Source organism: Bos javanicus, chromosome 8 (assembly GCF_032452875.1).
Source record: "Bos javanicus breed banteng chromosome 8, ARS-OSU_banteng_1.0, whole genome shotgun sequence".
Classification (NCBI taxonomy): Eukaryota; Metazoa; Chordata; class Mammalia; order Artiodactyla; family Bovidae; genus Bos; species Bos javanicus.
Window position 1 is genome coordinate 32,996,537 of NC_083875.1, and position 144,179 is coordinate 33,140,715.

Below are 144,179 nucleotides of genomic sequence, written 5' to 3' on the forward strand. Positions count from 1 at the left end.
TCTCCTTAATACTAAAAATTTAAGAAATAGATGAATTGATGGAGAAAGGCAGAAGAGAAAAGAAGAAATTAAAAAAGAATATGCTTATGAAGAGAATGACACATACAAACATTTTGTTAATATAAAGCCATGCTAATTAATATGTATTAATTTGGGATTCAGTTTATGTCCCAAAGAAAACCTGTCTTCTCCAAAGACAACAATAATGTTTCTAAGGAATGTTTTCACCTTGGGTCATCAGCAGTGTCAAAATAATGTGCTAAATTGTCATGAGGTACTTGACACAGGAGCAAAGATTGTCCCCACACCTAAAAAAACTTAGCCAAGGCTATTTGGCTCAGATGGTAAAGAAACTGCTTGCAATGCAATAGACCCTGCATTCAGTCCCTGGGTTGGGAAGATTCCCCAGAGAAGGGAATGGCAACTCACTCCAGTATTCTTGCCTGGAAAATTCCATGGACAGAGGAACTTAGTGGGCTACAGTCCATGGGGTCACAAAGAATCAGACACAACTGAACAACTAACACTTTCAAAAAAAATACAGATCAAGTAAAGCTGAGCACTAAGTCAGACTAGTGCCTGTGTGCTCATTGCTAAGTCATGTCTGATTCTTTGTGACCCCACGGACTATAGCCTGCCAGGCTCCTCTATCCATGGGATTTCCCAGGCAAGAATACTGGAGTAGGTTCCCATTTCCTTCTCCAGAGCATCTTCCACACCCAGGGAATGAACCCAGGTCTCCCACTTGACAGGCAGAGTCTTTACCACTGAGCCACCAGGGAAAGCCTCAAATCAAACTACTGTGTGCATACTTGCTTAGTTGCTCAGTTGTGTCCAACTCTTTGTGACCCTTTGGACTATAGCTCACCACACTCCTCTGTCCATGAGATTTTTCAGGCAAGAATATTAAGAGTTGGTTACCATTTCCTTCTCCAGCTGATCTTCCTGACCCAAGGATGGAAGCCTCATCTCCTGTCTCCTGCATTACAAGCAGATTCTTTACCCATTAAGCCATCAGAAAGTCAATTAAACCAAACTAGTAGGATGACCCAAATAAAATAGTAACTGAAAACAATAATTCATGTATATGTTACATATAATATCAAATATATATGTATATATACATAGTTTTATGTATTTTAATATATACATGTGTATTTTACATATATATACATAAAATTTATGGCTAAACAATGTTATTATGAATACAAGAAAATGTCATTATCATTTGAAAACCAATAGAATATATAGCATACATATAAAATCCTAAAGATACTACCAGATAACTACTAGAACTCATAAATAAGTTCAACAAAGCTACAGGATACAAAATTAATACACAGAAATATCATGCTTCCTATACACTAAAAAGAAATATCATAAAGAGAAATTAGGAAGGCAACCCCATTTACCATCATGGCAAAAGGATAAAATATTAAGTAATAAGCCTACTTAAGGGAATAAAGAGCTTTCCTGATGGCTTAGCAGTAAAGAACCTGCCTGCAGTGCCGGAGATTCAGGTTCAAACCCTGGTCTGGATGATACCCTGTGGAGGGCATGACAACCCACTCCAGTATTCTTGACTGAAAATCCCAGGGACTGAGGAATTTGGTGGGCTAGAGTCCATAGGGTAGCTAAGAGTTGGACACTGCTGAAGTGACTGAGCAGACAAATAGACAAAAGACCTGTACTCCAAAAACAGTAAGACACTGATGAAAGAAAGTGAGGATGACAGAAACATACGGTAAAAGATACCATGCTCTTGAATTGGAAGAACCAATATTGTCAAAATGGTTATACTGCTGGAGGCAATCTACAGATTCAGTGCAATTGCATTGGTCCAACACTTAGAGTTATGAAAATGGAAAAAAAAAAAAAAAGGGACTTTGTTGTAGTTCAGTCACTAAGTTATATCCAACTCTTTGCAACCCAATAAATTGTAGCATGTCAGGCTTGCCAGTCCTTCAATATCACCCATAGTTTGCTAAAATTCATGTCCTTTGAGTTGGTGATACCATCCAACCATCTTATCCTCTGTTGCCCCGTCTCCTCCTGTCCTCAATCACAATGGGTCCCAATCAAACCTAAGTTTCTGCACAGAAGAGGAAACCATGTTGTTGTTCAATCACTAAGTCATGTCTGACTCTTTGGGACCCCATGAACTGCAGCATGCCAGGCTTCCTTGTCCTTCACTGTCTCCTGGAGTTTGCTCAAACTCATGTCCATTAACTCAGTTATGCCATCTGACCATCTCATCCTCTGTCACCCACTTTTCCTCCTGCTCTCAATCTTTCCCAGTGTCAGGGTATTTTCCATTGAGTCAGCTGTTCATATCAGGAGGCCACAGTATTGGAATTTCAGTATCAGTCCTTCCAATGAATATTCAGGGTTGATTTCCTTTAGGATCAACTGGTTTGATAACCTTACTGTACAAGGGATGCTCAAGAGTCTTCTCCAGCACCACAGGCAAAAGCATCAATTCCTCACCCATCAGCCTTCTTTATGGTCCAACTCTCGCATCCATACATGACTACTGGAAAAACCATAGCTTTGACTAGACAGACCTTTTTCAGCAAAGTGATGTCTCTGTTTTTTAATATACTGTCTAGTTGTGTCACAGCTTTACTTCCAAAGAGCAAGCGTCTTTAAATTTCATGACTGCAGTCACTGTCCACAAGAAAAGATTCTGTCACTGTTTCTACTTTTTTCTCCATCTATTTTCCATGAAGTGATGGGTCTGGATGCTATGATCTTAACTTTTTTTTATGTTGAGTTTTAGGCCAACTTTTTCCCCTCTTCTTTCACTCTTGTCAAGAGGCTGTTTAGTTCCTCTTCACTTTGTGCCATTAGAGTGGTATCATCTTCATATCTAAGGTTATTGATATTTCTCCCAGCAGTCTTGATTCCATTTTGTAACTCATCCAGCCCAGTATTTTGCATGATGTACTCTGCATAGAGGTTAAATAAGCAGGGTGACAATACACAGGCTTGATATACTCCTTTTCCAATTTTGAACCAGTCCATTTTTCCATGTCCAGTTCTAACTGTTGCTTCTTGACCTGCATACAGGTTTTTCAGGAGGCAGGTAAGGTGGTCTGATATACCCATCTCTTTAAGAATTTTCCACAGTTTTTTGTGATACATTCAGTCAAAGTCTTTGGCATAGTCAATGAAGAAAATGTTTTTCTGGAATTCCCTTGCTTTTTCTATGATCCAACGGATGTTGGCAATTTGATCTCTGGTTCCTCTGCCTTTTCTAAATTCAGCTTGTACACCTGGAAGTACTTGGTTCATGTACTATTGAAGTTTAGCTTGAATTATTTTGAGTATCACTGTACTAGCATTTGAAATAAGTGCAACTATGATAGTCTGATCATTCTTTGACATTGCCTTTCTTTGGGACTGGAATGAAAATTGACCTTTTCCAATCCAATAGCCACTGCTGAGTTTTTCAAATTTGCTAGCATATTGAGTGCAGCACCTTCACAGAATCATCTTGTAGGATTTGAAATAGCTCAGCTGGAATTCTATCACCTCCACTAGCTTTGTTTGTAGTAATGTTACACTTGACTGCACACTCCAGGATGTCTGGCTCTAGGTGAATGACCACACCATCATGGTTCACTAAGACCTTGTTTGTATAGTTCTTCTATGTACAAAATGAGTAGGCAATCCAGAGAATGGGAGAAAATACTTGTAAATCAAGCTACCCAAAAGGTTTAATCTCAAAAACATACAAATAGTTCTTGCATGTCTATGTCAAAAAACCCAAAATGAATAAAAAAAAGAATAGGCAGAAGGTTTAAATACACATTTCTCCATAGAGGACATGCATATGGCTAAAAAGCACATGAAAAGATGCTCAACATACAAATTATCAAAGAAATGGAAGTCAAATCACACAAGTCAGAATGGCCATCATCACAAAGTCTACAAACAAAAAATGCTGGAGAGGATGTGGAGTTAAGGGAACCCCTCTACACTATTAGTGGGAATGAAAATTGGTACAACCAATATTGAGAACAGTATGGTTGTTCCTTAATAAACTAAAATCAAAATTATCATATGATTCAGCAAACCCACTCCTGGGCACATGTCCAAAGGAAATCCTAACACAAAAGAATATATGAACCCCAGCATTCACTACAGTATATTTACAATAAGACATGGAAGCATCCTAAATTTCCATCAACAGTTGAATGAATAAAGGTGATATGACACATAAATACAATGAGTATTACTAAGCCATAAAAAGAAAATGAAATAATGCCATTTGCAGCAACAGAGATGGACCTAGAGAATATTATACTATGAGAAATAAATCAGAGAAAGACAAATATATGATATCACTCATATGTAAATCTAATTTTTAAAATAATACAAATTAGCCATTTTGCAAATCAGAAACAGACTTTTAGATATGGAAAACAAGCTTATGATTACCAAAGGGGAAACATGGTAGAGAAGGATAAATCAGGAGCTTGGGATAAACATACACACACTGCTATGTATATAAGATAAATAGACATCAAGGACCTATGGTTTAGGACAGGGATCTTTACCGAATATTTGTGACAACCTATATGAGAGAAGAATCTAAAAAAGAATCACTATATGTGTATGCATAGCTGAATCACTTTGCTGAATCACTATACCTGAAACTAACACAGCATCGTAAATCAATTACACTCTAATAAAATTAAAATGAAGGTTTATATACCCTCAGTGTTCATAAGAGCTCTTATTTACAATAGCCAAGACATGGAAGCAACTTAAATATCCATTCAAGAGATCAATGGATAAAAGTAATGTGCCATATATTATATATGTGAACTATTAGCCATAAAATAATTTAAAAATACTATTTTCAATAATATAGATGGATCTAGAGATTATCATATTAAATGAAGTAGCAAGACAGAGGAAACAATATCATATCACTTACCTATGGGGAAAAAAATTACAAATGAACATCTTTACAAAACAAAAATAAACATACAGCCATAGAAAACAAATTTATGATTACCAAAGGGGAAAGAAGGGGGAAGACTATATTAGGAGGTTGGAGTTAACATATACACACTAGTATATATAAAATAAAAATGTAAAAACCACATGCAATAAAATCACACACACTTGCAGCCAAACATATTTTCAGATATTAAATTTCATATTTTCCTCTCAGTTCTTTTTATCTTATTGTAACACTTTTTGATTATCTGCCTTAAGGTCTGTAGTGGTAATAGAATGATTCTTAATAAGCAACCATGAGAAGCAAAAATAATCTGAAAGGACAGATTTTTCCCAAAAGCTTGAACTGAATGAAAGAGATGTGTTAAGTGTTCTGAGAAGGTATTGCTTTTGAGAATCAGACAAGCAACTTGCAGATAATTCCAAAATTTGGGATGGGTCAGCATTCTGTAAGTCTTGGTTTCGACTGGAATCCTCACCTTGCTTCAAGGAATAATCCTGAGGAGGTTAGCCAGACCTCTTAGAGAACCACTTTTCATCGCATTGGAAAGGCAGAATCTAACCTTTTGGATAGAATTGAGTGAAGTTTACCCTGTCCATGCCTGGCACAAAATTGGCAGAGCTTCCAAGGATCACAATAGGGATGCACAAAGATGAGGTAGAGAGTGTGTTAGAATTGATGCCATATTTTTATGGTGCTTTTCACTGTGATAGGAAACAAAAGCAAATGAGGTTTTTGGAATGTGGAAATAATAAGGTGACTGTAACTACAATTAAAATGCCTATTATTCAGTCAAGAAGAGATGTCTCACAAGCAGGTAGATTTATGGAGCAAAAGATCAAAGATGACTCTGGGGATGTTATTTAAGCAAGCATCTTGCATCATGTCCAAATACCCAGGAAAATTTGACTGAGAAAAATACTTATTACAGCACTATTATATAATATTACTTTCAAAGTTGCATAATATATGATTCTGGGCATGCAAATTTCCATTTTCCACATCACATTTTCTAAGAAACAATGACTACAAGCCCACAATACCTATATTGATTATTAATTGTCTTTTCTGGTAACAATATTTTGTGTTATTCACTAAATATCTCTATAAAATAATAATCTAATATCAATAAAACACAATCTTCATTCATAACAATTTCTCTACAGAGGAAAATATATGCACATACATACATACACAGACATACATACACACACCATACAAGGAAAAGGTAGAATGTGCTGTGGTGTCCTTAGTTGCTCAGTCCTGTCCTACTCTTTGTGACCCTATGGACTGTAGCCTTCCAGGCTCCTCTGTCCATGGGGATTCTCCAGGCTAGAATCCTGGAGTGGGTTGCCATGCCCTCCTCCAGGGGATCTTCCCAATCCAGTGACTGAGCCCAAGTCTCCCGCATTGCGGGCAGATTCTTTACTGCCTGAGCCACCAGGGAAGCCCTGAAGGACAGAATGAATGTTATCAAAGTCATTACTTCAATATCCTCTTGCCTTTTTTCACCATCATAAAACCATTATTAAAATCAAGACTAAAATATACTTGAAGTTACCAGATAAAGTTGAAAAATTGAAGTTTGTGAAGTTGGTTCTATGCCAAAAAAAGTTCTGTAGGTTTCCCAGGTATAGATTTCCTTAGGGGGAAAATTGTATGTGATATTCCTGATGTATAAATAGGTAGGGTTACATGTGTGTTTAATCCAGATGTAGAGATTTTGACCTGACCTCTTCGAGCAAGATATTTGGGAACACCACTCTAAGTATATGCTGTGTACAGAAAATAATGTACATATTGAAATTGCACAAAAGTAACAGCACAATATCTTTTCTATCTAAAAAATGTCAGTCTTTATAAAAACATTCAGTTGCCAATACTTTAGCATTTATCTTCCTTAATGTAAAATCAATATTTCAATGGAAGCTAATTACACTGGGCATTAACTAACAAAAACATCTCTTTATAAGTGACTTGGAATAAAAGGCTATCCAAGAACAAGTCAGCCATGAGTAAATGCTAATAGGCCTGCTGGCAGTTTAATTAATTGTTAATGGGAAAGGTGATTTATTTGATGATACAATTTATTAATGTTAATTCTGTTGCTAAAATGGCAGAAGTTTCCTTGCATTCAGCTAAAGTAAGTAGTGTATGAAGGATCTAGCTTGGAATATTTGGAGAAATGAGGATGCACACACATAAAAGATGATAGTAAGTTCACCAGGAATGATGGAACCTTCTTGACTCAAGTAAAACAGGCCAAGGAAAAGAAAGACACTTAATTTTTGCCTAGATTCTTCTTTTATGAAGACCTTCCCCTGCTCCCATTCACATACTTTCACACATTGACAAGATTATAAAATGTGAAAAATTATTAAACAGTAGAATATCCACTAAAATATGAATACAGACTCAAATTTATATACAAAGTGAACATTCAAACAGTAGTATGCAATTCTTTCATTTATAAAAAATTGATAATATCTATTTTTATCTAGGATGTAGGAAATTACCTTTATTAGTTTCCTGCTGTGGCTATAACAAATTACTACAAATTCTGTAGCTTAAAAATACAAATTTGTTGTTTTATGGTCCTGAAACTCAGGATCACAACACAGATGGCATCAGCCTATAATGTCAGCAAGAATGCACTCTTCTCTTGAGATTTAGGAGAGAATCTGTCTTTTCTAGCTTCCAGAAGCTGTCTACATATCTTGGCTCCTGGCCCCCTTTTTCTGTCTTCAAAGCCATCAGCACGATATCTCTGATTCCACCTCCTCAACATACTTACATCTCACTTGGACTACAGACCAGAAAGGTTCACAGTTTTTAAGGACATGTGTGGTTAGACGGAGCCCCCACTGGATATTACAGTATTATCTCTCATCTTAATTTCCTTAATTTTTATCACAACTGCACAGTCCCTTTTATCATGTAAAATAACATACTAACAGGTTCTGGGAATTACAGTATGAACTTGTGTGTCTGTGTGTGTGTGTAAAGAGACAGTCATTATCCTGACAATCCCAATTACAGTTCTTCAAAAAACTGTTTGATGCTTCTATATCAGGAATATTCAGGAAACTTCTCCATACTTTCTTATTGGGTCTCACTCTAAAGTGAATGGCAAAGGGACAAGAACACTGTAAAGTGTAACCCCGAGAAACTCACATTATCTGCCATCACTGCTTATGAAGGAGCTAAAAAGATTCCAATTCACATTCTAAATCTCAAACTAATGCTTCTCGGGGACAGAACATAAATCACTTAGAGAACTCTGATGGACACGTGTCTAGGAAATGTAGTTTCTAAGCTTCCAATCTTTGTGGAAACAGAAAAAAAAGTATCTAGAGATAAATACTGATAATACAAAGAAAATATATTCTTTGGTAGTTGAATTAAACTAAAATCATTAATATAGGTATTAAGTCATTAGTCAGTAAGCTAAAATATTAAAGATTTTTTTCCAGTTGTTTTCAATTAAGAAATATTTTTGGTGTTAAGTGGTTAATGGACCTCAAATTATTAAAATACCAATAGATATATCTGTGTGTGTGTGGTTGTGTGTATGTGTTTACCAGTTCTTTTTAGATAACCTCTCTTGCTGCTGCTAACTCACTTCAGTTGTGCCCGACTCTGTGCCACCCCATAGACGGCAGCCCACAGGCTCTGCCGTCCCTGGGATTCTCCAGGCAAGAACACTGGAGTGGGTTGCCATTTCCTTCTCCAATGCATGAAAGTGAAAAGTGAAAGTGAAGTCGCTCAGTCATGTCCGACTCTTAGCGACCCCATGGACTGCAGCCTACCAGGCTCCTGCATCCATGGGATTTTCCAGGCAAGAGTACTGGAGTGGGTTGCCATTGCCTTCTCCGAGATAACCTCTCTTAGTGAAACTTTATTTTTGAGAACTATACTTCTAAGAGGAATTTAACACAATGCCACGAGTTTACCAAATGAGTTTATTTTCCTAGGTATACAGCGGCCTTCTTGAACCACCTTGCATCTTAGTAGGTTCCTGTCTTTAATTATCAAGATGAGAAAGTAGACAAAATGTATTTCTTCCTGCCTTTAGTAAATGAAAGTGATTTTAATATTTCTTTCCACTGTTCTTGACAGATTAGACACCCAGGTGTTCAAAATTAGACCAATTCAACAGAAGAGAGTATGTGACATTAAATGAAGGAATAATAAATGTTTATATTATTAATTCATAAAGATATGGGGGATTCATTTGACTAACACCATATAGCTCACTCTATCCTGACTATTATAGAGATATTCTGATTTTTTAAAGTATTTCTGATCACAGGAAAGTTAATAATTGTAAATATATCTAAAAGTTGTCAATGTACATGCTTCCTACATTTTTCTTTATTTTCTACATTGTTCACAGCACTGTGCCAAGCACATATAATCCATGATAGAAACTGCGATCTCTGTGAAATTATATATTTTGTAAGTACCAAAAAAAATTATGCTCTGAAATAATATATCCCATATATACTTATATAGTTACATATTTATTCATTATTTCATATATATCCCATATATATTATTAAATAAGATATTTACTGTGGGAACCTCAACTAATTTCAAAAGAAATAGCTGAATCATCCCTTTGGTAGAAATGTGAGACTGGCACAATACCCATTTTATAGATAGTTATACAGAAGTACATAAGGACTAAAACACTAGCCCAATGATAATAATGGAAGAGAGTCTATGTCCCTTGTTCTGACCCTCACATACTTCCTATATTTTAACTTATATAATCTTCTTCTCTGGTACATATTTGACATTTGTGAAATGAGAGAAAACCATATCTCCTGGGAGCAAAATGACATTGATCAACTTGGCAGAGTCTTGATTGCCAGTTCCCCAGTTGGAAATACTTTTATTTTCTGACACAGAAATGCAGTAGTTATAAATGGGAAAAAAAAAACAAAACAAAAAACAAAAACACACTAAAAGTTCTTCAAAACAATAAAACAGTTTTTACATCAAAAAACAAGGAGAATCACAAGAAATACAAGGTCATCAAAATTACTGGAAGAAACAGGATTTTCTTTCTCATTTTTTAATTAACAAACCTGAGTCATCTCTAAAGGTATAATTAACTGAGATGGAAAAGGGAACACTACACCAAACCTTAAGTCAGTTCAGTTGCTCAGTTGTGTCTGACTCTTTGAGACCCCATGAACTGCAGCACACCAGGCCTCCCTGTCCATCACCAACTGTCAGAATCTACCCAAACCTATGTCCATTGAGTCAGTGATGCCATCCAACCATTTCATCCTCTGTCATCTCCTTCTCCACCTGCCCTCAATTTTCCCAGAATTAGGGTCTTTTCAAATGAGTCACCTCTTTGCATGAGGTGGCCAAAGTATTGGAGTTTCAGCTTTAACATCAGTCCTTCCAATGAACGCCCAGGACATATCTCCTTTTGGATGGACTGGATGGATCTCCTTGCAGTCCAAGGGACTTTCAAGAGTCTTCTCCAACACCATAGTTCAAAGGCATCAATTCTTTGGTGCTCAGCTTTCTTTATAGTCCAACTCTCACATCCATACATGACCACTGGAAAAACCATAGCCTTGACTAGACAGACCTTTGTTGGCAAAGTAATGTCTCTGCTTTTGAATATGCTATCCAGGTTGGTCATAACTTTCCTTCCAAGGAGAAAGCGTCTTTTAATTTCATGGCTGCAATCATCATCTGCAGTGATTTTGGAGCCCAGAAAAATAAAGTCAGCCACTGTTTCCGCTGTTTCCCCATCTATTTCCCATGAAGTGATGGGACCGTATGCCATGGTCTTTGTTTTCTGAATGTTGAGCTTTAAGCCAACTTTTCACTCTCCTCTTTCACTTTCATCAAGAGGCTCTTTAACTCTTCACTTTCTGCCATAAGGGTGGTGTCATCTGCATATCTGAGGTTTTTGATATTTCTCCTGGCAATCTTGACTCTGGCTTGTGTTTCCTCTAGCCCAGCATTTCTCATGATGTACTCTGCATATAAGTTAAATAAGCAGAGTGAAAATATACAGCCTTGACATACTCCTTTTCCTATTTGGAACCAGTCTGTTGTTCCATGTCCAGTTCTAACTGTTGCTTCATGACCTGCATATAGGTTTCTCAAGAGGCAGGTCAGGTGGTCTGGCATTCCCATCTCCTTCAGAATTTTCCACAGTTTATTGTGATTCACACAGTCAAAGCTTTGGCATAGTCAATAAAACAGAAATAGATGTTTTTCTGAAACTCTCTTGCTTTTTCAAAGTAGGTCAGCTCATTTGTGGTTCTCAGCTACACAGACTCTGACAGCTGGCTGAATATTTATATATATATATATATATATATATATGATATACATAAAGTTTCCAGTGATTTATTGATCTTCCCCTATTGCCTATGATATAAAAACATGGAAAGGAAAACCAATAGTTTTTCCTTCTTGCTTAGTAAAAAGCTACACTGGGGACATGTGTATAATTATGAAATTCAGTTAGCTATACCCAAGTGCATAAAACACATTGCTAGCTACATTTAAACACAGAGAAACAAAGATGAATGAAAGAAAATGCTGGTACTTTCTAGCCCTGCTGTTGCTGCTGCTGCTAAGTTGCTTCAGTCGTGTCTGACTCTGTGCAACCCCATAGACGGCAGCCCACCAGGCTCCACCGTCCCTGGGATCCTCCAGGCAAGAACACTGGAATGGGTTGCCATTTCCTCCTCCAATGCATGAAAGTGAAAAGTGAAGTCGTTCAGTTGTGTCTGACTCTTCGTGAGCCCTATAGATATTTTAATCTGTTTTTTTCATAGTTATATATCAATTAATTTTTCATGTTTTAAAAATAACTCTCAATAAATGCTCATAAACAAGCTAGACACAGAAATAGAAGCATTCCTTCTCTTTAAGAAATTCTTTTTAAATTTTGAAAGTAATAAAATTGTATAAATTTCAAAGTAATTCAGACGTAAGTAAATTCTACCATGCTTGATTCATGAGACTCATATGTCCCACTTAAAGGACATTCAAAGGAACAATTCATTACACATACCTACCCTACATAACCCATTACTTGCAATATTTTGTTGGGGAATCATGCATAATATTGCCCTCTGTTTCAGAAAACTAAATCATGTATCCTTAACACACTTGAAGAATTTTTTATTAAAGTATAGTTGATTTACAATATTTATAAGTTTCATGTGTACAGCAAAGTGATTTGGAAAAATATGTATGTGTGTGTATACTCTTGCATTATTGGTTATTATAAAATAGTGAATATAGTTCCCTGTGCTATACAGTATATCTTGTTTATAAATTTTATACATAGTAGTGTGTATCTGTTAATATCATATGCCTAATTTATATCCTCACCTTTAGTAACCATGAGTTTGTTTCCTATCTGCGAGTCTGCTTCTCTTTTGTATATAAGTTCATTTGTATTATTTTTAAAATTCTACATTTTAAGTGATATCATGTAACCTGTCTTTCTCTGACCTACTTCACTTAATACTTAATGGTATTATTTCATTCCTTATTTATGGCTCAGTAATATTCTGTCTATATATGTACAACATCTTCTTTATCCATTTATCTGTTGATGGACATTTAAGTTGCTTCCGTGCCTTGGCTATTGAAATAGTGTTGTTATGAACACTGGGATGCATGTACTTTCTTTAATTAAAGATTTTGTCTTTTTTGGATATATGCCCAGGAGTGGGATTGCTGGTAACACAGTAACTCTATGTTTAGCTTCTTAAGGATCCTCTACATTGTTCTCCATAGAGGCTGCACCAATTTACATTCCTACAAGCAATGTATGAGGGTTCTTTTTTCTCCACACCCTATCCAGCATGTATTGCTTCTAGACCTTTGGATCATGGCCATTCTGACCAGTGTGAGGTGATACTTCATTGTACTTATGATTTGCAATTTCTAATGAATAGTGATGTTGATCATCTTTTCCTGTGCATGCTGGCCATCTGTCTATCTTCATTGGACAAATGTATATTTTGTTCTTCTATTTTTTTTTTTATTTGCTTTCTCTTTCCGTGTTATTTAATTGTATGAGCCATTTGTATGTTTTGGAAGTTAAGCCCTTGTCCGTCACAACATTTGAAAGTATTTTCTCCCAGTCTGTAGATTGTTTTTTCATCTTGTTTTATGGTTTCCTCTGCTGTGAAAAACTTGTTTGCTTAGGTCCTATTTGTTTATTTTTGCTTTTATGTCATTTGCCTTGGGAGACTAACCAGAGAAAACTTTGCAGTGATTTATGTCAAAGAGTCTTTTCTTATGTTGTCTTGTAGGGGTTTTACATTGTCACGTGTTATATTGAAGTCATTAAGCCAGTTTGAATTGACATTTGTGTATGGTGTGAGGGAGTGTTCAAACTTTATTAGTTTACATGAGGTTTGAAATATTATATCTCTGAACTTGGACTTTTGAATTTTGAGTATTCTTCCCTAAGTCTATTATCTTATTTTGTTACTGTTCCTCCAAGAAACTTGCCAATCCATTTCTACTGAGAAGCCTCTCTCTCAATTTTCTCACATCAGTATCAGTCTCTGCTGACCCAGTTTATGTAACTACTATAGCCTCCTTCCTACCTCAAATCTCTGCAAATCAGCTTCTGCTTTCACCACCCAATGAATGATACAGATGATTTGCTTGCTAAGGCCAATGGAAAATCACTTCAGTTCAGTTGCTCAGGTGTGTCCAATTGTTTGTGACCCCATGGACTGCAGCACACCAGGCTTCTCTGTCCATCACCAACTCCCAGAGCTTGCTCAAACTCATGTCCATTGAGTTGGTGATGCCATCCAACCATCTCATCCTCTGTCATCCCCTTCTCCTCCCACCTTCAATCTTTCCCAGCATCAACGTCTTTTCCAATGAGTTAGTTCTTCACATCAGGTGGCCAAAGTATTGGAGTTTCAGCTTCATCATTAGTCCTTCCAATGAACATTCAGGACTGATTTCCTTTAGGATTGGCTTGTTGGATCTCCTTGGTGTCCAAGGGACTCTCAAGAGTCTTCTCCAATACCACAGTTCAAAAATATCAATTCTTCAGCACTCAGCTTTCTTTATAATCCAACTTTCACATCCATACATGACTACTGGAAAAACCATAGTTTGACTAGACAGACCTTTGTCAGCAAAGTAATGTCTCTGCTTTTTAATATGCTGTCTAAGTTGGTCATAGCTTTTCTTCCAAGGAGCAAGCATCTTTTGATTTCATGGCTGCAGTCACCATCTGCAATGATTTTGGAGCCCAAGAAAATAAAGTTTCTCGCTGTTTCCATTGTTTCCCCATCCATTTGCCATGCAGTGATGGGACCAAATGCCCACAGTCTAGCTTTCTGAATGTTGAGTTTTAAGCCAGTGAAAAATGCAGCTCATCTATTACCAAAAACTGAGCAGGGGTGAAACTATTATACTGTCATTCATTCATTAATCTTTTTATTTATATTGCTTCCAAGAAATTATGTTTTGATTTCTCCATTTCCCTTCCTTTGGTGCTGTTATTCCCATGTAGTTTCTCCAGACAAGCTACAAATAATCTATTTTCCACATGTCCTTACTCCCTTTTAAATATTTGTGTAGAAACTATAGCCTGAGGGCTATAAAATTTATACAGTCCAACAAATCTACACATATTTTATAGTGCTTAGTCATTATTGTATATGTGTATTAGACTCAATATATTTAAAATTGAGTTAATATTCAAAAAGTACATATATCATTACCCATAGAAAACAAATATTTCTTTAAAAAATAAATTTTGTGAAGAACTATATGGCAATAAAATGGACAACCTAGAATGGGAAAATTCTTAGAAATGTACAGTCTCCTAATAGTGAACCAGGAAAAGAAGAAAATATAAAGACAGCAATTAGCAGTAATGAAATTTAATCAATAACTTGAAAACTTCCAGCAAGCCAATGTCAAGGACCAGTTGGCTTCATATGTGAAATCCACCAAATATGTAGAGAACATTTAACATCTTTCCTTCCCAAAATATTCCAAAAAATTGCAGAGTGAGAAACACTTCCAAACTTATTCTACAAGGCCACATCACCCCAATACTAAATCAAAAAATATATCACACAAACACACATATACACACATTACAGGCTAGAATCACTGATAAACACAAATGCCAAAATTAACAAAATATTAGTAAACCAATCCAATATGATATTACAAAACCCATGCAGCATGATCAAGTGGGATTTATCCCAGAGATGCAAGGATTTTTCAGTATCCACAATACTCATTATGATCAGTTCAATTCTGTTCAGTTTCTCAGTCATGTCTGACTCTTTGTGATCCCCTGGACTGCAGCATGCCATGATTCCCTGTTCATCACCAATTCCCAGAGCTTACTCAGACTCATGTCCATCGGGTCGGTGATGCCATCCAACCATTTCATCCTCTGTCATCCCATTCATCTCCTTACTTCAATCTTTCCCAGCATCAGGGTCTTTTTCAATGAGTTAGTTCTTCACATCAGATAGCCAAAGTATTTGAGCTTCAGCTTCAGCATCAGTCCTTCCAATGAATATTCAGGACTAATTTCAATTGATAGGTTTAATCTCCTTCCAGTCCAAGGGACTGTCAAGAGTCTTCTTTAATACTACAGATCACATTTTTTTCACATTTAAAAAAAATTTATTTTTCTTTATGTTTTAAAATTAATTTATTTATTTTAATTGAAGGCTAATTACTTTATGATATAATAGTGGTTTTTGCCATACATTGACATGAATCAGCCATGGGTGTACATTGTGTTCCCCATCCTGAGCCCTACTCCCACCTTTCTCCTCATCCCATCCCTCAGGGTCATCCCAGTTCACCAGCCCTGAACACCCTGTTTCATCATAGAACCTAGACTGGCAATCTATTTCACATGTGATAAAATACATGTTTCAAAGCTATCCTCACAAATCATCCCACCCTCACCTTCTCCCACAGAGTCCAAAAGACTGTTCTTTACATCCATGTCTCTTTTGCTCTCTTGCATATAGGGTCATCGTTACCATCTTTCTAAATTCCATATATATGCATTAATATATTGTATTGGTGTTTTTCTTTCTGACTTACTTCACTTGTTTAATAGGCTCCAGTTTCATCCACCATTAACAATAAGAAAACAGAAAGAGAAATTAAGGAAATAATTCCATTCACCACTGCAAATAAAAGAACAAAATACTTAGGAATAAATCTACCTAAAGAAACAAAAGACCCATATATAGAAAACTATAAAACACTGATAAAAGAAATAAAGATGACACAAATAGATGGAGGAATATACCATGTTCATGGATCAGAATAATCAATATAGTGAAAATGAGTATACTACCCAAAGCAATCTATATTTTCAATGCAATCCCTATTAAGCTACCAACGGTATTTTTCAGAGAACTAGAACAATTAATTTCACAAATACAAAAAAAAAAAAAAACCTCGAACAGCCAAAGCAATCTTGAGAAAGAATGGAACTGTAGGAATCAACCTGACTGACTTCAGGCTCTACTACAAAGCTACAGTCATCAAGACAGTATGGTACTGGCACAAAGATAGAAATATAGATTAATGGAACAAAATAGAAAGCCCAGAGATAAATCCACGCACCTATGGACACCTTATCTTTGACAAAGGAGGCAAGAATATACAATGGAGAAAATACAATCTCTTTAACAAGTGGTGCTGGGAAAACTGGTCAACCACTTGTAAAAAAATGAGACTAGAACACTTTCTAACACCATACACAAATATAAACACAAAATTGATTAAATATCTAAATGTAAAACCAGAAACTATAAAACTGCTAGAGGAAAACATAGGCAAAACACTCTCTGACATAAATCACAGTAGGATCCTTTATGACCAACCTCCCAGAGTAATGGAAATGAAAGCAAAAATAAACAAATGGGACATAATTAAACTTAAAAGCTTTTTCACAATGAAGGAAACTATAAACAAGGTGAAAAGACAGCCTTCAGAATGGGAGAAAATAATAGCAAATGAAGCAACTGACAAAGAATTAATCTCAAAAATATACAAGCAGCTCCTGTAGTTCAATTCCAGAAAACTAAATGACCCCATCAAAAAATGGCCCAAAAAACTAAACAGCCATTTCTCCAAAGAAGACATACAGATGGCTAACAAACACATGAAAAGATGCTCAACATCACTCATTATCAGAGAAACACAAATCAAAACCATAATGAGGTGCCATCTCATACAGGTCAGAATGGCTGCTATCAAAAAGTCTACAAACAATAAATGCTAGAGAGGGTGAGGAGAAAATGGAACCCTCTTACACTGTTGGTGACAATGCAAACTAGTACAGCCACTATGGAGAACAGTGTGGAGATTCCTTAAACTGGAAATAGAACTGTCATATGACCCAGCATTCCCACTACTGGGCATACACAGTAAGGAAACCAGAATTGAAAGAGACACGTGTACCCCAATGTTCATCACAGCACTTTTTACAATAGCCAGCATATGGATGCAACCTAGATGTCCATCAGTAGCCAAATGGATAAGAAAGCTGTGGTACATATACACAATAGAATATTACTCAGCTGTTAAAAAGAATGCACTTGAATCAACACTAAAGGTCAAAAGCATCAATTCTTCAGTGCTCAACTTTCTTTATAGTCCAACTCTCACATCCATATATGACTACTGGGGTGGGGGGGGAAAAACACATAGCTTTGACTAGACAGACTTTTGTTGGCAAAGTAATGTCTCTGCTTTTGAATATGCTCTCTAGGTTGGTCATATCTTTTCTTCCAAGGAGCAAGTGTCTTTTAATTTCGTGGCTGCAGTCATCATCTGCAGGGATTTGGGAACCCCAAAAAATAGTCTCTCACTTTTTCTATTGTTTCCCCAGCTATTTGCCATGAGGTGATGGGACTGGATGCCATTATCTTATTTTTTTTGCATGTTGAGCTTTAAGCCAACTTTTCTGCTCTCCTCTTTCACTTTCATCAAGAGGCTCTTCAGTTCTTCATTGCTTTCTGCCTTAAAGGTGGTGTCATCTACATATCTTAGTTTATTGATATTTCTCCCAGCAATCTTGATGCTAGCTTGTGCTTCATCCAGCCTGACATTTCACATGATGTACTCTGCATACAAGTTAAATAAGCAGGGTGATAATATGCAGCCTTGACGTACTCCTTTCCCAATATGGAACCAGTCTGCTGTTCCATGTCCAGTTCTAACTGTTGCTTCTTGACCTGCATATGATTTCTCAGGAGGCAGATCAGGTGGTCTGATATTCCCATCTCTTAAAGAATTTTCCATAGTTTGTTGTGATCCACACAGTCAAAGGCTTTGGCATAGTCAATAAAGAAGTAGATGTTTTCCTGGAACCCTCTTGCTTTGTCTATGATCCAGTGGATGTTGGCAATTTGATCTCTGGTTCCTCTGTCTTTTTAAAATCCAGCTTGAACATCTGGTAGTTCACCATTCATCTACTGTTGATACCTAGCTTGGTGAATTTTGCACATTATTTTGCTAGTATGTGAGGTGAAGGCAAATGTGTGGTAGTTTGAGCATTCTTTGCCATTGCCTTTATTTGGGATTGAAATGAAAATTGATCTTTTCTAGTCCTGTGGCCACTGCTGAGTTTTTAAACTTGCTGGCATATTGAGTGCAGCACTTTCACAGCATCATCTTTCAGGATTTGAAATAGCTCCACTGGAATTCCATCACCTCCACTAGCTTTGTTCATAGTGATGCTTCATAAGGACCACTTAACTTCAAATTCCAGGATATTTGGCTCTAGGTGAGTGATCACACCATCCTGGTTATCTGGATCATGTGGATATTTTTTCTATAATATGTCTGTGTATTCATGACACCTCTTCTTAGTATCTCCTGCTTCTCTTAGATCCATAACATTTCTGTCCTTTATTGTGCCTATATTGCGTGAAATGTCCCCTTGGTATCTCTAATTTTCTTGAGGAGATCTCTAGTCTTTTCCATTCTATCGTTTTCCTCTATTTCGTTGCAATGGTCACTGAGGAAGGCTTTCTTATTTCTTCTTGCTCTTCTTTGGGACGCTGAATTCAAATGGGTATGTTTCCTTTTCTCCTTTGCCTTTAGCTTCTCTTCTTTTCTCAGCTATTTGTAAGGCCTCCTCAGATAACCATTTTGCCTTTTTGCATTTCTTTTCTTGGGGATGGTCTTGATCGCTGCCTCCTTAACAATGTCACAAATGTCCATCCATTGATTTTCAGGCACTCTGTCTACGAGATCTAATCCCTTAAATCTATTTGTCACTTCCACTATAATCGTAAGTGCTTTGATTTAGGTCATAGATGAATGGTCTAGTGGTTTTCCCTATTTTCTTCAATTTAAGTCTGAATTTTTCAATAAGGAGTTCATGATCTGAGCCACAGTCAACTTCCAGGTTTTGTTTTTGCTGGCTGTATAGAGCTTCTCCATCTTTGGCTGCAAATAATATAATGAATCTGATTTTGGAATCAACCATTGGGTGATGTCCATGTGTAAAGTCTTCTCTTGTGTTTTTGGAAGAGGGTGTTTGCTATGACCTGTGCATTCTCTTGGCAAAACTTTCTTAGCCCTTACCATGCTTCGTTTTGTACTCAAGGCCAAATTTGCCTATTACTCCACTTGGCTTCCTACTTTTGCATTACAGTCCCCTATAAGGAACAGAACATCTTTTTTGGGTGTTAGTTCTAGAAGGCCTTGTAGGTCTTCATAGAACCATTCAACTTCAGCTTCATTCAACCATTCAACTACAGCATTACTGGTTGGTGCGTAGACTTGGATTACTGTAATATTGAATGGTTTGCCTTGGAAATGAACAGAAATCATTTTGTCATTTTTGAGATTGCATCCAACTACTCCATTTCAGACTCTTTTGTTGACTATGAGGGCTGCTCCATTTCTTCTAAGGGATTCTTGCCCACAGTAGTAGATATGGTGGTCATCTGAGTTAAATTTACCCTTTCCAGTCATTTTAGTTCATTACTTTTGCTTTCCTAATAGCTCAGTTGGTAAAGAATCCACCAGCAATACAGGAGACCCTGGTTCTCTTTCTGGGTTGGGTAGATCCGCTGGAGAAGGAAAAAAGCTACCCACTCCAGTGTTCTGGCCTGGAGAATTCCATGGACTGTATAATCCATGGGGTTGCAAAGAGTTGGTCAGGACTGAGTAACTTTCACTTTCATCCAAAATATGGAGAAGCTTATATAACTCAACATCAAAAAACTAATAATCTGATGGGGGAAGACATTTTTCCAATGAAGATATACATATAGCCAACAGGCACATGAAAAGATGCTCAACATTTCTAATCATAAAAAAAATTCAAATTAAAACCACAATAAGATATCACCTCACATGTCTCAGAGTGGCTATCATCAAAAAGACCACAAATGTAAAATGTTGTCAGGTTGTGAAGCAAAGGGAACCATCATACACTGCTGTTGGGAATGCAACTTTGTTCAGCCATTGTGAAAAACAGAATGGCAGTTTCCCAAAAATCTAAAAGTAGGATTACCGCATGATTCAGCAATTCCAGTCCCTAGTATATATCCAAACAAAACAAACACACTAGTTCACAAAGATACATGCACCCCAATGTTCATAACAGCATTACTTAGTATTGCTAGGAATCTAAGGTGCCATCAACTAGTGAATGGATAAAAATGTCATGTGTGTACATTTATAAACACACACACACATATGGTATTTGCATATATTGTGATTATAAATATATAGACATATAATGGAATATTATATACATGTATTTATATACTATGTATATATTATATATTTTTTCAATGGAATTTTACTCAGCCATAAAGAAGAATGAAATTTTGCCATTTCTAACAACATGGGTGGGCTTGAAGGATATTATGTTATTGAAATAGATTAGACAGAGAAAGATAAATATTGTATGGTTCCACTTACCTAAGGAATCTGTAAATAAAACAAACTAGTAAGCATAACAAAAAAGAAATCAGATTCAAATATAAAGAGAACAAACTAGTGGCTTCCAGTGACAGAGGGAAAGGAGGAGGGATAAGATAGAATTAGGGGATTAAGAGATACAAATTAAAAAAAAAAAGATACAAATTCTTATGTGTATGGTAAATAAGCTATAAGAATATACTGTATAACACAGGGAATATAATTGATATTCTATAATAACTACAAATAGAGTATAGCCTTTAAAAATTGTGAATCACTATGTTGTACTCCTCTAACTTATATAATATTGTACATCAACTATATCTCAATTAAAAAGTGAATATTGCATAGTGTTTAAAAGTATGTATGTTATAGTCAGCCATACCAAAATTGAATAATAACTTACTCAGTGTAACAACATATTACTTGCTTTATACTATTATAGTATTTATGAATAGTAAATACTTATAATATGCAGCACACAGAAAATGCTTAGATGTTATTGTTACTGTTATTGTTAATACCTTTAAACACAAACTCTGTGTTCTATGTTCTATTTAATTTTCCTCCTAGATGTCCTTGAAATCTATTCCCATTTCATTATTCTCAGTAACACTGTTTTAGTTCAAGCCCTTGTAATAACTTGCTTGTACTGCTGAAATATCCTTCTATAAAAGCCTCACCATTCAAGTTCAGTTTTCAAAACTTCCAAGAAAATATTCTAAAAGAACAAAATTATTCATAGCATTTTATTTAAATTCATTTGTGGTTTTGCATATCTTTATGAATAGTTTTAAACCTCTATGTAAAACATTCAAGAGTTTCTTTTACTTCTCAGTGCTAATGCTCATCGGCACTGCTCTTACATTCTATACTACAACCATACTCAATCACTTTTATTAATGGATCATGTTCACTATTATGTTTGGGCCTTTTGACATGAAATATTTTCTATCATGCCTCAAGTTTCTCTTGGTTTGCATAGCAGATTATTTTTTTTCAAAATTCAGAAAAGGAAACCCCTCAAACTTCTTCTGATCCTTCAATCTGATTCACTTTTCTAATATTTCACAGCATTCTGGGTATTCCTCTGTCGTGGCACATAGTAGTCTATACTTTAATCTTAGTTCACTTGTCAAAAGTGCAGGGAATATGCTTGCCTTTGTATTCTTCATGCCTAGTCCAGTGCCTAGTATACCATACTGCAGTAAGAATTATGATGGACAATGTCATAATTGATGTAGAATCCAAGTATCAACAATTTTAAAATAAAGTCAAGAATTGTTGGGAGTGGAAGAAGATGGCGGAGGAGTTAGATGGAGAGATCACCAGCCTCCCCACAAATACATAAAAAACTCATCAATGAAACAACTCCTACAAAGAACCTCTAGGTGACAGGAGAAAACCCCAAGCCCCAGAGGGGCAGGCTAAACTTCCTGGAATGAGGTAGGAGAGAGGATGGAGACATAAAAAGGGAAAAGACGGAGAACTTCTGGATGTGAGCTTGTGCCCCATGGGAGGGAGGCAGCTGTGATGCAGGAAGAGTTTCTGAGCACTGGGGAGCTTCCTAACAGGTGGACCTAAAGAGGGTGCTTCAGAATCTTGGAAAACCAGGCAAAGCAGGAAATTAGAGGGTCGAGAAAGCTGCACTTCTCAGCCCATACAGCTCACAGACTGTAGCCCCAACCAGATGGTGGGCTCAGGGAACCAAGAGAAGCACACAGAAATCCCGTGATGCAGAGGGCAGGCCGGCATGCTGAGAGAGGCACAGAGTACACAAAACGTGTGTCGCATAGGGCAGACCCAGGGAGCCGAAAGAAGAACACACAAACCCTATGACATAGAGGGTGGGCCTGCTGAGGTGAGACTAGTGCACACAAGTCCCACAATGCAGAGGGCGGGCCCCAGGAGCTGAGGCAAGTACACACAAGCCCCGTGATGCAGAGGGACAGAAGGGAGAGATGAAACAAGTGCGCACAAGCCCTGTGACATAGAGTGTGGGCTGGTGATATGCAAATAAATGCAAAAGCCCTGCAACACACAGCACAAGCTCGTGGGGCTGAGGGAAGCCCACGCAAGTGAGGGCAGGGTCCTGGAGTTGAGGAAAGATCCACACAAGCCTCTTCCTAGCAACCTCCCTCCTGCAGTGCAGGGTGGGATCCAGAAACAGAAGCACTGGCAAAGATTCTAGGGACAAGTAGAGGGCTGGTGGCCATGAAGATATGCTGAGAGGGCTACTTTGACATGGCTGCAGAAATAGACATGTCTAAAAATTCCAGACATCCTGGAATGTGAAGTCAAGTGGGCCTTAGAAAGCATCACTATGAACAAAGCTAGTGGAGGTGATGAGATTCCAGTTGAGCTATTTCAAATCCTGAAAGATGATGCTGTGAAAGTGCTGCACTCAATATGACAGCAAATTTGGAAAATTCAGCAGTGGCCACAGGACTGGAAAAGGTCAATTTTCATTCCAATCCCAAAGAAAGGCAATGCCAAAGAATGCTCAAACTACCGCACAATTGCACTCATCTTACATGCTAGTAAATTAATGTTCAAAATTCTCCAAGCCAGGCTTCAGCAATATGCGAACCATGAACTTCCTGATGTTCAAGCTGGTTTTAGAAAAGGCAGAGAAACCAGAGATCAAATTGCCAACATCCTCTGGATCATGGAAAAAGCAAGAGAGTTCCAGAAAAACATCTATTTCTGCTTTATTGACTATGCCAAAGCCTTTTACTGTGTGGATCACAATAAACTGTGGAAAATTCTTCAAGAGATGGGAATACCAGACCACCTGATCTGCCTCTTGAGAAATTTGTATGCAGGTCAGGAAGCAACAGTTAAAACTGGACATGGAACAACAGACTGGTTCCAAATAGGAAAAGGAGTACGTCAAGGCTGTATTTTGTCACCCTGCTTCTTTAACTTCTATGCAGAGTACATCATGAGAAACGCTGGACTGGAAGAAGCACAAGCTGGAATCAAGATTGCCGGGAGAAATATCAATAACCTCAGATATGCAGATGACACCACCCTTATGGCAGAAAGTGAAGAGGAACTAAAAAGCCTCTTGATGAAAGTGAAAGAGGAGAGTGAAAAAGTTGGTTTAAAGCTCAACATTCAGAAAATGAAGATCATGACATCTGGTCCCATCACTTCATGGGAAATAGATGGGGAAACAGTGGAAACAGTGTCAGACTTTATTTTTCTGGGCTCCAAAATCACTGCAGATGGTGACTGCAGCCATGAAATTAAAAGATGCTTATTCCTTGGAAGGAAAGTTATGACCAACCTAGATAGCATATTCAAAAGCAGAGACATTACTTTGCCAACAAAGGTTCGTCTAGTCAAGGCTATGGTTTTTCCAGTGGTCATGTATGGATGTGAGAGTTGGACTGTGAAGAAGGCTGAGCGCTGAAGAATTGATGCTTTTGAACTGTGGTGTTGGAGAAGACTCTTGAGAGTCCCTTGGACTGCAAGGAGATCCAACCAGTCCATTCTGAAGGAGATCAGCCCTGGGATTTCTTTGGAAGGAATGATGCTAAAGCTGAAACTCCAGTACTTTGGCCACCTCATGCAAAGAGTTGACTCATTGGAAAAGCCTCTGATGTTGGGAGGGATAGGGGGCAGGAAAAGGGGACGACAGAGAATGAGATGGCTGGATGGCATCATTGACTCAATGGATGTGAGTCTGGGTGAACTCCGGGAGTTGGTGATGGACAGGGAGGCCTGGCATGCTGTGATTCATGGGGTCACAAAGAGTCGGACACAACTGAGTGACTGAACTGAAAAATGCCAAAGCCAGACGGACTGCCCAGAGCCATACTGAACCCATAGACACCCCAAAATGTACTACTGGACACAACACTGCATTTCAGAGAGAGGAGACCTAGCTTCATAAACCAGAACATAGGCATAGCTCCCCCAAATAGGAAAACATAACAGGACACTAATCCAACCAATCCATTGGGGCAGTCTCCACAACAAAGAACTATGACCTTGAGAACACACTGTTTATTCCCCTTACATATCACACTGTGTATTCCCCTTACACTGTTTATTCCCCTTACATATTTCTGCCTTCACATTAGCCTTTTGTGCTGCTGGGGAGTTTTCCTGTTTTTCTTGTTAGAAAGAAAAATTCTTTTTAAGTTTTTTTTTTTTTCTTTTTCACCCATTTTTTTTGTCTGTGTGTAGTTCTTCTGATTTGTTTTTGATATATTTGACTGATTTTCTTATGGTTCTTTACCAGCTGTAGCCATTCCTGAGTATATATAAATCATTTTAACATATGTCTATTTATCTTTGCTTTTCCATTTTCTCTTTCTTTACCCTCTTTTCCACCCTTTTCTTTTTTCTCCCTTCTCCTCTTTTTTTTTTTTTTTCTTCCACTTTTTCTTTTTTCACCATGTAAGTTAAATTGTTGAACTCTCTTTGCTGTATTCCCCAGTGGGCACTCTACTCAGGCTCAATTTTCAAGACTGAGCATTAGCTAGCTCTGATTATGAGATGGCTGGATGGCATCACCAACTCGATGGACATGAGTTTGAGTGAACTCCGGGAGTTGGTGATGGACAGCGAGGCATCGCATGCTGTGATTCATGGGGTCGCAAAGAGTTGGACAGGACTGAGCAACGGAACTGAACTGAGCTCTGATTTAATTGGCTGATTATCACGTTTGGTTTCCCTTGTTCACCAAGTCAATCTCCTGTACTCTTTTCTTTAGAATACTTTGGTTATAACTGTGTGTGTGGAAGTGTGTGTATATGTCCCATTATTTCTGTAATTACCTGCTTGATCTCCTCCCACTAGAATACAGGCACAAGCCACCTCAACAAGAAGTCAGCACAAACCACTCAACAAACCTTTCCCTCCAAAGGCAAAAACCAAAATGAAGAAGGAATACAACCCTAAGGCCTGGAATTAGGAGACTTCAAACAGAGCATGTTAAAAAAAAAAAAAAGAAAAAGAAAAAAGACAGAAATACAGCACAAATGAAAGAACAAAGTAGAAACTCACAAGACCAAATAAATGAAGAGGAAATAAGCAATCTACTTGAAAGAGAATTCAGAATAATGATAGTAAAAATAATACATAAGGAAAATACTAACAGGCATAAAAGGAGAAATTGACAGTAACATAATAATAGTAGGGGTTTTTAACACTCCACTTATACCAATGAACAGATCATAAAAACAGAGAATCAATAAGGAAACACAAACCTTAAATAAAACATTAGACCAAAGGGACCTAATTGGTATCTTCAGGAATTTCCATCCAAATGCAGAAGAATACACTTTTTTCTCAAGTGCACATGGAACATTCTCCAGGATAGACTACATCTTGGGCCACAAATCAAGCCTCAGTAAATTTAATAAAATTGAAATCATATCAAGTATCTTCTCTGATCACAATGCTATGAGACTAGATATCAACTACAGGAACAAAACTGCAAAAAACACAAACACATGGAGATTAAACAATACATTACTAAATAATGCAGACTTTACTGAAGAAATAAGGGAAATCAAAAGATTCCTAGAAACAAATGACAATGAAAACACAACAACCCAAAATTTATGGGATTCAGGAAAAGCATTTCTAAGAGAGAAGTTTATAGAAATACAATTCTACCTCAAGAAATAAGAAAAGCCTCGCATAGACAACCTAACTCTACATCTAAACTGGCTGGAAAAAGAAAAACAAAACAACCCCCAAAGTCAGCAGAAGGAAAGAAATCATAAAGATCAGAGCAGATATAAATGAAAAACAAATGAAAGAAACAATATCAAAGATTAATAAAATTAAAGCTGGTTCTTTGAGAAGATAAACAAAATTGACAGACCTCTAGCCAGACCCATCAGGGAAAAAGAAAAAAGGAGATAAAACAAATCAGCAAAATTAAAAATGAAAAATGAGAGGTTACAACAAAAAACAGAAGTACAAGGGATCATAAGACAATATTATAAGCAAGTATATGCTAGTAAAGTGGACAACCTAGAGAAAATGGACAGATTCTTAGAAAAATTCCAACCTCCCATGACTGAACAAGGAAGAAATAGAAATTATGAACAAGCCAGTTACAAACACTGAAACCAAAACTGTGATCAAAAATTTCCCATAAAACAAAAACCCAGGGCCAGATGGATTCACATGGGAATTCCATCAAACATTTAGAGAAGAGCTAAAGCCTATGTTTCTGAAACCCTTCCAAAAATTTCAGAGGAAAGAACACTTCCAAACTCATTATATGAGGCCACAATCACCTTGATATAAAACCAGGCAAAGACAACACAAAAAAAGAAAATTATAGGCCAGTATCACTTATGAATATAGATGCAAAAATTCTCAACAGATTTTTAGCAAACAGAATTCAACAACACATTAAAAAGCGCATACACTATGATCAAGTTGAGTTTATTCCAGGGATGCAAGGATTCTTCAATAAATGCAAAATCAATGTGATACACTAAATTAAAAAATTGAAAGATAAAAACCATATGATCATCTCAACAGATGTAGAAAAAGCCTTTGACAACATTCAGCACCAATTTATGATAAAACACTTCAAAAAATGTGCACAGAAGGAACCTGCCCTAACATAGTAAAGGCCATATATGATAAGCCCACAGCAAACATTATTCTCAGTGGTGAAAAACTGAAAGCATTCCCTCTAAGATCAAGAAGAAGACAAAGATGTCCATTCTCACCACTATTATCCAAAATAGTTTTGGGAGTCCTAGCTATGGAAATTAGAGAAGAAAAAGAAATGAAAGGAATCCAGATCAGAAAAGAAGTAAAACATTGACTGTTTGCAGATGACATGATACTATACATGTAAAACCCAAAAGAAACTATCAGGAAATTACTAGAGCTAATCATTGAATTTAGCAAAGTCACAGGATACAATGTCAATACACAGAAAAAACTTGCATACCTGTATAGAAACAATGAAAAATTAGAAACAGAAATTAAGGAATCAATCCCATTCACCATTGCAACAAGAAGAATAACATATCTAGGAATAAAATTACCCAAGGAGACAAAAGAACTGTACACAGAAAATTATAAGACACTGATGAAAGAAATCAAAGATGACATAAACAGATAGATATTCCATGTTCCTGGGTAGGAAGAATCAATCTTGTGAAAATGACTATACAACCAAATGCAATCTACAGACTCAGTGTGATCCCATTCAAATTACCAATGGCATTTTTCACAAAACTAGAACAAAAAAATTTCAAAATTTGTATGGAAACACAAAAGACCACAGATAGCCAAAGCTGTCTTGAGAATGAAGAATGGAGCTGGGGGAATCAAGCTCCCAGACTCCAGACTATACTACAAAGCTACAGTCATCAAGACAGTATGCTACTGGCACAAAAGCAGAAATATAGACAATGGAACAAGATAGAGAACCCAGAGATAAACCCACACACCTATGGGTACCTTATTTTTTTTTTTTTTTTACTAAGGTAGCAAGAATATATAATGGGGCAAAGATAGCCTCTTCAATAAGTGGTGCTGGGAAAACTGGACAGCTACATGTAAAAGAATGAAATTAGAACACTTCCTAACACCCTACACAAATATAAACTCAAAATGGATTACAGACCTAATTATAAGACCAGAAACTATAAAACTCTCAGAGGAAAACATAGGCAAAACACTTGACATATATTAAAGCCAGATCCTCTATGACCCACCTCCTAGAGTAATGGAAATAAAGACAAAATAAACAAGTGGGGCATAGTTAAACTTAAAAGTTTTGCACAGCAAAGGAAACTACAAACAAGGTGAAAAAACAGCCCTCAGAATCGGAAAAAAATAAAAGCAAACAACTGACAAATAATCAATTTCCGGAATATACAAGCAGCTCACAAAACTCAATACCAGAAAAACTCAATACCACAAACAACCCAAACAAATAGTGGGCAAAAGACCTAAACAGACATTTCTTCAAAGAAGACATACATATGGCTAACAAACACATGAAAAGATGCTCAACTTCACTCGCCATTTCCTTCTCCAGGGGATCTTCCCAACCCAGGGATTGAACCCGGGTCTCCTGCACTGCTGGCAGACGCTTTACTGTCTGAGCCACCAGGGAATGCTGTTCACTCATTATGCAAATACAAATCAAAACTACAATGAGGCATCACCTTACACCAGTCAGAATGGCCATTGGCAAAACCAATACAATATTGTAAAGTTTAAAAATAAAATAAATAAAAAAAAAGAAAATCTAACAATAATAAATCCTGAAGAGGGTGTGGAGAAAAGGGGATCCTCTTGCATTGGTAGTGGGAATGCAAATTGATACAGCCACTATGGAAGACGGGTATGGAGATTCCTTAAAAAAAAACTGGGAATAAGACCATGATATGACCCAGCAATGCCACTACTAGGCATGTACCCTGAGGAAACCAAAATTGAAAAAGACACATGTACCCCAAAGTTAATTGCAGGGCTATTTACAATAGCTAGAACATGGAAGCAACTTAGATGGCCATCGATAGATGAATGGATAAAGAAGCAATGGTACATATATACAATGGAATATTACTCAACCTTAAAAAGAGTGCATTTGAATCAGTTCTAATGAGGTGGATGAGCCTAGAGCCTTTTATACAGAGTGAAGTAAGTCAGAAAGAGAAATATAAAGATCATATACTAATACCTATATATGGAATCTAGAAAGATGGTTCTGATGAGTTTATTTGCAGGGCAGCATTGGAGATACATACATAGAGAACAGACCTATGGACATAGGAAGAGAGAAAGAGAGAGAGGGTGAGATGTACGGAGAGAATAACATGGAAATTTACAATACCTTATGTAAAATAGATAGCCAATGGGAATTTTCTGTATGATTCAGGGAACTCAATTAGGGTCTCTATAACAATTTAGAAGGATGGGATGGGGAAGGAAATAGGAGAGGTTCAGGAGGGAGGGGAGGTGGGTGTACCTATGACTGATTCATGTTGATGTTGGACAGAAAACAACAAAGTTTTGTAAAGCAAGTATCCTTCAATAAAAAATGAATTAATTTTAAAAAGAATTATCTATTAGACGTCCTTGTATTATTTTTGCCATATAAATCAATAATAATTTATCACTACTTGCAGCTTTTCTTTGCTATTTTTGAATCATTTTTCATTCTTTTCTCCCATGGTAATGATGTCCAGCAGGTTGCAACAAGTATATACACCTGTAATGGCATCACAGGCTTTGGAAATGGATTCAGGAAAAAAAACGTCAGTCCATTTCTCTAAAGAATGCTGTAACAATGCCTTAAAATATGTCTTATTATCACTTATTCTCCCAACCACAAACAGTGCCACACTGGTCACATCCAAAAAAGAAAAATGGTGTCAAATGAATAGCTACTACTTGGGGGACTAAGGAAATTGACCAATAAGAATATTCACACATATAAATACTACATAATTTTCAATAAGTTCTTTTAAAAAGCTTATTCTGATATCCTATCTAATTGATACATGTCAGGTTTTAATTCTGGCTCCAACAAGACTTAAAAGTTATTAAAAATATTCAAGATATTCTAAAATGTTTCAATACATTTTATTAAGTGTGTTTACTCAACTTGTTAGGAATTGTCAGAAATCTCCTAAACTTTATCTCTACATGCCAGGGAAACACAGTTGAAAGGGAACAAATAAAGAAGGAAGCAGATAGGACAGTTTTTAGTAGTAGCATCACTCAGGATCTGTCTGAGTGAACAAGAAATTGCACAAAAAAAGTAATTTAAAATTGTCAAGTGGCCTTTGTTCTTTAAAGGAAACGATTTCCTTGCAATTGTCCAAAAGCTTCAGATATGGAATTAATATGGTTCTGAATATGACCCTTTTTTCCTGCTTTCATTAAAGAACCTGAAATTATTTTGAAGTATATTTTAAGAAATAATGTCCCTATATGAATTTAAACTTCCAAAATATTTACTATCTGAAGGGGGCACAAAAGGTATTCTGTCTACCATAAATATTCAAGACATTCTTTTGGTTAGGTAACATCAAACTATGACTAAGAGGCCAAATGTGATCCAGCTGTTGTTTTTATAAAGTTTACTGGACCATAGCCATAATCATTCCTTGTATTATTTGTGGTTGTTTTCTCACTATAATAGGTGAGTTGAATAGTTGCAGGGATCATATAATCCTCAAAGCCTAAAATATTTACCACATATAACTTAGAACTAAGATGTTTGCTGACTCCTACTGGACCTCTTGGAATAATTTATATTTGATCCAATTATAAGAAAGTCTTCCCAAAGCACAACATACAGCTAATATGCTGCTAAGTCACTTCAGTCGTGTCTGACTCTGTGCGACCCCATAGACAGCAGCCCACCAGGCTCCGCTGTCCCTGGGATTCTCCAGGCAAGAACACTGGAGTGGGTTGCCATTTCCTTCTCTAATGCCTGAAAGTGAAATCGCTCAGTCGTGTCTGACTCCTAGGGACCCCATGGACTGCAGCCCACCAGGCTCCTCCGTCCATGGAATTTTCCAGGCAAGAGTACTGGAGTGGGTTGCCATTTTTGACATGAATACATGTACACACACATGTGCACACACACACATATTTATGTACAGTACTTTTAAATAATCTGCCCACAAACAACAGTTTTTAGCATGACAAAACAAATCTTCAGCATCTTTTAACAACAGTGAAGATGAAAGCCATATGAGATATTCAGACACTGATCCATCTTTGGATGGGTGACACAGCAGGGTTGCTTAGCTTACAAAATTACAAAGATCATATTTGGTCAATATGAGAGAATTAGATAATTTGTCCTACAATTACACTTTCTAAATAGAGATCAGATTAATCTAGGATGGTAGGAAAAGGAATAATGAAGTAAGGGGGAATATCAAACCAAGATGGAGTAATGGAGCTTAAAACCTAAACAGTAAGAATGCCTTTCAGCCTGAAAAAAACTTTTTTTAATGGACATGATATATGCATTAATGGTCTCCAGTTGTATATCAGACAACAAAGGGCTATAATCATTGGATAGGTTAAAAAAAAAAAAAAAAGGACATGAATCCAACACTTTCCACATCTTTCCTATAGAAAGTTTTCTGATTGTTGCACAGAAAGGACAAACATAGGCAAGTTCAACAGTCTGCATGAGTTGTGAAATGGGCTTTTATGAAGGTTAAAGCAGCTAGAAGTGTAGTATTGGCCCCAGAGAGAGTTCTGGATAGCCTTGAAGATTCCCTTTTTAGTATTCAGTTGAATACTTGATCAGCTCATATATACAAGGCAACTACTCAAGGATAGGTGGAAAACAAACTGATAATTAGAGGGAAAACTAAAACTGGAATTTACCAAACTCAGTGACTTACCACTAGCCAGAGTAGAAACCCTCCTCACAATTTGTTAACATTGGGTAAAGTATTCAGAAGAGTTTAGTTAAACAGTAGAGAAAAAATAGCCCTAGACCAAACACTGCATTGATCCAGCCTAAAAATGCTTTTAAGCAACTCTGAAGAATCAGCACTTTTTCAATTTATTCAACTTAGTCCCAGAACAAAGTTCCAAAATATTTAAACAAATGAAATAATAATCAGAGTCCAACAAAGTAAAATTCACAATATTTGACAGCTAAAACAAAATTATCAGGCATCATACAAGTAGGACAACTCATATAACAAACAAACTCCATCATTTGAAAATGACCCAGAACTGAACATATGAGAATTAGTAGCCACTGACACTAAGATGAAAGTGAAAGTAAAGTTGCTCAGTGGTGTCCGACTCTTTGCGACCCCTTGGACTGTAGCCCACTAGGCTCCTCTGTCCATGGGATTCTCCAGGCAAGAATACTGGAGTGGGTTGCAATTTCCTTCTCCAGCCACTGACACTAAAGCCATTGTTAAAACTATTTTGGATGTTGAAAATTTAGAGGAAAGACTAGACATGCTAAATAGCAACATGGTAATTAAGGATAAAGATTTCACAGTGATAGTGAAAGTTGATCAGTCATGTCCAACTCTTTGCGACTCCATGGACTATTCAGTCCATGGAATTCTCCAGGCCAGAATACTGGAGTAGGTAACCTTTCCCTTCTCCAGGGAATCTTCCCAACCAGGGATCGAACCCAGGTCTCTCACATTGCAGGTAGATTCTTTACCAGTTGAGCCAAAAGGTAAGGCCAATTATGGATAACGATTCAAACATTTAGAGATTTCAATTATAATGCTTGAGTTTTAAAAAATACTCTAATTGGGATTAATGACAATTGAATATTAAATAAGAAAGTATCAGTGACTTGAAGGCAGTGGAATAGGTTACCCAAAATGGAACACAGTAAAAGATGGAAAAAAGGAGAGAACTGAAAGTTGGGCAGATGCAGAAAAGTGTTCAAATAAATGACCAACTTTTCCCCCCAAACTTTATGAAAAGTAAAAATCTACAGACTGAAAAGCTAAATTCATCATGAACACACACACAAAAATAAACTAAAAGGCACACTATAATGCAATTAGTTAAAATCAGTGAGGAAGATAAAATCTGATAGTTTTCAGTGTTCAGTTCTTAAATAACATCGCTGGTTAAATGTATTTCCAGTTGTTGTTGTTGTTGTTCTTAATTTCTCTAAGAGTTCATTACTAGTGTATGGTTTACTAGTATGTATGTATGGTATACTAGTGTGTTTACTAGTATGTATGTATGGTATACTCCTCCAGGAGATATTTCTGACCCAATTGAAACTGCATCTCCTGCATTTGTATCCTGTTCCATTATTGAGTTTATTAGTTATAGTAATATTTTGTGGAGTCTTTAGGGTTTTGTATATATATATCATCTGCAAATAGTTATACTTTTTCCTTGGCAAGTTAGATGCCTTTTATTTCTTTTTCTTGCCTAGTTGCTCAGACTAAAAATTTCAATACTAAGTTGAATAAAAGTGACAGGAGTGAGCATCTTTGTTTTGTTACTGATCTTAGATGAAAAGGCTGTTTTTCAACATGAGGAATGATGTTAGCTGTGAGCCTGTTATATTTGGCTTTTTTTAGGTTGAGGTTATGTTGCCTCTACATTCACTTTGTATTGAGTTTTTTTTTTTTTTTTTTTAAACTTTACATAATTGTATTAGTTTTGCCAAATATCAAAATGAATCTGCCACAGGTATACATGTGTTCCCCATCCTGAACCCTCCTCCCTCCTCCCTCCCCATACCATTCCTCTGGGTCATCCCAGTGCACTAGCCCCAAGCATCCAGTATCATGCATCGAACCTGGACTGGCAACTCATTTCTTACACGATATTTTACATGTTTCAATGTCATTCTCCCAAATCTTCCCACCCTCTCCCTCTCCCACAGAGTCCATAAGACTGTTCTATACATCAGTGTCTCTTTTGCTGTCTTGTACACCGGGTTATTGTTACCATCTTTCTAAATTCCATATATATGCGTTAGTATATTGTATTTATGTTTTTCCTTCTGGCTTACTTCACTCTGTATAATAGGCTCCAGTTTCATCCACCTCATTAGAACTGATTCAAATGTATTCTTTTTAATGGCTGAGTAATACTCCATTGTGTATATGTACCACTGCTTTCTTATCCATTCATCTGCTGATGGACATCTAGGTTGCTTCCATGGCCTGGCTATTATAAACAGTGCTGCGATGAACATTGGGGTACACGTGTCTCTTTCCCTTCTGGTTTCCTCAGTGTGTATGCCCAGCAGTGGGATTTCTAGGTCATAAGGCAGTTCTATTTCCAGTTTTTTAAGGAATCTCCACACTGTTCTCCATAGTGGCTGTACTAGTTTGCATTCCCACCAACAGTGTAAGAGGGTTCCCTTTTCTCCACACCCTCTCCAGCATTTATTATTTGTAGACTTTTGGATTGCAGCCATTCTGACTGGTGTGAAATGGTACCTCATAGTGGTTTTGATTTGCATTTCTCTGATAATGAGTGATGTTGAGCATCTTTTCATGTGTTTGTTAGCCATCTGTATGTCTTCTTTGGAGAAATGTCTATTTAGTTCTTTGGCCCATTTTTTGATTGGATCATTTATTATTTTTCTGGAGTTGAGCTGTAGGAGTTGCTTGTATATTTTTGAGATGAGTTGTTTGTCAGTTGCTTCATTTGCTATTATTTTCTCCCATTCTGAAGGCTGTCTTTTCACCTTGCTAATAGTTTCCTTTGATGTGCAGAAGCTTTTAAGGTTAATTAGGTCCCATTTGTTTATTTTTGATTTTATTTCCAATATTCTGGGAGGTGGGTCATAGAGGATCCTTCTGTGATGTATATCAGAGAGTGTTTTGCCTATGTTCTCCATTTTCACCATTGCAACGGAAAGAATAAAATACTTAGGAATATATCTACCTAAGGAAACTAAAGACCTATATATAGAAAACTATAAAACACTGGTGAAAGAAATCAAAGAGGACACTAATAGATGGAGAAATATACCATGTTCATGGATTGGAAGAATCAATATAGTGAAAATGAGTATACTACCCAAAGCAATTTATAGATTCAACGCAATCCCTATCAAGTTACCAACAGTATTCTTCACAGAGCTAGAACAAATAATTTCACAATTTGTATGGAAATACAAAAAACCTCGAATAGCCAAAGCAATCTTGAGAAAGAAGAATAGAACTGGAGGAATCAACCTACCTGACTTCAAGCTCTACTACAAAGCCACAGTTATCAAGACAGTATGGTACTGGCACAAAGATAGAAATATTGATCAATGGAATAAAATAGAAAGCCCAGAGATAAATCCATGCACATATGGACACCTTATCTTTGACAAAGGAGGCAAGAATATACAATGGATTAAAGACAATCTCTTTAACAAGTGGTGCTGGGAAATCTGGTCAACCACTTGTAAAAGAATGAAACTAGACCACTTTCTAACACCATACACAAAAATAAACTCAAAATGGATTAAAGATCTAAACGTAAGACCAGAAACTATAAAACTCCTAGAGGACAACATAGGCAAAGCATTCTCTGACATACATCCCAGAAGGATCCTGTATTGAGTTTTTATCATAAATGAATGTTGAATTTTGTCAGGTGACTTTTGGCAAAAAAAAAAAAAATCATAGTTATATATACATATGAGATCTTCCCTTATGGATCAGTGGTCAAAAATTCACCTGCCAAAGCAAGAGACACAGGTTCAATCCCTGGGTTGGGAAGATTCCCTGGGGAAGGAGACGGAAACCCACTCCAGTATTCTTGCCTGGGAAATTCCATGGACAGAAGAGCCTGGAGGGCTATAGTCCATGGGGTCTTAAGGAGTCAGACATGACTTAGTGATTAAACTATGGCAACAAACACACACACACACACACACACACACACACACACACATATATATTTTTTCATATTATTTTCTAGTATAGGTTATTATAAGATATTGAAAATAATCCTCTGTGCTATATAGTAGTACATTTTTATTTTATATATAGTAGTTTATATCTTCTAATCCCAAACTCCTAATTTATCCCCTCACTTCCCTTTTCCCCATTAGTAATCAAAAGTTTTTCTATGTCTCTGTGTCTGTTTCTGTTTTGTAAAGAAGTTCAGTTCAGTTCAGTTCAGTTCAGTCTCTCACTCGTGTCCGACTCTTTGCGACCCCATGAACTGCAGCAAGCCAGGCCTCCCTGTCCATCACCAACTCCTGGAGTTCATTCAGACTCACATCCATCGAGTCAGTGACTCCATCCAACCATCTTATCCTCTGTCACCCCCTTCTCTTCCTGCCCCCAATCCCTCCCAGCATCAGAGCCTTTTCCAATGAGTCAACTCTTCACATGAGGTGGCCAAAGTACTGGAGTTTCAGCTTTAGCATCATTCCCTCCAAAGAAATCCCAGGGTTGATCTCCTTCAGAATGGACTGGTTGGATCTCCTTGCAGTCCAAGGGACTCTCCACAGTCTTCTCCAACACCACAGTTCAAAAGCATCAATTCTTCGGCGCTCAGCCTTCTTCACAGTCCAACTCTCACATCCATACATGACCACAGGAAAAACCATAACCTTGACTAGATGGACCTTTGTTGGCAAAGTAATGTCTCTGTTTTTGAATATGCTCTCTAGGTTAGTCATAACTTTCCTTCCAAGGAGTAAGCGTCTTTTAATTTCATGGCTGTAGTTACCATCTGAAGTGATTTTGGAGCCCCAAAAAATAAAGTCTGACACTGTTTCCCTATCTATTTCCCATGAAGTAATGGGACCGGATGCCATGATCTTCATTTTCTGAATGTTGAGCTTTAAGCCAACTTTTTCACTCTCCACTTTCACTTTCATCAAGAGGCTTTTTAGTTCCTCTTCATTTTCTGCCATAAGGGGTGGTGTCATCTGCATATCTGAGGTTATTGATATTTATCCTGGCAATCTTGATTCCAGCTTGTGTTTCTTCCAGTCCAGCGTTTCTCATGATGTACTCTGAATAGAAGTTAAATAAGCAGGGTGACAATATACAGCCTTGTCGTACTCCTTTTCCTATTTGGAACCAGTCTGTTGTTCTATGTCCAGTTCTAACTGTTGCTTCCTGACCTGCATACAGGTTTCTCAAGAGGCAGGTCAGGTGGTCTGGTAAAGAAGTTAATTTGTATCAAATTTTCCATTGCAAACATAAATGATATCATATGGTATTTGTTTTATTTATTTACTTCACCTGGTATCACAATCTCTGCGTTTATCCATGTTGCTACAAATGGCATTATTTCTTTCTTTTATATGACTCTGAAGTACTCCATTGCATATATGTGCCAGGTTTTTATACATTCATCTGTTGATGACCATTTATATTGCTTCCATGTCTTGCCTATTTTAAACAGTGTTGCTATGAAACCTGGGGTGCATGTATCCTTTCAAATTAAGAGTTTTCTCTGGCTGTTTGACAAGGATTGGGATTTCTAGATCAAACAGAAATTATTTTTAGTTTTTTAAGGAATATCCATGCTGCTTTCCATAATTACTGAATCAATTTACATTCCCACCAACAGTGTAGGAAGGTTCCCTTTTCTACACACCCTCTCCAGCATTTATTTGTAGACTCTGTAGGATGATCCATATAGTAGAGAGTTAGAGTTGGAGATACCAGTATGAATTATCTCTAGCTTAATATGGACAGAGATGGTTTGATAGAGAAATATTTATAGATATATGTTTATTTATGGGTTACCATATACACATATATTTCTTTGCTCAATCAGCTGAGATGCCTTAGAAACTATACTCCAGAAATGACAAGCACAATTAGCATCCAGATCCTCATTTCAAATATCATCCTCCAATAAAATGAAACTGAGCTCCTCGAGTAATGGCTGATTCTAGTGCTGAGCAGGAACTCTACCAGATGCTCCTGAATCATCATGTAGCTCCAGAAAGTAAAAGAGTGCTGAAAGATCAAAACAAAACAATTCCTCCCAAAACACACACAATGATGGGGGTGGAGGGTCTAAATAAAAAGGATTACAGGAAACCAGCTGAAAGAGCTCCCAATGGCAAAAAGCTGGAACATTTGGAACCACAAAAAAATAAAATAGTATCGGCACTAACCAAAGTATAAAATAGGTAACCATGAGTCCATATTGATACAATTAGATGACTAAAGTAATAAATGGGGCAGGAGTAAGAGACCTATGTTCCATGCATGAAGATTCCAAACACTTTATGCAGATAATTCACTACCATGGAGGTAAAGTCTAACTTCCCACTCTTTAGGTATGGGCTGCAGATAAAGAACTCCTTTCAGATAGTACAGTATGAAAAATGCTGATAAAGAACAACTTTAAAGCAGAGAAACCTGACAAACACTAACTCGGGCAGGTGATTAAGGTCAACATCAGCAGTCATCACTTACCTTGCTAGTGTGTACTCTTGATATGATGTGCTTAAAATGGCACTTTACGTCAGCAGTGTTTCTTGTATAACCCCAGTCTAAAAAAAAAGTAATATCTTCAGTTGTAATTGAGAGACTTTCTACAAAATACTTGATCAATACTCTGAGACTTCCAAGTTCACTGAAAACAAGAAATGTCTGGACAACTGGAGTTGTCCAGCCTGGAGTTTCATAAGGATACACGATGATTAAATTTAATATGCCATTTTGGATGAGATCCTGGAGCCAAGAAAGGACATTAAGTGCATGTTAAGAAAATCTGAATAAGACACTGACTTTACTTAATAATTAATACTGTTTTTTTTTAATGATTACAAGTATATCATACAAATGTGACTCTTTTAAATGAAACGGAAACTGGGTGAAGTTCATGGAAGCTGCTTCTATTATCTCCACATTATTTCTGTAAAGTTAATTTTTTTTTTAGTAAAAGTTACTCAACAGTAAAGTTGAAGTATACATTTTCAGATGTAAACAAGAGATAAATTCATCGCTGGTATATGAATACCTTGGAGATATTGAAGGTCTCGTTCCAGACCATATTAAAATAAAGTGAGTATTTCAATACAGAGAGTCACACAAAGCCTTTGGGTTCTAAGTGAATATAAAAGTTATATTTACACTACACTGTAGTCTATTATGTGTGCATTAGCATTATGTTTAAAAATAATCTATATACCTTCATTTAGAAATACTTTATAGCTAAAAATTGTTAATGGCAACCTGAGCCTTCAGCAAGTCTCAGTAGTAACATTAAAGTTCAAAGATCACAGATCACTATAACAATATGGCAATAAAATAGTTTGAAATATTGTGAGAATTTTCAAAATATGAAAGAGACATGAATTGAGCAATTGCTGCTGGGAAAATGGCACCGATAGACTTGTGAAATTCAGACTGCAAAAAAAAAAAAAAAAAAACAACACATACAATCTGTGAAGTGCTACTGAACAATCTATGCCAGACTTGCACTACAAATGAGACTTTAAGGGAATTTGTGAGGATTAATAACAAGTATGTTTGTAAAATATTTGATATCAAGAAAGTAATCTATTTGAAATGATTATTGTAGGATTCTTATAAGTAAAGCAGTAAATATTAATTCAAGTTAAAGAATGATAAATTAAGACTGCCTATTTTGTTCCCTAAGTTCAGTTCAGTTGCTCAGTCATGTCCAGCTCTTTGTGACCCCATGGACTGCAGCACTCCAGGCTTCCCTGTCCATCACCAACACCCGGAGCTTACTCAAACTCATGTCCATAGAGTCAGTGATGCCATCCAACTATCTCATCCTCTGTCTTCCCCTTCTCCTCCTGACTTCAATCTTTCCCACCATCCGGGTCTTTTCCAATGAGTCAATTCATTCCCTTTTGGAGAAGGGAATGGCAAACCACTTTAGTATTCTTGCACTGAGAACCCCATTAACAGTATTGTTCCCTAAAGAAATCCCTAAAGTAACAAAATGCAATATAACTGAATTATGTCCACAGAGGAGATAGAATGGAATAACAATACAATTTCTTTGATTTTAAAGAAGACAGAAAAGAAAGAAAAAGGAAGAAAGAAGAGAAATAAAAATGAAAAGCAAAGAATACAGTGGCAAATACAAAACCAAACTTACCAAGAAGTATGTTATATATAAGTAAAATAAAATCTCCAATTAAAAGCAGAGATAACCTAACAGGATTAAAAAAGCAAGAAGAAGCTGTAAGTTCTTTAGAAGAAATGAATTTTAAGTATAAAGATGCTGGCACATTGAAAGTAAAAGATTGGAAGAAAAAGGACAGACAGTTTAGATTTATAAATTATAGATAATCTGGAATTTAAAATAAGAAGTACTAACAGACATAAAGAGGATCATTTTATAATGAGAAAAAGAGTCAATCAAGAATACTTAATATATTCAAATGTCAATGTAACTAATTAAAAGCAATTCAGAAATACATATACTTAATACCCTCATTGAGCATAGTGATTCAGTTTTTAATAGATTAAACTCCATTAAAAGTTACTACAAATTAATGGCTATAATTCTCTATACATAGTAGCATTTATCCTAGCATTATCTCTAAAAACTATTGTATCTCAGACACTTGATAACCTTTTAAGATAAATAATACTGCATTACATATATTTTGATTAGAAATTTGATTATATCGCTTATTATACACATATGTATATATTTGGAAAGATAGATACATAACTATTCTGGGTCTCTTAGCACTGAATATATGTAGTTACCAAGGGGAAATCTCATTTGTGTCTTTTCTGTCCTTCATAGCCTGGAAGTGTATTTTCCCCCTCTGTCTAAAATAAAACCCATTTTGGTTAGTTTTAATTTTTATATGCCAAGGAAGTACATTGTGCTTAAGTATAAAATAATCATTTTCTTGTATTTGTCTCTTTACTTTCTAAAGTATTATATTTTCTATAATCTTTACAGGAAATATTTTCTTTTTCTTTATATACCTTAAACCTAAAACTGTTGGCAAAATAAACAATTGTTAAATGAATGTGTTTTTTTTCTTCTTCAAAATATTTTTTTTATTATTTTTTTATTATAAACTTATTTGTTCTAATTGGAGGCTAATTACTTTACAATATTGTACTGGTTTTGCCATACATCAACATAAATCCACCACAGGTATACACGTGTTCCCCATCCTGAACCCCTCTCCTACCTCCCTCCCCATACCATCCCTCTGGGTCATCCCAGTGCACCAGCCCCAAGCATCCTGTATCATGCACTGAACCTGGACTGGCAATCCGTTTCACATACAACATTATACATGTTTCAATGCCAATCTCCCAAATCATCCCACCCTCGCCCTCTCCCACAGAGTCCAAAAGACTGTTCTATACATCAGTGTCTCTTTTGTTGTCTCGCATACAGGGTTATCATAACCGTCTTTCTAAATTCTATATATATGCATTAGTGTACTGTATTGGTGTTTTTCTTTCTGGCTTACTTCACTCTGTATAATAGGCTCCAGTTTCATCCACCTCATTAGAACTGATTCAAATGTATTCTTTTTAATGGCTGAGTAATACTCCATTGTATACATGTACCACTATTTTCTTATCCGTTCATCTGCTGATGGACATCTAGGTTGCTTCCATGTCCTGGCTATTATAAACAGTGCTGCGATGAACATTGGGGTACACGTGTCTCTTTTAATTCTGGTTTCCTCGGTGTGTATGCCCAGCAGTGGGATTGCTGGATCATAAGGCAGTTCTATTTCCAGTTTTTTAAGGAATCTCCACACTGTTCTCCATAGTGGCAGTACTAGTTTGCATTCCCACCAACAGTGTAAGAGGGTTCCCTTTTCTCCACACCCTCTCCAGCATTTATTGATTGTAGACTTTTGGATCGCAGCCATTCTGACTGGCATGAAATGGTACCTCATTGTGGTTTTGATTTTCATTTCTCTGATAATGAGTGATGTTGAGCATCTTTTCATGTGTTTGTTAGCCATCTGTATGTCTTCTTTGGAGAAATGTCTATTTAGTTCTTTGGCCCATTTTTTGATTGGGTCGTTTATTTTTCTGGAATTGAGCTGCAGGAGTTGCTTGTATATTTTTGAGATTAGTCCTTTGTCAGTTGCTTCATTTGCTATTATTTTCTCCCATTCTGAAGGCTGTCTTTTCACCTTGCTTATAGTTTCCTTTTTTGTGCAGAAGCTTTTAAGTTTAATTAGGTCCCATTTGTTTATTTTTGCTTTTATTTCCCATATTCGGGAAGTGGGTCATAGAGGATCCTGCTGTTTTTTAGGATGGAGAGTGTATTCGCTATGTTTTCCTCTAGGAGTTTTATAGTTTCTGATCTTATGTTTAGATCTTTAATCCATTTTGAGTTTATTTTTGTGTATAGTGTTAGAAAGTGTTCTAATTTCATTCTTTTACAAGTCGTTGACCAGTTTTCCCAGCACCACTTGTTAAAGAGATTGTCTTTTCTCCATTGTATATTCTTGCCTCCTTTGTCAAAGATAAGGTGTCCATAGGTGCGTGGATTTATCTCTGGGCTTTCCATTTTGTTCCATTGATCTATATTTCTGTCCTTGTGCCAGAACCACACTGTCTTGATGACTGTAGCTTTGTAGTAGAGCCTGAAGTCAGGCAGGTTGATTTCTCCAGTTCCATTCTTCTTTCTCAAGATTGCTTTGGTTATTCAAGGTTTTTTGTATTTCCATACAAATTATGAAATTATTTGTTCTAGCTCTGTAAAAAATACAGTTGGTAGCTTGATAGGGATTGCATTGAATCTATAGATTGCTTTGGGTAGTATAGTCATTTTCACTATATTGATTCTTCTGATCCATGAACATGATATATTTCTCCATCTGTTAGTGTCCTCTTTGATTTCTTTCACCAGTGTTTTATAGTTTTCTATATATAGGTCTTTAGTTTCTTTAGGTAGATATGTTCCTAAGTATTTTATTCTTTTTGTTGCAATGGTGAATGGAATTGTTTCCTTAATTTCTCTTTATTTTCTCATTATTAGTGTATAGGAATGCAAGGGATTTCTGTGTGTTGATTTTACATCCTGCAACTTTATTCATTAATTACTTCTAATTTTCTGGTGGAGTCTTTAGGGTTTTCTATGTAGAGGATCATGTCATCTGCAAACAGTGAGAGTTTTACTTCTTTTTTTCCAGTTTGGATTCCCTTTCTTTTTCTGCTCTGATTGCTGTGGCCAAAACTATGTTGAATAGTAGTGGTGACAGTGGGCACCCTTGTCTTGTTCCTAACTTTAGGGGAAATGCTTTCAATTTTTCACCATTGAGGATAATGTTTGCTGTGGGTTTGTCATATATAGCTTTTATTATGTTGAGGTATGTTCCTTCTATTCCTGCTTTCTGAAGAGTTTTTATCATAAATGGATGTTGAATTTTGTCACAGGCTTTCTCTGCATCTATTGAGATAATCATATGGCTTTTATTTTTCAATTTGTTGATGTGGTGTATTGCATTGATTGACTTGCAGATATTGAAGAATCCTTGCATCCCTTGGATAAAGCCCACTTGGTCATGGTGTATGATCTTTTTAATGTGTTGCTGGATTCTGATTGCTAGAATTTTGTTAAAGATTTTTGCATCTATGTTCATCAGTGATATTGGCCTGTAGTTTTCTTTTTTTGTGGCATCTTTGTCAGGTTTTGGTATTAGGGTAATGGTGGCCTCATAGAATGAGTTTGGAAGTTTACCTTCATCTGAAATTTTCTGGAAGATTTTGAGTAGGATAGGTATTAGCTCTTCTCAAAGTTTTTGGTAGAATTCAGCTGTGAAGCCGTCTGGACCTGGGCTTTTGTTTGCTGGAAGATTTCTGATTACAGTTGCAATTACAGTGCTTGTGATGGGTCTGTTAAAATTTTTATTTCTTCCTGGTTCAGTTTTGGAAATTTGTACTTTTCTAAGATTTTGTCCATTTCTTCCAAGTTGTCCATTTTATTGGCATATAATTGCTGATAGTAGTCTCTTATGATCCTTTGTATTTCTGTATTGTCTGTTGTGATATTTCCATTTTCATTTCTAATTTTATTGATTTGATTTTTCTCCCTTTGCTTCTTGATGAGTCTGGCTAATGGTTTGTCAATTTTATTTATCCTCTCAAAGAACCAGCTTTTGGCTTTGTTGATTTTTGCTATGGTCTCTTTTTTTTCTTTTGCTTTTATTTCTGCCCTAATTTTTAAGATTTCTTTCCTTCTATTAACCCTGGGGTTCTTCATTTCTTCCTTTTCTAGTTGCTTTAGCTGTAGAGTCAGGTTATTTATTTGACTTTTTTCTTGTTTATTGAGGTATGCCTGTATTGCTATGAACCTTCCCCTTAGCACTGCTTTTACAGTGTCCCACAGGTTTTGGGTTATTGTGTTTTCATTTGTTTCTATGCATATTTTGATTTCTTTTTTTATTTCTTCTGTGATCTGTTGGTTATTCAGCAGCGTGTTGTTCAGTCTCCATATGTTGGAATTTTTAATAGTTTTTGTCCTGTAATTGAGATCTAATCTTACTGCATTGTGGTCAGAAAAGATGCTTGGAATGATTTCAATTTTTTTGAATTTACCAAGGCTAGATTTATGGCCCAGGATGTGATCTATCCTGCAGAAGGTTCTGTGAGTGATTGAGAAAAAGGTGAAATTCATTGTTTTGGGGTGAAATATCCTATAGATATCAGTTAGGTCTAACTGGTCCACTGTATCATTTAAAGTTTGTGTTTCCTTGTTAATTTTCTGTTTAGTTGATCTATCCATAGGTGTGAGTGGGGTATTAAAGTCTCCCACTATTATTGTGTTATTGTTAATTTCTCCTTTCATACTTGTTAGCATTTGCCTTACATACTGCGGTGCTCCTATGTTGGGTGCATATATATTTATAATTGTTATATCTTCTTCTTGGATTGATCCTTTGATCATTATGTAGTTTCCTCCTTTGTCTCTTTTCACAGCCTTTGTTTTAAAGTCTATTTCATTGGATATGAATTTTGCTACTCTGCTCTCTTTTGGTCTCTATTTGCGTGGAATATCTTTTTCCAGCCCTTCACTTTCAGTATGTATGTGTCCCCTTTTTTGAGGTGGGTCTCTTGTAGACAACATATATAGGGGTCTTGTTTTTGTATCCATTCAGCCAATCTTTGCCTTTTGGTTGGGGCATTAAACCCATTTACGTTTAAGTAATTATTGATAAGTATGATCCTGTTGCCATTTACTTTATTTTTCTAGGTTCAAGGTTATACACCCTTTTTGTGTTTCCTGTCTAGAGAAGATCCTTTAGCATTTGTTGGAGAGCTGGTTTGGTGGTGCTGAATTCTCTCAGCTTTTGCTTGTCTGTAAAGCTTTTGATTTCTCTTTCATATTTGAATGAGATCCTTGCTGAGTACAGAAATCTGGGCTGTAGGTTATTTTCTTTCATCACTTTTAGTATGTCCTACCATTCCCTCCTGGCCTGAAGAGTTTCTAATGAAAGATCAGCTGTTATATTTACGGGAATCCCCTTGTGTATTATTTGTTTTTTCCCTTGCTGCTTTTAATATTTGTTCTTTGTGTTTGATCTTTGTTAATTTGATTAATATATGTCTTGGGGTGTTTTGCCTTGGGTTTATCCTGTTTGGGACTTTCTGGGTTTCCCGGACTTGGGTGATTATTTCCTTCCCCATTTTAGGGAAGTTTTCAACTATTATCTCCTCAAGTATTTTCTTATGGTCTTTCTTATTGTCTTCTTCTTCTGGAACTCCTATGATTCGAATGTTGGGGCATTTAACATTGTCCTGAAGGTCTCTGAGATTGTCCTCATTTCTTTTAATTCATTTTTCTTTTTTCCTCTCTGATTCATTTATTTCTACTATTCTATCTTCTTCTTGACTAATCCTATCTTCTGCCTCCATTATTCTACTATTTGTTCCCTCCAGAGTGTTTTTAATCTCATTTATTGCATTATTCATTATATACTGACTCTTTATTTCTTCTAGGTCCTTGTTAAACCTTTTTTGCATCTTCTCAATCCTTGTCTCCAGGCTATTTATCTGTGATTCCATTTTGGTTTCAAGCTTTTGGATCATTTTCACTATCATTATTCGGAATTCTTTATCAGGTAGATTCCCTATCTCTTCCTCTTTTGTTTGGTTTGGTGGGCTTTTATCCTGTTCCTTTACCTGCTGGGAATTGAGAGAGTCATTTCCTAGGCAGGTTGATAGGGAGTCTAGGGGTCCCCAAGGAGAGAGGGATCTGGAATTATCAAGGAGGAAGAAAGGACAAACTTTTTTTTCCCCTTCTCTACATTCCTTAGTATTATATAACAATAATGTATCCTGCCTAAGGACAGTCTTTGGATTCAACCTTCTGTTATCTTAAAATGTAAATTATGGGAGTAGACCTGGTCTTTACAAGGATGTATCTTGCCCGAGGACAGTGTTATCTTAAAATGTAAATTATGGGAGTAGGTCTGATGAGGTCTTTACAACTTCCAGATATTCTTTGGATTATATAACTTCATTGTTAACACTAGCAAGCGGGTACTCTTTCTGCCCCCTTCTGATGCCTATGTCAGAAGCTTTCTCTATCTCCTTTATACTTTAATAAAACTTTATTACACAAAAGCTCTGAGCGATGAAGCCTCGTCTCTGGCCCTGGATTGAATTCTTCTCCTCCGGGGGCCAAGAATCCCGGTGTATTCGCGTGATTCAACAATAACCTTTCAGAATTCCTCTGTCTCTTCATCCTGTTTATATTGCTGTGTTTGGGTGGCCTTTCTGTATTCTGGCAGTTTGTGGAGTTCTCTTTGTTGTGGAGTTTCCTCACTGTGGGTGGGGTTGTACAAGTGGCTTGTCAAGGTTTCCTGGTTAGTGAAACTTGTGTCCGTGTTCTGGTGGGTGGAGCTGGATTTCTTCTCTCTGGAGTGCAATGAAGTGTCCAGTAATGAGTTATGAGATGTCACTGGGTTTGGAATGACTTTGGGCAGCCTGTATATTGAAGCTCAGGGCTGTGTTCCTGTGTTGCTGGAAAATTTGCATCGTATGTCTTGCTCTGGAACTTGTTGGCCCTTGGGTGGTACTTGGTTTCAGTGTAGGTATTGAGGCATTTGATGAGCTCCTATTGATTAATGTTCCCTGGAGACAGGAGTTCTCTGCTGTTCTCAGGATTTGGACTTAAGCCTCCTGCTTCTGGTTTTCAGTCTTATTTTTACAGTAGCCTGAAGACTTCTCCATCTCATTTAGAAGACAATGGGCTGATTTTCTGGGTGCCTGATGTCCTCTTCTGGCATTCAGAAGTTGTTTTGTGGAATTTACTCAGCGTTTAAATGTTTTTTTGATGAATTTGTTGGGGAGAAAGTGGTCTCCCCGTCCTATTCCTCTGCCATCTTCACATGGATTCAAATGAGTGTTAACTAAGACATAAGAGTAAGTTCTGACTCTTTGAACTAGCTGCACCTCATAGTTGAGAACTCCTAAAATATGAAATTTACCATTGTTTATTTCTAAAAATAAGTATTACAAAGATGCTCTCCCACTCTCAAATAAATTAAGGAAGAATATCAAATAAATCAATTCACATCTCCATTCCATGAATACTTTTATAGAGTACTTCTGAGGTTTTAAAACACGAAAAAATAATAAGACAAATATTCCCACAATTTTGATGGTTGGAAAATATTAGTATATCATAAAATATTACGTAGAAATTAAATTTAGTTCAGAAAAAGACGGTCTATAGGAATTCCACATGCAGATGAATAATAGCACTACTGGGCATATACCCTGAAGAAACCATAATTGAAAAAGACACATGTACTCCACTGTTCACTGCAGCACTATTTACAATAGCTAGGACAGGCAAGCAACGTAGATGTCCTTAGAGAGAGGAATGGAAACAGACACTGTGGTACACATATACAACGGAATATTACTCAGCTACAAAAAGAAACACATTTGAGTTGGTTCTAACGAGGTAGATGAACTTAGAGCCTATTATGCAGAGTGAAGTAACTCAGACAGAGGAAAAACAAATAATGTATATTAACACATATATATGGAATCTAGAAAATGGGTACTGATGAATCTATTTGCAGAGCAGCAATGGAGATGCAGACATAGAGAACGGACATGTGGACATGATGGGGAAAGGAGAGGGAGGGAAAAATTGAGACAGTAGCATTGAAACATATACACCGCCATAAGTTAAACAGATAGCCAGTAGGAATTTGCTGTATGACACAGGGAGCTCAAACCTGTTGCTCTGTGACAACCTAGAGGGGTGGGATGGGCTGGTAGGTGGAAGAAAATATACCTATGGCTGATCAGTACACCTATGGCTAATTCATGCTGATGCATGGCAGAAACCAACACAATATTGTAAAGCAATGATTCTCCAATTAAAAATAAAGTGTTTAAAATTTGGAAAATAATAATTATGGATGTCAGGAAAAACTTGAGATATGAAAAAGAAACTAAAGGGAGAAACCTGAGTGGAGCTTAAAAAGGAAGAAAGAAGTGACAAGGATATGTCAAAAGCTTCACAGTAGTGAGGGAGAGAGAACTTACTTGTAAAGATAACAACACTGGGTAATTGACAAGTCACTAAAGAACATAGTCTATACAAAATAATTTTGGATATAATGAGAAATGTGGAAAGACTTAAATGTTGATTATGGAACTAATACTGAGGAATTTTGATATGATACTAGATGTTTTGAAGGGTAAATTATTTCACCAAAGTTAACAATGAAAAAAAAATGCTGAACTTTGGAAGAATTATTAACTCTTCAGTTCAGTTCAGTTGCTTAGCAGGGTCTGACTCTTTGCAACCCCATGGACTGCAGCACACCAGGCCTCCCTGTCCATCACCAACTCCTGGAGTTTACTCAAACTCATGTCCATTAAGTTGGTGATGCCATACAACCATCTTATCTTCTGTCATCCCCTTCTCCTCCTGCCCTCAATCCTTCTCAACATCAGGATCTTTTCAAATAAGTCAACTCTTTGCATCAGGTGACCAAAGTATTGAGTTTCAGCTTCAACACCAGTCCTTCTAGTGAACATCCAGGATTGATCTCCTTTAGCATGGTTGGTTGGATCTCCTTGCAGTCCAAGGGACTTTCAAGAGTCTTCTCCAACAACTCCAACACAAGTTCAAAAGAAATTCCTCTGGACTTAGCTTTCTTTATAGTCCAACTCTCACATCCATACATGACTACTGGAAAAACCATAGTCTTGACTAGACGGAAGGCAAAGTAATGTCTCTGCTCTTTAATAGGCTGTCTAGTTTTGTCATAACTTTTCTTCAAAGGAGCAAGCATCTTTTTATTTCATGGCTGCAATCACCATCTGCAGTGATTTTGGAGCCCAAGAAAATAAAGTTTGCCACTGTTTCCACTGCTTCACCATCTATTTGCCATGAAGTGATGGGACCAGATGCCAAGACTTTGTTTTCTGAATGTTGAGCTTTAAGCCAACTTTTTCACTCTCCTTTCACTTTCATCAAGAGGCTCATTAGTTCTTCTTCACTTTCTGCCATAAGGGTGGTATCATCTGTATATCTGTGGTTATTGATATTTCTCCCGGCAATCTTGATTCCAGCTTATGCTTCATCCAGCCCAGAATTTCTCATGATGTACTCTGTATATAAGGTAAATAAGCAGGGTGACAATATACAGCCTTGACATACTCCTTTTCCTATTTGGAACCAGTCTGTTGTTCCATGTCCAGTTCTAACTGTTGTTTCTTGACCTGCATATGGATTTCTCAAGAGGCAGGTCACATGGTCTGGTATTCCCATCTTTTGAAAAATTTTCCACAGTTTGTTGTGATCCACACAGTCAAAGGCTTTGGCATAGTCAATAAACATAAATAGATGTTTTTCTGGAACTCTTGCTTTTTTGATGACTCAGCGGATGTTGGCACTGATCTCTGGTTCCTCTGCCTTTTCTAAAACCAGTTTGAACCCTGGATGTTCATGGTTCATATATTGCTGAAGCCTGGCTTGAAAATATTTGAGCATTACTTTGCTAGCATGTGAAATGAGTCCAATTGTGTGGTAGTTTGAGCATTCTTTGCCATTGCCTTTCTTAGGGATTGGAATGAAAACTGACCTTTTCCAGTTCCATGGCCACTGCTGGGTTTTCCAAATTTGTAGGCATATGAGTGCAGCACTTTCACAGCATCATCTTTTAGGATTTGAAATAGCTCAGCTGGAATTCCATCACCTCCACTAGCTTTGTTCATAGCAATGCTTCCTAATGACTTCACATTCCAGGATGTCTGGTTCTAGGTGAGTGATCACACCATCATGATTATCTGGGTCATGATGATCTTTTTTCCATAGTTCTTTGTGTATTTTTGCCACTTGTTTTTAATATATTCTGCTTCTGTTGGGTCCATATCATTTCTGTCCTTTCTTGAGCCCATCTTTGCATTAAATGTTCCCTTGGTATCTCTAATTTTCTTGAAAAGATCTCTAGTCTTTCCCATTCTGGTGTTTTCCTCTATTTCTTTGTAATGATCACTGAGGAAGGCTTTCTTATCTCTCCTTGCTATTCTTTGGAACTCTGCATTCAGATGCTTATACTTTCCTTTTTTCCTTTGCTTTTAGCTTCTCTTCTTTTGACAGCTATTTGTAAGGCCTCCCCAGATAGCCATTTTGATTTTTTGCACTTCTTTTTCTGGGGGATAGTCTTGATCCCTGTCTCCTGTACAATGTCACGAACGTCCATCCATAGTTCATCAGGCACTCTGTCTATCAGATCTAGTCCCTTAAATCTATTTCTCACCTCCATTGTATAATAGTTAGGATTTTATTTAGGTCATACCTGAAAGGTCTAGTATTAACTCTTGCTGCTGCTGCTGCTAAGTCGCTTCAGTCATGTCCGACTCTGTGGGACCCCATAGACAGCAGCCCACCAGGCTCCTCATAGACAGCAGCCCACCAGGCTCCTCATAGACAGCAGCCCACCAGGCTCCTCTGTCCATGGGATTCTCCAGGCAAGAACACTGGAGTGGGGTGCCATTGCCTTCTCCAAGTATTAACTCTTAGGTACCTTCAAATACTATACATTTACTCATATTAAAATTACTTTTTAATCCCAAGGAGGATCACACCAAGAAAAATAATAATCAAACTGACAAAAATAAAGACAGAGATAAAATATTAAAAGAAACAAGGGGAAAATGACAAATAACATACAAGGGAACTCCCACCTGGCTATCAGCAGATTTCTCAACAGAAACTCTACAAGCCAGAAGGGAATGGCGTGATATATTTAAATTGATGAAAGGGAAGAACCTAGGACCGAGAATACTCTCCCCAGATGACACTCCTTCAGATCTGATGGAGCAATCAAAATCTTTCCAGAAAAGCAAATGTTAAGAGAATTCAGCACCATCAAACCAGATTTACAACAAATGCTAAATGAAATTCTCTAGGCAGGAAGAAAGAGAAAGACCTAACTACAGAAAATAAACCCAAAACAACGGAGAGAACAGTAATAGTATCATACATATCGATGATTAGCTTAAATGTAAATGGATTAAATGCACCAAGGAAAAGACATAGACTGGCTGAGCAGATTAAATGTGCATGTATACACTTCCATTTACCACATCACTCTGCTTGATTCACCCAAACTAAATGCAATTATTTTATATTGTTCCCATATATTTTATCTTATTCCAGTCATGTTTCCATTATGGCTTCCTCTGGCTATTGATTGTGAAAACTGATAAACCTTTCATTATTGTGATTTTGTAACTATTACTCACTTAATACCATTGTATCATGATTAGTCAACAGAAAAAGAATTCTACATCTCTAAAACTACCACTTAATAGAAAAACCTGTTATCACTTTTTAAAATCCCCAGATGCATATCAGAATTATCTTGGAATTTTTTTTTTTAAATAAAAATGCCCAGGTATTGCTTTTGTTTCACCAGAACTCAAGATATGATTCTAATGAGCAGCCATGTTTAAAAACAACTGGACTCTATGAGCATCTTTTACTTTTATCTAGTTTGTTTCACTCTTTCAGTTTCACATTCAGTGCTCCCATTTCATCCAGTTTATTTTTTGATGTTCTTTCTCAAGCCTTTATCAAGCATAGTAGAAAATCTCTTGTACATATATAAATATGTGTAATACATATATTTTAGAAAACTTAGGAATTTTTGCCTAAAAAAATTACGACATTCTGATTCTATTTGTTTGACTTCATATAAGTAGAATGCTAGATTTCTAATTTAAAAAAATAGATACCCAACAAGCAACAAAGGCTTACTGTTTAGCACAAGGATGATCAATATCTTGTAAAAACCTAGAATGGAAAATAATTTCAAAAACAATATGTGTTTATGTATAACTGAATCACAAAAAGAAATTTAGTAATGTTTATCTTTTGCCAGTTTTTCTAAGTGTCCTATGGACATCTAATAACATTTGAGATCCAAAATTTTAAATATATTTTTGTAGGATATATAATTGATAGAAATCTATTATATTTAAATTATTAATGGCATCAATTCAAGATGCTTCTATTCTTTTTTTTTCACTTGATATCCTCAAATAAATGTTAATATGTCTCACTATGATTATATATTTTTTCTTTTCCCTTATATTGCTTCTGATTTTTGCTTTATGTATCTTTGTTTCCTTGTTGCTAAGCATGTGATGTTTTATGATGTCTATCTTCTTTGTCAATTGTAACTTTTATCATTAAAAATATTCATCTTTGTTTCATTTATTAAAAGCTACTCTCTTTTTCTGAGAATGACCCATTGCAAACTGAGATTCATAATACTTAATCCTGTGTACTGAAGCTTTGGTAAGAGAAAAACCATTAATAGATTTAGAAGGCTCATTACTTGTCAATGTAGTTGAAATTGGGTGGAAAAGATGACCCATTTGCAGTGAGACAAGCAAACTTGTAAATAATCTAGAGTAAAGCACCAGTGAACAGGAAAAAATAATATTTTTAACATTCTCTTCTTCAGCTTCAGAAATTTAGAATGAGTTCAATTTACAGTAAGTGTTCTAGTTATATTGACAAAAGCAAAGTATTAGACAAGAAGATCAATTTGACATAAGAAAAATTGCTGAAAGCACAGATTTCCTTCCACCTTGCATTTCTACAGTTCACCAAGTTTAAACACTGAACAAATCTCAGATTTTAATATAAACATTATTTCTGCACATAGTCTTTCAAGTTATATCATGCATTATATTTAAAATGCTTTCAATTTGGCTATAATTGGCTTACTTAGACACAGCTGAGCATGTAAAGCTCTAAGTTTTTTTCTCAGTTGATGAAAGCTTTGTTACCATTTCTTGTACTATATAGCTGGTTTGCAATATGTCTTAAACTTACATGTACAGGACATAATTAAAACCTGAATAAGAGAAAATATGCTATAATAATATGAATATAGCCAGTTGCTTACATTTCTTAAAATTTAATACTTAGTATTAGGAATATTTAGAATTAGGGATGTTCATCTTTTGGCAAAATATGATTGGTCTGTAAAATTTTAGTATATTGTACAACATAACTCTCCTTAGACACCAAGTAATTTTTAAATGAGAATTTCTTCTACAAGAGGATGCTAAACGTGCTGTCAGTGATTTGACGTGATTTTTAAAAAACAAGGAATTTTTATTCTTCCATTTTTCCATATTTTTAGGAAAGTTTCCCATTTTCAAAAAAAAAAAAAATACACTATTTAAACTTTATTTCAGTTAGCAAGTTCTTGGTAAAAATGAGAGGGCTGTTACCTTTCCAATGCTTACTATTAGCTGATCCAGTTAAATATTAATAAGAACTTTGCTGTTCCTGAAATATATATTCCATATCAAAAGAGTTATATAAAATGGTTAGTAAAATTTGAGAACCAAAATAATACATTCCAAAATACAGTAACTCTGTGAAAATATTTGTTTTATATGAAATTAAATTCAAACTTTACTATGTATTTGTCCCTAATTATCAACTCTAAGGGGCTTCCCTCATAGCTCAGTTGGTAAAGAATCTACCTGCAATCAGAAGACCCTGAGTCCATTCCTGAGTCAGGAAGATTCACTGGAGAAGGGACAGGCTACCCACTCCACCATTCTTGGGCTTCCCTTGTGGCTTAACTGGTAAAGAATCTGCCTGCAATGCTGGAGACCTGGGTTTGATCCCTGGATTGGGAAGATTCCCCTGGGGAAAAGCTACCCATTCCAGTGTTCTGGCCTGGAGAATTCCACGGATTGTATAGTTCACTTTAATTATTTATAGTGTATATTCATTGCTTTTTTTCCACTGTTAAAATTGTTTTGTTACTTCATTAATATTTAGGTGAAAGACTATTAATTTTACTTGCAAAGAGTTTTGCGAAAAATGAAATTACTTTTTTCCAGTTAAGAAAATGAATAAATGTTATTTATAGTCATACAGATACTTAGAAAATAAAAGTCTCCCAGAATGGGTCTGTGCTTATGCTCTGATTTCTGAGTTTACTTATTTCATATGTTAAAGTCAATATCAATTATGCTGATACAAGTTTTAGCACTCCTGTGTTTTACATACTTCAACACTCACCCTGACTACACTGACATTTTCTCCATCACAAGGAACTATGCATTACTGAATTAAACCTTTTCCTGATGAAGCTTTATTTTTTTTTTCCATTTGGATATTTTATCTTCAGTTGTAGACAAAAAGAACAATCTTAAAAAGTTGCTTGAGAATAAGGTGAAGCATTTTAAAATTTATTTTATTAAAACTATAATTTTGGAAATGTGTGCTGATGTCCCATTTCTATCATCTGGATCACTGATGTTTCAAATTTTCTAAATGAGTAACTCTCACTCTTAAACTAATTACCATAATTTTTCTCTTTGGCAAATCACTTTTTAAAATTTCACCAATTCTTATGTGCTGTGCATGCAGATTTAAATGTGAATGTGGGACACATGTTCACCAACCTTTGACAAATGTTCCGCTTTGTATTACAGCTTGCATTTTGATGGTCAAGTCTGTATCCAAGGTGAACTACCATGGATCTCTTTGACCTTGGCTCTTCTGAGTGACAGAAGACTAAGACCTTAGATGTGAAAGTGGAGAATCTGTCAAAAGTGATGCCTATTTTGTTTTGGATTCATATTGTGATAGTAAACCATGGAGTGAAAAATGTTCCCACACTTGTGGTCATAATTCATCAGATTCCTAAATTATAGATCTCAGCATAGAAAAGGCTGAATAAAATATTGTTTCACAGTTTTATATGACAGAAATTATGATTTGCTAGCTGCTTCTCTAAAATATAATTTGTTTATATTCATTTTATTATAAAATAGTCATAAAACTATAAGGATAAGAAAACTTCAGTATCATTCTTATCATGAAGATTTCCTTTTGTTGAAAATATGTATCAAAAATTTAAATACAAACATGCAATGGAAATTACTTGATTTTATAGTGAACTGGTTTAAAAGGTTATGATACATTCATACAATATAATAAAGTGGGTATTTGACAGCATGAGAAATAGAATTATTTTTATATGTAAAATACTATCATTAAATGACAATATTGACATAGGAAATAAAATATTTACATGAACATTAATATATTTTTAAAGAGTGAATACAAGAAATTTAATAGGCTCACATTTGAGGAAAGGATGTTGGAGGAAGGAAGACTTTTTAATTTCATTCTAAGCATCTCTATTTTGCTATGAATTTTAAGAGACATGTAAATATCACTTATTAAGAAAACTGAAAGATTATACCTAAACATTAGGATAAGATAAATTTTCAGTTTTACTTTTTAAATATTCTAAATTTAAATATCAATACATGCCCTATAATATATAGTAAATTAGAAATTAAAAAACCTCATACCTCTTTTCATTTTGTCATTGAAAAACTAAAATTTTAAATGTAACATTGCCACTAGCAATGTTATTTTAGTTTACTAAAGATTTTGTTTTAATGATAATGCCTGTTTCTGAAAAAAATATAATTGAATCATTTACTATAATATCTGTTGCAGATGTAGCAAACAAAACAATAAGATAATGCCTTAGTGAACTGTAGGTTATTTGCCCTTTTCGTAGTTTTCTCTATATATACATGAAATGGAAGGAGATCTTTTACATAAAAATTGTACTAGAAAATGATTAAAGCTATTGTCATATAAAGTTTTTAATGTCAGGTGGCACCAGTGGTAAAAAACCCAGCTGCCACTATAGGAGATGGAAGAGATATGGGTTCAATCCCTGGGTCAGGAAGATCCCCTGGAGGAAGGTATGGTAACCTACTCCAGTATTCTTCCTGGAGAATCTTATGGACAGAGGATCCTGGCGGGCTATGTTCCAAAGAGTTGCAAAGAGTTGGACATGATTGAAGTGACTTAGCACACGTATTAATTAGGGTATTGATTTTTACTGCTGCTGCTACTGCTGCTAAGTTGCTTCAGTTGTGTCTGACTCTGTGTGACCCCATAGATGGCAGCCCACCAGGCTCCCCGTCCCTGGGATTCTCCAGGCAAGAGTACTGGAGTGGGGTGCCATTTCCTTCTCCAATGCATTAAAGTGAAAAGTGAAAGTGAAGTCGCTCAGTCGTGTCCAACTCTTAGCGACCCCATGGACTACAGTCTACCAGGCTCTTCCATCCATGGGATTTTCCAGGCAAGAGTACTGGACTGGGGTGCCATTGCCTTCTCCGTGATTTTTACTAGTGACAGTTTTAAATACAATGCTGAAAGCAAAACTTGTCAAAACTTAAAATAAATGTTTTAGTTGTAGAATTGTAGGTACTGTGACATAATATGGCCAAAATCCTACACTCAAACAGATGCTTTTTTTTTTTTTTTTTTTTTTAATAAAAGCTTATGTTAAATGTACAAGTTGATGGAACATTTTGGTGTGCGAGGTAATGTATTTATAAACTGTCTGGTCTAACATTAACTTATTTACTAATTCAGGATAAATTGAGAGAATAAAACACAATTTTCTTGAATTCAATAATTTAAAAATGACAACACAATGACAATAATGTCATCTAACACTAAGTACTTCAATATGCCAACTTCTAACTGTGGAAAATTCTGAAGGAGATGGGAATACCAGACCACCTGACCTGCCTCTTGAGAAACCTGTATGCAGGTCAGGAAGCAACAATTAGCACTGGACATGGAACAACAGACTGCTTCCAAATAGGAAAAGGAGTATGACAAGGCTGTATATTGTCACCATGCTTATTTAACTTATATGCAGACTACATCATGAGAAACGCTGGGCTGGAGGAAGCACAAGCTGGAATTAAGATTGCCGGGAGAAATATCAATAACCACAGATATGCAGATGACACCACCCTTATGGCAGAAAGTGAAGAAGAACTAAAGAGCCTCTTGGTGAAAGTGGAAGGGGAGAGTGAAAAAATTGACTTAAAGCTCAACTTTCAGAAAACTAAGATCATGGAATCTGGTCCCATCACTTCATGGCAAATAGATGGGGAAAAATGGAAACAGTGAGAGACTTTATGTTTGGGGGCTCCAAAATCACTGCAGATGGTGATAGCAGCCATGAAATTAAAAGATGTTTACTCCTTGGAAGGAAAGTTATGACCAACCTAGATAGCATATTGAAAAGCAGAGACATTACTTTGCCAACAAAGGTCCGTCTAGTCAAGGCTATGGTTTTTCCAGTGGTCATGTATGGATGTGAGAGTTGGATTGTGAAGAAAGCTGAGCACCAAAGAATTGATGCTTTTGAAGTGTAGTGTTGGAGAAGACTCTTGAGAGTCCCTTGGACTGCAAGGAGATCCAACCAGTCCATTCTAAGGGAGATCAGTCCTGGATGTTCATTGGAAGGACTGATGTTGAAGCTGAAGCTCCAATACTTTGGTAACTTGATGTGAAGAGCTGACTCATTTGAAAAGGCCCTGATGATGGGAAGGATTGAGGGAAGGAGGAGAAGGGGGCAAAAGAGGATGAGATGGTTGGATGGCATCACTGACTCGATGGACATGGGTTTGGGTGAACTCCGACAGTTGGTGATGGATAAGGAGGCCTGGCATGCTAAGGTTCATGGGGTCAAAGAGTCAGACGCAACTGAGTGACTAAACTGAAGTGTTGTGTGTGGATTAATCCATTTAACTGTCACAATCGCAAGGTGATTCTAGGAGTTAGATACCTTTTTATATCTTTCCACCTCTTGAGATTAGTTTCCTTGTATTTTTATTTTTTACAGCAGATAAAGAAAATAAGTCCCAAGTAGTTAAATTAATTTCCATGGTAACATAAGTTGCAATCATAATACAACAAGTATAGTTAAAAAATACATGTCCTTTACTAAACTGTGCTGAAATACAAAAAATATAAATCATGTTGCATTTTCCAAATCGAATCTAAAGAAGTCTAACTTAAGTGTATTTTTCAATTTTTCAATTAAGTGTAAATTTCAATTTCCTACTGTCCTTAGTTCAGTTCAGTTCAGTCGCTCAGTCGTGTCTGACTCTTTGTGACCCCATGAATCGCAGCACGCCAGGCTTCCCTGTCGATCACCAACTCCCGGAGGTCACTCAAACTCATGTCCATCGAGTCGGTGATGCCATCCAGCCATCTCATCCTCTGTCATCTCCTTCTCCTCCTGCCCACAATCCCTCCCAGCATCAGAGTCTTTTCCAATGAGTCAACACTTCGCATGAGGTGGCCAAAGTATTGGAGTTTCAGCTTTAGCATCAGTCTTTCCAATGAACACCCAGGACCGATCTCCTTTAGGATGAACTGGTTGGATCTCCTTGCAGTCCAAGGACTCTCAAGACTCTTCTCCAACACCACAGTTGAAAAGCATCAATGCTTTGGCGCTCAGCTTTCTTCACAGTCCAACTCTCACATCCATACATGACCACCAGAAAAACCATAGCCTTGACTAGATGGACTTTTGTTGGCAAGGTAATGTCTCTGCTTTTTAATATGCTGTCTAGGTTGGTCATAACTTTCCTTCCAAGGAGTAAGCGTCTTTTAATTTGATGGCTTCAATCACCATCTGCAGTGATTTTGGAACCCCCCAAAATAAAGTCTGACACTGTTTCCCCATCTATTTCCCATGGGATCAGATAATACCATGATCTTAGTTTCTGAATGTTGAGCTTTAAGCCAAGTTTTTCACTCTCCTTTTTCACTCTTATCAAGAGTATAAGTAACCATAAAAAAAACAGGAATATTATTTTATATATAGCAATATATAGAGGACTTTCTTTAGTTTCTACAGTTATGATTGGAAAGCTAGAGAAGAAATTTTAATTTTTATAATCTTATTATAAAACTAACAAATTCCAAAGAACTAAATAGACATTTCTCCAAAGAAGACATACAGATGGCTAACAAACACATAAAAAGATGCTCAACATCACTCATTATCAGAGAAATGCAAATCAAAACCACTATGAGGTACCATTTCACACCAGTCAGAATGGCTGCGATCCAAAAGTCTACAAATAATAAATGCTGGAGAGGGTGTGGAGAAAAGGGAACCCTCTTACACTGTTGGTGGGAATGCAAACTAATACAGCCACTATGGAGAACAGTGTGGAGATTCCTTAAAAAACTGGAAATAGAACTGCCTTATGATCCAGCAATCCCACTGCTGGGCATACACACTGAGGAAACCAGAAGGGAAAGAGACACGTGTACCCCAATGTTCATCGCAGCACTGTTTATAATAGCTAGGACATGGAAGCAACCTAGATGTCCATCAGCAGATGAATGGATAAGAAAGCAGTGGTACATATACACAATGGAGTATTACTCAGCCATTAAAAAGAATACATTTGAATCAGTTCTAATGAGGTGGATGAAACTGGAGCCTATTATACAGAGTGAAGTAAGCCAGAAGGAAAAACATAAATACAGTATACTAACGCATATATATGGAATTTAGAAAGATGGTAACAATAACCTGGTGTACGAGATAGCAAAAGAGACACTGATGTATAGAACAGTCTTATGGACTCTGTGGGAGAGGGAGAGGGTGGGAAGATTTGGGAGAGTGACATTGAAACATGTAGAATATCATGTAAGAAACGAGTTGCCAGTCCAGGTTCGATGCACGATACTGGATGCTTGGGGCTGGTGCACTGGGACGACCCAGAGGGATGGTGTGGGGAGGGAGGAGGGAGGAGGGTTCAGGATGGGGAACACATGTATGCCTGTGGCGGATTCATTTTGATATTTGGCAAAACTAATACAATTATGTAAAGTTTAAAAATAAAATTTAAAAGAAAAAAAAAACTAACAAATTTATCTTAAAATGGTCAAATCCACTGTAGGTGAAAAAGAATGTAACCAAGTTATTTGAATAAATTACAAATTGTACCTATAACTCTTGGCTTGTTAAGGACTGAAAAATAATTATTCAAGTAACCTTACTATCAACATTAATGAGATTATGCTTGCATTAAATACTAAATGTTGACTTTATGCTGCAGAGGCAAGATGCTGAAAAGGTAATACCAAATACATTTTTTAAAGTGGGGAAAAACTATTACATTCAATAAAGAAACAAGGGAAAAATGCATACACTTAGATTTTAAAAGGAGTTTCTTTGGAAAACCTTTGAAAAAGGAAACGCTAAAGAGAAGTACTCTATGAGAGACTAAGAACAGATAGTTTTCTTGAGAAGGAGAAAGTCTCCTACAAATATATTCATAAGTTTTTATTTACAAAGAATAAAAATTTGTCAGTTTTGCTATTCCAAAATCAAGAAACATTCTTTTCAGATAATTTCATATGTCACAGAGAGTGACAGATGTAAATTTAGTATAGTGTTTAAAATTGTGATGTTACCCAAGTCTGATTATTCATTTTATCAAGCTTTGGTCATAAATGCATTGCATCAAAAATATGTAAATTTTATATATATTTTATATATATGTGTGTGTTTACTAGATAAAGATGAGTAGTTGACACAATAAAATTATTATCGAGTCTGATTAATGAAAGCTAGACATTATGAGATATTTTTCATATTTGATAAAGTTTATGTACCATATGGGCCTCCCTGGTAGCTCAGCTAATAAAGAATCTGCCTGCAATGCAGAAGACCCCAGTTCAAGTACTGGTCAGGAAGATCCCCTGGAGAAGTGTTAGGCTACCCACTCCAGTATTCTTGGGCTTCCCTGGTGGCTCAGTTTGTAAAGAAACTACCTGCAATGCAGGAGACTCTGGTTTGATCCCTGGGTGGGGAGGATCCCCTAGAGAAGGGAATTGCAACCCCCTCTAGTATTCTTAATGGAGAATCCCCATGGACAGAGAAGCCTGCCCGGCAGGCTACAGTCTATGGTGCTGCAGAGAGTCAGACACTAGTGAGTGACTAAGCACAACACACCTACCAAATACCTAAATACCCAATGTATTAATGTATATAATTTTTCCAAAGGACATTTTAAATTATTTAAAACACAATTATTTTTGTTTCAAATTTGACTTTAGCATTTTATTTCATAAATTCAATGATATTTATACCAAATAAGCTTTCACAGACATAGATATTCCTTTGTCTGTGCCAAGGTTCTTCTGTGCATGTTTTGGTTTCATTCATAATTATTTTAACAGGATTGCAGTTGTATATATATGTTGAATTTTAGTCAATGAAGAGTGTTACAGTTTCATCTTTAGCTGGGGCAAATGCCTAGAAAAATTCCTAAATCTAAAATATAAAGTATTTAAAGCATACATGTGTTATCTAGTGATTAAAAGATATTTACCAAAAGAAGTGTTTAAGAGTTAACCTTTGTGATATAGGTGTATATAGAAGGGAAGCAAAAGCAATGGTAAAACTTAATGTCTCTATGCTTTTGGCACAATAAAAGTTAACTTGAAGTAACATGAGGAAACACATCTATATCAATTATAAGATGTATGTTACATCTTTGTTGATTTGTGAGTCAAACTTATGATTATAATAAATGTTGATAAAGCCATAATGTGTAAAGAGCTCGTCTTCTATTACCTCAACTTACCTTCATGAGTATTCTAAATAGTTTCATTTTGTCACAAGTTTGTATTTTTTCCTTTTCTTATGGCCAAGATAGTTAACAATGCTGTGTTTTATATTTGAAATTTGCTAAGAAAGTAGATCTTAAATATTTTTTAGCAAACAAATGCCTTAGTGTGGTAATAATTTTGCAACATGTAGGTCTATCATATCATCAAGCTGTATACATTAGACTTACACAAATTTGTATGTCAATTATACCTCAGTAAAACTTGAACCTCAACATTCAGAAAATGAAGATCATGGCATCTGGTCCCATCACTTCATGATAAATAGATGGGAAAACAGTGGAAACAGTGGCTGACTTTATTTTTTGGGCTCCAAAATCACTGCAGATGGTAACTGCAGCCATGAAATTAAAAGACGCTTACTCCTTGGAAGGAAAGTTATGTCCAACCTAGATAGCATATTCAAAAGCAAAGACATTACTTTGCCAACAAAGGTCCGTCTAGTCAAGGCTACGGTTTTTCCAGTGGTCATGTACGGATGTGAGAATTGGACTGTGAAGAAAGCTGAGCACCGAAGAATTGATGTTTTTGAACTGTGGTGTTGGAGAAGACTCTTGAAAGTCCCTTGGACTGCAAGGAGATCCAACCATCCATTCTGAAGGAGATCAGCCCTGGGATTTCTTTGGAGGGAATGATGCTAAAGCTGAAACTCCAGTACTTTGGCCACCTCATGCAAAGAGTTGACTCATTGGAAAAGGCTCTGATGCTGGGAGGGATTGGGGGCAGGAGAAGAAGGGGACTACAGAGGATGAGATGGCTGGATGGCATCACCGACTCAGTGGACATGAGTTTGAGTGACCTCCAGCAGACGGTGATGGACAGGGAGGCCTGGCGTGCTGCGATTCATGGGGTCGCAAAGAGTCGTACACGACTGAGCGACTGGACTGAACTGAAAGCTGAAAAAGAAAAATAAAGATCAGTAGACTGGGAAAAAATGCCAGCATTTTTCTTATATGTACACTGATGCTGATCAGATCATGGGAGACTTGATTTTGTTAGCCAAAATAAAGAAATTTGATGAATTACACAGTTGACCTTTGAACAACACATTTAAGTCACATGGATCCACTTATAAGCAGATTTTCCCCCCACTATTGAATACTATATTACTGCACAATCTTTGCTTGCTTGAGTTTAGGATGCAGAACTTCAATTAAAGAGGAACTGTATACTGAAAGGGCCAACAATAAATTATACACTAATTTTCAACTTCATGGAGGTTCAGGGTCCCTAACTCCCATGTTGTTCAAGGGTTAACTGTATTTTTAATAGAAGTCAGTCAAGATAGCAGACAATCATTATGTAATGTAGATAATCTGTCCCATATGTGAGGTCTACTCTTCCAGGAAGGAAAATATGTGCAATGTACCTATAGATCCTGCAGAACCAGTCTGATGTTCTGTTTCTCCCAGTTTTCCTTCTGACAACTTTTCCTTTTGTTTCAGTGATTATGATCAATTTAGGATGATTTAGAAGTTCCCCTTCTTATAAGATAGTGCTGCATTTCTTTTTTAGGTTAACACTCAGAAAGCAAAAATTTCAAACTTTTTTTTTTTTTTTATATGGGAGTTTAGGGCTTCCCTAGTGGCTCACTGGTGAAGAATCCACCTGCCAGTGCTGGAAACATGGGTTCAATCCCTGGTCCAGGAGAATCCCACATGCCACGGAGCAGCTAAGCCCATGAACCACAACAACTGAGACTGTGCTGTAAAGCCCAGAACCTCAACTACTGAGCCCATGTGCTGCAACCACTGGAGCCCTCTGCACTCTGGAGCCCGACGTCTGCAACAGAAGAAGCTACTGCAACAAGAAACCCTCCCCACTGGAACGAACAGTAGCCCCCACTCTCTACAACTACAGAAAAAGCACACGCAGCAACAAAGACCTGATACAGCCAAAATAAACATAAATAAATAAAATGTAAAAACATGGGAGTTTCCTTACTGAGCCTTATAGAATCATCAATAAGTTATTGTCACTTATTTTTCTCAGTTAGCTATCACTCTGGATTCAGTTTTCATCATTTACACACAAGTCTCACTATTTTTCAATTTAAAGATACAATATTTTTTTTAATAAAATTCTCATGCCTGGCTTTATTTCAGTAGTTTTATTCTTTGTGATTTTTATCATGCCTATGCACCCTCTCTATTTGTGTGAATATTTCTTAATGACATTTTAAGTAATTTCCAACAAAATTCAGGATATTATTTTCAGCTCAGTCCTCTCTGGTTCAGTGAAAAATATACTTACTAATTTTGGGGGGAAAGAAAACACAAATAATTATACCACAGCTTGATGTAGCACCTGTTCTTAATTAACTCCAATAGACGTGATATATTCATTTCCTCCCTCCTTCTCTCATATTTCATCTTTCCTTTAATTTAAAAACTAAAAAATATCTTGGAATCACATGACTATGTGTGGGCTACTTTTTCAATTTTCTCATCCTAAGTTATTAATATTTTAGTCTGATGAAGTCTGTTGTGTCCAACATTTTTAACAACAAAATTTGTCAGGTCTAGAGAAACCTGTGAATAATAACTTTCATGTCAATGACACACAATCACGAATATTTTGAATGAGAAACAGTTTACATGATTTTTTTTTTTTTTTCTGGGACTGTAATGGTGGGCTTCCCAGGTAGCTCAGCTGATAAAGTATCCATCTGCAATGCAGGAGATCCTGGTTCAATTCTTGGGTTGGGAAGCTCCCTCGGAGAAGGGATAGGCTATCCACTCCAGGATTCTTGGGCTTCCCTGATGGCTCAGATGGTAAAGAATCTGCCTGCAGTGCTGGAGACCTGGGTTTGATACCAGGGTTGGGAAGATTGCCTGGAGGAACACATGGCAACCCACTCCAGTATTTTAGCCTGGAGAATCTCCATGGACAGAGGAGCCTGGTGGGCTACAGTCCATGGGGTCGCAAAGAGTCTGACATGACTGAGTAACTAAACACACACACACACACACATAAACACACACACCGGTGACAAAGACTGAAAGCATTTCTATCTTGAATTGTATTCTTTGAGACCATTTGATCTGTGACATAAAAGGGAAATATCACTTCAGGAATTTAAAATAACACAAAATATCTGGAGATATATCTGAAGGCATATTTGACATTTCTCATATGCATCCTATTTAAAGGCAGTCAGAATAAAGTGGAGACATAGTGTGTATTAAGACAAATAGTGAGTATCAGATGTGAATAAAATTCCACTAGAAATGTCAAGAAACTTATAAGTATGGAGGAGGAAAAAAGATAAAATTCAAACTTAAGTGTAGTTTTTCAATTAAATTATTAAAATTGTCTATTTAAGCCATCAGTATCAACTTTGCATTGAAAATCACATGCAAGCATGTGCCATACCCTTCATATTATCTAATTACAAATAACTGCAATAAATATATATTTAGATTAAATCTGAGAGTGAAAGTGAAGTCACTCAGTTGTGTTCGACTCTTTGCGACCCCATGGACACCAGGCTCCTCCGTCCATGGGATTTTCTAGGCAAGGGTACTGGAGTGGGCTGCCATTTCCTTCTCCAGGGAATCTTCCCAACCCAGGGATTGAACCCAGGTCTCCCATATTGTAGAGAGATGCTTTACCATCTGTGCCATCAGGGAAGTCCCAGATTAAATCTAATTAGGTAAATTACATAAAATGTTAGATAAAATCTAATTATAACTATAATAAATATACATTTGAATATTATCTTAAGATTAAAGCAAATTTTATGAATCATTTTCCTAGTCTTTCACAGAGTTCATCCAACTATACATGTCAGGTCTTCTGAAAAGTTACCTCTGGACCACTCAATTTTTGCTATAAAGTACATATAATTAATTGGGAAATTATTATCTTTATTAATTCATTTAAAAACAAATTTCAAATGAAGAGGCATTGCTTAAAGCACAGTTGAATAAGGCAGATAGAGCCTTTTACTTTTTCTAAATCTTGACCATAAATCTTGCCTTTGAATTGCCAAATTTGCCACCCATGGACTCTGGAATATTGTGATTAATAAAGACAGGAAAATTACTTCTAGCCCAGGAGCTGAGAACAAGATATAGAAAATAGTATATTTGAGTGAAGGAGGTAGAAAAAATGATGTCCTGGATCCTTCTTTAAAACAAATTAGTAAAAGGCGACCACATTTTACTAAAGATCAATCAAGTTACACACTCTTCTCCTTTGAAGAGGATATGTTAAGAAGACAATCAGTGGAAATTTCTTGCTGTTTAAGCTTTGAATATGGGGTGGAAATCAGTGGTCCTTCCAACTCTGAAAAACATTCTTTTAGTATTTCTGTCCAAATAGCCTATCTGTATAAAAATTTGTTGATTTTAGAAGAGGAAAGCATTTATTCAGAGTTCACATTTCAAGTCTTCTGGTGCTATTCTAGCAATCTCCACTGTTTTTTAAAAGCACAATCACTTTTAATAAGGTAAGATGGGAAACTTAAACATCCAAATAAAAGGCTTTTTACTAAGATTTTGAGTGTTTAAACTTCTATAAAATTTGCCTTTTCTTATATATATATGTGTGTGTGTAAGAGGCTCATTTCAATATATACTTATTTCCCAGAAGTCCTTAAATTCTCTGTTTTAAATACTAATATGTTACAGGTGAAATAGGAAGGGAAGTACAATGTATGATCATGGTCCTCTAATACTTTCAAATTATTTCCTACCTCTCAGATTATATTCATCTCTCAAATATAATCAAAATGCTGAATAAGGTCATAAACCAGAGTTCTGAGCTTTGGTCCTCTGGCTCCCATGGTCATTTATATATGTATTTTAATATAATTTAATAGTTTAAAAAGTTTATGAAGCAAGCCTAGAAGTTGCCAAGCTATTCTAACAACAAATAAACTGAACAAACCAAAAATCAACAACTGTCCTTAGATTCTTAAGAGATGTGAGGTCACAGGGCAAACAACTGCCCACAAAATTGGAGAGACAGGCAAATACAGAGAATCACAACTTACCATAAAAGAAACAGCTCATCAGCAGGACACCAGAACAAAAATTGACAAATAGCTCGATGATCAGACTGGACTGCTCTAAAAGTTAAAATATTCAGCAGTACCAAATTACTGGGCATTCTCCACACTTTGACTTTTACCTCATGTAGCTCTAACCAGGTTCCCACAGTGGATATGCAAAAAATCCTCTCATGTGTCCAGTATACAGAGGAGAAAGGAAATCATTTTAAATACTCCAAGGCATTCTGTTCTTAATAAATCAGCCTTCATGAGAAACTAACAAACCTGTGCCTAACCCACTGAGGTATTATCAGATCCTAACTAATTCAGAAGAGGGGAGATATCCAACTACAGGCAGGCAACCTTCCACATAGAAAACAGAAATATTCGATGTCAGCCTCCTCTAGCATCCTATCCTACTGAAGAAAAGAACGAACTCTTAAGCACATGTGAAGTGTATAGTCCATACCAGAAATTTACTAAAAGCCTGAAACCTAATCACAAGAAAATAGAGTATTTTCCATTCTTACAGCTCATTATTACATTACTAAACCACATTACAGAAGTTACTTTTACATGGTACATCATGTATAGCTTTCCAGAAATAATTACAAACCATATCAAAAGGCAACACTGCAATTTGAGGAGACCAAGCATTAGAATCTGACATGGTGTGAACATTGCTATTATCAGACCAGGAATTAGGACAACTATAATAACTAAGGGCTCTAAGAGATGATAATCATAAGAAAGAACCCAAATGAAATGCTAGATATTCAAAAATGACAAATACCTGCAACAAAAATGGCAAATGCCTTTGTGGGTCTTTTTATCAGACTGGACACAGCAGAGGTAAGTATTCTGACCTTGAGCACATCTCAACAGAAACCTTCAAAAGTGAAAAAGACAAAAGAGATTGAAAAAGACTAGCATATTGGAGAGGAATGGGACATTACAAATGGTGTAACATTCAAATAAAAGGAATCTTATGAAAAGAGAGAAAGAAAAAATAGAAATATTTGAGGGGATACCTTGGTGGTCCAGTGGTTAGGACTCTGCTCTTTCACTGCAAGAGGCATGGGTTCTATCCCTGGTCAGGGAACTAAGATCTCACATGTTTTGGTGTGCTCCCTCCCTGCTCACCCAAAAAAGTAAATGGAAAGCAGAGTAGAGATGGTCTTAACACTAATCAAAAGAAAGTGGGAGTAGCTATATTAAGATATAGCCAACTTTTAAGAAACAAAATTTATCAGAAAATAATGGTGCACACATTTATTTTTTATATGCAGCAAACAAGTGTCAAAATATGTGAGGCAAAAACTTGATATTTAGAACCTCAAAGACAAAGAGATGAATCTTATTATTACAGTGGAAACTTAACACCACCTATTAAAAATGGACAGATTCTTCAGGCAGAGTGTCAGTAGGGACATAGTTTAACTCAATAACACCGTCATAATGGATGTCTATGGGCTACTTCATCCAACAGTATAATAGACACTCTTAAGTTCACATGGATCATTAACCAAGACAGCACATTATGAACCACAAAGCACACCTTAGCACCTTTAAAAAAAATCATAAAATGTCTGCTCTTAGACAACCATGAAATTAAAACTAGATCAATTACAAAAAGATGCACTGAAAAATCTCAAATACTTGAAGATTACACAGTACATTTCTAGTAACATATGGTTCAAAAAAGAAATATTTAGAGAAATTTTAAAAATTTAGCTAAGTAAAAATGAAAGTACAACTTATAAAAATTTAAAAAATATAGTGGAAGCAGAGTTTACATAAACGTTTATGACACTGAATGTGTATATGAGATAAGATCTAAAAATCAATCACCTAAGTTTCATCTTAGAACTAGAAAAAGATCAAATTAAATCCAAAATAAGAAATAATTTATAAGAATTAGAGCAGAAATCAATGAAATTAAAAACAGAAGGTGAATAGAGAAATATCAATGAAGCAAGGGTGAGTTCTTAAGAATTTTTAATAAAATTAATAACAGTATTAGGTGATATCAGAAACAAAAATAGAGATAGACATAACAGGTCCAACAGAATTAAATTTGAATTACAGGGTAAAAAGGAATACTATGAACAATTCTATACTCACATATTTGACAACCTAGTTTAAATGGATCAATTCCTTGAAAAACACAATCTTATAAAACTCACAGAAAAAGAAATAGGCAGGCTCAGTAGGACTCTATCTATTAAATAAATTGGGTCAGTAACTAATAACCTTCCAAAACAGAAAGCACCAGGCCCAGATTGGCTCACTGGTGAATTTTACCAACCATTTAAAAATGAATTATCAGTTTTCTATAAAGTTTTTCTGAGGATAGAAGCAGAGGGAATACTTTATATCTCATCTGATGAAGCCAGCACTAATCTTATACATAAAAAAAAAAAAACAAAGATAAAAACAAGATCAGTAAGTACAGGACGATACCTCTTATAAATACAGATGCAAAAAATCTCAAAAAAAAGTTAGTAAATCAAATCTAAAATAATTAAAAAAAAAAAAATCATACACCACAACCAAGCAGGACTTATACCAAGTTTCCAAGGCTAGTTCAACATTCAAAAGAAAAAGAAATCACTATAATCCATTACATCAATAGGCTAAAGAAGGAAAAGCACATGATGATATGTACAGATATAGAAGCATTTGAAAAAATCCAATGCTCATGCAAAATACAACTTCTCAAACTAGGAACAGAGAAGACATTTCTAAACTTGAATATCTACAATATTTATTAAAAAATTCTTCAGTTTACATCATAGTTAATGGTGATAAGCTCAAAATTTCCTATTAACTTTGAGAACTAAGCAAGGAAATTCTCTCTCATGGCTTTCCAACATCATGCTGGAGTCTAGCTAATCCAGTAATAAGAAATGAAAGATACAGACATCGCGATGGAAGAAAGAAAATGCTTTTAATTTAGAAAACATGTTTACTTACATAGAATACAAGAATCAACAGAGAAACTACAAAACTAGTAAGCAATGCTAGCAAGACTGCAGGATATAAGTTTAATACAGATAATTCAGTCACTTCATACTATCAGTGATCAAGTGGAATTTCAAATTAAAAATGCAGTGCCACTTAAATTGGCACTCCAATTGGCATTAAATAGAATGCATATGGGTAAATCAAACAAATATGCACAAGATCTATATGAGAAGAACTACAAAGTCTGTTGAAATGAAGAGTTAAATAAATAGAGACATATATGTTCGTGAATAGGAAGACGTTATCAATATGTCAGTTCCTCCCCTCTTTATCTATGGATTCACTTCCAACCAAATTCCCAGAAAGTATTTCATGGATAACAGAAAACTGATCCTAACATATATATGGAGAGGTAAAAAGTGTTAATACGCAACAAATTCTGAAAGAGGATAATAAAATTGGAAGACTGATACTACTCAATTTCAAAAGTTACTATTAAACTGCTGTGATCAAGGAAGTTTGCTATTGCTGAAAGAATAAATAAATTATTGGAACAGAATAAAGAGCAGAAATAGATTCACTTCAAGTATTGTGAATTCATTTAAGATTTTCTGCCAGTTTTTTTTTTTTATTCTTCCAATTTTATTTTATTTTTAAACTTTACATAATTGTATTAGTTTTGCCAAATATCAAAATGAATCCGCCACAGGTATACATGTGTTCCCCATCCCGAACCCTCCTCCCTCCTCCCTCCCCATACCATCCCTCTGGGCCGTCCCAGTGGACCAGCCCCAAGCATCCAGCATCATGCATCGAACCTGGACTGGCAACTCGTTTCCTACATGATATTTTACATGTTTCATTGCCATTCTCCCACATCTTCCCACCCTCTCCCTCTCCCACAGAGTCCATAACACTGTTCTATACATCAGTGTCTCTTTTGCTGTCTCGTACACCGGGTTATTGTTACCATCTTTCTAAATTCCATATATATGCGTTAGTATACCGTATTTATGTTTTTCCTTCTGGCTTACTTCACTCTGTATAATAGGCTCCAGTTTCATCCACCTCATTAGAACTGATTCAAATGTATTCTTTTTAATGGCAGAGTAATACTCCATTGTGTATATGTACCACAGCTTTCTTATCCATTCATCTGCTGATGGACATCTAGGTTGCTTCCACGTCTTGGCTATTATAAACAGTGCTGCGATGAACATTGGGGTACACGTGTCTCTTTCCCTTCTGGTTTCCTCAGTGTGTATGCCCAGCAGTGGGGTTGCTGGATCATAAGGCAGTTCTATTTCCAGTTTTTTAAGGAATCTCCACACTGTTCTCCATAGTGGCTGGACTAGTTTGCATTCCCACCAACAGTGTAAGAGGGTTCCCTTTTCTCCACACCCTCTCCAGCATTTATTATTTGTAGACTTTTGGATCGCAGCCATTCTGACTGGTGTGAAATGGTACCTCATAGTGGTTTTGATTTGCATTTCTCTGATAATGAGTGATGTTGAGCATCTTTTCATGTGTTTGTTAGCCATCTGTATGTCTTTTTTGGAGAAATGTCTATTTAGTTCTTTGGCCCATTTTTTGATTGGGTCGTTTATTTTTCTGGAGTTGAGCTGTAGGAGTTGCTTGTATATTTTTGAGATTAGTTGTTTGTCGGTTGCTTCATTTGCTATTATTTTCTCCCATTCTGAAGGCTGTCTTTTCACCTTGCTAATAGTTTCCTTTGATGTGCAGAAGCTTTTAAGGTTAATTAGGTCCCATTTGTTTATTTTTGATTTTATTTCCAATATTCTGGGAGGTGGGTCATAGAGGATCCTGCTGTGATGTATGTCGGAGAGTGTTTTGCCTATGTTCTCCTCTAGGAGTTTTATAGTTTCTGGTCTTACGTTTAGATCTTTAATCCATTTTGAGTTTATTTTTGTGTATGGTGTTAGAAAGTGGTCCAGTTTCATTCTTTTACAAGTGGCTGACCAGATTTCCCAGCACCACTTGTTAAAGAGATTGTCTTTAATCCATTGTATATTCTTGCCTCCTTTGTCGAAGATAAGGTGTCCATATGTGCGTGGATTTATCTCTGGGCTTTCTATTTTATTCCATTGATCAATATTTCTGTCTTTGTGCCAGTACCATACTGTCTTGATAACTGTGGCTTTGTAGTAGAGCCTGAAGTCAGGTAAGTTGATTCCTCCAGTTCCATTCTTCTTTCTCAAGATCGCTTTGGCTATTCGAGGTTTTTTGTATTTCCATACAAATTGTGAAATTATTTGTTCTAGCTCTGTGAAGAATACTGTTGGTAGCTTGATAGGGATTGCGTTGAATCTATAAATTGCTTTGGGTAGTATACTCATTTTCACTATATTGATTCTTCCAATCCATGAACATGGTATATTTCTCCATCTATTAGTGTCCTCTTTGATTTCTTTCACCAGTGTTTTATAGTTTTCTATATATAGGTCTTTAGTTTCTTTAGGTAGATATATTCCTAAGTATTTTATTCTTTCCGTTGCACTGGTGAATGGAATTGTTTCCTTAATTTCTCTTTCTGTTTTCTCATTATTAGTGTATAGGAATGCAAGGGATTTCTGTGTGTTGATTTTATATCCTGCAACTTTACTATAGTCATTGATTATTTCTAGTAATTTTCTGGTGGACTCTTTAGGGTTTTCTATGTAGAGGATCATGTCATCTGCAAATAGTGAGAGTTTTACTTCTTCTTTTCCAATTTGGATTCCTTTTATTTCTTTTTCTGCTCTGATTGCTGTGGCCAAAACTTCCAAAACTATGTTGAATAGTAATGGTGAAAGTGGGCACCCTTGTCTTGTTCCTGACTTTAGAGGAAATGCTTTCAATTTTTCACCATTGAGGATAATGTTTGCAGTGGGTTTGTCATATATAGCTTTTATTATGTTGAGGTATGTTCCTTCTATTCCTGCTTTCTGGAGAGTTTTTATCATAAATGGATGTTGAATTTTGTCAAAGGCTTTCTCTGCATCTATTGAGATAATCATATGGTTTTTATTTTTCAATTTGTTAATGTGGTGTATTACATTGATTGATTTGCGGATATTGAAGAATCCTTGCATCCCTGGGATAAAGCCCACTTGATCATGGTGTATGATCTTTTTAATGTGTTGTTGGATTCTGATTGCTAGAATTTTGTTAAGGATTTTTGCATCTATGTTCATCAGTGATATTGGCCTGTAGTTTTCTTTTTTTGTGGGATCTTTGTCAGGTTTTGGTATTAGGGTGATGGTGGCCTCATAGAATGAGTTTGGAAGTTTACCTTCCTCTGCAATTTTCTGGAAGAGTTTGAGCAGGATAGGTGTTAGCTCTTCTCTAAATTTTTGGTAGAATTCAGCTGTGAAGCCGTCTGGACCGGGGCTTTTGTTTGCTGGAAGATTTTTGATTACAGTTTCAATTTCCATGCTTGTGATGGGTCTGTTAAGATTTTCTATTTCTTCCTGGTCCAGTTTTGGAAAGTTGTACTTTTCTAAGAATTTGTCCATTTCTTCCACGTTGTCCATTTTATTGGCATATAATTGTTGATAGTAGTCTCTTATGATCCTTTGTATTTCTGTGTTGTCTGTTGTGATCTCTCCATTTTCGTTTCTAATTTTGTTGATTTGATTTTTCTCCCTTTGTTTCTTGATGAGTCTGGCTAATGGTTTGTCAATTTTATTTATCCTTTCAAAGAACCAGCTTTTGGTTTTGTTGATTTTTGCTATGGTCTCTTTTGTTTCTTTTGCATTTATTTCTGCTCTAATTTTTAAGATTTCTTTCCTTCTACTAACCCTGGGGTTCTTCATTTCTTCCTTTTCTAGTTGCTTTAGGTGTAGAGTTAGGTTATTTATTTGACTTTTTTCTTGTTTCTTGAGGTGTGCCTGTATTGCTATGAACTTTCCCCTTAGGACTGCTTTTACCGTGTCCCACAGGTTTTGGGTTGTTGTGTTTTCATTTTCATTCGTTTCTATGCAAATTTTGATTTCTTTTTTGATTTCTTCTGTGATTTGTTGGTTATTCAGCAGCGTGTTGTTCAGCTTCCATATGTTGGAATTTTTAATAGTTTTTCTCCTGTAATTGAGATCTAATCTTACTGCGTTGTGGTCAGAAAAAATGCTTGGAATGATTTCTATTTTTTTGAATTTACCAAGGCTAGCTTTATGGCCCAGGATGTGATCTATCCTGGAGAAGGTTCCATGTGCGCTTGAGAAAAAGGTGAAATTCATTGTTTTGGGATGAAATGACCTATAGATATCAATTAGGTCTAACTGGTCTATTGTATTGTTTAAAGTTTGTGTTTCCTTGTTAATTTTCTGTTTAGTTGATCTATCCATAGGTGTAAGTGGGGTATTAAAGTCTCCCACTATTATTGTGTTATTGTTAATTTCTCCTTTCATACTTGTTAGCATTTGTCTTACGTACTGTGGTGCTCCCGTGTTGGGTGCATATATGTTTATAATTGTTATATCTTCTTCTTGGATTGATCCTTTGATCATTATGTAGTGACCATCTTTGTCTCTTTTCACCGCCTTTGTTTTAAAGTCTATTTTATCTGATATGAGTATTGCTACTCCTGCTTTCTTTTGGTCCCTATTTGCATGGAAAATCTTTTTCCAGCCCTTCACTTTCAGTCTGTATGTGTCCCCTGTTTTGAGGTGGGTCTCTTGTAGACAACATATGTAGGGGTCTTGTTTTTGTATCCATTCAGCCAGTCTTTGTCTTTTGGTTGGGGCATTCAACCCATTTACATTTAAGGTAATTACTGATAAGTATGTTCCCGTTGCCATTTACTTTATTGTTTTGGGTTCGAGTTTATACACAGTTTTTGTGTTTCCTGTCTAGAGAATATCCTTTAGTATTTGTTGGAGAGCTGGTTTGGTGGTGCATAATTCTCTCAGCTTTTGCTTGTCTGAAAAGCTTTTGATTTCTCCTTCATACTTGAATGAGATCCTTGCTGGGTACAATAATCTGGGCTGTAGGTTATTTTCTTTCATCATTTTAAGTATGTCTTGCCATTCCCTCCTGGCTTGAAGAGTTTCTATTGAAAGATCAGCTGTTATCCTTATGGGAATTCCCTTGTGTGTTATTTGTTGTTTTTCCCTTGCTGCTTTTAATATTTGTTCTTTGTGTTTGATCTTTGTTAATTTGATTAATATGTGTCTTGGGGTGTTTCTCCTTGGGTTTATCCTGTTTGGTACTCTCTGGGTTTCTTGGACTTGGGTGATTATTTCCTTCCCCATTTTAGGGAAGTTTTCCACTATTATCTCCTCAAGTATTTTCTCATGGTCTTTCTTTTTGTCTTCTTCTTCTGGAACCCCTATGATTCGAATGTTGTAGCGTTTAATATTGTCCTGGAGGTCTCTGAGATTGTCCTCATTTCTTTTAATTCGTTTTTCTTTTATCCTCTCTGATTCATTTATTTCTACCATTCTATCTTCTAATTCACTAATCCTGTCTTCTGCCTCTGTTATTCTACTATTTGTTGCCTCCAGAGTGTTTTTAATTTCACTTATTGCATTATTCATTATATATTGACTCTTTTTTATTTCTTCTAGGTCCTTGTTAAACCTTTCTTGCATCTTCTCAATCCTTGTCTCCAGGCTATTTATCTGTGATTCCATTTTAGTTTCAAGATTTTGGATCAATTTCACTATCATTATTCGGAATTCTTTATCAGGTAGATTCCCTATCTCTTCCTCTTTTGTTTGGTTTGGTGGGCATTTATCCTGTTCCTTTATCTGCTGAGTATTCCTCTGTCTCTTCATCTTGTTTAAATTGCTGAGTTTGGGGTATCCTTTCTGTATTCTGGCAGTTTGTGGAGTTCTCTTTATTATGGCGTTTCCTCACTGTGTGTGGGTTTGTACAGGTGGCTTGTCGAGGTTTCCTGGTTAGGGAAGCTTGTGTCGGTGTTCTGGTGGGTGGAGCTGTATTTCTTCTCTCTCCTTTCGAAGAGTTGGGTTGCTTTTCTGGGTGCCTGATGTCCTCTGCCGGCATTCAGAAGTTGTTTTGTGGAATTTACTCGACGTTTAAATGCTCTTTTGATGAATTTGTGGGGGAGAAAGTGTTCTCCCCGTCCTACTCCTCCGCCATCTTGGCTCCTCCCTTTTCTGCCAGTTTTATTGAGATATAATTGACATATCACTGTGTAAGTTTAAGATGTATAGCGTAATGGTAGTCAACTAATCTGTGACAAAGAAACAAAAGAAATAAAATGGAGCAAATGCAGTTTTTTCAACAAATGGTGCTAGAAAAATTGAGCAACCACAAAGAAAGGAATGATTCCAGACATAGGCTATACCTCTTTATACCATTCACAAGGGTTAACAATACTGAATTGTAGACCAAGCCACATAAAAAAAATGAGAGTTCCAGAAAAACATCTATTTCTGCTTTATTGATTATGCCAAAGCCTTTGACTGTGTAGATCACAACAAACTGTGGAAAATTCTGAAAGAGATGGGAATACCAGACCACTTGACTTGCCTCCTGAGAAGTCTGTATGCAGGTCAAGAAGCAACAGTTAGAATCAGACATGGGATAACAGACTGGTTCCAAACTGGGAAAGGAGTACATCAAGGCTGTATATTGTCATCCTGCTTATTTAAATGATATGCAAAGTACATCACACAAAATGCCAGCCTGGATGAAGCTCAAGTTGGAATCAAAATTGCTGGGAGAAATATCGATAACCTCAGATAGTCAGATGACACAACACTTATAGCAGAAAGTTAAGAGGAACTAAGAGCCTGTTGGTGAAAGTGAAAGAGGAGAGTGAAAAAGCTGGCTTAAAACTCAACATTCAAAAAACTAAGATCATGGCATCTGGTCCTATCACTCTCTAGCAAATGGAGAAACACTGGAAACAGTGACAGACTTTATTTTCTTGGGCTTCAAAATCACTGCAGATGATGACTAAAGCCATGAAATTAAAAGACACTTGTTCCTTGGAAGAAAAGCTATGACCAACCTAGAAAGCATAAAGCAGAGATATTACTTTGCCAACAAAGGTCCGTCTAGCCAAAGTTATAGTTTTTCCAGTAGTCATGTATGGATGTGAGAGCTGGACTATAACCTGAGTGCTGAAGAATTAACGCTTTTGAACTGTGGTGTTGGAGAAGACTCTTGAGAGTCCCTTGCACTGCAAGGAGATCCAACCAGTCCATCCTAAAGGAAATCAGTCCTTAATATTCATTGGAAGGACTGATGCTGAAGCTGAAACTCCAATACTTCTGCCACCTGATGTGAAGAACTGACTCACTGGAAAAGACCCTAATGCTAGGAAAGATTGAAGGCAGTAGGAGAGGGGATGATGGAGGATGAGACGGTTGGATGCCATTACCGACTCGATGGACATGAGTTTAAGCAAGCTCTGGGAGTTGGTGATGGACAGGGAAGCCTGGTGTGCTGCAGTCCATGGGGTCACAAAGAGTTGGGCATGACTGAGCAACTGAACTGAACTGAGACCAATCCATGAAAGAATTCAAAGTTTGATTTCACTAAAATAAAAATTTCTGCTGTACAAAATACACTGTCAAAAGAATCTAAAGATAAGCCATAGAATTATGGAAAATATCTGTGAAATACACATCTGATAAACACCTACTATCCAAAGTATACCAAAATAACTTATAAAGCTCAATGATAAGAAAACAACAGACAGACATTATAGTTTTTGTTAGGTTTGATGGTACCTTTGTGGTGATTTCATTGACTATGTTATAAAAAACCAATACATGAATAAAAAAAAAAAAGAAAAGAAAACAATCCAATTAAAGCATGGGCAAAATGGCTAAAAAGATACTTCACCAAAGATATACAGATGACCAACAAGCATATGAAAATATCTCCACAGAATATGTTTTCAGGGAAAGGCAAACTAAAAGAGTGAGATACTACTATGCATCTATGACAATGGCCAAAACTAGAATACTAATGCCACCAAATGTTGACAGAGATACAGAGCATTGAGAACTCTCACTCACTGCTCATGGGCATGCAGAATGTTACAGTCACTTTGGAAGAGAGATGGGCAACTTTTTAAAAAATAAAAACATTCTCTTGAGATTGAATGAATTGAACCCCTTGGCATTTATGCATAGGGGTTGAGAGCATATGTCCATACTGAAACCTGCACATGAAAGTTTATTTCTGCTTTATACACAATTGCCAAAATGTGGAAGTCACCAGGATATTTTTAGGTAGGTAATAAATAGCTTCTTTTTACCACTTAATAATAATCTACTAAGCCATTGAAAGATAAATAACCACCTTAAATGTGTATTAGTAAGTGAAGGAAACCAATTTGAAATGCCTAGATAGTCTTGAGTCCAGTTATTTGCCTAACTAGAAAAGGCAAAACTATGGAGACAATGAAAAGATCAGTGGTTTCCAAGGTTTGGGGATAGGGTAAACTAACAGATAATTTTTAAGGACCTTAAACACTCTGTAAGATAATATAGTGCTGGATACATGTCATTATACATTTGTACAAACCCATGGAATATACAATACCAAGAATGAACCCTAATGTCAACTAAGACTTAGGTGATAAGGATGTACAATGTAGGTTCAATATAAAAAAAATTATACTACTCTGACAAGGGATATTGATAATGGTGAAGGCTAACCTATGAGGCAGAGGGTAAATGGGGAATGTACCTGCCAGTCAAACTTGCTGTGAAGCTAAAAATGTTCTAAAAATACTTCATTTTTTAAAAGTTTATGATGAGTCAGTTTGCATATATGAATAGGCAATTTTGTACAATTAAAGGTACTAAAGCAGCAACTCAGATCATGAACTCCTTATTGCAAAATTCAGACTTAAATTGAAGAAAGGAGGGAAACCCACTAGACCATTCAGGTATGACCTAAATCAAATACCTTATGATTATACAGGGGAAGTGACAAATAGATTCAAGGGATTACATCTGATAGAGAGAGTGCCTGATGAACAATGGATGGAGGTTCGTGACATTGTACAGGAGACAGGGATCAAGACTGTCCCCAAGAAAAAGAAATGCAAAAAAGCAAAATGGCTGTCTGAGGAGGCCTTACAAATAGCTGTGAAAAGAAGAGAAGTGAAAAGCAAAGGAGAAAAGGAAAGATATAAGCATCTGAATGCAGAGTTCCAAAGAATAGCAAGGAGAGATAAGAAAGCCTTTCTCAGCGATCAATGCAAAGAAATAGAGGAAAACACCAGAATGGGAAAGACTAGAGATCTCTTCAAGAAAATTAGAGATACCAAGGGAACATATGCAAAGATGGGCTCGATAAAGGACAGATATGGTATGGACCTAACAGAAGCAGAATCAATATCAATATTAAGAAGAGATGGCAAGAATACACAGAGGAACTGTACAAAAAGATCTTCATGACCCAGATAACTATGATGGTGTGATCACTGACCTAGAGCCAGACATCCTGGAATGTGAAGTCAAGTGGGCCTTAGAAAGATTCACTACGAACAAAGCTAGTGGAGGTGATGGAATTCCAGTTGAGCTATTTCAAATTCTGAAAGATGATGCTGTGCAAGTGTTGCACTCAATATGTCAGCAATTTGGAAAACTCAGCAGTGGCCCCAGGACTGGAAAAGGTCAGTTTTCATTCCAATCCCAAAGAAAGGCAATGGCAAAGAATGCCAAACTACCACACAATTGCACTCATCTCACATGCTAGTAAAGTAATGCTCAAAATTCTCCAAGCCAGGCTTCAGCAATATGTGAACCGTGAACTTCCTGATGTTCAAGTTGGTTTTAGAAAAGGCAGAGGAAACAGTGTTCAAATTGCCAACATCCACTGGATCATAGAAAAAGCAAGAGAGTTTCAGAAATATCTATTTCTGTTTTATTGACTATGCCAAAGCCTTTTACTGTGTGGATCACAATAAACTGTGGAAAATTCTGAAAGAGATGGGAATACTAGACCACCTGACCTGCCTCTTGAGAAACCTGTATGCAGGTCAGGAAGCAACAGTTAGAACTGGACATGGAACAACAGACTGGTTCCAAGTAGGAAAAGGAGTACGTCAAGGCTGTATATTGTCACCCTGCTTATTAACTTACATGCAGAGTACATCACAAGAAATGCTGGGATGGAAGAAGCACAAGCTGGAATCAAGATTGCCGGGAAAGGTATCAATAACCACAGATATGCAGATGACACCACCCTTCTGGCAGAAAGTGAAGAGGAACTAAAAAGCCTCTTGATGAAAGTGAAAGAGAAGAGTCAAAAAGTTGGCTTAAAGCTCAACATTCAGAAAACTAGGATCATGGCATCAGGTCCCATCACTTCATGGGAAATAGATGGGGAAACAGTGGAAACAGTGGCTAACTTTATTTTTGGGGGCTCCAAAATCATTGCAGATGGTGATTGCAGCCATAAAATTAAAAGATGCTTATTCCTTGGAAGGAAAGTTATGACCAACCTAGATAACATATTCAAAAGCAGATTCATTAGAGTGCCAACAGCGATCTGTCTAGTCAAGGCTATGGTTTTTCCAGTGGTCATGTATGGATGTGAGAGTTGGACTGTGAAGAAGGCTGAGCGCTGAAGAATTGATGCTTCTTTTTTTTTTTTTAAATTTTTCCAACGGTGTTGGAGAAGATTGTGGAGAGTCCCTTGGACTGCAAGGAGATACAGTCCATCCTAAAGGAGATCAGTCCTGGGTGTTCATTGGAAGGACTGATGCTGAAGCTGAAACTCTAATACTTTGGCCATCTGATGCGAAGAGTTGACTCATTGGAAAAGACTCTGATGCTGGGAGGGATTGCAGGCAGGAGGAGAAGGGGACGACAGAGGATGAGATGGCTGGATGGCATCACCGACTCGATAGACATGAGTTTGAGTGAGCTCTGGGAGTTGGTGATGGACAGGGAGGCCTGGCATGCTGTGATTCATGGGGTGGCAAAGAGTCAGACATGACTGAGCGACTGAACTGAATTGAAAGCAGCAACAACATGCAGAATTCTCATTAAGAACTTGAAAAAAATAGTTTTACTTGACTCTTCCCTCTCATGATTATTAATCCCTGAAGAATACAAATGCCAGGATTTATTGGCTATCTATTACATTTAGAACTGCATGTCTCATTTAACAGTGTTTGCAAATGTCTTAATTTTCTCAGAATTGCTTTTAAATCAGAAAGTGTTTCATTAATAATTTGCATGTATTTCATTAACTATTAATTAGTTGCAGCACCACTGTGATGAAGATGAATTATGAAAATAATCCAGCATTATTTCTCATATATACTCAATCTGATATCCTAATATTTTTCTCTCATAATATTTTTCAGAGCATTGTGTCTGGCTTCTCTCTCTACTGGGTTACTCAGTCCCTGTCTTCAATATTGGGAGGTATCTATGGAAAAGACTGGCACCTCCCACATGGCACAGTGGTAAAGAATCTGCCTGCCAGTGCAGGAGATGTGGGTTCGATCCTTGGGTCAGGAAGATCCCCTGGAGAAGGAAATGGCAACCCACTTAAGTATTTTTGTCTGGGAAATCCCATGGACACAGGAGCCTGGGGGGCTACAGTCCATCAAGTCACAAAAGTCTGACACAAGTTTGTGACTAAACAACAAATGGATAAGATTAAATATGATGTGGAGCAAGGGATATTATGGAGACGGCTTAATTCATATTCGTTTATTTAGTATATATGTAGGTGTCAGTTGACTGCTATTCACCTTACCAATAAGAAGGGATTGTAATTGTAAGACAGAGAAGGCAATGGCACCCCACTCCAGTACTCTTGCCTGGAAAATCCCATGGACGGAGGAGCCTGGTAGGCTGCAGTCCATGGGGTCGCCAAGAGTCGGACACGACTGAACGACTTCGCTTTCATGTTTCACTTTCATGTGTTGGAGAAGGAAATGGCAACCCACTCCAGTGTTCTTGCCTGGAGAATGCCAGGGACGGCGGGGCCTGGTGGGCTGCCGTCTCTGGGGTTGCACAGAGTCGGACACAACTGAAATGACTTAGCAGCAGCAGCAGTAATTGTAAGAAGCCATAAATGAGAACTTTTTTAAAAGCTAAAGTTAGTCTACAAATAATTATGTGCATAGGGGAATGATCATTTTTCCCATGTTTAAAGCACTGTACTACTATAAGACAATATTGTTACATGTTTTTCTTGTCATGTCTACTTCATAAATAAAAGTGAGAGAAGTAAAACAAACTGCAAAACAAATTTCAGGTGATAACAGTAACAGTTTCTGAAGAAAAATTAGAATTTTTCTTAGACTCTGAACTCCAGGTTTTTGTCTTGTGTTTTTGTTTGATTTTAAGTACTTGCACAGGGAGAAACACACATTTTAAAAAATGTAAAAATTTATGAAAACAGAATTTATTTTGTCTAGATGGAATGTATGTACACTTTGCCAAGAAAGTCATGGATTTAGAACTGAAAACATATGAGATTTTATTGCAGTTCAACCTCCAATATCTCATTACCTTAGATATGTCATTCAGTCATTTTGTTGTAATTGTCTTTGTTTCCAATACAAACCCAGTTACCTTTAAGAGTTGCTGAGTAGATTGAATGAAAATAACTTTGAAAGCATTTTTAAAGTAAATAACATATACTGATGGGCGATCCCATGCATATTGTTAAAAAGTTACTTTTATGGTAGCTTTACGTCCATAATTGGTCTCATTCAAGTTCATAGTGTTGATGAGGTAGTAAAAATTCCTCTATAAAACACCAGCAAAAAAGAAATAGCTTACGCACTAATGAGTTTCAGCCTTGTACCAAGCTACTTTAATTGATTTTACTGTTTAGGAGAAATCCTTTCTTAACGATCCCTTTAAGCATTTTATAAATATAAGGAAAGTCCCCTCATGTAGACTTTTCAGGCTAGAGCATTATGCAGTCCTAATGAGCATATTTCTTCTATGTTTTCCTTCTGATTTTACTGAAGACTTAACACTCCTTTAAGGTTAACAAGATTTCTGATAATGTGTAACCAGCTGCTTTGTTTAGTGTCATTTAATTGGTAGCTTTCCTATATTATCAATCTTTTTATGAGGACATTCAAGTTAATACAGCCATTTTAATGTAGAAGAAAAGTCTGTAAAAGGTTCTTGTGTCAAAGAACACATGATTCACTGATGGTCTATATTTCCCTTATGGATTAGGATTTGAATGTTTAAAAAAAAAAACACACATGCACTAGAGGTAAAAATTCAGTTGTAGTTCACATACTTAGAATATAGGGGGTGAATAATAAAATGCATGGATGTATATCTTAAAACCATCAAATAAAGAGCAAAAGGCATGAAGGAGTAATCTCCAGAATATACAAGAGGCTCATGCAGCTCAGTATTAAAAAAAAAAAAAAATCAAAAACTGGGCAGAAGAACTAAACAGACATTTTTCCAAATAAGACATACAGATGGCCAATAAATACATGAAAAAGTGTTCACACCACTCATTATTAGAGAAACACAAATCAAAACTTCAATGAGGTATCACCTCATACCAGTCAGAATGACCATCATCAAAAACCTACAAATAACAAGTGCTGGAAAGAATGTGGTAAAAAGGGAACCCTCTTGCACTGTGCATGGGAATGCAAATTGATACAGCCACTATGGAAAACACTATGAAGATTTCTTTAAAAACTAGGAATAAATCTACCATATGGCCCAGAGATCCCACTACTTGGCATAAACCCTGAGAAAACCAGAATTCAAAAAGACACAGGTACCCTAATGTTCACTGCAGCACTATTTACAAAAGCTAGGATATGGAAGCAATCTAGACGTCCCTTGACAAATGAATGGATAAAGAAGTTGTGGAACATATATACAATTAATATTACTCAGCCATAGAAAGGAACAAATATGAGTCAGCTGAATTGATGTGGATGAACCTAGAGCCTGTTATACAGATGAAATAAGTCAGAAAGAGAAAAACATATATTAACACATATATATGGAATCTAGAAAAGCAGTGTTGATGAACCTGTTGGTAGGGTAGGAATAGAAACACTGATATAGAGAACAGATCTGTGGACACAGTGGGGGGAAGGAGAGGATGGGATGAATTGAGAGAGCAGCATTGAAACATATATATTACCATGTGGAAAACAGACAGCTAGTAGGCAGTTACGGTAAAACACAGGAAGGTCAAGCAGGTGCTATGTGACAACTCAGAGTGGGTGGATAGGGTGTGGGGTTGGAAGGAAGGGATATATGTATACTTATAGCTGATTCACATTGTGTGGCAGAAACCAATGCAACATTGTAAACAGTTAACAAAAGTTAGTACATGACTTAATACTGTATTGATTAGGTAGTGTTCAGTTGCTCAGTTGCGTCCAACTCTTTGTGACCCCATGAACCGCAGCACACCAGGCCTCCCTGTCCATCACCAACTGCCAGAGACTACCCAAATCCATATCCATTGAGTCGGTGATGCCATTGAATCATCTCATCCTCTGACGTCCCCTTTTCCTGCCCACAATCTTTCCCAGAATCAGGGTCTTTTCAAATGAGTCAGCTCTTCACATCAGGTGGCCAAAGTATTGGAGTTTCAGCTTCAACATCAGTCCTTCCAATGAACACCCAGGACTGATCTCCCTTAGGATGGACTGGTTGGATCTCCTTGCAGTCCAAGGGACTCTCAAGAGTCTTCTCCAACACCACGATTCAAAAGCATCAATCCTTCGGTGCTCTACTTTCTTTATAGTCCAACTCTCACATCCATACATGACTACTGGAAAAACCATACCCTTGACTAGATGGACCTTTGTGGCAAAGTAATGTCTCTGCTTTTTAATATGATATCTAGGTTGGTCATAACTTTCCTTCCAAGGAGCAAGCGTCTTTTAGTTTCATGGCTGCAATCACCATCTAAATATGATTATTTTAAAGCATGTAATACAGACTAATCGTATAAAGCAAAATAGGGGGAAAAGCAAAATCTCAATCATAAAAACGGGGATTAGAGGATGGTAGGAAGCAGAACACTGTGTCTACTCACGAACTTAGACTTTGAATGCTGTGTGCACATGTTTATTTTTGTGTTAATTTTAGCTTTTCTTAATTCCTGGATCTTGGTGTGTGACCTATATTTGTGGGAGAAATGATTTTAAGGGGAACTTTAAGTAAGTATGAAATTTAGATCTGGTTTTCCTAATAGGCAGGGGAAAATGGAATCATGATGAATACGTGTGCTACTTTTACATGAGAAAAAGGAAAAATATAACCTGCTTTTACCTCATATAATTAATGTGGACTGTTAGAGAAATCAGAATTGTAGACCAGACTTAGTTTTGTGTATCTGTGTATTAGGCAGTTCATCACTGGCTGAAGTCTTTTTGTGTCTTGTTTTGGCTTCCAGGGAAACTGACTAAATTTTCCTTGTAGCTAAATTAGTAACTGCATCAAGATAATGGTTTAATACTTTACCTGAACACAGAGAGTCAACATGTGTCTGATTACACTCTACGGGTGTTAAGAAAGATCATCGGATTAAGTGACTGGGTGGTAGAGAAAAACTAGAAATTTGTACCGCTTATTGTTTGATTTATATTTCTCAAAAGAAATATAAAAGTCTCTTCAAGAATGAAATTTTGTCCTAAGTCAATTCTGCTACCTAATTTGAACTTACTTCCTAACATCATAGTAAATGGTCATTGTAACCTCTGATGACTAGTGCATAACCTGGAAAGATACATTTCCACTTCATTAAATTCCTATCTGGTAATAAACTAATTTAACCAAATGTAATTCACACACTTGCTAGACCTAATTACTTTATCAGAACAATCTGTAGATACAAACACCTGCAGTGCCATAATTAGAAAAAATATCAACTAATTCAGTACAAGTAATTTCCCCTTCATTAACACAGTAAATGCCTTTGTTAACTAATCATAGTGTGACTTAAAACACTTTAAAAAATATATTAATACGGTTACATTTAGCCTGCTCAGGGCCCTAAATCTTATGTTATCATGTCGGCCAAAAGGTTCATTTGGGTATTTCTGTAAGATGTTACTCCAATATTTAGGAGTGTAAGTTGTGTATGTTAGCTTATAAATATGTGGAAGCAGCAGGTAGCTAACACTGCACCCGTTAACTTTTAAATGGTTGCCCTAATCATAAAATGAACACATATGAATGGGTAGTAAAGTGGGGGTGATTATAGAAGTGTAACTTTGTTTTCCCAATAAAAATATAATTTGATATTTTATTTATTCTGACATCAATAGTTACATCAGCTGCTTTAGTTATAACATGACTTAATTAAACTTAGCCAACATTTCTAAAAAGCAGTTATCAGAAAACTCAGATAAAGTAGTATTTTTAGCATTATGGAAAGAAGGCATTTTCCGATTTGATTTTCTCTATTCAGTGTTTGGTTTTAATCCAGAAGCCTACTCTTTCAATACAACTGTAAACTGGAGTGTGATTTGACTTGTCTGTAAAAGCAACTCCCTACTGTACCCAGAGGCTCCTTGGTACATTCTATGAGGGGCAAAGAATGGGAGAGAGAAGCTAGATCTTTTGTATTTATAAGTGTGATTCATTTATGTAAAATATTTGTCCTTTGGATAGCCTTTTGGGAAGCCATGGGATGACACATTTTGTATTATTTAAAAAAAAAAAAAAACTTTTACTTTATTTAGAATGGAAATACTATTTTATCCAATTAAAAAATTGTCACCACTTCAGAATCAAGTGGTGATGAAGTTCTGGGAATTCCATTTACATTTCTAAGTGACTTTCCCACCTGGAAAATGAGAATTGTTCTAGCAAGTAACTTGCTTACGAGATGGCTTGCAAGGAAAATCCATGATAATGGGAGTGAAAATATTGACAAAACATTCTTTCTATGTATCTATCTACATACCTATCATCTATTTACCTACCTCAACTGATGGCTCCAGTCAAGCCATTAACTTGCTGTTTCTTTACATATCAATAATTTATAAGATATATACGCTCAAAATAAAATTTTACAGTCACCATGCCAGCAAGGATGTAAGAAAATGTTCACTCTTATTGTATGTCAATTCTTTCTAGCTAAAATTTTTCTCATTTAAAAGACTGGTATAATAAACTCTCTGGACACAATGTGCCACTAACTCTTTTTGCCTGCTGGCTAGAGAATAACTTAGCTATATATAGAAAAAATAACTGTGCTAGCTTTCTAACCAGAAAAATTGCAAAGTCAGGAAATGGGTTAGAGAGCATAATGAAAGTAAAGTGTAACTATTATATATGTTATAAATATTTTTCAAAATCAGTAACTTTGATATCAAAGTATTTTATTTTATACATAATGCAATTTGCATGTAATATATCATTTGCTCTTCATAGCAATGCTCTAAAAATATGGCTTAGTTAGTTTAGTTCAGTGGCTCAGTCATGTCCGACTCTTTGCGACCCCATGAATTGCAGCACGCCAGGCCTCCCTGTCCATCACCAACTCCCAGAGTTGACTCAAACTCACGTCCATCGAGTCGGTGATGCCATCCAGCCATCTCATCCTCTGTCGTCCCCTTCTCCTCCTGCCCCTAATCCCTCCCAGCATCAGAGTTTTTCCAATGAGTCAACTCTTCGCATGAGGTGGCCAAAGTACTGGAGTTTCAGCTTTAGCATCATTCCTTCCAAAGAAATCCCAGGGCTGATCTCCTTTAGGATGGACTGGTTGGATCTCCTTGGAGTCTAAGGGACTCTCAAGAGTCTTCTCCAACACCACAGTTCAAAAGCATCAATTCTTTGGTGCTCAGCTTTCTTCAGAGTCCAACTCTCGGATCCATACATGACCACTGGAAAAACCATAGCTTTGACTTGACGGACATTTGATGGCAAACTAATGTCTCTGCTTTTCAATATGCTATCTAGGTTGGTCATAACTTTTCTTCCAAGGAGTAAGCGTCCTTTACTTTCATGGCTACAGTCACCATCTGCAGTGATTTTGGAGCCTCCAAAAATAAAGTCTGATACTGTTTCCACTGTTTCCCCATCTATTTCCCATGATTTTCTGCCATAAGGGTGGTATCATCTGCATATCTGAGGTTATTGATATTTCTCCTGGCAATCTTGATTCCAGCTTGTGCTTCTTCTAGTCCAGCGTTTCTCATGATGTACTCTGCATATAAGTTAAATAAGCAGGGTGACAATATACAGCCTTGACGTACTCCTTTTCCTACTTGGAACCAGTCTGTTGTTCCATGTCCAGTTCTAACTGTTGCTTCCTGACCTGCATACAGATTTCTCAAGAGGCAGGTCAGGTGGTCAAGTATTCCCATCTCTTTCAGAATTTTCCACAGCTGATTGTGATCCACACAGTCAAAGGCTTTGGCCTAGTCAATAAAGCAGAAATAGATGTTTTCCGGAACTCTCTTGTTTTTTTGATGATTCAGTGGAGGTGTACTAAATAACTTGCTAGTAATTTATTAGTAAGTTATGAAATGATGGCTTTAAGCAATCTAATTCCAAAAATCTATGCTTTGCCCCTTACACCTTTCTGTCTTCTCTCATACATTTGAAAATTTGTATAAAGTCTCACAGTATGTACATTTACATGTGTTGACACAAGTAGGTTTATAAGTAAATACATATATAGACACACCCAAACTAATCCTGATTTGCTAAATTTCTAATGACTGAAATTCAAGGTTATATTTAAATTAATCAGTGTGTAATGATAGACAAAATATATAAGAACATAAGACAGGTTTTTATGTTAGTTGAAAGATAATCATGCATTCATAAAGCTAACAACTGTGTTTTAAGTATAAAATTTTCTTTTTTACTAAATATGGTAAATTTCCCTTTTTATTAAATATTATAACATAGTAAAAAGCATCAAAAGTACTTTTAAATAAGTTCAGTGTACTTTTTAGCAAGTAGTACAATCTTCAATTACATGGAATTTTTAAAATACTGCAATTCACTGAGATAATATTCTGCCCTTAGCCATAAAATTAATGATGCTTGGCTTAAATAAAGAAAAAGAAGAAAGGGAAAACTAAAAATATACTGAGATCTGGGGTAATGCTTCCAGCAATTGTGGATATCAATGAAGTTAGTCCTGGCAACTTAAGGACATTTTATTTCTGTTGACAGAAATGGCTAATGCTCTTCAGTGTACTTTCTCCCCACATATGAAGAGATAAACATGTGATCTAACTAAAGAGAACATAATATACTGAACACACCAAGATAATATTTTCTACATTTACCATTTTCCCTTTAGTTTCAGGTTATTAAATATTGATAGTCCAAGAAGAAACCAGATATTAGATCCAGACAGACTTAAACCTACATCAAAATGCTAGGACAGGACATTCAATATTTTGTTGAGATATTTACATACCTTTTAGTTCTCTATTTTACTGATGGGATAGCACTGTTTTACATATTATTCTCAGTTCGGAAATACAGAACAAGTAAGACCGGTTTAGTATTACTCAACAAATTTTAACTTTAAATCAAACAAACAACATTGCCACACTATCATTTATGGATTACACTATGAATTCTTCAGATGTTGGTATGGATTTTTTTGATAATGTTTTCAGGTATCTTATTAGAATTAATTAACCATTTACTATGAACCAGGAGATTTAAATTAGGCTTTTTTTTTTTTTCTTTTCTTTTGTGATTGTACAATGATCTTATAGCAGGAATGCTACTGTTGAAGTATGAGGAGGAAAGATCTGGGGGCAAGAAAATCCTCACACACAGCTACATGTATCAGTTAAGCCTTTCCCAACAGCAGGGATATTTAACATATAAGACCACTACTGCATGTAGAAATTCTGTGAAATAAGGTGAAAATAAATTCACTCTATCATTTATCAAAATGTTTCCATACACATTTTATGAGATCTTAAAAAATAAACAAATTTTAATATTTGATGTTTTGAGGACAAGATACTTCATCCTTCCTAATCATCTAAATAAATAAACTTACTTGTCCCCAAATAAAAGCACTCTTCATTTCCCCTTTCCTTTTATACAACTTTACAAGAAAAAAGAAAGGTGAGAATGCTGAGATAAGTTATGAACTGATCTATTCTTAGAATACCTACTATTTATACTTCTGATAATTCCTTTACTAAGTTTGGGTTAGAAGTTTGTCTACCCTATTCTTTCCATTATCTCTAATCCAAAGTGATGTTCAAAATTTCCAGGTACTAGAAACACAAGTATAATTTATTATATTCCCCTCTTTTAGTTGCAAAATCAGCAAATCTATGAGTGTCTACTTAAAGAACACCATATAACCAACTGTCTAATGCTTGATTGTTTTCTATGATAGCATCAATTAGTGGTTGAAATGCTTAGAGTTGGATAACTACAAATGTAGGACAAATCAACTTACATGGTCAGATTCTTTTCAATGAACTCTTCCAAAATATCCTTTGTTATTGAATAAAAAAGAATGGACATTATCTGAGGAATGTCTGATTTTTGTCTTCCAGGGAATGATGCTTGTCATTTAATTACAGTATTTTTTACCTTTAATTCAAAGTTTAGTTTTTGCCTTGTCATGAAATGTTTCTGGTTGTGCAAACACACCTAGTTCCTAACAAATTTCCCAACTGTTTCTAATATACTTTACATTCCTTCTTACTTAGAGAGTTGGTTGTTTTTGCTTATTTGGGTGGGACACTGATACAATAAAGGGGCAGGTTTGTTGGGGAATTCCAGTTCTAGTTATGAGATAGCTTATCTTTTGAATTAAGCTTTCTACTATAAAACAAAATAAAAGCTAAAAATTTGAAAAGGCAGTAGTGAACAGCAACTGAAGGATATATGATTCTTGAAACAATAGGTACTTTTGTGTGGAGGTATAATTCAGTCAGTTCATAGGAACATCAGAGAATAAAGCTCTAAAAAGAATATACGGACCTCTTGGAATGAGGAATAAGAGGAGAAATTTGATGTGGAGGCTGAGGCTTTGAAGGAGGAATTCCATGGTGGGAGCCTCAAATTGTGCATAGAAGTCATTTTCTACATCTAAAAATGTCCAAACTCTTCATATGTTGAGAGAGAAACATCAAGGAAACTCCTTTATAAAAGGAGGTGGACAGCTAAAATGTAAGGCAGACAGAGTTTAGAATTCAAGTCCCAGATACTACAATGTATACTTTAATTAAGGTTTTCATATCCCCAAGACAAATCATTCAATATCATGGTAATCCAAGTCTATGCCCCAATCAGTGACACTGAAGAAGCTGAAGCTGAACAGTTCTATGAAGACCTACAAGACCTTTTAGAACTAGCACCCAAAAAAGGTGTCCTTTTTATAAGGGACTGGAGTGCAAAAGTAGGAAGTCAAGAAACACCTGGAGTAACAGGCAAACTTGGTCTTGGAGTAAAGAATGAAGCAGGATAAAGAGAAGAGGGAATGCACTGGTCATAGGAAATACCCTCGTCAAACAACACAAGAGAAGACTCTACACATGGATATCACCAGATGGCCAACACCAAAATCAGATTGATTATATTCTTTGCAGCCAAAAATGGAGATGCTCTATACAGTCAGCAAAAACAAGATCGGGAGCTGACTGTGGCTCAGATAATGAACTCATTATTGCCAAAGTCAGACTTAAATGGAAGAAAGTGGGGAAACCCACTAAACCATTCAGGTATGACCTAAATCAAATCCCTTATGATTATACAGTGGAAGTGAGAAATAAATTTAAGGGACTAGATCTGATAGGGAGAAGGCAATGGCACTCCACTCCAGTACTCTTGCCTGGAAAATCCCATGGATAGAGGAGCCTGGTGGCCTGCAGTCCATGGGGTCGGGAAGAGTCAGATATGACTGAGCAACTTCACTTTCACTTTTCACTTTTATGCACTGGAGAAGGAAATGGCAACCCACTCCAATGTTCTTGCCTGGAGAATCCCAGGGACGGCGGAGCCTGGTGGGCTGCAGTCTATGGGGCTGCACAGAGTCGGACACGACTGAAGTGACTTAGCAGCAGCAGCAGGAGCAAACCTGATAGAGTGCCTGATGAACTCTGGATGGAGGTTCATGACATTGTACAGGAGACAGGGATCAAGACCATCCCCAAGAAAATGAAATACAAAAAAGCAAAATGGCTGTCTGAGGAGGCCTTACAAATATCTGTGAAAAGAGAAGCGAAAAACAAAGGAGAAAAGAAAAGATATAAGCATCTGAATGCAGAGTTCCAAAGAATAGCAAGGAGAGATTAAGAAAGCCTTCCTCAGCGATCAATGCAAAGAGATAGAGGAAAACAATAGAATGGAAAGACTAGAGATCTCTTCAACAAAATTAGAGATACCAAGGGATCTTTTCATGCAAAGATGGGCTTAATAAAGGACAGAAATGGTATGGACCTGACAGAAGCAGAAGATATTAAGAAGATGTGGCAAGAATACACAGAAGGATTGTACAAAATAGATCTTCACGACCTAGATATTCACGATGGTGTGATCACTCACCTAGAGCCAGACATCCTGGAATGTGAAGTCAAGTGGGCCTTAGGAAGCATTACTACGAACAAAGCTAGTGGATGTGATGGAATTCCAGTGAGCTATTTCAAATCCTGAAAGATGATGCTGTAAAGTGCTGCACTGAATATGCCAGCAAATTTGGAAAACTGAGCAGTGGCCACAGGACTGGAAAAGGTCAGTTTTCATTCCAATCCCAAAGAAAGGTGCTGGTGCACTGAGACGACCCAGAGGGATGGTATGGGGAGGGAGGAGGGAGGAGGGTTCAGGATGGGGAACACATGTATACCTGTGGAGGATTCATTTTGATATATGGCAAAACCAATACAATATTGTAAAGTTAAAATTTATTAAAAAGAAAAAAAAAAGGAAAGAAAGGCAATGCCAAGAATGCTCAAGTTCAGCTCATTTCAGTTCAGTCGCCCAATCGTGTCCGACTCTTTGTAACCCCATGAATTGCAGCATGCCTGGCCTCCCTGTCCATCACCATCTCCCAGAGTTCACTCAAACTCACATCCATCAAGTCGGTGATGCTCTCCAGCCATCTCATCCTCCATCATCCCCTTTTCCTCCTGCCCTCAATCCCTTCCAGCATCAGAGTCTTTTCCAATGAGTCAACTCTTCTCATGAGGTGGCCAAAGTACTGGAGTTTCAGCTTTAGCATCATTCCTTCCAAAAAACAGCCATGGCTGATCTCCTTTAGAATGCACTGGTTGGATCTCCTTGCAGTCCAAGGGAATCTCAATAGTCTTCAACAAACTACAGCACAATTGCACTCATCTCATACGCTAGTAAAGTAATGCTCAAAATACTCCGAGCCAGTACTCCAAGCTCAAAATACTTCAAGCCAACACTCCAAGCTTCAGCAATATGTGAACCGTGAACTTCCAGATGTTCAAGCTGGTTTTAGAAAAGGCAGAGCAACCAGAGATCAAATTGCCAACATCCGCTGGATTATCAAAAAAAACAAGAGAGTTCCAGAAAAAACATCTATTTCTGCTTTATTGACTAGGCCAAAGCCTTTGACTGTGTGGATCACAATAAATTGTAGAAAATTCTGAAAGAGATGGGAATACCAGACCACCTGACCTGCCTCTTGAGAAACCTGTATGCAGATCAGGAAGCAACAATCAGCACTGGACATGGAACAACAGACTGGTTCCAAATAGGAAAAGGAGTACGACAAGGCTGTATATTGTCACCCTGCTTATTTAACTTATATGCTGAGTACATCATGAGAAATGCTTGCCTGGAGGAAGCACAAGCTGGAATCATGATTGCTGGGAGAAATATCAATAACCTCAGATACGCAGACGACACCACCCTTACGGGAGAAAGTGAAGAGAACTAAAGAGCCTCTTGATGAAAGTGAAAGAGGATAGTGAAAAAGTTGGCCTAAAGCTCAACATTCAAAAAACTAAGATCATGGCATCTGGTCCCATCACTTCATGGCAAATAGATGGGGAAATTGTGGCTGACTATTTTTCTGGGCTCCAAAATCATTGCAGATGGTGATTGCAGCCATGAAATAAAAAGATGCTTACTCCTTGGAAGGAAAGTTTTGACCAACCTGAAGAGCATATTAAAAATTGCTTTGTCAACAAAGGTCCATCTAGTCAAGGCTATGGCCATTAATCCTGTATGGATGTGAGAGTTGACTATAAAGAAATCTGAGCACCTAAGAACCGATGCTTTTGAACTGTGGTGTTGGAGAAGACTACTGAGAGTCCCTTGGACTGCAAGGAGATCCAACCAGTTCATCGTAAAGGAAATCAGACCTGGGTGTTCATTGGAAGGACTGATGTTGAAACTGAAACTCCAATATTTTGGCCACCTGATGCGAAGAGCTAACTCATTTGAAAAGACCCTGATGTTGGGAAAGATTAGAAGGCAGGAGGAGAAGAGGACGACAGAGGATGACTTAATTGGATGGCATCACCGACTCAATGGACATGAGTTTGGGTAAACTCCAGGAGTTTTTGATGGACAGGGAGGCCTGGCGTGCTGCAGTTCATGGGTTCGCAAAGAGTTGGACATGACTGAGTGACTGAACTGAACTGAATAAAATATAGGAAGAATGAATTGTTAAAATGAAGAATTTGGTTAAGAATTTGAATAGAATAGAAGCTCGACATTCCTGAGTTATAAAACAGTACTTAAGACCACCATTTTATTGAGTGGTTTTAATTAAATCTCAGATATTGCAAAATAGAATTAAATAGATTAATATAATTGAAATTTAAGCACAAAGAGTTAAGAATAGAAAAAAAAACAGCAAAGATTGAAAGACAGATGGCATACTGTCAGAATTTGTAATATGTGTAAAGAAAGAATATACAGAATGAAGCAAAACAGTTGCTTGAAAAGAGTACAAGAAAATTTTATATAATTTTATAAATGTATAGAAGAGAGAAACCCACAAATTTCATAAATTCAATAAACCTTGAGCAAATCAGTCTCACACACACACACACACTCCCTATGATTAAATTGCAGAAAATGGTGTGTTGGAGAAATTAATTAATATGTAGTGTCAGCACAATATAATGTTTAGTATTATATATCTGAAGTAATATGTTATAGAAGTTGTAATATTCATATGCATATAAAGAAATACATTGATGCTTGGCATAAATAGAATGTGGTCCAATGTCTATAATACTAACATGATGGCATTTACTATAAGTATATATTTATATACTAAAAGTGTATTCAAAATCTTTTAAGTCATCAAAGAATGTAGGTGGTAAAGACACTGCCAGGAGTGTGGATGTTGATATTCCTGTGAGAAATTATCAACAAACCCAGATATGTGTATGACACTACTGTAATGGCAGAAACCAAAAGGAAACTAAAGAAGCTGCTGATGAGGATGAAGGAGGGGAGTGAAAAAGCTGGATTAAATCTAAATATTAAAAAAAAATAATTAACTAAGTTCATGGCATCCAGTCTCATCATTTCACAGTAAATATAAGGGGAAAAGGTAGAAGTAGTGACAGATTTCCTCTTCTTGTGGTCTTAAAATCACTGTAGATGATGACTGCAGCCATGAAATTAGAAGACAATTGCTTCTTAGCAGGAAATCAATGACAAACATAGACAGTATATTAAAAAGCAAAGACATCACTTTGCCAATAAAGTGATATAGTCAAAACTATGGTCTTTCCAGTACTCATGTACAGTTGTGAGAGCTGAACCATAAAGAAGGCAGAGTGTTGAAGAATTGATGCTTTCAAACTGTGGTGCTGGATAAGACTCTTGTGAGTCCCCTGGACAGTGAGGAGATAAAACCAGTCAATCTTAAAGGAAATCAACTCTGAATATTAATTGGAAGGATTGATGCTGAAGCTGAAGCTCCAACAATATGGCCACCTGAGGTGAAGAGCCAACACAATGGAAAAGACCCTGATGCTGGGAAAGATTGAGGCAGGAGGAGAAGAGGATGACAGAGGATGAGATGGTTGCATGGCATCACTGATGCAATGGACATGAACTCAGGTTAACTATGGTACATGATGAGGGACAGGGAAGCCTCGTATCCTGTAGTCCATAGGATCACGAAGTGTTGGACGCAACTTGGCAACTGAATAACAAAGATATATTCTTTTCATATTAACAATAATAGAATTGATGGCTGAGTTTTCAACAAAAATATGGAAGCCAAAAAGACCAGAGAAGTTCCAGAGGAAATTCTTTAAGTCTTAAAATTGTACTGGGGATGCAATAAAATGGTTAAGTGCACAAAACTGAAAATAGAAATTAGGAAAAAAAGCAGAATCACATTTTAATTTCCAAAATTTTAAAACATGCAAACACTTTTATATGATGAAATAATTTATTTTTCAGAAATGAAACATTCACAACAAAGTCATATGGGGAAGATTTTAAAAAATAGATTATTTGGTCAATATCAATAAATTAAACTGCTAAAAACACCCATCAAAATTAGTAAAGAAAAAGGAGATATGTAAGATATTTCAAACATCACAATATATGAAAGCTTTATGGCCATGAAGTTGGCTACCTAGATTTTAAACACCTGAAAAACAAAACACATCAGAAATAATGGAGTAAAGTATTTAAGGAGTCCTGAATCAGGTAAAGTAGTATTTGAATTGTTAAATTTTCTCCCCAAGAAAACATCAATTATTATGCCTACTTTATAAAAGCCTATCAAGATATTTTCCAAACCTTATTTTGGTATTCATATGCACCATTTCTCTATTAGGACAAATAATTTTTTCACTCTATCACCATGATTTAATAACGCTTACTAAAGAAAATCTTACTAAATATAAATAAATGTAACTTTAAAATGCATATCATAGGAGATTTAGTCAATGAAAATTACCTTCCATGCAATTTGTGAGCACTGTATAAAATGATTTGGCCAAGAAACCTGTATTCCAGTATTAGAATTCCACTGCCTAGGGGTGTTACAGATCATAGCTTCTCTGGGTTTCAGCTCACTAACTTTTACAGTGTAGTGATTTGACTAAATGCATATATTTTCAGATGCTATTATGAATTCATGTTCTATTACGTATAGATGGAAGGCAATGAAGTTAAAGTATTTATAAGATTATCATATTTATTACTCATTGATTGTTCACATTAAAATACATACTTTATCAGATATGTTGGATATGTTTCACTATCTGCTCAAAATACTGTAAATCTATTTTTAAGAAAAACATTACAGTTGGGAAGTGCATGAGTTCATGATGCTAATTTTGGTTATTAAATATCATACAAGTTAAACAAGAGAATTTGTCTTGCTTATGGAATTAGTTCTGGCTCATTATATCACATTAAGTTTCTTCAAGAAACGTATCTAACAGAGATACAAGCACTAAAAGCACAGTTGCATAAAATATTTGTTTCTATGAGCATCCCAATTAAATTTGAAATCTGGGATTAAGATATTAAAACAGAAATCACTTTGTAAAAAATATACCACATAATCTAAATGCTTTCTACTTTGAAAACTACTCCAAACTTTCCCAAACTCAAAGTTATAATTATTACCAAACAGATAGATGAAATATTATCTATGATGGCTCTCATATAGCAAGCATTTGCCTTCCTTTAGGAGCAATGTATCTAATTTTAAGACAGAAATTGGCCAGTTGAACTGGTAGACAGTACCTTGAACTATGCACATCCCTTTTCCATCTCAGTTTTGTTGATGACATTCTGAGTTGTGTCACTAGTCTCTCTGTGGATTAGGAAAAAATACCCCACAGGACAGATTCAGTCCTGGCTACAGTTGTTATGTATTCTCATACAACCTTCTCTAATATTTGTAGAGTGGTATCTACAGTGTAACAGTGGCAGCTCTTAGTTATACAGATAGGAAAGAACAGGACTCCCCAAATGATGTGCAAATATAGAGTGCATTCAAAGCTTCTGTATTTCAATAATCATTTGGATATAAATTGAGCATAACGTGTCTCCTACTGTGAGATATAGTACTGAATAATGAGTAAAATAACAACAATTTTGTAGAAATACACAGAAATTTTCACAGGATGCCTAACACTGACAAAAAATCATTATATGATTTACATGTATTTGTATTAAATATCGTACTTTTTGTAATTGTATTCAATATTGTATTATTCAATATTCAATTGAATATTCAATTTTAAATGAAAAATTTAAAAATCACTAAATTACATATTGTTTAGTTTCTTCAAATTATGGTGAATTTCTCATAAATTTTGAAATTTTTGAATCATTGCTTCCTCAAATAAGTTGGTAACTGGAACAAGTAAATTTTAGGCTTGGTGTTAGGTGGATAAATGTCAAAGCCTATATTCTAATAAATTTGTTAAGACTTTTTTGTGACTTAACAAGTGATCTAGCCTTGAGACCATTCCATGTGTGACTGAAGAGAATAGGTATTATTCTGTTGTTGGGTGCAAAGTTCTGCTTGTATTTGTTAGGTTTATATAGTGCTATTCACATTTGCTTGAATGTTCTATTTATAATTGAACATAGGGTAGTTTTCTACTATTGTTGTACTGCTATCAATTTAGTCTTTTAGATTTGTTAGTATGTACTTTGCATATTGATATGACCTCATGTTGGGTGCATTTATTAATTAAAAAAATTTTTTTAACTTCTTTAATTCCTTAAAATTTGCCTAGACATAGAGGAGATATGTTCTTCAACTAAAGATATTTGATGTGCACACACATCCCAATTAATTTTAAAACATATGCTTGAGAAATATTTAAATATTTCTTTTAAAATATAAAAGAAAATACTTTTATACATAAAACATTATTTTGCTTTCCTAGTTTTAAAACTATTCCATTATATTGCCCAATTTTGAAGAACTATAAACTTAGCAACAGTAACATGAAAACTCGTGAAGCATCCAAAGACTTTTTAATTCAACAGATTAGGATAAAACATTAAGTAGATTCAAGAAGTAAATGATTCTGATGAATCATGAGGCCAAAAATGTCTTAATTTATTTTACACAACACTGTTCCAAATTTTTTGGATTCCTGATGGTTCTCTTTAAGAAATGAACCTTGCCGTTTCAAAATTTTTGTACTTACATGTAATGAAATATATTTAACACAGATATAATGAAATAATATTAAAAGGAAGTAAAAACAAGCTACTTCTTACTAACAAATTTAAAATTTTACCATTAGCATCTTTTGGCAATACCAACTTAGGTTATTATTATGTGACATGGGAGAGATATTTTTATTGTCAGCAATTCATTCCTATAGTAAATGGTAATAAAATGGACAACTTTTTATTTTCCTTTACCCCATCAGAATGACACTTCCTATTGAAGACTAATTGTGAACAAATGGTATAAATAATTCCCCAAACTCTAAATGACATTATATTCTTAAACTTCAAGTTTTCAAAAGTAAATAGACTGCTTATCTTTTGCATTTTAGAGAATCATATCACAAACATATTGACAATAACTTGACAGGCAGAGCAAATTCTCAGGCTATTGAATGAAAACATGATTTATGTTTTTGTTATCATTACATCAGTCCTAGGTAAATGTCTCTTCCTTTCTCCCATCTCCTTTGAGCCCCCCTCAACAACTATATTATTTCTATATTCTAGCAATATTTCCACTAAAAATATTGAGAAAACACATAAGCAGCAAGTCTAGGAAATACCAAATCACAAATTTTAAAATATTTTTTTCTTTACCACCCTCTCCATGGATATTATACTTCATTTATTAAGGACATACATCTTTTAATGACACATTTAAACTGTGTAATGGGATGTTTGGTTTAGTGCATAAATATACTCTCAAAAAACATGTCAATTAGAATGGTGGGAAATGGTGTTTCCCTAAGGCTACTGAAAACATGATTTTAAATCAAGTGTGACAACAGCTCAAATACTGAAAGCTCTCAAAAAATACACACTTTAAAAATGAATATGCTATGGAAAAATAGTGTTGGAAAAACTATTTGGAAAAAAAAGGCAAAAAAGGCTTAGGCATCAAGGTGAAGGACTAATTTCCCAGGGCAATATTTTTGATTTTTTTTTTCCTCCAATGCAATTTCCAGCTACAATCATACAGGTTTTAGTGTTAAGCTTTAAAGATCTTATCGGATAATAAAATTTAGCTGAAAAATGTTCAGAAATCACTACTGAAGATTTCATATTCAAAGTAGGATTGATTTGGTAACATATATAAAAGTGTGATCTGAGACAGAAACAATGCTATTAGGAGATATATGTTGCCCAGTGAGGTGGGAGTAAGTACTGGGTGGCTTTTATATACAATTCACAAGTTTGTAAGGTTTCCAGCTGAACTGTGGTTAGGTAAAGAAAACTGATAAAATAAGGAGGAAGGTTTAAAGACAAAAACTATCTATATGCAAAATAAGTTGTTAAGGGATACACAAAAAGATGTAAAATATGAAGTAAAAACAGTAACTTCAGGGGGAGAAGTAATAATGCAGGGTTGATAAAATGTATCTAAACTTAAGAGGTCAATATTCCAAAATAATTATATATGTATATGTATATTAATATATATAGAGAGATATTGCTATATATAAACATCACAGTAATCAAAAATAATACATGCACACAAAAAAGAGAAAGGAATTGGAGCATAACATTAAATATAGTGAAATAAGGGAGAAGAGCAAAGAAAAAAAAAGGAAGAAAAGGAACTATAAAAGCAATCCCAAGACAATTAAAAGGGCAATAAGTACATCCCATCAATAATTACTTTAGAAGTAAATGGACAGGTGTGTGTCCATTTGACAGTCCATCTGACTGTCACACCAGTCAGAATGGCTGCGATCCAAAAGTCTACAAATAATAAATGTTGGAGAGGGTGTGGAGAAAAGGGAACCCTCTTACACTGTTGGTGGGAATGCAAACTAGTACAGCCACTATGGAGAACAGTGTGGAGATTCCTTAAAAAACTGGAAATAGAACTGCCTTATGATCCAGCAATCCCACTGCTGGGCATACACACTGAGGAAACCAGAAGGGAAAGAGACACGTGTACCCCAATGTTCATCGCAGCACTGTTTATAATAGCCAGGACATGGAAGCAACCTAAATGTCCATCAGCAGATGAATGGATAAGAAAGCTGTGGTACATATGCACAATGGAGTATTACTCAGCCATTAAAAAGAATACATTTGAATCAGTTCTAATGAGGTGGATGAAACTGGAGCCTATTATACAGAGTGAAGTAAGCCATAAGGAAAAACACCAATACAGTATACTAACGCATATATATGGAATTTAGAAAGATGGTAACGATAACCCTGTATACGAGACAGCAAAAGAGACACTGATGTATAGAACAGTCTTATGGACTCTGTGGGAGAGGGAGAGGGTGGGAAGATTTGGGAGAATGGCATTGAAACATGTGAAACGTCATGTATGAAACGAGATGCCAGTCCAGGTTCAATGCACGATGCTGGATGCTTGGGGCTGGTGCACTGGAACGACCCAGAGGGATGGTGTGGGGAGGAAGGAGGGAGGAGGGTTCAGGATGGGGAACACATGTATACTAATTAAATAATTTTCTATTAAAAAAAAAAAAGAAGTAAATGGACAAAGTGCTCCAATCAAAAAACAGAGTGGCTGAATGATATAAAAATAAAACATATATATATATATATATATTCTATACAATAGAGTCACTTCAGATCTAAAGACACTGAAAGTGAGAGGATGAAAAAAGTGTATTTCATGCACATGGAATTGAAAATAAAGTCAGGGCAGCAATACTTACATCAAACAAAACAGACTTTAAAACAAGGAGTGTAACGAGATAAAAAAACTATTTTACATAATGATAAAGGAATCAAGCCAAGAATACATAACCATCATAAATATATATGCAACCAATATAGGAGCAACTAAATATAGACAAAGGGAAAAAAATTGGCAGTAACCCAATAGTAGGAGAATTTAGCACCCCAACCCACTTAATCACTGGACAGATTATCCAGAAAACAAAAAAATCAATAGGAAACACTGGCCTTACATGATAAATTAGAAAAAACAAACATTATATATACATATACATATACATATCAGATCAGATCAGTCGCTTAGTCGTGTCCGACTCTTTGCGACACCATCAATCGCAGCACGCCAGGCCTCCCTGTCCATCACCAACTCCTGGAGTTCACTCAGACTCACGTTCATAAGTCAGTGATGCCATCCAGCCATCTCATCCTCTGTCGTCCCCTTCTCCTCCTGCCACCAATCCCTCCCAGCATCAGAGTCTTTTCCAATGAGTCAACTCTTCGCATGAGGTGGCCAAAGTATTGGAGTTTCAGTTTTAGCATCATTCCTTCCAAAGAAATCCCAGGGCTGATCTCCTTCAGAATGGACTGGTTGCATCTCCTTGCAATCCAAGGGACTCTCAAGAGTCTTCTCCAACACCACAGTTCAAAAGCATCAATTCTTCGGCGCTCAGCCTTCTATACAGTCCTACTCTCACATCCATACATGACCACAGGAAAAACCATAGCCTTGACTAGACAAATCTTTGTTGGCAAAGTAATGTCTTTGCTTTTGAATATGCTATCTAGGTTGGTCATAACTTTCCTTCCAAGGAGTAAGCGTCTTTTAATTTCATGGCTGCAGTCACCATCTGTAGTGATTTTGGAGCCCAGAAAAATAAAGTCTGACACTGTTTCCACTGTTTCCCCATCTATTTCCCATGAAGTGATGGGACCGGATGCCGTGATCTTCATTTTCTGAATGTTGAGCTTTAAGCCAACTTTTTCACTCTCCACTTTCACTTTCATCAAGAGGCTTTTCATTCAGTTCCTCTTCACTTTCTGCCATAAGGGTGGTGTCATCTGCATATCTGAGGTGATTGATATTTCTCCCAGCAATCTTGATTCCAGCTTGTGTGTCTTTCAGTCCAGCGTTTCTCATGATGTACTGTGCATATAAGTTAAATAAACAGGGTGACAATATAAAGCCTTGACATACGCCTTTTCCTATTTGGAACCAGTCTGTTGTTCCATGTCCAGTTCTAACTGTTGCTTCCTGACCTGCATACAAATTTCTCAAGAGGCAGATCAAGTGGTCCGGTAATCCCATCTCTTTAAGAATTTTCCACAGTTTATTGTGATAGACACAGTAAAAGGCTTTGGCATAGTCAATAAAGCAGAAATAGATGTTTTTCTGGAACTCTCTTGCTTTTTCCATGATCCAGCGGATGTTGGCAATTTGATCTCTGGTTCCTCTGCCTTTTCTAAAACCAGCTTGAACATCTGGAAGTTCATGGTTCACATATTGCTGAAGCCTGGCTTGGAGAATTTTGAGCATTACTTTACTAGCATGTGAGATGAGTGCAACTGTGCGGTAGTTTGAGCATTCTTTGGCATTGCCTTTCTTTGGGACTGGAATGAAAACTGACCTTTCCAGTCCTGTGGCCACTGCTGAGTTTTCCAAATTTGCTGGCATAGTGAGTGCAGCACTTTCACAGCATCATCTTTCAGGATTTTGAATAGCTCAACTGGAATTCCATCACCTCCACTAGCTTTGTTCATAGTGATGCTTTCTAAGGCCCATTTGACTTCACACTCCAGGATGTCTGGCTCTAGGTGATTGATCACACCATCGTGATTATCTGGGTCATGAAGATCTTTTTGTACAGTTCTTCTGTGTATTCTTGCCATCTCTTCTTAATATCTTCTGCTTCTGTTAAGTCCATACCATTTTTGTCCTTTATCGAGCCCATCTTTGCATGAAATGTTCCTTTGGTATCTCTGATTTTCTTGAAGAGATCCCTAGTCTTTCCCATTCTGTTGTTTTCCTCTATTTCTTTGCACTGATCGCTGAAGAAAGCTTTCTTATTTCTTCTTGCTATTCTTTGGAACTCTGCATCCAGATGTTTATGTTTTTCCTTTTCTCCTTTGCTTTTCACTTCTCTTCTTTTCACAGTTATTTGTAAGGCCTCCCCAGCCAGCCATTTTGCTTTTTTGCATTTCTTTTCTATGGGAATGGTCTTGATCCCTGTCTCCTGTACAATGTCACGAACCTCATTCCATAGTTCATCAGGCACTCTATCTATCAGATCTAGGCCCTTAAATCTATTTCTCACTTCCACTGTATAATCATAAGGGATTTGATTTAGGTCATACCTGAATGGTCTAGTGGTTTTCCCTACTTTCTTCAATTTAAGTCTGAATTTGGCAATAAGGAGTTCATGGTCTGAGCCACAGTCAGTTCCTGGTCTTGTTTTTGCTGACTCTATAGAGCTTCTCCATCTTTGGCTGCAAAGAATATAATCAATCTGATTTCGGTGTTGACCACCTGGTGATGTCCATGTGTAGAGTCTTCTCTTGTGTTGTTGGAAGAGGGTGTTTATTATGACCAGTGCATTTTCTTGGCAAAACTCTATCAGTCTTTGCCCTGCTTCATTCTGTATTCCATGGCCAAATTTGCCTGTTACTCCAGGTGTTTCTTGACTTCCTACTTTTGCATTACAGTCCCCTATAATGAAAAGGACATCTTTTTTGTGTGTTAGTTCTAAAAGGTCTTGTAGGTCTCCATAGAACCGTTCAACTTCAGCTTCTTCAGCGTTACTGGTTGGGGCATAGACTTGGATTACTGTGATTTTGAATGGTTTGCCTTGGAAACAATCAGAGATCATTTTGTCAATTTTGAGATTGCGTTCAAGTACTGCATTACGGACTCTTTTGTTGACCATGATGGCCACTCCATTTCTTCTGAGGGATTCCTGCCCACAGTAGTAGATATAATGGTCATCTGAGTTAAGTTCACCCATTCCAGTCCATTTCAGTTTGCTGATTCCTAGAATGTTGACATTCACTCTTGCCATCTCTTGTTTGACCACTTCCAATTTGCCTTGATTCATGGACCTGACATTCCAGGTTCCTATGCAATATTGCTCTTTACAGCATTGGACCTTGCTTCTATCACCAGTCACATCCACAGCTGGGTATTGTTTTTGCTTTGGCTCCATCCCTTCATTCTTTCTGGAGTTATTTCTCCACTGATCTCCAGTAGCATATTGGGCACCTACTGACCTGGGGAGTTTCTCTTTCAGTATCCTATCATTTTGCCTTTTCATACTGTTCATGGGGTTCTCAAGGCAAGACATATATATATGAAAGTCAGGCAGTGAGTAATTTCAGTCGCTCAGTCATGTCCAACTCTTTGCAACCCCATGAATCACAGCACGCCAGGCCTCCCTGTCCATCACCAACTCCAGAGTTCACTCAGACTCACGTCTATCGAGTCGGTGATGCCATCCAGCCATCTCATCCTCTGTCGTCCCCTTCTCATCCTGCCCCCAATCCCTCCCATCATCAGGGTCTTTTCCAATGAGTCAACTCTCTGCATGAGTTGGCCAAAGTATTGGAATTTCAGCTTTAGCATCAGTACTTCCAGTAGACTCTTTTTTTCTAGTGCACGTCAACATTTTCCAAGATAGATCACATACAGGGCCACAAAACAAAGCTCAGTATGTTTAAAACAATTGCAATCATCAAACATCTATTCTGATCACAGAAATATGAGACTAGAAATCAGCTACAGTTTTAAAACGTGCCTGCAAAAACCGTAAACACTTGGAGACTAATATGCTACTTAACTTGAAGAAATCAAAGAAGAAAAATACAAAACCTAGAGACAAATAAAAATGAAAACAGGTGATGGAACAAGATGGCTGAGGAGTAGGTTAATGTGGAGTACATCTCTCTCCACAGATACATCAGGAATGCACCTTCAGACACAGAAGTGCATGCAAAACACCAGCTGAGAACATACAGGAGTACCTGACCAGTGGAAAAGAATATATAGATCCATGAAAAACTCGGTGGGATGAAGGAACTGGGGAAAAACAGGAGTCTTAGTAGGACTGAACCTGCCTTCAGTGGGTGTGGGAACTGAAGCAGGGGTCCAAACCCCACATTGGGCAATTGCCTGAGTCAGAGGAGAAACATTTAAGGCTGAGAGTGAAACAGCTGATCTGTGGCAGCCTAAATGGAATGAGAATCAGACAGTTCTTGCTGCAGCCATATATGTCCCGGACAGGAAGGCTGGTACCCTGGAAGGTGCAGCAGCTGGGAGCTGGAGTTTAGGGACTGTGGAGCAATCCCAGGGCGAGGGCTGCTGTTGACTGCAGAGAGAGAGATTGAGGGGATGTGAGGGAGGAGATCATGGTGGGAAATGCCTGTGGAGGAAAGCCGGCCAGCTATGAAAGCAAGGCAATATTGCTGAGTCATGTCTAGGGAGTGGAGCCATCACCATAGCCTCTCCCTCCCTATTTGCCAGCATCTGCAGTTGAACAATAGAGAGGCTGGCCCATCAAACACCTAATGCACTACAGAGTAGGACCCCATCCAGGGTGCCCCTTAAGTGCCTGATGCACCAGTCTACAGAATAGGACCCCAGACAGGGGGGCCCCTCTATGTGCCTGACATGCTGAACAACAGAGAAGGACCCCAGGCAAGGGATCCCTCTAAGTGCCTGAATGGACAGAGCTATGGATGACCCCAAACCTTCCCACCAGCTGTACAAGCTTCAGATTAAATCCACACAATCAACTACACTGGCCAAAGAGGCCTTCTGATTGCCAGCTACAAGAGGCTTGGAAAAAAGACGCTGATAGGGCCATAACTCCTGTGGCTGGGGCAGTCCATGTCCCTGCACACCTGGTGCCACCAGAGTCCCTGCAAACCAAGCAGCTGTGCCACTTTTACGCTCAACTCTCACTGGGGCAGAGCTGTCACAAGCAAAAAAACTTGCATCTATGCATACAGGGTTGCTTCAGTCATGTCCAACTCTTTGTGACCCTGTAGACTGTGGCCTGCGAGGCTTCTCTGTCAGGGACGGGGGTTCTCCAGGCAAGAATACTGGAGCATATTGGCAAATAATGTTTGCCATACCCTTCTAGAGCACTGTATTTTCTGCTACCCTAGCCACCAACTGCCTTATGTGCCTGGTGCTGTCAGAACCCCTGCGACACAAGCAGCTACACCACCTCCACACCTGGACCGCACAGGTGCAAACCCAAGGTCTCCAGGGCAGCCTCAGGATCAAACCCCAGTGGATGACCTACATGTAGAGCTGGAAATAAAACCATAATTGAAACCGAGGCAGCGTGGCTAAGAAAAAGACCCAAAACCTTCCCACCAGCTGTACAAACTGCAGATTAAATCCATACAATCAACTAGGCAGACTCTGTTGTCTACGGAATACATAAAAGGTCATTGAAAGCTCCCACAAAAGAAAACACACTAGTTCTGATAGCTGTGGACATTGGATGCAAGAACATATAGGAGTAGGACCAGATTAGAATCTGAGCTGCCCCCATAGCAGGTCCAGAGATTGACACAGTGTTGGAGGGCATCCTAGGGAGGTAAGGTAGACTGTGGCTCCCAGCGAAGGAAAGGACTCTGACAGCACTGACTCAAGAAAAATATTTATTATTCTTATGTTTTGACTTGTTCTGTATATTCTTTGGATCTTTTTTTTTTTTTTCCTTTTCCCCCCCTCTATTGTAGTTGTTGATTTTATTGGCACTATGAAATCCAATTAAGCTTTTGAGCTTTTTTTTTTTCTGTCATATTTTTTACTGTTGTTATAAACCTCTGCCTCAATGTCAGGCTTCTGAAGTTCTGTGGAGTTTTCCTTTTTTACTTTTCTTTTAAATTTTTAAACCTATTATTTTTTCTACATGTATTCTTTTGTTTGCTTTTCCTACTGTTCTTTTCTCCTTGTAGTTAATCTTTAATATATATAAATCTTCTTTATCTACCTCTATTTAACATTGCATATCTATTCTTTCTTTCTTTCTTCCTTTTTCTTCTTTCCTCTCAACATATTTGTTAGTTTTATTTCCATTCCTTTATCCCCAGTTGGCACCTTGCTTTAATTTTGTTTTCCAGTTTGTGCTTTAGTCAGTTTTGTTCTGGTAGATATAATTTTTGGTTCCTTTTATTCACTGGTCAATCTACTGTACTTTACACTTGTAGGACTGTTTTGATTTTGCTTATGGGTGTATATGTATATGTGTATATTCAGTAACACTTTTTATTGTTGTTATAAATATCTGCCTCTATTTTTGGCTTTTGCATTTCTATGGAGATTTCCTTTTTTTTTTTTAAAAACCTTTTTTCTTTCTTCTGTTTTTTTTCTTTTCACTTTTTTATAATTTGAATTTTTAATTCTTTAAACTTATTACATTTTTTCTACATTTATTCCTTTGTTTCCCTTTCCTACTGTTCTTTCCCCTTGCTGTTAATCTTTAATGTATATAAATGTATATAAATCTTTAATGTATATATATATCTTTAATGTATGTAAATCTTCTTCATCTACCTCTATTTAACTTAGCATATCTATTCTTTCTCTTTTTTCTTTCTTTCCTTCCCTCTCAACATATTTGTTAGTTTTGTTTCATTGCTTTATTCCTCATTTGGTACCTTGCTTTAGTTTTGTGTTCCAGTTTGTGCTTTAGTTAGTTTTGTTCTTAACTGATAAATATAATTGTATATTTCTTTGTTGGCCATGTCAATATACTTTATTTTTGTTGGACTGTTTTGACATTGTTAATGAGTGTATATGTATATGTGTGTATTCTATTATTTTTATTATTTGCCTGATTTTTTAACTGTCATTTGTCTGGGGTTCAACTTTGGTTCCTCATTTTGTATATTTGTTTTAATCTCACTTAATGCCATAACAAACCACTTGTGAAATCTTCTTTCCTGACCAGAGATCAAGCCCTAAGCCTCTGGAGTCAGAACACTGACTCAAAGACCCCAGACTACCAGAGAACTAACTCTAGGGAGTATCAAATAGTGAGAACTCACACAAAAGAAACCACTTGAATACAAGACACAGCATCAACCAACCACCAGTAGCACCCTATACAGGACACCTCATCTAAACAACAAACACAACAAAAATACAAACAAAATCAGCAGACAGAATTACCACCTCACTCAGCCTTGCCCATCAGAAGAAAGAAAAACGAACAAAAGAAGCTCAGCATAAATTTCACCCTATACGAAGCTTGCAGAAACCACTGGAGTAACCTTCAGAGGGCAGAAACCAAAAGGAAGAATTCAACCTTCTTCAAGGAAAGAATTCAACTTTCCTGTAAGCATGTGAAAAGGAGATGTCAAATACAACAAGGTTTTTTTTTTGTTTTTTGTTTTTTTTAATAATGAAAAGGTAGATAAATACTACATGAATGAAGGAACAAACTAGAAACAGAGAAGTCCAAATAAATGAAGAGAAAATAGGCAAACTACCTGAAAAGGATTTCAGAATAATGATAGTAAAGGTGATCAAAAGCCTTGAAAAGAAAATGGAGAAAAGGCAAGAATCAATTAACAAAGACCTAGAGGAAATAAACAATAAACATAAAGAGACAACACAATTACTGAAATTAAAAATACTCTAGAAGGAATCAATAGCAGAATACCTGAAGCAGAAGAACAAATCAGTGAACTGGAAGATAAAATGGTGGACATAACTTATGAAGAGCAGAATAAAGTAAAAAGAATGAAAATAACTGAGGACAGTCTCAAAGAACAGTGGGTCAATATCAAATGCACCAACATTAGAATATAGTGGTCCCAAAAGAAGTGTAAAGAAAGGGTATGAGAAAATTTTTGAAGAAATTATAGTTGAAAATCTCACCAACATGGAAAAGGAAATAGTCAATCAAGTCCAAGAGGCATAAAGAGTTCCATACAGGATGAACCCAAGGAGAAACATGCCAAGACACAAACTAATCAAATTAGCAAAGATTAAACACAAAACAAAACATTAAAATCAGCAAGGGAGAAGCAGTAAGTATCATAAAGGGAAATCCCATATGCTTAACAGCTAATCTTTCAGCAGAAAATCTGTATACCAGAAGGGAATGGCAGGATATATTTAAAGTACTGAAAAGGAAAAATCTACAATTAAGATTACTGTACCCAGCAAAGATCTCATTCAAAACTGATGGAGAAATAAAAAGTTTTTCAGACAATCAAAAGTTAAGTGAATTCAGTATCACCAAACCAGCTTTACAACAAATGTATTTCTTGACTATATAAGTCTGTTTAACAACAGAAGATCTACAAAATCAACCCCAAACAATTAAGAAAATGGCAATAGGAACATATATATCAATAATTACTTTAAATGTAAATGGATTAAATGCTCCAACCAGCAAACACAGAATGATTGAATGGATAAAAAAAAAAAAAAAAACAAGACCCATATGTGTGCTGTCTACAAGAAACCCACTTCAGACCTAAAGTCACATAAAGATTGAAACTAAGAGGATGGAAAAATATGTTCCATGCAAACAGGAAGCAAAAGAAAGCTGGAGTAGCAATCCTCAGACAAAAAGGACCTTAACATAAAGAATATTATAAGAGATAAGGAAGGACATTACATAATGATCAAGGGATCCATCCAAGAGGAAGACACAACAATTGTGAATACCTATGCACCCAACATAGGAGTACCTCAATACATAAGAAAAATACTAACAGACATAAAAGAAATTGACAATAAGACAATAATAGTAGGAGACTTTAACACCCCACTCACACCAAAGTACAGATCATCAAAACAAAATTAATAAGGAAACACAAGTATTAAATGATACATTAAATGAGATGGATTTCATTGATATCTTCAGGACACTCCATTCAAATGCAGAAGAATACACCTTCTTCTCAAGTGGACATGGAACATTCACCAGGATATTTGACCTGGATATTTTTGACCCAAGATGATGGTCATCTTGGGTCAAAAATCAAACCTCAGTAAATTTAAGAAAATTGAAATCATATCAAGCATCTTCTCTGACCACAATGCTGCGAAATTAGATACCAATTGCAAGAAAAAAATGGCAAGAAACACAAACACATGGAGATAAAACAACACGTTCCTAAATAACAGGTTAGTGAAAAAATCAAAAGGGAAATTAAAAAAAATTCCAAAAACAAATGACAATGAAAATATAACAACTCAAAACATATGGGATGCAGCAAAAGCAGTTCAAAGGAGGACGTTTATAGCAATACAATCCTACCTCAGGAAACAAGAAAAACATCAAATAGACAACCTAACTTTACACCTAAAACAACTGGAAAATGAACAAAAAAGCCCCAAGTGAGTAGAATAAAATAAATCACAAAGATCTGAACAGAAATAAATGGAAAAGAAATGAAAGAAACAATAGCCATTGTTCATTGTAGCACTATTTGCAATAGCTAGAACATGGAAGCATCCTAGATGTCCATCGACAGATGAATGGATAAAGAAGTGGTGGTACTTATACACAATGGAATAGTACTCAGCCATAAAAAGGAACTCATTTCAGTCAGTTCTAATGAGGTGGATGAATCTAGAAACTATTATACAGAATGAAGTGAGTCAGAAAGAGAAAGATAAATATTGTATTCTAATGTATATATATGGAATATAGAAAAATGGTACTGAAGAATTTATTTACAGGGCAAAGGTGGAGAAACAGACATAGAGATTAGACTTATGGACATGGGAAGAGGGGAGGAGAGGGTGAGATGTATGGAAAGAGTAACATGAAAATTTACATTACCATATGTAAAATAGATGGCCAATGGGAATTTGCTGTATGGCTCAGGAAACTCAAACAGGGGCTCTGAATCAACCTAGAGGGGTGGGATGGGGAGGGAGCTGGGAAGGAGATTCAAAACGGATGGGCTATATGTATACCTATGGCTGATTCATGTTGAGCTTTGACAGAAAATAACAAAATTCTGTAAAGCAATTATCCTTCAAAATTAATTTAAAAAATGAAAATAAAATGATCAAAAATACATGGAAAAGCAGTTCTAAGAGGGAAGTTTATAAAGATATGTCTACATCAAGAAGAAAAAAAAAATCACCCCAATACAAAACCTGACCTTATACCTAAAGTAATCAGAAAAAGTACAGCAACAACACACAAAGTTAGAGCAGAAAAAAAGTAGACACTTAAAGTCATAGGAAAAAAAATCAATCCAATTAACAGTTGATTCTCTGTAAACACATACAAAATTGCTAAACCTTTAGCCAGAATCAAGACAAAGAGACAATCAATAAATGGAGAGATGACAACTATACCATAAAAATACAAAGAGTCATAAGTGATTACTATGGAAAATAAGCCAATAAAATGGATAACCTAGAAAAGAGAAAAAGCCCTAGAATACACAATCTCCCAAGACTGAACCAAGGCAAAATAGAAAATAGGAATAACCGTTGCCAATAAAGACATTGAATCAGTAATTAAAAAAAAAAAAAATCCCCCAAAGAAAAAAGTCCAAGACAAGACAGCTTCACAGGTTAATTCTACCAAACATTTAGGGAAGAATTAACACGTATTTTTTTCAAACTATTACAAATATTGCAAAGGAAGGACCACTTCTTAACTCATTTTGCAAGGCAACATCACATTGATATCAAAGTCACCCAAAGAAAAATGTTACAGGCCAATATCACCAATGAACATAAGGGCAAAAGCCCTCAAAGAAGTATTGGCAAACCAAATTCAGCAATACATTAGAAGGATCACACATCATAATCAAGTGGGATTTATCCCAAGGATGCAAGAATATATATGTATGGAACATACTTCAACATAACAAAGGCCATATATGAAAAGCCCACAGCTAACATCATATTCAACAGTGAAAAGTTGAAAGAACTTCCTCTAAAAGCAGGAACAAGAGTGCCATTCTCACCACCTTTATTCAAAATAATTTTGAAATCCTAGTCACAGCAATCAAAAGAAATAAAAGGGGTCCAAATTTGAAAGGAAGAAGTAAAATTTTCACTGTGTCCTGATAACATATCATTTAGAAAATCCTAAAGATGCTAGCAGAAAGCTACTAGAACTCATCAATAAATTCAATAAAGTTGCAGGATACAAATTTAATACACAGAAATGTCTTATATTTCTATACATTAACAGCAAACCTTCAAAAAGAGAATTTAAGAAAACAATTCCATTTAGAATTACATCAAAAAGAATAAAATACTTAGGAATAAATCTAAGAGGGTAAAATACCTCTACTTCAAAACTGTAAGCCACTGATGCAATAAACTGAAAAAGACACAGATGGAAAGATACTGTGTTCAAAGATTAGAATAATTTATATGGTTTAAAGATAATACAGATTCAGTATAATCCTTATCAAAATACCAACAGTATTCTTCACAGAAGTAGAACTAATAATTCTAAAATTTATGTGGAAAAATGAAAAGATTGCCACAAAAATTCTCAGGGGGTCGGGGCGGGGGGGTGAGCAAAGCTGGAGATAACATACACATACATGCATGAATACATACAATGGAATATTACTCATCTAAAAGAAAAAAAATTGCAATTTCCAACAGCAAGGATGAACTGGGAAGGTACTATGCTTAATGAAGTAAGTCAAACAGAGAAACACAAATACTGTATGTTTTTGCATATGTGTGAACTCCAAAAAATAAAAAGAAAACCAAATGACTATAACAAAACAGAATCAGACTCACAGACAGATACAGAGAACAAACCAATAGTTAAGAGAGGAAGAGGAGGAGAGGGAGGAACAACATAGAGAAAGGGAATCTAGGTAAGTAAGATTCAAGGATATAATGTACCACACAAGGAATATAATAAATATTTTATAATAACTTTAAATGGAGTATAATATGAAACATTGAGTCACTATAGTGTATATTTAAAACTAAAAAAAATTGTAAATCAACTTTACTTCAGTTTAAAGAAAACAAATACAAAACTGAAACATACCTCATAAAAACATGTCAAGATCTGTATGCTAAACCTAAACAGAATGACTGCTGAAATAGAAGACTTCTATTAGAACCAGAGACTTATAACATACTTGACAAAATACCCAGGAAAACAATTGTAAAATAACTGTCATTCCAAGAAACATAAAAATCACAACTGGAATGAGAAAAGACAGCTGATATCAATGCCAAGAGTAATCAGATGGTGGAATTATACAACAAGGATTTTAAAGCAGCAATGATAACAAAATTTAAACATGAAACTGCTAATCTTCTGTAACAAATAAAAATAAATATCAAAAACAGGAATTTCAAGGATGAAAAGGAAATTATAAAACTGAAAAACACTTACACTTAAAAAAAGTCACTGGGTCTAAGTATAGAGGTGCCAGAATTAGTGGACCTGTGGACAGATCAATAAAATATACCCAACTGGAACATTACAGAAACGGTAGAATTTTAAAAATACATCCTCTACAATTTATAGGACAGTAAAAAACAACATTCACACCATTATAATCTCAGAAGGTAAGGAAATACAAAGATGCTAAAATAATGACTGAGCTCAAATTTAGTGAAATTTATAAACCTACAGATTACAGGAACCAAGAAATACCACAAATAGGATAAGTCCATACTGAGATACAGCAAAATTAAACTTCTGAAAACTAAATAAAAATAATCTTGAAAACAGCCACAGAAATAAGACATTACCTATAGGAGAATCCTAGTTCAGATCAGATCAGATGCTCAGCTGTGTCCGACTCTTTGTGACCCCATGAATCGCAGCACGCCAGGCCTCCTTGTCCATCACCAACTCCCGGAGTTCACTGAGACTCACGTCCATCGAGTCAGTGATGCCATCCAGCCATCTCATCCTCTGTCGTCCCCTTCTCCTCCTGCCCCAAATCTCTCCCAGCATCAGAGTCTTTTCCAATGAGTCAACTCTTCTCATGAGGTGGCCAAAGTACTGGAGTTTCAGCTTTAGCATCATTCCTTCCAAAGAAATCCCAGGGCTGATCTCCTTTAGAATGGACTGGTTGGATCTCCTTGCAGTCCAAGGGACTCTCAAGAGTCTTCTCCAACACTACAGTTCAAAAGCATCAATTCTTCGGCGCTCAGCCTTCTTTACAGTCCAACTCTCACATCCATACATGACCATTGGAAAAACCATAGCCTCAACTAGACGGACCTTTGTTGGCAAAGTAATGTCTCTGCTTTTGAATATGCTATCTAGGTTGGTCATAACTTTCCTTCCAAGGAGTAAGCGTCTTTTAATTTCATGGCTGCAGTCACCATCTGTAGTGATTTTGGAGCCCAGAAAAATAAAGTCTGACACTGTTTCCACTGTTTCCCCATCTACTTCCCATGAAGTGGTGGGATCGGATGCCATGATCTTAGTCTTCTGAATGTTGAGCTTTAAGCCAACTTTTTCACTCTCCACTTTCACTCTCATCAAGAGGCTTTTGAGTTCCTCTTCACTTTCTGCCATAAGGGTGGTGTCATCTGCATATCTGAGGTTATTGATATTTCTCCCGGCAATCTTGATTTCAGCTTGTGTTTCTTCCAGTCCAGCGTTTCTCATGATGTAATCTGCATATAAGTTAAATAAACAGTTCAGATTACTGCAAATTTCTCATTTGAAATCAGAGAGTAAGTGGCACAACATTTTTTAATACTGAAAAGTAAGAAATGAGAACTGTCAATTTCATCTTTCAAGAATATTCTTCAGGAATGAAGATGTTTAAATAAAGACTATCCAAATGAGAATGATCAAAGCTATTTGTTCAGAGCTTGTTATATAGCAAGTGAGTCTGACAACATCAGTTACATTTGGCAGAGACTCCAAGAAACTAAAAACTTCATAATGGCAAAAAAGGAAGCCTTCAGGTAGGCCCTAATTGAAAACTTTTGACATGGGGAAACTAGAGGCAGGTTAACTAGTAGCAGGGGATCTTAAATGATTCTTCTTAGAAGAACACACTTGGTTTTCACCACTTAGTCCTACATTGAAAAGAGGGACAAAAAAAAAAGCTGTCAGTTATTGATCAAGTCTTGACTGGGGCTGTCTGCTACAGAGGTTGTGGTTTAAATTCCTAGACTTATTACTTCATATTGTGGGTAGAGTTCTATCTTAAAATACTGCATACCAGTTGTCTAGATATTCACTCTCTCAAAGGAAAAACAAAGTCATCCTTAGATGAAGGAAATTCAAAAACCTACTGTTGAAGAATGGCTAAGGAAGTTCTTCAAACAGAAACAAAATGATAGAAGATGAATTCTCAAAGGATCAGAAATAAAAAACAATGGAAAGAGCACAAATATAAGTACATGTAATAGACATGTAGTAGACTATTTCCCGGAGAAGACAATGGCACCCCACTCCAGTACTCTTGCCTGGAAAATCCATGGAGAGGAGCCTGGTAGGCTGTAGCCCATGCGGTCGGTAAGAGTCGGGAACAACTGAGCGACTTCACTTTCACTCTTCACTTTCATGAATTGGAGAAGGAAATGGCAACCCACTTCAGTGTTCTTGCCTGGAGAATCCCAGGGACGGGGAAGCCTGGTGGGCTGCCGTCTATGGGGTTGCACAGAGTCAGACACGACTGAAGCGACTTAGCAGCAGCAGCAGCAGACTATTTCCATCAGGTTTCTAAATAATACTCATACAAATAAAAAATAAAATAACATCTTATATCAAAGCAATGATATTTTAAAAGTGGCAAATACAAAGGAACCAAAATGGAAATAAAGTTTTTACCCTTCAATGGAAGTGGTAAAGCTACAACAGTAGACTGACTTTGTGTGTGTGTGTGTATCTTCATACTAGGAAAACTATATAAAGCAATATTATAATTAAAACATACCACAAATTAATAATCATGAATCCTAAAAATGTTTTATAATTCACAATAATCAGAAACACAGGAAACAAATATGAAATGAATAATAAAATAATTGGGAAAATTAGCAAAATTCATAAACCAATATTTCCCATAAATGAGAACACATGGTGAACATGTAAACAAAAGGCTCAACATCAGTAGCCATCAGATATGGATGGCTATCTGGCTTTTTAAGCACAATGAGGCAGCGGTTTACACCTATCAGAACGGCTAAAAACTAGTGACAATACTAAATGCTGGCAAGTACATGAAGAAACTGAATCACTCATACACTGCTGGTGGAAAGATAAAAATGACCCAGACATTTTAGAAGACAGTTCAGTTCAGTTCCGTTCAGTCGCTCAGTCGTGTCCGACTCTTTGCAACCCCATGAATTGCAGAACGCCAGGCCTCCCTGTCCATCACCAACTCCCAGAGTTCACCGAAACTCATGTCCATCGAGTCAGTGATTCCATCCAGTCATCTCATCCTCTGTCGTCCCCTTCTCCTCCTGCCCCTAATCCCTCCCAGCATCAGAGTCTTTTCCAATGAGTCAACTCTTCGCATGAGGTGGCCAAAGTATTAGAGTTTTAGCTTTAGCATCAGTCCTTCCAAAGAACACCCAGAAATGATCTCCTTTAGAATGGACTGGTTGGATCTCCTTGCAGTCCAAGGGACTCTCTTACTCAGCAATAGAAAGGAACAAACTACTGATGTACTCAACAACATGGATGCATTTCAAAGGAATTATGCTGAATGAAAAAAATCTCAAAATACTACATCTCAAATGATTTCATTTTTGACATTCTTGAACAAATTAATGTTCAAGAGAACAAATTAGTGATTTCCAAGATTTAGGAAGGATTGTGAATGGGAGGAAGGTGATTAAAAAGGAAATGAAAACTCTTGTTATTAAGATAGTGAAACAGTAGACTCTGGCCTCCATCTCCACACAGATATTAACAATTAGACAGCTAACCACGACCATAAAAAAGTTCTTTGAGAATTTGGGAATCTACTTAGGAAACACAGCAATGCTGTGGAACAAAAAACTTCAGAATAACCACCTAAAAATAAGAAGAATACCTTATTTTGCCTGCACCATCTCATCACCCATTCCAGCATTACCCAAAGCCAAGAAGCTCCCCTCACCTTACTTGACTTTTAACTTAGCTACAAAACAGCAAAACAGAGACATAAGTGAGATGGCTAGGAGTAAGGAAGAAAAATAGGAATTACCAGTATTAGCCAAACAATGGGAATGACCACAGTTCTCAGGTATCTACACTGCAGACAACTCCAGAGTTTCTGTCACTGAAGACAGGCAAGAATCAACACTGGCATCCTAGACTCCCTGAAGATTTCACCACTTATCACCACATAGGTATTTGTGTTTACTTTTGCCAGCAATCTAAGTCCCTCCCTGCTCTCTCCCAACTCCCTTACTGGAAACTGGACTGTGAAGAAAGCTGAGCGCTGACGAATTGATGCTTTTGGACTGTGGTGTTGGAGAAGACTCTGGAGAGTCCATTGGACTGCAAGGAGATCCAACCAGTCCATCCTAGGAGATCCGTCCTGGGTGTGCATTGAAAGGACTGATGTTGAAGCTGAAACTCCAGTACTTTGGCCACCTCATGCGAAGAGTTGACTCATTGGAAAAGACTCTGATGCTGGGAGGGATTGGGGGCAGGAGGAGAAGGGGATGACAGAGGATGAGATGGCTGGATGGCGTCACTGACTCGATGGACATGAGTTTGAGTGAACTCCGGGAGTTGGTGATGGACAGGGAGGCCTGGTGTGCTGCAATTCATGGGGTTGCAAAGAGTTGGACATGACTGAGCGACTGAACTGAACTGAACTGATATGGAGGGTTCAGGATGGGGAACACATGGATACCTGTGGGGGATTCATTTCAATATTTGGCAAAACCAATACAATATTGTAAAATTTAAAAATAAAATAAAAATTAAAAAAAAAAAGTATAAATGAACTTATCTACAAAACAAACACAGAGTCACGGATGTAGAAAACAAACTATGGTCACCAGAGGGTGAGGGAGAGGGATAAATTGGGAGATTGGGATTGACATACACACATTACTACATATAAAATAAATAATTCATAAGGATCTACTATATAGCACATGGGATCACAAAGCATCGGACACAACTGAGTGACTTTCACTTCATACACCTGAAACTAACACAACATTGTTTTAATATATCAACTATATTCTAATAATTTTAAAATAATCTAATAATTTCATGGTACTAGCCTAACCATGAAAAAAATAAAGTTATAAGTAGAAAGATTATGATAATCTTATCTATCTGCATAGGTTACAAAGGACATGGCTGAATCAGTCATAGCTCTAAAGAATTTGAGTTAGGTAGAAAATACACTACGAAGATTACAGATTGTCTTTTGATGGCAACGTTCAAATTATGGTATAAACAAATGTTAATTCCACAATTGTTTCCTGAAGACTTAAAATTCAATTATATAAATATTAAACAACAACTTTATGTTATGTACCATGATTGATATAAATTACCATGTAACTACATAACGTATGTAAGTTTTCAGCCCTTAAGAAGCCCAAGATCTCGGGCTTGAAAGAAAGCAACCTTTCTTGCTTCCTCTGGGAAATATATTTCCATTTTAGATTCTATTAAATTTAATTTTCAGTAAGTTATTTGAGTACTAGTAACCTTCCCTCTTCAACCTCCCTCAAACAAACAAAAAACAATGAAAAAGAATTGGCTGGTACCATTAATAGTGAAAAGGAAAACATAGCTTCTAGTATTATATATTCATACAGGTCCCATAAGAATTAAGTTATAATCAATGCTCTATTATTTATTGAAGCATTTCTATATCTGTAAAAATAAAACACACTGATATGAATTCAGAATTCAAGTAAACACATTTAATTTGTGCTCAGTTTTACTTTTTTTTTTTTTCCTGACAGCTTTTAAATACTCAGTTAATCAGCAAGAGTAGGTGAATACATAAATTAAACAAAAACCTAATAATATCATGATTTAATAGTATTCCTCTTTCTCAGTTGAGGTTATTGAAATTAAAATTCAAACTTTATCCAAATGAACAGTGAATTTCATAGCATTTTCAGATCCACATTTAGCTTCTGCCCAGTAGCAAATGCATTCACTCTTTTGCAAAAAATCAGTAAGACAAGAGATTCAGATAATTTTTTTTAAGAGAGCATTTTAACTCTGTATGTGAGTTAAAACTTAGCCAATGTTTTATCAGCATTATGCAAATAATTTAATAGTAAATCAGGTCATTCTTCGAACTTCCCTGGTGGCTCAGACGGTAAAGCCTCTGCCTACAATGCGGAAGACCTGAGTTTAATCCCTGGGTCAGGAAGATCCTCTGGAGAAGGAAATGGCAACCCACTCCAGTACTCTTGCCTGGAAAATCCCATGGACAGAGGAGCATGGTAGTCTGCTACAGTCCATGGGGTCGCAAGAGTTGGACACGACTGAGCAACATCACTCACTCACTCGCTCACTCAAGGTCATTCTTCAGGTCTGTATTATATTTCCATGTTTTACAGTTTAGTCGCTCAGTTGTATCCAACTATTTGTGACCCCATGAATCACAGCACGCCAGACCTTCCTGTCCATCACCAACTCCTGGAGATCACTCAAACTCATGTCCATCAAGTCGGTGATGCCATCCAGCCATCTCATCCTCTGTCATCCCCTTCTCTTCCTGCTCCCAATCCCTCCCAGCATCAGGGTCTTTTCCAATGAGTGAGCTCTTCACATGAGGTGGCCAAAGTACTGGAGTTTCAGCTTCAGCATCACTCCTTCCAATGAACACCCAGGACTGATCTCCTTTAGGATGGACTGGTTGGACCTCCTTGCAGTCCAAGGGACTCTCAAGAGTCTTCTCCAACACCACAGTTCAAAAGCATCAATTCTTTGCTGCTCAGCTTTCTTCACAGTCCAACTTCACATCCATACATGACTACTGGAAAAACCATAGCCTTGACTAGACAGACCTTTGTTGGAAAAGTAATATCTCTGCTTTTCAATATGCTATCTAGGTTGGTCATAACTTTCCTTCCAAGGAGTAAGTGTCTTTTAATTTCATGGCTGCAATCACCATCTGCAGTGATTTTGGAGCCCAAAAAAGTAAAGTTGGACACTATTTCCACTGTTTCCCCATCTATTTCCCATGAAGTGATGGGACCAGATGCCATGATTTTAGTTTTCTGAATGTTGAGCCAAGTTTTTCACTCTCCTCTTTCACTTTCATCATGAGGCTTTTGAGTTCCTCTTCACTTTCTGCCATAAGGATGATGTCATCTGCATATCTGAGGTTATTGATATTTCTCCTGGAAATCTTGATTCCAGCTTGTGCTTCTTCCAGCCCAGCATTTCTCATGATGTACTGTGTATCCATGTTTTTAAGAATCATATTTATAGTCTTTTTATAACTCAGTAATGTCAAGCAGAGACATTACTTTGCCAACAAAGGTTCGTCTAGTCAAGGCTATGGTTTTTCCTATGGTCATGTATGGATGTGAGAGTTGGACTGTGAAGAAGGCTGAGCGCCAAAGAATTGATGCTTTTGAACTGTGGTGTTGGAGAAGACTCTTGAGAGTCCCTTGGACTGCAAGGAGATCCAAGCAGTCCATTCTGAAGGAGCTCAGCCCTGGGATTTATTTGGAAGGAATGATGCTAAAGCTGAAACTCCAGTACTTTGGCCACCTCATGAGAAGAGTTGACTCATTGGAAAAGACTCTGACGCTGGGAGAGATTTGGGGCAGGAGGAGAAGGGGACGACAGAGGATGAGATGGCTGGTTGGCATCACTGACTCGATGGACGTGAGTCTCAGTGAACTCCGGGAGTTGGTGTTGGACAGGGAGGCCTGGCGTGCTGCGATTCATGCGGTTGCAAAGATTTGGACATGACTGAGTGACTGAACTGAACTGAACTGAACTGAATGTCAAGATTGCTTTTCCTTTTGAATCATATGGCTTTCCCCATGAATTTTAAATTAAATATATATTTACATCTCATATAATCTCCTCTATAAGCAACACATAATTGCTAACAACATATAAACAAGTATAATGTCAATAATGCAGAAAAACACAGTCAATATATTTAGTTTTTATGAGGCTGTAGTTCTGCATAAGATTTTAACTCACTGACATATAACAGAGCCTAAATATATGGAGATTGTGAAGACATGAATGGTAGCCAAAATTCTCTTCAAATGTGTATCAGTCTAATCATCCATTTATTAAAGAATTTTACAACTACATTAAATAGCCTACTAGATATTTTCAGCAATATGCAACGTTATAAAAATGGGGATCCAAAGTTTTGCACAATCTCTTTATGGTGATATCCAGATACTGTATGAAAATTCTCAACACATGAAGTGCTTTTTGATTTCTCATGATGACGTTCATCTATAGAAGTTCGAAAAGAAAGTTAAAATAATATCTTGAATGTTTTTGTTTTCCTTCTCATCTCAAAGATACAAGAAACTGCTACCATGTCAATATTATATTTGAAATATTGGACACAAAATACTATAAAAATTTTTCAAATGTATCAACTAAAGAGAATTTTAAATAAGTTGCAGTTAAAGATTTTATTTTAAAAAATTTAACCTACTCATGAATTAAGAACTTACATTAATGTTATAATCTATGGCAATTCTATAGTTCATCTAATTTTTAACTTCTGAAAACACTCATTAGAAACAGTATTATTATTCTCTACTTCTTGCTTTATGATTTTAGAAGGCAGGCAAGATATGCACAAAAGTGTATTTGATTTTTACTTATGGTTTAGAAACAGTAAGATGTTGAAATGTATTGATGTAAGTCTCTAAGTACTATCAAATTTGATAATCAAATTTCTTTATGCTGACTTAAAATATACAAGCCTCATTTTTGACTAAGAAACTTATTTTTACAAGGAATTAGGTACAGGAAAATGTACTAGTCACATATGAAAAAAGAAAGGAAAATACACTATGTGAAACATATGGAATACTTTGGTACCTTTAAGGCAGTTAATTAGAGTCTAAATAATGAGCTTCAGCATGTGCCCTATTATTGTCACATTAGAATATTAGCTCTTGAGATCTATGTCCTCACATATATTTTGTGCACTCAGCAGAAAATTATGCATTATACTGACACATATACATTGACTGTCACATGAAATAGAAGAAACAGCTTACTGAAGTTTGTGTGTCTATGTGCATGTGCATACAAATACACATATGTGGTGTATATACATACACATACACACACACAAGTGGGTATGTTTACTTCTGTTCTTCAAAATTTGTAGTAAGAACTGTGTCCTGAGAAAACTAAACAAGATTCCTCTTTGAACCATCTAGAATGGATTTACACATATTCCTCATCTGAACAGTGATATAAGATTTGGAAAACTAAAATATCAGGGCATCTTTACCTACCAGCAATTACTAAGATAAAAGCTAGAATGATACTAAAATATAGGCATTAGGTGTAACTACCTTCTTTCTTTAAAATAATACATATTTTGCATAGATGCATGATAAAAAGCTGAAGACAATCACCTTGGAATAATATCTCTACATATCATAAACTAAAAAGTTCCCTTCATCCTAGGTATGTCCTCTATAAATTACTTTTTATAATCAGAAGTGAAAGTAAAAGTCACTTTTCAGTGTCCAACTCTTGGAACCCCTATACAGTCCATGGAATTCTCCAAGCCAGAATATTGGAGCAGGTAGCTTTTCACTTCTCCAGGGGATTTAGCAACCCTGGGATTGAATCCACGTCTCCCGCATTGCAGGCAGATTCTTCACCAGCTGAGCTCAAGGGAAGCCCAAAGAATACCGGAGTGGGTGGCCTATCCCTTCTCCAGTGGTTCTTCCCGACCCAGGAATGGAAGTGGGGTCTCCTGCATTGCAGGTGGATTGTTTACCAACTGAGCTATCAGTGAATTACATCAAATTTACATGGAGTTTGTTTCTTTCTTCAAAAAGAAAGCATTTCAACTGAATTTCAAAGGTCAGAATACAAGTTCATTTACATATACTTGTAAAAACATAATGGCATGTTAAAAACATTGTAAAACTGCACAGAACTAAATGCATACACAAGCATTCTCTCACACACACAAGTGGTACTGGTGAAATCTGAATCAGGTGAGTGGGTTGTATTGTTGTCAATCCTAATTGTGATATTTACTACAGCTATGTAATATCTTACAATAGAGAAAAACTGGATAGCAAGTATAGCTGATCTCTCTATTTTATACAACTGCAAGTTAAACTATAATTATCTCAAAATGAAAAGTTAAAAATCTGATTTATATATAATATATAAAGATATATCACAATTAAAATTTAAAAATTCTTTATATAAGACATTATATATATATATATGATGTGACACATAGAGTGCAGATAATGCCAAAAACCCTCTATACTGCCCATCAAACCTATCCTGTCCTTCTGGTAAACATATCCCTCCCTTAATTCTAAAAGTAGCTACATTAGGTTGTAAAATAAGAATCCATTCATTTGTTTTAAAATATAATTTGAGGGAGCACCAACAGTGATTCTAGTTCTTTCTGAACTCCTTAACACCTGAATCCATTTTTTCTAAATATATGGGGAAAAGATTCAAAATGAGTTTGTCAGGATTGTAGTCATACATAATTTTAAGAATGTATATGTCAAGCAACAATACAATCCATTTGATACTAATATTAATTCTTTTTTGTTGTTGTTACCTTTCTTACCTATTCAGATTAAAATCTTCCAGACTCAGTCACTGAAAGGCACTACACTTATCCTCTATTTATATGATCATTTCACCTTTTAAACTTATTCATGTTCTTTGAAATGAAACCTCATTTCCACCTGAGGTAAATATAGCATTTCTTATTTAATTTTTCTGTTCCTGAAGTTCTCTGAACTCCAAATTATTAAGTGCCCACCCACATGATTCAAGAACACAAATAGTAAAAAGGAAATAGAGAGCTAACATTCAAAAGAAAAATCTGAATTCAAGTAGGATAATTTTAAACTTCTCTCTTGGAATCTTCCTCTTGCTCGCCTTTGCAGAATGCCCTCCTTGATGTGTTGCGATTCCAAGTCCTAGTCTTAGACCCTTTCTTTCTGAGTATCTCTCCCTTCTCCCTTTGGAAAGAGAGATAATCAGGTCATGGCTTTACTGATCATATGTACACAGATAATTCACTTACCTTGACCTCCAGCACAGATCCTCCTGCTGACATTCCAAACTCAAACAGCCAGACATCCTGTCCATCTTGGCTTAGCAGTTAGAAAGAACATTCTGATGCTCTGTGAGACACCTCGTGAAGAAGGAGATGCTGAGGCTCTGCCAAATACCACGTTAGGAAGGAGAGACGTATTTATTTGGTTCCCAGGATGCCTAGCGGCAAACAACCCTCAGCTGTCAGGTCTTTTAAGAACTGGTTCATCTGAAACAAGTCAGCACTCGCAGGACATTTCCCTCCACTCAGCGTAGCTCACATGAAATCACATGTATGAGGGCCTAGCACCCTCACCCTATATGGGGATAACTGTGGAAGTCTATACAGCATCAGAGAAGTTAGCTTAGATTTTCTGCTGAGACTATATCCCATGGCAACTTTTCTCTTCTCCTAGTACTTTTTTTATCTTCCAGAGATGGCTCTGTGCTCAGTGAAGCACAATTGGTACCAGGTGTGGGCCAATTTCAGAAAAAAAAAAAAAAGAAAGAAAATATTTCTGAAAATGTTTTTGACCAGAATATGTAGGTTGATAGCCCTAGATGTGTGGGTTGATGGCCAAGAAATTAAGTAATTGACTTGTCCATAACATAATATGATGAAAGTGAAGGTCACCCAGTTGTATCCAACTCTTTGCAACCCTATGGACTATACAGTCCATGGAGTTCTCCAGGCCAGAATACTGGAGTGGGTAGCCTTTCCCTTCTCCAGGTGATCTTTCCAACCCAGGGATTAAACCCAGGTCTCCCACATTGTAGATGGAAATTTTAGCTATTCTTGGGCTTCCTATCCAGAAATGGAACCAGGGTCTACTGCATTGCAGGCAGATTCTTTACCAACTGAGCTATGAGGGAAGCCCATAATAAGATAGCATTGCAGCTTATTTTTCAGTTCTTGTTTAATATCTAACATCCCACACACTTTAAATTCTGGACTATGGTTCTCTCTTACATTGCAGTGCTTTGCACATACTAGATTCTTACCTATTGAATGAATTAAAATGTCTTTTGCCAGTGCCCTCCCCTAAAAAAAAAATCTCAATATGATATCTGCTTAACATGAATTTGAGAGAGCATCTTGAAAAGGCTAAGTATGATGTAGCAGACATCTCAGAGATGTATGAGGAAGATAAGATGGGGGAAATTTTTGCAGCTTTCTATGGCACAATTCCTTGGTGATAGGAGTATTTGGCAGTAGAAGAAAAGAGTTAACTAATAGTTATTCAACCTCTTTCTAATTTGGTCTTTTGCCCATATCTCCTCCTAATTCCAAGTTGCTTACTTTATGGCCATTCGGGACCATCCCAAAATGTGGAATCTACATGTTAGCAAGTGTTTGCGAGTCAACCAATGACAGAATTGTCATTAGTGTTTGAGTGACATAGCAGAAAAAGTCAAAGATATTTGAGTCAGATTAAAATTAGTTCAACTACTGGGTCTGCAATTTACTAAATGTGTATTGGGTGGTCTTAGTTAAACTCCTTAACTTCTCTGAGGCTTAGTATGTTATTATCTACTGACTTTCCATCCATAAAAAATATGCAGATGCCAAACAACAGGAATGGAATAAAAGTGTCCTATAACTATATACTGGGCTTCCCAGGTGGCCCTAGTGGTAAAGAACCCACCTGTCAATGCAGGAGACAGAGAGACATGGGTTCCATTCCTGGAGGGAACATGGCAACCCACTCCAATGTTCTTGCTTGGAGAATCCTGTGGACAGAAGAACCTGGCGGGCTATAGGGTTGCAGAATCAGACACGACTGAAGTGACATAGCACAGCACACAACATATCTATATACAATGTGTGTACACATATGTTTATACACACATGCACATCCACACATATTCATCCCACATCTAAGACCAGTATTTTTTCTGCTACCTCTCAATCACTGTAAGACTTGATGAGTAAATTATTTTTTTTAATCACAATTGCCTTTTAATTGCTCATTTTTAACAGAGTGCTAACTGATGTGTCACAGTGTACTATAATCTACCTTTGACTCTGTGCAAGTGTTTGATGTCTAGGATGTGTGAAATCCTTTTCTGAAGCGTTGTTTTTACTTGCAAAATTTTGTACATGTCAATAGACTAGTCGTGTTGTGTTCAACTTTGTATTGATATTTAACAGCCTCATTCTACATTATCTGTGTTATCACAGTTAAATAATAGAGGGTACTTTCATTTTATCTTTCTTTTAAAATTACCTTTTGGATTTTATTGAATAGTTCACTATTCTAATACCACAGGTGCTGTGCTATTTTCCCTCTGATATTGATATAAAAATTTGTAGTTCTTCCTTTTAAAAGTGAATTGCATTTGGGTAGGATGGCATATATTATTAAATTCTCTACAACATATACTTCAAATACTTTTAAATATCAATATATCATGACCCTTTTAGGTAACGTTTTGGTAATGTGGAATACCATAATAATATATATATACAAATAATTTATTTAACATATTCAGTACCTTAGACTATAGCCAATTAAAAAAATTAGTTACTCCATTATATGCTTTCATAAATTTTATTATGATCAGAAACAACTAGATTGAGGAACTTCTACCAAACATATATGTAAATAGAAAATTAATATTTTAGTAGATATTATGCAAGTATATAACATATCCAAATATATCAGAGGGTAGTAGGGATATATACAGTTTTGGAATATTTAAAAATATCTCATGTTGGAGAGGTTATTGAGAAAAATCAGAATATATGAAATTCTGTTTTTATTAGCTAATAGTATCAAATAATTTCATCCTTATAGTCTCAGATTAGGCTCTGATAAAGTCATTAATGCCAAAGTAGTAATTTTCTTATAATACTTTTCAGACAAGTTAATATTAATAATTTTTGTTATATCTCTCATTTCTTTGTTAGCTAATCACTATTTAGTAAGTTAACTGAATAAATCTTGAGTTTTTTAATACTGTCTTTGGGTTTAGGGCAAATCACATAGAATATATTATGTATAAAAAAGTGAACCTCAATATAGGAAGAAAAAGCACTTGTACCTTTTTCAATTTTATTTCAATTCACACTCTAGATACTGTTCCAATTCTTATATAGAAAAATCAGAAATTGGAAAGAAGTGAAGAATTGCTGGAAAAATTTCTCATTCTATGTGATACATGAGATGAAAGACCTATTTTTAGTGCTTTAATTTCTTTAGATTTAGAAGTGTGGTTATCTCCAAGTTGAAGAGGGAAACCTCTATCTCTTTTCTTTTCTTTTTCCTCCTGAAACAACAACAAAAATAAAGTTGTTATTGTTGCTTTTATTTATTTTTAAACCATTTATCATTTCTTTATTATTATTATTATTATTTACTTTATAATTTTGTATTGGTTTTGCCATATATCAACATGAATCCACCACAGGTGTACACGTGTTCCCCTTCCTGAACCCCCCTCCCACCTCCCTCCCCATACCATCCCTCTGGGTCATCCCAGTGCACCAGCCCCAGGCATCCTGTATCCTGCATTGAACCTGGACTGGTGATTCGTTTCTTATATGATATTATACATGTTTCAATGCCATTCTCGAAAATTACCCCAACTTCTCTCTCTCCCACAGAGTCCAAAAAACTGTTCTATACATCAGTGTCTCTTTTGCTGTCTCGCATACAGGGTTATCATTACCTTCTTTCTAAATTCCATATATATGTGTTAGTATACTGTATTGGTGTTTTTCTTTCTGGCTTACTTCACTCTGTATAATAGGCTCCAGTTTCATCCACCTCATTAGAACTGATTCAAATGTATTCTTTTTAATGGCTGAGTAATACTCCATTGTGTATATGTGCCACGGCTTTCTTATCCATTCATCTGCTGATGGACATCTAGGTTGCTTCCATGTCCTGGCTATTATAAACAGTGCTGCAATGAACATTGGGGTACACATGTCTCTTTCCCTTCTGGTTTCCTCAGTGTGTATGCCCAGCAGTGGGATTGCTGGGTCATAAGGCAGTTCTATTTCCAGTTTTTTAAGGAATCTCCACACTGTTCTCCATAGTGGCTGTACTAGTTTGCATTCCCACCAACAGTGTAAGAGGGTTCCCTTTTCTCCACACCCTGTCCAGCATTTACTGCTTGTAGACTTTTGGATCGCAGCCATTCTGACTGGCGTGAAATGTTACCTCATTGTGGTTTTGATTTGCATTTCTCTGATAATGAGTGATTTCATACTGCTTCTGCTGCTGCTGCTAAGTCGCTTCAGTCGTGTCCGACTCTGTGCGACCCCATAGAAGGCAGCCCACCAGGCTCTGCCATCCCTGGGATTCTCCAGGCAGGAACACTGGAGTGGGTTGCCATTTCCTTCTCCAGTGCATGAAAGTGAGAAGTGAAAGTGAAGTCGCTCAGTCGTGTCCGACTCCTAGCAACCCCATGGACTGCAGCACACCAGGCCCTTCCGTCCATGGGATTTTCCAGGCAAGAGTACTGGAGTGGGGTGCCATTGCCTTCTCCGATTTCATATTAATTATTTTTTAAAAACTTATTCTTCATTATCATATGTACACAATTGTTAGGGATTAGAATTAACACAGTATAGTCTATTACAACAAACACTGCAAATAAGAGTTGTTACTAGAGATTCTACTGATAGGAGCAACAGAAGCTTTACCCAAAAGAAGGAGAATTACCAGTCAGCCACATTGTTCCCTCAGTCTAGTAGGCCATATCCACTGTTTTAGCCCACCATTAGGCAGACATTTTTTTCATACAAATTTTGAGTTTCTTAAACGAAAGGTGTTAAGCAACTAGAGATGTATTATGAAATTGACTCCATATCACTCAGAAATGTGGAAAACTTTACAATCAGATCAAAGTAGAAAGTCCCTCTCCAATTACAATTCAATAATTTAAAACTTTGGCTTTGTACATACAATATTGTGGTGGGGGGAGTTTGATGATAATAATTGGTCATAAATTGCACCTATTTCTAATCAAAAGGAAAAAAATATACTCAAATTAGCTCTATTACCTTTAAATCTAGGTCAGAGAATATTGCTTGAATCCAAAGAAAAAATAAGTTTCTATTATTTCTTCTCAATGCTCCCAGGATAAGCAGAAGAGTATTTTAGAATTTCTTTCTGAAACTTTGCCAGTACTTATTGCATGGAAAATAAGGGAAGAAAGAAAACTATCACTTGCAGAGAGATTTCTGTCAGTATTGAAACGTAGTTGAGGTAAGCAAGCTGGACCCTATCTCAGATTCAACAATTATGAATCAATCCTTCTGTGACAAAGAGCAAGCCATGAACAGAGAAGGCTAGATTCGAGGTATGCTTCCAATGCTATTCTATTCTTCCAATAGTATTCCAGTATAATACTATACTATTCTTCCAATAATCCATTCTTGAGAGAGGGCACAATACCCATCTTTTCTATAAAAATGAGAGGGAATAAATGCTTCCCACAAAATCCATGCATATGTTTTTCTTTGCACATGTAGCTTTAAGGCTACTGCACTTATATTTGGAGAAGGCAATGGCACCCCACTCCAGTACTCTTGCCTGGAAAATCCCATGGACGGAGGAGCCTGGTTGGCTGCAGTCCATGGGGTCGCTAAGAGTCGGACACGACTGAGCGACTTCACTTTCACTTTTCACTTTTATGCACTGGAGGAGGAAATGGCAACCCACTCCAGTGTTGTTGCCTGGAGAATCCCAGGGACGGGGGAGCCTGGTGGGCTGCCGTCTATGGGGTCGCACAGAGTTGGACACAACTGAAGCGACTTAGCAGCAGCAGCACTTATATTTGCATTTTTTAATCTATGATATTAGCTCTCCTTAAAAGTCTTTTGTTTTGAATCTCAGTGAATTTTTATGAGTTTCAAGTGGGCGATGCACTAGAATTCAACTACACTGGGGTCTAAAGGAAAAAAGTTTAACAAGTCTATTCCCTGGTAATCCATGGATAAGAGTCTGCCTGGCAGTGCAGGAGACATTGGTTTTGTCCATGGTTCAAGAGTCAGATGTGACAGAAGCAATGTAGCGCGCACACACACACACACACTTCAGGAAGATTCCACGTGCTGCAGAGTAACTAAGGCTGTGCACCACAACTACTGAACCTGCACTCTAAAGCCCGGGAGCCTCAACTACTGAAGTCCATGTGCCTTAGAACCCGTGATCCACAACAAGAGAAGCCATTGCAATAAGAAGCTCATGCACCGTAATTGGAGAGTAGCCCCTGCTCGCCGAAACTAGAGACGGCCTATGTATAGAAACAAAGACCTAGCACAGCCAAAAAATAACAACCTAAATGAATAAATAAAATGTTAAAAGTTATTCATTTACAAATGAAGTCATGACCTATGTAGATCAGTTGCAGAGTGGTTTCCTGTTCAAGGAGCATATTAATATTAATTCTGGTATTTACTTCCCTTCCCACCCCTGAAGGAACTTGCAAGAACAAAGGCAGCAACAATCTCTTCTAGCACCAGATCACTTTAGGGTTTCTCATGCCACATGCCTTTGGTTCACAATTGCCATCTCTCCACCACATCTTCCCTTCTTTTCCAAATATGCTATCATTACATGGTACCTCTTGTATCTATCATCTACTAGTAATTGGGTAATGAAAATATCTTTTTTTCTCTCAATTATTCTTGAGAGAATATGCCTAATTGTCATTTTTTCCAGTTTTTGATTTTACTCTCAAAAATCTTTAGATACCTTCTTGATTGGTGAAATTCTATCTCAAAGAAGAGAAAGGGAAAGTAAGTGAAGACATAAACCCAGAATCTTCTTTTGTTGTTTTTCAGTCACTCAGTCATGTCTGACTCTGTGATCCCATGGACTACAGAATGCCAGGCTTCCCTATTCTTCACCTGCCGGGAGCCGGCAAGAGACATTCCACTCATGACAAAGGTCATGAGGAAGGAGGCTCGGCATACGCAAAGGCGGGATGGAGTCTCAGGAGTCCCCCTGGATATTCTTGAGCATCTACCCCCAAAAACCAGAGTTTGCCTACTTTATTGCTTTATGCTCTCACCTCTGACTTTACTGGGGGCTGTCCCCCACCACCATCTCGTTCTCTCTGTCAAAGAGTTAACTTACAGCTCCAATTAATAAAGTTCCTGGGCAATTAGGAATGTTTAAATCCAAACCCCTCAGATAGCTCTCTAACTCACCTGACAAGTTTACCCGGACTCCTACAGCTATGCATACAATTGTTTACAGTCTCCCAGCCTTGAGAGGCACGAGAAGCTTAAGATTTTCAAATAGCTTAGAGCCTCTCAGAGAGTTAGAAACTGTCAGAATAAAACTAGTAAGATTTCATTGATGAGCCAATGCTTGTTGCCAAGTTTTCACATCCCCTGTATTGTATCCTTGAATGTGTATTAATTAATATAGTTGGTATGTAGAAAAAAATAAGTAGTGGCCTTGGTGTTAGTAACTTTAGACCCTTAAGGTAATAAATTCTTTCTTTTGTTGTAAACCCATTACACATCCGCCCTATAGGAATGCAATTTTATCTAACACCTTCGGAAGATGGCGCCAAACCTTAAAATAATTACTCTTAGAGAAAATAAGTCTTTATCAAGAGTCATAAAATGTTAATAGGCCTTCTGGCCAGGAGATGATGTAAATCACCTAAACCATTTGTATACGATAAATTTTCAGGAAAGAAACCCTGGTTTTTGATAAGGATCAAAGACTGCTGACTTTGCATCCCCTATTATCCTCTATGTGTAACTTAGGGTATAAAAGCCCCTATTGAAAATAAAGCTATGGGCCTTGCTCACCAAAGCTTGGTCTCCCCATGTCATTTTTCTCCTTAATTTCCAGCTGAGTCTCCATCTGGAGCGCGGAAATCCTCTGTGACCATTTATTTGCCTGGGCTTCTAACACCCACTACAGAAGGTGTCTAAGGTGAGGCACCTTCCGCTATTCGAGAGGGCGCCTGCAGCCTCCGTGGTCAGAGCTAACCTGGTGTCATGGGTTATATTGATTTTCCGCGTAAACCAAGCTACTCAGCTTCTTTTCTGCACTAAATTTTCCTACTGAGCTATCCTCATTCTATTATTCTTTATATCTCTAATTATCATTTGAATAGGTCGCCAAAGCCGTCTCTCCTTCGAATACCCTGGATCAGCTGGGGCTGGACCCCGGCATTCACTGTCTCCTGGAGCATGCTCAAACTCATGTTCACTGAGTCAGTGATGCCATCCAACCTCTGTCATCCCCTTCTCCTCCTGCCTTCAATCTTTTCCAGCATCAGGGTATTTTCTAATGAGCCAGTTCTTCTCATCAGGTGGCCAAAATATTGGAGCTTCAGTGTCAGTCCTCCCAATGAATATTCAGGATTGATTTGCTTTGGAAATGACTGGTTTGATCTCCTTGCAATCCAAGGTACTCTCAAAAGTCTTGTCCAACACCACAGTTCAAAAGCTTTTCTTCCAAGGAGCAAGCGTCTTTTAATTTCATGGCTGTAGTCACCATCTACAGTGATTTTGGAACCTAAGAAAATAAAGTCTGTCACTGTTTCCATTGTTTCCCCATCTGTTTGCTATGAAGTGATGGGAACAGATACTATAATCTTTGTTTTTTTGAATGTTGAGTTTTAAGCAAACTTTTTCACTCTTCTCTTTCACCTTCATCAAGAGGCTCTTTAGTTCTTCTTTTCTTTCTGCCATAAAAATGGTGTCATCTGCACATCTGAGGTTACTGATATTTCTCCCAGCTTGATTCCAGCTTGTGCTTTATCCAGCCTGGCATTTTGCATGATATACTCTGCATATAAATTAAATAAGCAGGGAGACAGTATACAGTCTTGACATACTCCTTTCCCAATTTGGAACCAGTCTGCTGTTCCATGTCCGGTTCTAACTTTTGTTTCTTGACCTGCATACAGGTTTCTCAGGAAGCAGGTAAGGTGGTCTGGTATTTCCATCTATTTAAGAATTTTCCATGGTTTGTTGTGATCCACACAGTCAAAGGCTTTAGCGTAGTCAATAAAGCAGAAATAGATGTATTCTGGAATTTTCTTGCCTTTTCTATGATCCAATGGATGTTGGCAATTTGATCTCTGGTTCCTCTGATGTTTCCAAATCGAGCCTGGGCATCTGGAAGTTCTCAGTTAGTATACCTTTGGAGCTTAACTTGGAGAATTTTAAGCATTACTTTGCTAGTATGTGAAATGAGTGCATTTGTGCACTAGTTTTAACATTCTTTGGCCTTGCTCTTCTTGGGATTTAAATAAAAACTGACCTTTTCCAGTCCTGTGGCCACTGCTGAGTTGGATTTGCTGGATATTCCAGATTTGCTGGAATATTGAATGCAGCACTTTCACAGCATCATCTTTTAGAATTTGAAATAGCTCAGCTGGAATTCCATCACCTCCACTAGCTTTGTTCATAGTGATGCTTTCTATGCCCACTTGAATTCTTTCTCTAAGATGTCTTGCTCTAGGTGAGTGATCATACCATTGTGGTTATTTCATTAAGTTCTTTCCTGTAGAGTTCTTCTGTCTATTCTTGTCACCTCTTCTAAGTATCTTCTGCTTCTGTTAGGTCCATACCAATTCTGTCCTTTATTGAGCCCATCTTTGCATGAAATGTCCCCTTGGTATCTCTAATTTTCTTGAAGAGATCTCTAGTCTTTTCCATTCTATTGTTTACCTCTATTTCTTTGCATTGGTCACTTAGGAAGGCTTTCTTATCTCTCCTTGCTATTCTTTGGAACTCTCCATTCAGATGGATATATCTTTCTTTTTTCTCCTTTGACTTTTGTGTCTCTTCTTTTCTCAGCTATTTGTAAGGCTTCCTCAGACAACCATTTTGCCTTTTTGCATTTCATATTCTGGGGATGGTTTTGATCACTGCCTCTTTTACAATGTTACCAACCTCTGTCCATAGTTCTCAGGCACTCTGCCTATTGTATTTAATCCCTTGAATCTATTTGTCACTTCCACTGTATAATCATAAGGGATTTGATGTAGGTCATACCTCAATGGCCTAGTGGTTTTCCCTTCTTTCTTCAATTTAACTATGAATTTTGCAATAAGGAGTTCATGACCTGAGCCACAGTCAGCTCCTGTCTTGTTTTTGTTGACTGTATAGAGCTTCTCCATCTTCAACTGTAAAGAATATAAGAAATCTGATTTCAGTATTGACCATCTGGTGATGTCCATGTGTAGAGTTCTCTCTTATGTTGTTGGAAGAGGGTATTTGCTATGACTAGTGCATTCTCTTGGCAAAACTCTGTTAGCCCTTTCCCTGCTTCATTTTGTACTCCAATGCTAAACTTGCCTGTTACTACAGGTAACTCTTGACTTCCTACTTTTGCATTCCAGTCTCCTATGATGAAAAGTACATCTTTTTTTTTTTTTTTTTGGTGTTAGTTCTAAAAGGTCTTGTAGGGCTTCATAGCAGCTTCTTCAGCATTAGTGGTTTGGGCATAGACTTGGATTACTGTGATACTGAATGGTTTGCTTTGGAAATGAACAGAGATCATTCTGTCGTTTTTGAGACTGTACCCAAGACATTTTGGACTCTTTTGTTGACTATGAGGACTACTCCATTTCTTCTAAGGGATTCTTGCCCACAGTAGTAGATATATTGGTCATGTGAATTAAATTCACCCATTCCAGTCCATTTTAGTTCACTGATTCCTAAAATGCCAGTGTTTACATTTTAGTGGGTAGGAATCTTCTTTAGTGTTGAAGAAGAAAAGAGATCTGGGGTACACTCAAAAGTAACTATTAATATTTATGTTTCATTACACAGGAAGTTGCATGATACAATGTAAACACAAACCTTATGGAAACATATAGGAAAGAAATGTAATCTATACATGTTTGCTATATTATGATTCTGAACTAACAGATGAAGAACAAATAGGAGTTAGTAAGGTGAGATCGAGGGTAAAGGGCACTGCAGATAGAAGTAATAGTATCTGCAAGAGGCTAGATTTGAGGATATAGACTGTAAATTTATGTATTTATTGATTAGTTTAGCAAAACTGGAGTTTGATATGCAGAGGGAATGAGGTTAAAGAACTTATAAGATTCTTGACTTTATTGGGCTTCCTCAATACTGTTAACTGAGTTTAGACTTTATGTGGGAGACAATGGAATGACATTACAGATTTTAAGTTCAGAGAGTTGCATGTGCAAATTTGCATTTTTATGATGCTCATTCTGACTGTAGGGTGAATAACTGATTGAATAGAATTACCATGTGATATATACTGGTAGGCTATTCATCAAACCAATTTCCCCTTTTTTCTGGGAACACAAATGAACTATACTTCCCAGCTTGTGTGTAGTTAGATATGATCATATGACTGAAATCTGGCCAGTGAACTATGAGTCTGTGCTATTTCCAGGTCAGAGTATAAAAGCCTTTCACAAGCAGGAATTTATAATTCTTTTCTCCTTCTCCTAGCTTAGTGTCAAAAAAGACTGAGCTCCAAGAAGAGTCTGGGCCCCTCAATTATTTTTTGGAGGGTTTCAGGAACATAACATCTTAGAATTTATATATGTGAAACCTTAACTTCTATCATGTTTGAACCATATTAAATGTTGTTTCTTACAACAGCTAGCATTATCTTAACATATAATTTAAATTTACTACTTGATATAACGAATAACTAAAAATAAGATAATCAAGCTAGAGTCCAACTGAATTATGTCCTGGCATTCTGAAAGGAGTTAAAGGTTTTTCAGTCTTTGTATTAGAGTTAAATAATCAGTCTCTGGGTGTTAAAACAACTGGATGTTACTTAGTGTATAATTATAGCTGTGATATAGTAAACTATACACTTTTATAAACTAGTTATCAAAGATTTTTGTAGACCAATTTGGTGAGTTCAAGGAATTGTGCTTGTGTGAAATTCAGACCTTTTCTTTTATGTTCTTCTGAATTATGTTTTGTTTTACACAGCTCTAGCATTAGTTTTTCTTAAATATATACTGTTCTGTTTGAATTTCTTAGCTGTCAGCAAAAGGAGTGATTAGTTAACTGGATTGGGCCCTACTACTGAGGAGGAACCAAGGGAGGATGTACAGCAGAAACAATTTGGATAGGACCTGACCATTATTATCTGATGACAATAGCATCAACGAGATTCTAATATCACACTATTCCCAACATTTTTTATAATCATTTTGCCTCACTTGCTTAAGAGAATCCTAGTAGGGGATCTACTTAAGAAAGTCTATATAATATTCCCATGCTCCAATACCCACAGACTTTGTAGAGAAAAGACCCATACCTTGTCTCCTTTTCTTCAGTTTTCCAAGGTATATGATTTTTAATGAAATGGAGCATTTCTAAAAAACAGAAACAAAAAAAAATTGGACACAGGCAGCAATGATAAATTAATAATTATTGAGAATAATTAATATTAAAAATCATTAACGAGAGTTAATTTATAAAATTAACAATTGTAATCACTTATATTACCAATCTGTCGATCTACTGAATTGGAGACTTATCTTCTCAGTCATGTCTGTATTCAGATAATCAAGGCTACTGGCAATACCTTTAAATCTCTTTACGTGTATCACTACCTATGAAGGTTTTTGTTAGTCTTGTTGTTAAGTCGCTAAGTCGTGTCCAAGTCTTTTTTGCAACCACAAGAACTGAAGCCCTACCTGCCCTGGATTATTGTTGTTTAGCTGCTAAGTAGCGTCTGACTCTTTTGCGACCCCAAGGACTGTAGCCCTCATGCTCCTCTGTCCATAAGATTCTCCAGGCAAGAATACTGAAATGAACTGCCATTTCCTTCTCCAGATGATCTTCCCACCCAGGGATCAAACCTGTATTCTGCATTGGCAGGCAGATTCTTTACCACTGAGCCACCAGGAAAGTGCTACCTCTCCTGGGTACCCCTCTCATAATTTGAGACACACTGGAATGAAGAGCGCCTTCAGATCAATGTTCCTCACACCTACCGTCAAGTCTCAGAACTTCCAAGAGCTCTGCCCAAACTTTTCACAGGGTTTCCACAACCATAACCACTCCCAACAGGAACCTGTCAGTCAGCCTTGTCAAGAATTTCAGAGCTGCGCGCACGTGGCACTTGGAACAGGTTGCTGGTGTTCTGCCAGACGCCATTAACCTTGTGGCGGTAGCTGTTCTTGACACTGCCGGGCCGCGCCTCCTGAGCGCTCAGAACCACCAGCCCGAGCAACTGCAGCAGGAACCCAATTTCACCCAGGGTCCGCTGGAAGTGCGCGCACCCATCCTGGAGCCGGGGAATGCAGGGCGGTGAGAAGGATGAGGGGCCCACCCCGGGACGCACCGGCTCTAACCAGGCTAGCTTTAGCCCGCTCAGGGGCCGCGCAGCCCTTCTGCTGAGCCGCCGATGCTACGTTAGTTTAGCTAGCCTTTAATATCCCAGGGTTCTCTTAGGTACACTTGCTATTTAATTTTTTCCTCCAAGAATGTATTGGGTAGGTGCAGATAAATGAGAGAAAAAAAAATACCACATTAAAAAAAAAGCGGTATGTTACATTTGAGAATTTAGGAAGCTTTACTAAGCATAATGGCTTTGTGAAACTAATCACGACAAGGTAATACTTCATTTTTGAAAGTTACATATTTAATCAAGCAGACCAGTTTGAATGTAACCACACCTTCTCTGTAGTTTGACTTTTTCTGTTTTGATCTATGGCTCAATATTCCGTTTATGCATGACTATGAATTTCAATAAAGAGAAGTGTAGCTTTCAACTTGGAGGAACAATTTCTAAAACAGCAGTTGTGCTAGGTGATAGCAGTCTACTTCTTTCTGTTTCTAAATATATGTTTATTTGAAGTTGTTGCTGTAGCTTGAACTGTGACATATATGCTGTAATTCGTTGCATTTTTCTTTTGTTTCTGTTGTTATATTTCCTAAAAATTAACTTGACAACTCTAGGTGTCACTACTTATAAAGGCCCTGGTTTTATTTAAACATTTTTGTCATTCCTCTACTTAAAATAACATGCTATCCTATGTTTGAAAGAATATTCTGTTAGGTTAGTATGCTGGAAAAGTAATCTGATCATATTTGTAATTCTTATCTTTCTTATATCGTGTTTAGATACATGTGAACTAAATTACACTGTTGTAATGAATAACCTTCCAGTTTGACTAGCTTAGACTAGAAGGGATTCATTTCTTACTTGTGCTACCTTTACATTTTTGCCTATAATTTCCTTAAAAGTACTCCCATAATCATTTTTCCCTAAAATATACTCTTTGAGAATTTTTCCTGTAAAGCCATGAGATTTTTCTATGTACTATGAAATTCATTTTTTTTTTTTAAATCCTGGCTTTTGCACAAAATTTTAAACAGTTTCAAATAAACAGATCTTGGTTTAATAAAGATGATCATTTCTGTAGCACCTTCTAGAGTTTTCATTCTATCTCTAAGAATGTATGCAGCAATGCTTTTCTGTGAAGAAAACCGTTTGGAATTTATCAGAATTTCAGAATTTTTTTTTAATATTATAATAGAGGCAACAACTCTCATAGAAAACCATTGATGGGCAACCTCAGTATAAATGTCAACATAGTTTCTCTTAGAACATTTCTTTTCTGATATAAAGAGAAAACTTTAAATATATCTTGCCCTTTGCTTATTTCTGTCAACTCTTTATAACAGAAAACATTTTCTTTAATTTCACAGTCATTTACAGACTTTATTAATGTTACAGGATAAAATATATTGGTGAAATTTGTTGATAATCAGCCAAGATAAAGGACCTGTTGTTTTTCAGTTTAATATACAAAACATTTCCAGCATATGTGACATATTATTCACACACTGATTCATTTTATTGTTTGAAAAAGGAAATCTTTCAATTTATCATTCTGCACTGTTCCTAGTATTTCACTCTTCCTAATTTTACACACTAATAAGTATGTTTTAATTCTTCATTATGTACCTATCATTCACCTCACTAGAATTGTCCATGTCTTAGGATTAGAATTCTCCTTTTCCAACTCATCAATTTACTTCAGAAAATATGTGAAATGGATTTTGTTTACTTTCATGTTGTTTACATTTGAATGGTTAGATATTTTATAAAATATAAACTTCAATATCATATAAAATATAATACAAATGAAAAGTTAATGAAAAATTACAAAAAAACATAACAACATTACACTATATCTTCTAACCTACCCATTCTATGCTTTGCCATATCTGCAAAACAGCATTGTTACAGGGGAGGAGCTGAGTTGCAATAGATAAACATTCCTTCTTTATAATAAAAGTTTCCTCCAGTTTTCTATTACACTAGTAGAGACTGCTTACTGTAGTGTGTCTCTCAGTTGGATATAAGAGACTGGTGAAAGAGGCAATTTAGGAGGCAGCAGCTATGTAATAAGCTTACTATTTTTCCCTCTGTGTAATTCAGCACTTACCCATTATTTGTGGTCTCTCCTTTTTCATGTCAAAAATAAAAATAGATTCAAATACAAGAACATGGTCTGACTGTGCACAGCCATATGAGGATGAAACATAAAATTGTAAGTAGGACTGCATAGTTACTATACTAGCATCATGTAAGCACTTGAAGTTCAAATGTTAGGTTTTTTTCACATCAGGATCACCCATGTCACCTAAGGACATCTAGAATCCTAGCATTAGGCAGAACTCTTCTTGAAAAATCCTATTTTCGAATAAATGAATAAATTGCAAGATGGAGTTTGTTTACTTTCTTGTTTCTTACATTTGTAAATTTCACAGGACTATGAGATATGTCTATTTCTAAAAGAAAGCTTTTTATCATAGTGCAAATGCATTTGATAATTATTGGTATAATTGACCATGCACAAGTCATAATTTTGGTTAAGCCAGAAACATCCAAATAGTTGATTGGCTACTGTAATTTCTGTAATATGTAGTTTCTGTAACTTGTCTCTGAAGATTGATGCTACAAGTCAAGTCAAATAGATTCAGTGCCCATTAATTCTTCTATGTAAGTTCTGAAGTGTTCTCTGACATCTTTTTCATTATTCAAATTTTATCTTCCATCTCATATTTCTCAGATTCTTCTCTTCAGTTATTTTGTATAGCTGTCAAGGAAAAAATGTGCCAGGCACATTAACAGGCAATGAAGTCTTCATTCAATATTATTACAAGAAGGGAGAGAGATTAAACTCAAGCAGGAGAGTTTTTAAGCATTGAGTTGAGCTAGTAAAAAATGTTCTGGAGGATTTTAGCAGGGAACTTTGTCAATGTGATTAGGCCACCTGCCTTTGCTAATTGGTGGTTACCAAAGTGAGGCTTCTATTGTCCAACAAATACTAAAAGATAGGGGCCATATATTTCTTTCTTATTTTTTCCCAGCCTTGAGGTATAATCAAATAATAAATAAAAATTGTATATGACTTAAGAGGATGAGGACATTTCAAATGGATGGCTCCAAGTTATTTGAGAAAGACATTCCTGAGTTCTAAAACTAGCAAGGTGCTGAGAAAAGATGCAAATCTCAAAAAAGTAGAGAATTAATTTTTGATTGCAAGTTTTCTAAAGTAAGGACTCTTATCAAAAAAAAAAAAAAAGAAAGAAAGAAAAAAGATATGGAATCTAGAGTAAGGAAGAAACCTGTCTATAGTTTAACCAATCTGAAGAGAATGTTAAGGCCATCTTAGTCATATTTGTTCATACATAGTTCTCTTTTATACATGCTGAGATTTCAACAATCTAAGTGACTGCTACCTCCTTAATTTGATGTTTGTCAAAGGTTTTACAAATTGCAACCTATTGTGTCTTCCCCATTTAAAATGTCCCATAATGTCTAGATCTTTTCTATTTTCTCTACATTTCTTAAATTGAAACATCTTCACTGAACTCTGGAGAATTCCTCTAAAGCTTGCAATTTTTTTTTTCAGGTGTAGCCTATAGGAATCAGTGCATATAGTTAGCTTTTTGTCTTCCAGTATCTACCCTTGAAGGTAGAAGTCCATTGGCTATATTAAATGGCTTCCATATTATCATGTGTAAATCAATATTCTGACTCAAAAGTTTTTATAACTGCATAACACAGATAACTATCTTTCTGTTTTGCAACAAAAATATCCTTTATTGCTCATTGTCAATCTCCAAGCCAATTCTATAGATTGTAGAGTGTGTTTGTTATGGCAGTGCAACAATTCTAGTAATTAATCAGCTGAAATAGGGTAGGTTTTGTTGAGATAATAAACAACACCATCATCTTACTGGTTTAAAGCAGAGTTTTCTTTCTTGGTTAAACTACACGCTTTTTTTGTGTCTTCTGGGCACTATGATACACATTTCCTTAATAGAGAAAGTACAGTACAAAAAAGAAAAAAAAAAGTTCTGGACTGCCTCACACTGATAATTACAGTATCCAGGCTGAAAGTTACATGCACCACTCTACTCACAAACCATAGGCCAGAACAAATCTTGTAACTACATCCAAATATAAGGGACCTGATCTTTAACAATCTAAAAAAGAACTATTACAATAGACAACAGTAATTAAAACATTTGTGTGCTAGTTTCTCATAATGAAAACTGTAAATTAGCTTTAAATTACAGAGGTGTGGTGCTGGCCCATAATGCACAATGAAATTGTTTTGTATAAAAGAAGTAGAGGAAATTTGAGTTCAATGTATTAGTGCTACTGTTGACCCTGGAATATTAATGAAACTTCCGAATTTCAATGTAGAACCATTTTCAATTGAGTGAACCTGTTAGCGAGGTGGATTTAAGAGTCTTCTGCTTGCATTCTTAAAGCCATACCTGAAAAATGTGACTCTATATATCTGCCATCAGACTGAAAGCCAGAGGAGAATGGGCTTCTAAAATCAGATGCAAGTCCTAAAACATGATCTCCATCTTGCTAGCTCAGGATAAATTTTATGAGAGATTTTAGGGCTATGACAAGTCATATCTGTTATAGTTGACTGAGTGAAATTTCCATAATTTTCAGTTTTTGAGTTTGTATATGAGACAATACAAGGTAAATTTTATTGTCCTTTTAAGAAAAACATTAAAGATAACCTCAACAACTAAAGTGTGACTAAAATAAAATATTATAGGAATGGCTTTTCATCTCTTTAAAAAACTTTGATATGTATGTGGTTAGGTGATTAGATTTTAAATACTGTCAGTATTCATTTAGTCAGAGAACATCTCATGATTGAGAATTATTGAGATTAATATAAAAATAAAAATAGAAGATCTGATTTTTTTTCAAGTTATACTTTCAAATATGCAACTCTGCCTAACACAGTGCTAAGATGTTAACTTTCTAATATTTGACTTTTGAAGGGTTCAAATTCCTAGAAATATGAGAGATACATGCAATATTTCTTATGTCATCCAACAAGACCCTTGTTAGGTAATGCATGGTTTGTTTTCTAAATCGACTAAAATTCAGTCTCCATCTCTGGTGTGCACTATGCTCAAGACAAAAAGAGGTTGTATCAGTTACACAGAAAAACAAGTTCTCATCTCATGTGTGACTGAAAGTGTATCATCATTATACTATTAACATGCTACACTTATCTAATATTTTCTAATAGGCAATATACTTCTACTTCATTTCATTTTATTGCCATGGAAATTATGTAAGTTCCAGGAATGACTCCATCAATATTAGAGAAACAGAAACTCCAAGAAGTTAAAAGACTTTTGCAAATTTGGAGATCTTGTGTCACAAAATTAATTTCATTGCTCTGACTTTAGATTCAAAATTCTTTCAGTTATATACCATAAGCATATTACATTCATTAAGGCATCCACTTATAAGTGATTGGTTTGAGTTATGTGGTCAAACATTAATTCAAGGAATCCAATCCAGGGATTAGGAGATTCAGAAATGCAAATATATTTGACTACATCAACTATTTAAGTAACCATTTTTCACCTGTTCATTATTAGCATGTAAGAATGACTAATACTTCTGGGCAATGATGGTGAAATAAATTATAAT